A 112,124-nucleotide genomic window follows, 5' to 3' on the forward strand; every position below is an offset into this window, starting at 1 on the left:
AAGACAAAGTTGCTTTCTTCCTGGAATGGAAAAAGGAACGGAAGCACTTGCTTCCTGCCCCGTAAGACATGTAGATTCACCGATCATTCAAATAAAAAATTTATTGTAGCATTACTACTTTAGGCCCTTCTCTAACTCTAGTTATTATGGAAGAAATTTGTACATGTTATACAGTTATTTACTTTGTAGTCTTATTTGGTTCTGCATGACAGATGATACAGTTCTGAGCTCTTAATCTGATTCAAATAGAACAAGCTGCACATTCACATATCCTTGAAACTGAACATTATCTAAACTGAAAAAAGGAATGCAATGGATTTACATTTAGTCAATTGAGTTCCAAGCTTATCAACTTCTTTTTTTAGCCATAAACCACGAAGCCTTGAAATATATCCTAGAAAAAGCTCACGGTTCATAGCATTCTTAAAGACATTAGAAGCCAGGATCTTTGTATCGTCTAATACATCGATCTCATCTAACACCTCTAAGAATTTTGTAATCGAGTAATCTCTTTCTTGCTCTCTTTTTTGCCTTTTGCTCTGTCTTTTGGCACTAACTTGTTCTTTCCTGAAACTCAGAAATTCTGACATAGTTTCTTCAATGGGTGGCACTGACTTTGCATTAGAACTTTTCTTCATTCTTCCTCTATTTGATCTAGCAGTCCCAGATCTTGAAGTAGCATGATCATCTTCCACCTCTGCACCTTTCCCTCCAAAGTCTTCCATCCTTTGATGAAATGCCCCTTTGTTACATCTTTTATCATGTACATGCTCAGTCTCCAAATCTTGCAGAGATTGTTTCTCTTGCTCTTGAGACTATAAAGACTCATCTCCAAATCTTACCTACCAGAGTCATCCATTCTTATTGGATAAATCAGTTCTTCACCATCATGAGCTCCTACATTGATTGTAGCGTCTCATGGACGCTTCTTAGTGAAATCTACAAGTGTCTTCTCCGTGCCTCCAGATCGTTTACTTCTAGCATGCTGAGGTTTATTAGAAGTGAAGCAATTCTTTGCTTCAGCAAATACAACAAATTATTGCTAACTAGAAAATGTGCATAACTTACCTTCATACAATATGTCCAATGCATCAAACAATGGGAAGCTTTTGTTTTCATACCTCCTCAACTTTGAATCCTCCTAAACAAATTATTGAGAGATCAGAAAGATTTGTTACAAAACACAAAAAAATCTGAAATGTAAGGGTTACAAATCAATCTTCTTCTATGATTTCATCCCAGATTTCAGATGTTGTGTTAATCATAGACGTTGTATGATTCCAAGAGACTCTACTACGCTTACAGATGGATTTGACTGCTTTGTAGTCCTTCTTTAATTGGGACTTTTTGTCTTGAATATAAGTTTTAGTAAAATTGGCATATGTACAAAGACTGTTGAAATCTTTCACAATTCTATTCCAACCTTCAGAATACCAGCCATTTTGACCACGAAAATGAGAAAGCATGTACTCAGTGAGTACATCAACTAGCGCTTTTTCATATTTTGAGGAGCACCTTGCTCTTTGAGACATTAGATCTGAGATAAACCATTGAACACAAATAGAATCAGGAAATAACAAGTAAGAAGGCATGTTGTTAGGTAAAAAAGAACACACAATAATGATTTCAAAGAGAATCTAAGATAAACAATATCACAATTGAAGATTTTAATTACAACAAAATATTTCAGACTTGTCCCATTTATTACATCAATGAGTAAAAATCAAGATAAACGCATGCACACACAACACAATGCTAACTAGAAATACGATATCGACTATCATTATCAATGATGCAACATCATCTCTATACCTCTCATTATCAGTAGGTAGAGCCACAAACTTGCGGGGGTGAATTAGAGTTTCCTAGCTACTTAACCACTCTTCTTCCTTAGAATCATATTATACCATTGTAAGATCTTCCTCAACTATTTTTTGAATATATCTACCAGTAGTTGAGAAGATCAAGTTTAAAATAAAGCATTGCTATTCACGAAAACAAATAAATCACATGCATTTTGACCCAAATTCCTACTACTAGATACTAGTCCATGTGCTGCTACTTGATAGTACCACACTGAAAACCGTACTAGTAGAAGCATAGCAACTAAAACTGCACAGGTGGAAATAAAATACGTGCCCTATCTATCTAATTCCTAATGTGATTAGGTGCCACCAAAGAATCATTTTAGCTCCAGCTTTATGATTCTCATCACAAGCAGCTTCGGGAGAGCAGATCAACTCTGAGCCGCCAATGATGCTTGCACTAAACAATTGGGTACGGGTGGTAAGCATCCCATCAAATCTCTATAAATTCTTGCGTGATAACATCACTGTGCTAATCACATAGCTCCTAAATTAGCGACTCTGCTAATCACATATGAAACGACACAAAGTGGATCAAGAACCACATAAATCGAGCACCAACAGGAATCTGTGTACAAAGATGGATCAAGTACCACCTACCGATGTGGTCGCCAGACTGCAAGATTGAAGCCAAGGGGATTAACCAAAAAAACCAAGTCACTAGTAGTAGATCGACGCCAGCATCTGCCAGGTCCTCCAGATCGGCAGAGAGAGGAGGAGGGGAAGGGAGAGGTTGTTGTGGGAGAGCGGGAGGGAGATGATGCTGTGGGGTAGGGGAAGGGAGAGGTTACCGTGGAAGAGGGCTCGCCACTGCCTCCGATCGATGAGGCTGGCCGCCGTTGCCGTGAAGGTTCGGTGGCCGCCAAGGGCACCGAGCACGGGACTCGGTTGAGCGAGCTCGATAGTTGTCGTGTTTTTTTTTTCAGACCTCACTCCTCAATTTTTTCCATCCGACGGGTTAGGCCGAAACTGATGGTAAAAGAAGTGTGTTGACCGGGCTTCCAAAAACCAATTTTCAGTCCAATGCAAAAAAATTTTGGGGCCTATAATTTATAGGGGTTTTGGACCAAAAACCAGGCTTCCAAACAAGGCCGTAGTAATAAGGCCCCTCTATCTGAAACTATGGTGTTTTAGTAGGTCCTAACACCTGAATTTTTTTTTCCATCCAATCTGGATTTAATGACTGAGATTAATTTTGTCTTTTGAGTTGATTTAGATATTCGGGTGTTTTTGAGGAACTTTACACCTGAATTTGTGTCCTTCACATTCAAAACAGAAGGCTGAGATCTGAAGGGTTATATAATATCACTGTTTTAGAATTTCTAATGACTATAGGCCTCAATTTACATACAGAAACACATGAACTAACACCAACTAGTAAGCGTGCACGTGAAATTCACGTGAGTATAATTTTTTTTGATAATGCTGCAATGGGTGACACACATGCCAAATAACCCAGATGTATTTCTTGATGTGCTTAAGAAATTCCCATATAACTCGAAGGATGTTGTGTTTAGACATGTTCCTGTTGTACTTCAATTAGTGTACCAATTGTAGATTAGAATTAAAATTAGATTCAAATTCAAATCAACACAAAAACCAAACAAAACCCAAGAAAGTAAACAATCCTAATAATGCATTGATTAAATTTTGAAATGTTTAAAATGAGGTGAAATTAAGACACACGAATCAAATTAATCTAATCCAATTGCATCTAGTATATTTATAAAAGTTTTAGTGGTTGATCTTGATTTGAAGAAAAGTAGCAAGGCAAATAACTAAGCATATTGCATCCTTTTTTCAAATTGAATGGAGTCTCAATTGATAAATTATGTTTTATGTATGTTTGCATGTTTAGCAAGTCGATGTCGAGCTATGTGGGTAGAACCTATATTGTTGCATTACCTCTATATTGATCTGTTGACGATCCTCATTCCTTGTAACCTAGGATGATTTCATCGATATCTAACTAAAACGGTTAATCGAAATGCTTAGCAATACTTAGGTCCGTGGTAGAAGTCGAGCGACGGTGTGACCGTTGTTCGCGAGCTTAGGGCTTACTTACTATTGTTCACAATTATAATTATGATGTCATGTTGGATAATATGTGAGAATGAGGCGAGATGTGGGTGATGCTAGTGGTACATCGGGAGAGTAACCCGGATGCCATAGACCGCTTGCATCATTTAAGCACCATCCGTCGGTGTCGTTGGCTTTAGCACTTTTCCGTGCTTACCACATACCCGAATATGGGACGGGTTAGCCAAGTACCGTAAGTCGCTACATCTATTTGACTCATGTGCCCGGGGTGTAAGCAAGGGCTTGTAGAACCTGACATATGGCTCCACCAGTGTTTTTGTTGTTGTTAAGTTTTAAATCTTCCGCTGCGTAATTTTATCTCTTTTGATGTAAATTGTTGTAAACCTGTTTTGCTTAATAACTTGTAATATAATGTTAATTATTTGCTATTTATTAAGCTGTGTTGTGATGTTGAATGTTGGAAAGATATGTGTTCTGATCTTAGACGCAAAACACGTGACATGACTACTGGGGTGATATTCTGATTAATCATTATAGTCGTGATTACACAAATGATCGACTTAATGATTAATTAGAATATTGTCCGGACGGTTCCTCACAGCATGGTATCAGAGCTTGGTTTAATGAAGTAGCCTAAACATAATTATAACGTTATTTAGTAAGTGTGTCAACTTCACTTAAGCAACCCACTAAAGTTTCTTTTGTTAATATGTATAAACTTGCTATATTATACCTCTAAGTGTAATGTGTGGTTGTTTGCTGCGTTTAAGTTGTTTATTTACCGCATTGTGTTGTTGCATTTTAATGAATCATATTGCATCGACGAAAAGGTAAGTAACACATTCTGATAGCGGTAAATATCGGGGGCTCAACTGGTGCGAGGCAGGGGCCTGGCGTGTTCCGTACGGTGATGATACGAAAAGTGAATAAGTTAGCAATAACAAATGAACACCCACCATATGATGGTAGTTATGATCATCTATTCATGTGACGATTATATGGGGTGTCCCGTAAGACGAAGGTACGTGAAATGAATACGTTGGTAACAACGGATGAAACATCGCTTGTGCAGTGAGTTGCACAAGCACTGTTCGCACAAAATTTTTTCTTTCTTGCGTGAAGGGTGATGTTTGTGATTGTGATGCTTGTTGGGGAGTGATGCTCTCGAGAAAGAAATATGTAGATAGGGATCGAGCATACTTCATTCCTGTCTTTCTTTTTATATGCATTTACATATAGTGGGTTTTAAGAAGCCTGACGACATTCATGTTGACTTATCCCTTACTTGTCATTCTAAAATTTCTTTGTCATTTTTCTTTGTTAAGATCTAACATGATTTTCTCTCCAACTACGGATCCTTCGCAAAAATATGCAGACACTTTGCATTTTCTGAAGAAATACAGACACTCCAGAAATTCTTACGGACTCTCCACACCTGACAGAATAAAAAAAATAATGCATCACTTGTGGGATCCAACTAACCCCATTTTGCTAAGCCGGAAAGTGACCGTTTGCCTTCCTTTCATCTTATCGCTTCGAATAGGATGAGGACCTACCAGAGTGCCCGTAAGGACAATCCAGAGGGGTCAAATACCCATGATGGAGAGCCACCCCCGCTATCACCTATGGTGGAGATGTTAGCCCTTCTCAAGGTCATCGCTCAGAACATGGCACATCCTGTTGGGGGTGGAGCCGACCCACATGGTGGTTTCTTTGAGTTTCTCTGCACTCAACCTCCTATTTTCACCTGCGCTAAAGATCCCCATGACACTGATGATTGGCTTCACATAATTGAGTAGAAACTTGCTCTAGTGCGGTGTGACGACCACGACAAGGTCCGATATGCCACCCATCAGCTTCAAGACGCAGCCGGGGCATGGTGGTAGAGCTACCTCCCCATGCAAGCCCCTGACCACTCTGTCACTTGGGCGGAATTCCAGTTGGCTTTTCGTGCTTCCTACATCCTTAAGGGTGTTAGGGGCATCAAGAGGTAGGAGTTTCTCAATGTAAAGCAAGGAGACAAGTCTATGATTTGGCTCAATATGCCCTAGAGTTTGTCTCCACTGACAAGCGAAATCAAGAGTACTTTATGGCCGGACTTTCCACGAAGATGCAAAAGAGACTCTTCGCACATAGCTTTGATGATTTCAGCATGATGGTGAGTAAGTCAGTTATGGTGGAATACAATATAAAGAAACATCAAGATGAGAAGAAACGTAAGAGGGAGGAACAACTTTCTAATGGAGACAATGAGCAATATGTGGGTGTGGGATAGTCACTATTGTCTCATGCAATGGTCGTAGCATCTCCACAATCTATGTGCTTGGCCCATTCTTCTCAGTCCCAAGAAGCCACCCAAAAGCAAAGAAACAACTCAAGATGTGGTAAAAGGAGACCGTGCTTTAATTGTGGCCAGTTTGGGCACTTTGCCCAAATTTGTCCCCATACAAAGCAAGATGGTGTGGCAGATACCCTAATTATGTCACCACTTAGTGAGACCCGGAAAACCCCAGCTCTGAAGCAGGGGAATATCAATATCATCACCACTGAGGATGCCCAAAAGGAGATCGGTGCGCTCTTAAGCACACTTTTTGTCAACTCCCATCCGATGATGGTGCTCTTTGATTCCGGGGCCTCTCATTCCTTTGTCAAGCGGAGTTGTGCCACAACCCATGCATTTGCCATGCAAGTCATGCCTACTCCCTATCTCATAACAATGCTTGGTGAGAAGATATTCTCAGAGGATACAGTTCAGCATGCCCGGATTCTTATCAAAGGAACCGCCTTCCAAGCTAATTTGATTGTGATTGCATCGATGGGTTTGGATGTTATCTTGGGAATGAATTAGTTGACTCAAAATGATGTAGTCATCCAATGTGCACCAATATCCATTTCTCTTACAAGTTCTTTCGGTGATTGGGTCACTCGAAGCCTTGATGAGAGTGGTCAACATCTTTATGCAATGGAGGGTGTCGTCTCTATGGATCTTGTTCAAATTTTAGTGGTGTGTGAACACCCAGATGTCTTTCCATACGAGTTACCCAAAATGCCACCCGATCAGAAAGTGGAGTTCACCATCGAGCTTTTGCCTGGAACCCCTCCAATATTCAAGCGTTCCTATCAAAAGCTGCCAAATGAGTTGGTAGAGCTGAAAAAGCAAATTCAAGAATTGCTAGCGAAGGATTTTATTCGTCTGAGCTCATCACCTTAGGGATGTCCGGCGCTCTTTGTGAAGAAGAAGGATCAGTCTTTGCAGATTTGTGTCGACTATTATCCGTTGAACATGGTCACCGTCAAGAACAAATATCCGCTTCCTCGGATTAATATTCTATTTGATCAGTTAACCGGTGCCTAGGTATTCTCCAAAATTGATTTAAGGTCGGGATATCATCAAATAAAGATTCGCCCGGAGGATATTCCGAAGACAACTTTCTCTTCTTGCTATGGACTGTATGAATTTACGGTTATGTCCTTCGGCCTGACCAATGCGCCGGCATACTTCATGTATTTGCTGAACGCAATTTTCATGGAGGAGCTTGACCGATTTTTCATGGCTTTTATCGATGACATTCTCATTTACTCCAAGACCGAAGAAGAACATGACGGTCATCTCCGTGTCGTTCTTGAGAGACTTTGGGAGCATCGCCTTTATACCAAATTCAGCAAGTGTGGCTTCTGGCTTAAGTAAGTCTCTTTCCTCAAACATGTTCTTTCTGAAGGTGATGTCGCGGTTGACCCGAGTAAGGTGCATGTTGTGCTCAATTAGGCACAACCTCAGAGTGTCACCGATATCCATTGTTTTCTAGGACTTATGGGCTATTACCGCTGGTTCATTGAGAACTTCTCCAAAATTGCCAAGCCCATGATTGAATTATTGAATAAGAATGTCAAGTTTGAATGGTCCGAGGAGTGTGAAGCAGCTTTTCAGACTCTGAAATCTCGTCTCACAACAGCGCCAGTTTTAGCACAACCAAACATTCACAAGAGCTTCGATGTGTATGGCTCCACCAGTCTTTTGTTGTTGTTAAGTTTTAAATCTTCCACTGCGTAGTTTTATCTCTTTTGATGTAAATTATTGTAAACCTATTTTTGCTTAAGAACTTGTAATATAATGTTAATTACTCGCTATTTATTAAGCTGTGTTGTGATGTTGAATGTTGGAAAGACATGTGTTCCGATCTTGGGCACAAAATACGTGCTGAGACTACTGGAGTGATATTCTGATTAATCATTATAGTCATGATTATACAAATGATCAACTTAATGATTAATTAGAATATTATCTGGACGGTTTCTCACAGACATGAGAGATCATATCACTTGTAATTAGCTAGCAATCAACCAATCAAAACTATAACCACAAGTGACATGACGTGATCAAAGACCAAATATCCAAATTTTATTAAAAACACACAACTCTAAGCCTATCTTTTAGGAAATTTGTATCCAAAAAGCTAGAAATCTACAACAATCAATTGTATGCAATAAATCAAACCACGTTGCGAGAATCTAGGATATTTAGTTCACTTCTTAACTCACAAAACCTTTGCTCGTCTAGTGACTTGGTGATGATATCGGCTAGTTATTTTTCGGTTCTCACAGGACGAATATCGATATCCCTTTTGGTTGAGTGGTCTCTCAAGAAATGATGCCAGATGTCTATATGTTTGGTTCTTGAGTGTTGCACAGGACTACTGGCTATTTTTGTGGCACTCCTATTGTCACACCAAAGTGGAACTTTGGTCATGTTATAGCCATAGTCTCTCAAGGTTTGCTTCATCTAAAGTAGTTGAGCACAACAAGCACCCGCTGCAACATACTTGGCCTCGGCGGTGGATAGGGCTACAGATTTTTTTTTCTTTGAGGACCAAGAGAGCAAGGACCTACCCAAGAATTTGCAAGTCCCTGAGGTACTCTTCCTATCCACTTTACAACTAGAATAATTGAAATCCGAGTAGCCGATAAGGTCAAAGATTGAACCTTTAGGATACCATAAGCCGAGGTAAGGGGTATGAACCAAATATCTAAGAATTCTCTTAATGATCATTAAAAGACACTCTTTTGGAGCAGCTTGAAATCTAGCACACATGCACATACTAAGCATTATATCAGATCTAGATGCACAAAGGTAAAGTAAAGATCCAATCATGGAGCGATATACCTTTTGATTCATAGCCTTGCCTTTTTCATTGAGATCGAGATGTCTATTTGCTCGCATAGGAGTCTTGATTGGCTTGGCATTCTCTATGTCAAATTTCTTGATATATCCTTGATGTACTTGGTTTGACATATGAATGTTCTTTTCTTGAGTTGTTTGATTTAAAATCCTGTGAAGAACTTCAATTCCTCCATCATTGACATCTCAAACCTCTTTGTCATAATCCTACTAAATTCTTCACAAAACGTTTTATTAGTAGAACCAAATATAATATCATTGACATAAAATTGGCAAGCAAATGAATCAGTATCAATATTGTTAGTAAAAAGAGTTGAATTGGCTTTGTCTATTTCAAAGCCCTTTTTGATGAGAAAATCCCTAAGACATTTATACCATACTTTAGGTGCTTACTTAAGCCCATAGAGCGCTTTATGGAGTTTGTATACATGGTTAGGATATTTGGGATCTCCAAATTCAGGTGGTTGCTCCACATACACCAATTCGGAGATTGACCCATTTAGAAAAACGCTCTTCACATCCATTTGGTATAGCTTGAAATCATGGTGAGTAATATAGATAAGTAATATATGTATTTACTCAAGCCTAGCTACGAGAGCATAAGTTTTACCAAAATCTAAACCTTCTATTTGTGTAAAGCCTTGAGCAACCAATTGTACCTTGTTCCTTGTCACGATCCTATTTTCACCTTGCTTGTTGCGGAAAACCCACTTGGTTCCTATATCATTTTGCTTCGATCTTTCTACTAGGGACCATACTTGATTTCTTTTGAAGTTGTTTAATTCTTCTTGTATGGCTATCACCCAATCTAAATCTTCAAGTACGTCTTGTATCTTCAAAGGTTCTAAAGAAGAAACAAAGGAATAATATTTACAAAAATTTACAATTATTGAACGAGTAGTTACCACATTTTGTATATCACCAAGAATGTTATCAACTGGGTGATCTCTTTGGATACTTTGGTGAACTCTTAAATGTGGCACTTGAGATTGAGCTTGAATGTCTCATTCTTCATCATCAAAGAAGTTATTTAAGTCATCATGAACTTGATCTTGTACATTTACATTTGTCTTCCCACTTTTCTGGCAATGTGCGGACTCTACATAGATTTGTTCGGAGTCTCCGTATAATCTTGCGGAATCTCCGTATTTTACCATAGCTGAAGGTATTTCACCATTTTCTTTAGCCTCCTTTTGATCTTGAGCTTCCTTGGACCTTACTTTACCAATGGCTAGCTTCTTGATTGCTTCATAAGGAGGTTCTTCATTCTCTACAGTATTTAGATCAACTTGCTCCACTTGAGAGCTATTAGTTTCATCAAATATCACATCACGTGTTATTTCAATACAACCGGTGGTTTTGTTGAAAACACGGTATCAATAAGCATTTAATCCATATCCAAGCAAGTAGCCTTCATCAACCTTTGGTGCAAATTTAGAATTTTTGGATTTGTTGTTTAGAATAAAGCACATACTACCAAAAACTCTAAAGTAAGATACATTTGACTTGTTACGGGTTAGATACTCATATGCGGTCCTTTTCAAGATCTCGTGGAGATATAACCGGTTGATGGTATGGCAGACGGTGTTGATAGCCTCCGCCTAAAATTTATCCGATGTCTTGTACTCATCAAGCATGGTTCTTGCCGACTTTATGAGAGTCCTATTATTCCTCTCAACAACCCCGTTTTATTGAGGGGAATAGGGTATCGATAATTTATGTTTGATTCCTTCTTCATCAAGAAACTCTTCAATTTGTGTATTCTTGAATTCACTTCCGTTTTCGCTTCTCACCCTTTTGATTTTCATATCAAATTCATTTTGTACTCTTCTCACAAATTTCTTGAATATGGCTTGTGTTTCACTCTTATCATGCAAATAGAACACCCAAGTGAAATGAGAAAAATCATCAACAATAACTATGACATACTTGTTACCACCAATACTTATGTAGGTAATTGGTCTAAATAAATTCATGTGAAGAAGTTCAATAGCCTTGTGGTTGTCATCACATTCTTGACAGGGTGAAGAGCTACAATTTGTTTTCCCGCTTGACATGCACTAAAAATTATATCTTTCTTAAAAGAAATATTTGTTAGTTCTAGGATGTGTCCCCCTTTGAAAGTTCAGATAAATTTCTCATGCTAACATGGGCTAGTCGGTGGTGCCATAGCTAACCCATGCTAGACTTAGCAATCAAACAAGTCTTAGACCTCACTTCATCCGTTGAAAAATCAACAAGATAAAGCTTGCTTTTCAAATGATCGGTGAAAACTATTGAGGTGTCTTCTCTTCTAGAGATGGTCACATCCTCATTAGTAAAAAGACAATTATAGCTCATTTGAAAAAGTTATGATACAGACAATAAATTATAGCTAAGAGATTCGACCAACAAGATATTTGAGATAGAATTATCATTTGAGATAGTAATTTTATCTAAACCAATTACCTCTCCTTTTCCATTTCCAAATACAATGTTCTCATGTGATCCTCCATTTTCTTTAAATAATGAGAACATATTTTTCTCTCCGGTCATATGATTGGTGCATCTACTATCAAGCACTCAACTTGATGTACCGGAAGAGTATGCCTATAAAACAATTATGCTTTTACTTTAGGTATCAAAAATTGTTTGGATCCTTTTACGTTAGTCACAAGAACTTTTAGCACCCACATATTCCTTGTCATAACTCGATCCTTTGTGCGAGTACCAACATATGGAGCAACCATTTTACCACGGTGGTTTCTCATAAGTACATAAGAAGCATAAAAGGTAGCTTGAGGTGCATAGCCTTGAGATTTTTTAACTTGTGTGGTGAGATCAACTTACTTACCTCCCTTGATAAACTTGAGGCACTTCTTGCTATTTATCACCACACGCTCACTTGGTGTACCCAAATACATGGCATAGCCAAGCCCTCTCTTTTGCTTGTTGTCCTTAACCTCGATGGTCTTGTATAGGGCATCCTTGGATTTGTACGTCTTCAATCACCCATATTTAACCAAGGCACTTAGTATCTCAGTTTCCTTTTGTAATGCTTGCAAGGATTGAGCATTAGTAGCACAAGCATTTATATCAATATTATAGCAACGAGAGCAACTTTGTAATGCATTAGAGAGAAATGCTGCATCATTAGAAGAAGATATGATATTCATAAGGGCATCAAATTGCACTTCAAGAGCTTTATGAGTTTCATCCGAACAATTAAGATTTTCTTAAAGTGTGGTATTGCTACACTTTAGACTAGCAATTCAGATATTGGCCAAATAAAGATCTCTGATCAATTTCTCAACTTTATCATTTTCTTTAGCAAGGAGCTTCTCAAGTTCAAGGTTTCTATCCATTTCAAGGATGAGCAAGTCATTTTGCTTCTCGAAAATCTCCTCTTGACTCTCTAATATTTCCATTAGCCTTTTCATTTCAGACATGATATTTTTTCTTAGACCTTTAAGCAAAGATTCACAACCACTGTCATTCTATCGCTATCATTATCTAGGTGCTTGAGTTGTGTTTTTACCTTGCGCCCTTTGGCATGAGACACTTAGGAGTGTCGTCGTTATCGCCCATGTGACTAAAGAATGACTTTGTCGATATAGAGGAGCGCATGATGATAGTGGCGACCTCTTTATCATTGGAGTCAGAGTCGGAGTCCCATTCCTCGCCGATGTGAGCTTGACCCGAATAGATCTTCTTGTGGGTCTTGTACTTGTCCTTCTTGTAAGACTTGTTCTTCTTTTCTTCCTTGTCTTTATTTTTCTTCTTGTTTGGATATTCGGTGATGAAGTGGTCAACTTCGCCACACTTATAGTAAGCCCTCTTGGATGATCTTCTTTTTAACTTGTCTCTCTTGTACTTGCTATAACCGTCTTTTTTCATGAATTTCATGAACTTCCTTACAAAGAAAGTAATTTCTTCATCATCGGAGCTCAATTCTTCATCTTGCTTTCTCCTGCTCGCCTTTAATGTTATTTCTTTATTCTTGAAGGTTGAACTTTGCTTCACAAGGTTATTGACTTCATTTGCTTCCTACTCCATGAGCTCAAAAGCAAGAATTCTTCCAAACACATCACTAGGTGTGAGTCTCTTGTAATCACTTCTCTCACGGATGAGTATCACCAAGGTGGGGTTCCTTGGTTCGAAGGCTCTTAGCAATCTTCTCACCACCTTATGGTCATCCAGCTCTTCACTTTCAAGCCATCTAATCTTGTTCACTAGCACCATCATACGGTCATATAATTTTGAGGGGTTTCATTGTCCTCCACCATAAATCTTTACAATTTCCCTTCACGCAACTCTATCTTTGATTATCTCATACTTGTGGTACCTTCATGAGCAACTTGGAGTGTGTCCCATATCACTTTGGCATCCTCAAGTCCGTCCATATTGTTGAACTCTTCGGGGCTTAAGGCGCCAAGCAATACACTTGCAGCTTGTGCATTACGATGAAGGTTTTGCTCTTGTTCAGAAGTAAGCTCTTTATCTTTATCCGGTAGCTCAAAACATATACACACAATCCTCCAAATACTTAGATGAAGAAAGATTAAATGTAATTTCATTTTGTACCTCCAAGCATCATAGTGCGTGCCATCAAAGTATGACGCACGCTCGGATGACACGGAGATATAAGAGTTAGATGCATTCAACTTATCATAATTGAATTCAATTGCAACTCCCTTGCCCTTGTCGTTGCTCAGTGCATCATCCTTTGGACTCTTCAGACTTTTCTCCCCGGATGTCGACATCTTCAAATTCTCTAAGCGGCGAAGTATTGTAGGAGATTAAGCTCTGATACCAATTGAAAAGGATCTGATATCGCATAGAGGAGGGTGAATAAGCAGAACCTAAAAATTTTACAAACTAAAAGCAGCGAATCAGAAAAATACAGACTCTCCGTAGATTTTTTCGAAACCTCTACAAATATACGGAGGTTCCATAGAAATCTGCGAATACTCTGGATATTTTTGGGAGAACTCAAATTGATGCCTATGTAACAACAACGTGGATCAAATCCACGAATTACCAAGCACCAGAGGAAATGTTCCAACCTATTTCTCTAAGTACCTACAGCTCAAACCTCACAAAGAGATAGATCGGGTCGAAACCCTAAAAATCAATAAGAATAAGAATATGCAACAAATTACAAGAGATTGACAAATGAGACACAAAGATTTATTCACCGAAGGTCGATCACTCCACAAAGAAGTGCATACGTCTCCGTTGAGGTGCTCACAAAGAGTCGGATTTCTTTCAACCATTTTCTCACTCAAACGATCATAAAGATCGAGCTAGGGTTGCTTACCTAAATTTGCAGGAGTGATACAAACTTTCCGGGGATCACCACAAGATTGGGAGCTCAATAGGCGACGCCTAGCCGTCTGGGTGGACAAACCACCAAGAGTAACAAACATGAAATCATTGGTTTGATGAAGAAAACTAGTGCTCAAAGGATGGATTTAAATCTCACTAGCACTTCTCCTTGCTCTCACTCAATCCTACACAAGACTTCACTTAGAATCATAAAGGGGAGTGGAGAGGGGAGCTTTGAATACTCTTGAGTTGCTCGTTTTAAGTTAGGTTAAAATAAATGAGCTAATTGCTGTTGGAGAGAGATGGTGTGGGATATAAATAATTCACACTCAAAAACTAGCTGTTACACTTTTATAAAAGTGCGAACACTCCGTAAAGGTACATACTTTCCGCATACCCTTAGTTAACCCAAACTCTGCTAAAGTGCGAACTATCCGCAAAAATATGAACACTCCAAATTTGCACATTTTGAAAAGATTAGAGCTAACCTAGATGCAAATGTTGTGTTCGATGTATCTCTCATAGATTTGTTAGATCTTTTGAGTACTTATTTCTACGCAAATAAGTAAATTTTGTATCCCTCTTAATAATACGTCATCCTAAACTCAATTTCAAAAGATAAATAAATTTAAAAATATAAGATCCATATGCCGCTTTCTCTTTTCTTTTTGGATCACCATACGTCAAATTCTTTCTTGATCAAATTACATATGTCCATACTTCATAAATATCATTAGTTCTTTAATTATTTTATTGTTATCACTAAACCAACTTAAAAGCCTAAATGCACTTTCAACAGTGGGTACTGTTTATCCGCGCAGACGCAGATGACCTTTAGGAGTGAAAATATGTTAGGGTGAAAAAAAATTAAATTTTCTCTTATTCGGAAGCAAATTCTATAAGACCCTACGCTATAAAAAACTCTCTCCCCTACGATGACCGTATCTATTTTTTTTTCTTCTTCAACCTAACTATTAAAACACAGGATAAATAATATAAATAAATTTTATAAAAATCTTTATAAATATAATCTTATAAAATTTCCTTCCCCCCTCTCCCTTACGAGTCTGAACTCTTACTCCTTGAGGCACGGCAAGCTCTAGGCGCGCCACCCGTGGTCCCTTGCTGCGCGTCGTCTTCTCCACCCTTCGCCCGCTCCTCCGAGCCCGCGGCCCGGCTCTGTTAAACCCTGGACCTCTCCTCCGCTCCCGCCTGCCGCCGAGGTCGTTCCGCGCCCTATTGCCCTTGGTGGAGGCGCACCTTACGCGGCGCGCGGGGGCGGGCAGGGCGCTGCTGCAGGTGGCGGTGCTGGTGAGCGACGGGGTGGACGACAGCGTCGCGCTCCGCCTCATCCACGCCGTCGGCCGCCGCCGCACCGCTTTCGATCTCAAGATCTGGTCCCACGGGGGCATTTGCGTTGTTAAAGCTTTGGGTAAGGCCTACCCGTCTGCAGCACCGGCCCAGCCGCTCCTCCCTCTCGTCTCCCCTCGCCGAGATGTCTCGTGGCCTCACCGGCGGCGCCTCCTCCATCCGCTGCTTGCCATCCCCGTCCTCCTCCGCCGTCGCCGTTCGACCCACCCTAGCCGCTCCCCCTTGCCCAAGCCGGCGGGTGCTCGCCTCGGCCTCTCCTCCGCCTGCCCCGGCCCCGCTGGCCATCGAAGGCCGTGGCGTCGGGCTCTCGGTGACAACGCGGCGGGGGCGGGTGCTGCCGGTGCTCAAGGGTTGCTCCCTCCGCGTCCCGCCCGGGAAGCTCTGGATGCTCCTCGGCTCCAACGGCTGCGGCAAGTCCACATTGCTCAAGGTTTCCTCCTCCGAACTAGGATACATCATTTTATCCGTACAACACTGAGAGTTTTGGTTAGAACTGAAATTCTCCAGCTGGTGCATGCAGATTGCAAGTGATATGTTTAGCAGCTTGTGAATTGTGATCAGCAGCCAATGTCCTGCTATATGAGTCTTTAATTTAAAACGACTAAATTCGTTTTTTTGCAATGTGCCAATGCGTCCGGTAGCATTTTGTTGATTTTTTTTTCAATTGGAAATGGAAAAGAAAGGACATTCTGGCTAGAATCATGGTCTAGCACCTCATCCTCTGAGTCACGAGTCATGATTTTTTGGGCAAATGTGTTACTGAACTTCATGAAATTGTTGAAGCAAGACGTCGTACCTTTGGGTGACCTGAATTCTCCTACCCAATGCGTCCGGTAGCGTTTTGTTGAGTTTTTCAATTGGAAATGGAAAAGAGGACATTTTGGCTAGAAATCATGGTCTAGCACCTCATCCTCTGAGTCACGAGTCACGGTTTTTTGTGCAAATGGGTTACTGAACTTCTGGAAAATGTTGAAGCCGTTGTACCTTTGGGTGACCTCATTCTCCTATTGGTGTTGAGAAAAGTTTTGAGGACTTGGGAATGTCAATTTGTATAATTACTTAATTAGTGGACTGATGCAACTACATATTGCTTGATAATTTTTCCGTTGCCAACAAGGATTAGAAAGTCCATTTTGAAAGCCAAGAATAAAAGTTAATAAATCCTTCTTCACAAATGTCAGGATTTTTTTTTTAATCTTCATGGTGTCAATTGGACATCACATCTGAAGAGTGGTGCATCATAACAAAGCCAGAAAAGGGCATCAATCATTGGATCAATGAACAGCAGTTAGGCACTGTCAATTTACATTTTCTTTTAGGCCAGAATATAGTATTCTTGACTTCATTCTAATAAGAAGATAATAGTTAGACATAAACAAAATAGTAGCACCGTCCACTTTTGTTATGTTACAATATCTAATGTGGAAGCCACAAACATGAATTGGTTTCCCAAGCTAGCTTTATTTGCTTGCCCTTATAAAGCTGTAAGCTATTTGCATTATGCTCTTTTTTTACTTAATAGGCTGTATAACTTCAAGAATTGGTTGATTAATTTCTTATTAGCACCAATGGATATAAATGCTAACATAATGCTTTTCCAGGTTTTAGCAGGTTTTCTTAATCCATCTGCGGGAACAGTGTATATAAATAGGCCATGCAGCTATGTCTTCCAAAATCCTGATCACCAGGTTCTAACTTCTGTTTTGCTAGATTATGTCACACGACATTTTATGTGGAATCTGAAGTAATGTCAATGCAATTACTCACATAACATCTTTTGACTTCAATTTCAATGTAGCCTGTATCACCTTATGAGTTAAACTTTGATCAGCAGTTAGTGATGTAATTTTGTATGGGACGATAATTCTTTAGTTAAAATGATATGAATTGATGCTTCTAATTATTCATATGTCTGAATATATGAACTAAATACTTCATGGACCGGACCAACTTGCCATATCGAGTACATAATGTCTTTAGTAAAATGATATGAATTGATGCTTCTAATTATTCATATGTCTGAATATATGAACTAAATACTTCATAGACCAGACCAACTTGTCATATCAAAACTTTTGCATGCATATCCTACTGGGTTACCAAAATTCACACAATATCCACTTCTATGCAGTAAGATACAACTCAGAGCTTAGTTTGCTAGCATCAGTGAGTTGTGCAACCTGATTATAATATGATGAGGTCACTGGTAATGAAGACATATTGTTTAACCATGCAATAGAAAACGGTGCCACAAGCTTCTCTTGTGTAGCTCTATGTTCCTTAATAGCCTTCTTTGTTTGGAACATTGCATGTATAAGAGTGAATTTTGAATTGACACTATAGCCTATTGGCTACTGAACATAAAACTTGTGAAGTTTCATTTCCTTAACAAACCATACATTTATGTTTATCACTCAATGGATGCACATGAATCAAATGAGTTCTAAGATGTATGAAATGTGCCCTAAAACAGTGGCTTATGGCTTTGCAGCATGTCAGCATGTGAACAATTCAATTCTTAATGTGCAAAAGCTTTTTTAGTGATGCATTTTACCTCAAATCACGTCAAGTATTTTGCTACCTGTTGAGTTTTGTCCTTTGGATGCAGGTTGTGATGCCTACAGTGGAATCTGATGTTGCATTTGGTCTTGGTAAGCTCAACCTTTCCTTAGATGAGGTCAGGTCAAGGGTATCGAAATCTTTGGATGCCGTTGGAATGTTGAGCTACTCTCAAGTAGGCAGTTGAAATCCACCTTTTGGATTATAATTTAATGTCTATACATGGTTTATAAACATCCTTCATCCAAAACAGAGGCCAATCCAAACTCTGAGTGGTGGGCAGAAACAGAGAGTTGCAATTGCCGGTGCTTTGGCTGAAGCATCTAAAGTACTACTACTGGACGAACTGACCACATTCCTAGATGAACATGACCAGGTACCAACCTTCTTCATGTTCTGGTTTTCGAAACACCAATATTCAGTAGGCATCTCATTTCCAACTTGAGTTGTAGTATGAGAACTTCTGAAAATACGCAATATATGGTCTGCTTTTATATTACTTGATATTATGATTCTGTTAATGCTATATCCTTATCTCCTGCTACTTCTTTCCCATTCATTGGTGTTTATCATCATGCCTCATGTAAGTTATGGATAACTTGCACTGTAATTATAATTTTATATGGCATGTCCTCTACCAAAAATTTTATGTTCATAAATTGTTTTGTTGTTTCTGATACGCAGTTTGAAAGCTATATGCTACTCCTATGTGATAGTTCTTCTTGATTATGATGAGCGCTCTAATCTCCATTTCCTGCTAGTGCAGATGGGCGTGTTAAAGGCGGTAAGAAACTCTGTAGCTGCTGATGGGGAGGTTGCCGCATTATGGGTGACTCATCGGCTAGAAGAACTGGAATATGCAGATGGTGCTATTTATATGGAAGATGGCAAGATAATCAGTCAAGGCAGCGTCTCTACCATATCAAGATTTATAATGAAAAAACAAGCTCGGTACTTTGGTCATTTTGAGTTATGATCCTCAAAGCTATTGGCAATTTTTTTTCTTGTGTAGATCAATGAATTGGAAAGAAGTTTATTTTCCAGCACAATTCGATAAAAACCTAAAGCATTCACCTCTTTGGCTATGGTCGACAGTAGTTTTGCTGAAACATCGATTTGAGACATTTATATGAATTTCTTTTAGACTTAGTTTAATTCCTAAATATAACATGAGCAGAAACAGATTAACTAGTATTATCTCTGTAATATATTTCAGGACGAAAGTAATAGTAAAATAGGCACACAATGAATATACCTGTCGGTAGCGTGAGATGCATAGACCTCTATGATGACAATGCAACAGACAACGATGAAGAGGATGTAGACTGTGATGATGTAGATGAAGCAAATTGCGATGATATAGAGGAAGCGGATCGTGAGCAGTTACGCTGAGCGTTTCTAAAAATCTTATTTACTTTCTTTCAGCGTAGGATCTCAAGAGCGTTGGGTTCTTAGAGACTTGCTCTTGTTCGTTGGTGCATGTTAGTGTAACATAATAGAGTAATCTACCGGTGGTGGCGCAATGCAAAAATCCTAATTTCGTATACCTTTTGTGGCGGTGGTTGGAAGATATATATAGAGAATCAATTTCATGTCACGATCGGATTCTTAACTGTTGCGTCATCCCGCAGTTACGATAAAAAAACAGTATAGTTACGACTCACAAGATAGGTCAGTTACTACAAACATATATGATTGTAACTAGGTACCTTATCTAGTCATAATTATGCACTTTTTTGTCATGTGATCGTAAATGGGTCACCTCTGCGCACACCCTCAGGTACGATCTAAAAAGTAATATAGTTGCTATTGTAACTGATATTTTTGTCATATGATCGTAACTCAACTATATGTGCTGTCGTAACTGTGATCGTAACTAGGTCACCTCTGCGTACACCTTACTTACGATCCAAAAAGCAGTATAGTTGCTATTATAAATAACTTTTTGTCATGTGATCGTTACTCAACTATTTGTGCTGTCGTAACTGACTATTTTCTTAGTCGTAACTGGATGTGTCGCAGCAGTAAACTACAATGTTTCTCGTAATTATACACTTTTTATCATGTGATGGTAACTCATCTATATATGCCGTCGTAACTGATTAGTTTCTTAGTCATAACTGGGGTGGTACGAAGGTGGCTGCAACAACTGAGGGTGGCATAATGTATTTCACTGTTGCGTCTAGACGCAGAATAGACTCGCCGTGTGTGTGTATGTGTGTGTGTGCAAATTTGCAAAAGGAGACCGTACATGCACAAGTTACTAGATTTTATTTCGACAGACCATTCATGCAGAGGTCGTGCGCTTGTGTCTTTTGTCCTGGCGAGACAAGCGCGTGTATTCTCATATATTAAGTAGGTGAAAGAGATAATTCTTTTTAAATTAGTCTACCTCTGCTTCCTATAGTGAAGTGAGGTTAAAAGATACATCTCACCTCCATTTAGTTAGGTCTTTAAAATTTATTTAGAATTATTCTTAAATATAATACGTTAGGCCCGTATATCTAATATTTCAGATCATGTTTGACTTGCTTAACTCCTTGATTGTTGAATATCTAATCGTGGTTTGCTTTCGGCTCCTCCCTAGTCCCAAGTAGAGCGTTTACTTGGCTCAGGCCTGGCCTGGGAAAAGCCTGGTTCCTTTTTGGCCAGAAATCGCTGCCCAGGCCACCCTAGTAATCAGACTGAACTTATCAGGATAGGCTGGGCTCGGGCTCGGGCTCGGGCTCGGGCTTGGGCTCGGGCCCAGCCACCCAGATACTTTTAATTTGCAATAGTCAATTGTAGGATGGCGGAACGGTAGGCCAGACAGTATGGTAAGGAGTATTGGAGAGTGGAGAAGGCTGAAACTTGATAATTTGTTTCAGAAGCTTATCATGCAGAGACGGCAGTACTCCAGTATGAACTTAACAGGAGACTGATCAATTTTATATAAAAAAAAATGGGTCATTTCATTTCTATGTATTCTGTAACTGCTTTCATGCATCATGTGCTGTTACATAGAAATAAAATGAGTTGAAAAAATGCCAAAATTGCATGAGTTGACGAGCTTGCTTTCTTGAGTTTAGAAGAACGCCTCCCGTCCTCTTTCACATGAGTCGTGCTCGTTTGATACAACAAAATTGGCTATTTCTGATCCGAGAACAAGCAAATTTACCATTCTACCCTAATGAACACGGCTAACTGTTCCCAGCGACATGGGTTGCGAACCCACGTAAACTGCCTGCAATGTGACCAACAGGTCGCCTAGAAAAAGCGTTGTGGCGTTGTCACCCCTGTTCATGTTGATCGCGTGGGAGCTCTAGAAGGAGTGAAACTCGAGGCGGCATCTATATAGTGCGTTTAGTTATCCGTATGTCTCTAACTTGACTTCGATCAGTAAACTAGGCTAAATGAATCATGTGTATATGTAACACATATTATTTGGTTACTTATATGTATATATCTTAGTTAAGTAGATATCCTTGTTTGGTTGTTTGAATGAGCATATAATTTGAAAAATCAAATATGAGGGAGTTTGTTTAGTTACCCGCATGCACAATTGGTGTGATAACCTCCTGGTTGTTACGGTGAGAATACTTTCACCACTTCTCAAATAGTAAATACAATTGCATAGCAAAATAATAATGATTACATCATGAACTAAAAATATGAATAAAGAAGCTCAACTTTCGCTCACAACACTTGCACCAGATAAGCTATGAATAAAGAAGCTCAAATTTAATTTATTTGCATCATTACGATCACAGTAAAATGACCAAAGTGGAAGGTGGTAGAAAAATCATGGAAATAGACATCATAATGAAATAATCAGGAGACATCATATTTATGATCTAAAATATTAAACCATAATTTAAGTGATTAATACATAATCAAAGAAAAAAGGATTTTTATCCATAACTTAAGATTGAGGGATTTACGAATCACCTCACAAACGATTGATAATCTAAATCTAGCAAATTATAAAGTTTCATGTCTCTCAACAAAATAAGGTGTCTAGAATCACCCACTCCATCCACTATCACCTCCCACCCTACTGTACAAAATATCACCTAATCTAGTGTCATCTTTCACATACCTGCACAAAATATCACCTAATCTAGTGTCACCTTTCACCTCCCTACACAAAATATTGTGGATCAAATAGCAAAGAGAAACTTGCTACACAAAAGATGGATCAATCACATGAAACCAACCTTACTACATGTGGTAGTGTTTGGATATGAAGGTTCTAAGACACAGCACACGGTGAGCCTCACTCATCCCCACAAATGCAATACTCTGAGCTTTGTTGTCCACCAGATGAGAGAAAGCAACAATCAAGGCTTCGTTAGTGAACCTCGGCATGAACATCACAACACCATAGAGGTCAGGATGCACCTTCTCGCTTGGTCTCACGAATGGTAGTAGCAACATTATTCACAGCATATGTCATGTTGCTCGAGATAAGGTTATCTTCTTCAGTTAGCATGGCTCTCTTCCTCTTGGTGCCTGCCTCTGACACACTAGTAGCATCATGATTCTTTGGCGTGTCCCCAAAGGTATTGGCCAGTGGAGTTTTTTCCTCATCAAACATTTAAGCCTTTATAGAGCTATCAACAAAGTCAGAAGGGAAACCCAAAGCCTCATTGGAACCCATTGCAAACTTATTCTAAACACCGGATTCTTCGGTGTATACTCAAATCCATCACCGAATCTTCCGGTGAGTTATCTTGAACCATCCGAGTCTTTGTATCTTCTCTATGTAAATTGTTCCGGTGAAGCTTTCGGTGTGCATCTCTTCATCACCAGATCATTCAGTGAGTTATCCTGAGCCAAACCGTGCCTTTGCAGCACTCGATGTGTAAAATGCTCCAATGTATTCATCCGGTATTCATTATATTTACACTGGACCATCCGGTGAGTTAAACATTCTCTTTTTTTCCTTGGAAATACTCTGGTGCAACTATCTCTGTGATCACCGGACTATCCGGTGACTTCATCCTTCTTCTTCAACAGCTGCATCCTCTCTGGTATGAATGCTCCAGTGAGATCATCCGGTGTGCACAAGCTAAATACCGTACCATCCAGTCAACTAATCATAACTCTTCAGCATTTGCAACCCTCTCTGCAAGAATTGCTCCAGTGTGTATCTTCCACTGATCACCAGACCATCCGGTGGGTTGTTCCATTTTGCCTTCTGAGCAGAAACACTCCGATGAGTACACAGGTCTTAACACCAGACTATCAGGTGACTTCTTTCTCCTCTGCTGAGAATACTCCAGTGATTATAGCCTTTAGTACTCCGGACCATCCAGTGAGAACAATCTCCTAGAACTTCTCCAATTCAATCAAACTTTGTATCCATAAGAGCTACTAACATATATTCTTGACAAATATATTAGTCTCATTGACTATGTTATCATTAATCACCAAAATCACAATCATAGACTAATTATAGGGTCATTTTCGCTACAACTAGCAAATTAGTCATATTGACTATATTGATATATTAACTATGTTGACGTTTTATGGTCCCGATACATATCTGAAAGATAGTTTAGGTCAAGCTCCATGTAGGGGAGCCCCCGGCACTTATGCTCATAGCTGGGCTTTGGCGGGTTGGTGCGACACTCGTGTAGGTAGCGGTCAAGTTCCCGCTCCGCCCCCTCGCTCTACCATTCTCGCTCCTCACGCTTCGCACAGACGTACTCGTCGCACCGCGCCACACGGTACCGCTGCTCGGCCATGCCGAACAGGCACTGCCACATGCACTACTGCTTACACACACTGTCACCTCCAGGTCGACGTCCTCTTGCTCCTTCACTGCGCTTGTGGAGAGAGCAAGGAGGAGGATGAATGCAGCGGGTGGCATGGCTCGCACGATGAGTTTCTTTTAGCCTCAACACTAAAGTACAAATTGTAATATCTAAACTCACACCAAACTTAACACACCTACCTAAAATCTATAACATATACACACATCTATTAAAGAGATTTATAAAGTCTCTAACTCTATAAGCCATGAGCACATCACGCTTCTGATCCACATGCTGTCTGAAAAAAATCCAAATATAAAAGTGAGCCCGACGAGACACGAACATCAAGACTGAGGCTGGGATAGTGAGCATCAACCGCTCCTACCAGTGGTGCTATCAGCCCGTTCTCGCTCGCACCGTGAGCTGCATGTTTGGTCGTGCGCACGTACGTACGGGGAGGAGAGATTGAGCTTGAGCGCGCTTACAAATCCCCGGGCTGGTGATTTGTGGTGATCCACCTAAAAAGAGTTTGCCCGTGCGAGCCTGTGAGCGAGCGGTGGCCGGTGAGGTAAGTGCGAGCTACGATTGCATGGGACACACGTGTCCGGCCGCCTGGTTGGTACATGTACTAGACGGCACGCACCTCTGCAGACGAGCAGAATCTGTCGTGGCATATTCAGCTAGCGTTATCTCTTGGGTTTGTCCTCTTGTGACTACGCATTATACAAGAATGGAAAAACCGAAAGTATTTACAATACGGATTAAGGAGTGAGGTTTTACACGTTCTCTCCAATGTTTCACGGCCGGGGAGCTTGGGTTCGAAAACTTGGAGGATGGGCTCTACTGAATTTTGCAAGTTGCAGCTGCAGGAGACCCCCACTGTCTGAAAGTTCCTGGCCCATCCTAGAATTCCGTCGATTGCACGCATCATTTGGTCTCCGCTTGTCGTGGTACTGACAGTCCATTCGAAAAATAAAGTGGTACTGACAGTCGCAGTGGTACTAGAGAGTATAGATCAGGACCAATGGTTTATGGCCATTTCGGAAACTTTTGGAAGTATAGATGAAAGTTAGTTTTTGGACTCAATGCCGTTCGATACTTCGATATCCGTCTCCCGGGGACTCGTCGGATAGATAAGTGTGGTAAACTCGTTGAGAATGTAACACTCGGCATGCATGTCATCGAGAATCTCGCTTGCCGCGGGCGTTGCCTCTTTTAATTGGAGATTGTAAAAAAAACAGCTTATAGATTATAATAAATTGAATTTTAAAAGTTGAATTATAGATTATAAAAACTGATGAAAGACGAATAGTTGACTTATAGCAATCTAGCTTTTACAATTTAACTATTTATTTTAACTTACAGATAATAATTACAATTTAACTATTTATTTCAACTTACATATTATAACCACGATTCAAATCCAAAACAAACGGAACCTAAGTCTAACTTCCCACTTGCAACGGCGGCGTTTGCCGTCCGACCAACGGCACACGCGGGCTCTGAGCCGTCTGGAACGCTGGATCTTCCTGTGCGCGGCGAGCGCCCTCACGTGGAGGCGCCGGTCGAGTGGCCACTAGCCACCGAGCTGTTTGTCGGAGCCGCGGTGCGAGACGCCAAAACGCCACGGCGCGGCCACGCGTGGCTGCCCCGGCCCGTGACCTCGGCCACCGAGCGCGACAAATTGGCCATCGTCCGGGACGGGCGGTTCGCTGTCTCAGGTGCCCGTGCGACGGCCCCGAAGAAACGCGCGCGGCAGGTCCGGGCGCCGCCGGCGTGAGGTCGCTATGGTGCACTCAAGGCCTGGGCTCGGACGGACGCGTGAGGAGTTCCCGGTTACGACGTACGCCCTGCGCCGTGATTTCGGGGTCTTCGCACACGGTAAAGCGAGAATGGAAAGGAAATTTTATAAGATCCGTCTCTAGAAAGATTCTTTCTTTTGTATATTAATTCTTTTTTTTCTCTCAATTACACGTATCAGCCATTGAATAAGAAAATAACGGTATAAATTAAAATCTCGTACGGATCTTTTGACGAAGTATCTTATAAAATTTCCTTCCAAAATTCAGAATATCCTATCACAGTATCATCCCAATCCCCGGTGCACAGAAGTGCTAGCAGCCGGCCGGACAATGTCCTTCGGGGATGTGAAAACAAGGTGACGACTATTTGTGCGCATCTACTCCCTCGTACCTTCTCAGAGACGAAGTCGCACAGCCTCCATCGGTTTTTTACCGGTGTTTTGAGCAGAAAACAGGACTCCTATCAATCGATCTATGCGGCAGCCAACATGGCGCAAAAGGACAGAGATCTACAATGGCACGGCAATTGATGGCGATGGCAGGGATCTCGATCGGCAACGCCCAAGCCAGGGCAGCCAACATGTTTGGTTCTTTTGCTAGCCTTGCCTTCATTTCTAGTGGAGTAGGCAAGGAAATCCTTGCTAGTTGCTAGGAAGGAAACCCTCGCTCACGTTGCCTAAAATCAATCCAACCAAATTATGTTTTCTTATCCATTAACCTTGCTAGGCTAGGCTAGCCAAGAGTAAAAAAAGGAACCAAACGGTGCTTGAACGAGATGAGTCTCAGAACATGAGCGATCTTCAACTTCAAGCTACCAGGAACTTACAGAAAGAATTACAAGCGGCAACGTTGAACTGAACCAAACTTTACTGCATTTGCCAATCAAGAGTAGAGACTTCAGCTCCTACATGTACCGTCAACACAGTTGCAGCCATGTGAACTTGTAGTGCACCGCCGAAGATACAACGGCCCTGCACAAATCCGAAATTTTCAATCATCGATCAAGCTAAGCATTAAGCAAGACAAACCAAAGGAAGAAAAGACAACTTCTCCAGATTCTCCATGCATACAAGTAGCAACCAAGTCCTGAGGGCTGAGGCCCCTACTGGCTATTGTTCTCTGCTGGTGTCCCTCCCTATCGCTTTCCAGCTCTATTTCTATGCTTCTGCTAGTTTACACACCCTGTGTGTTCATCAGTACTGAAGATGGACGTTGAATCGGTGAGGTGCAAATGTTGTGGCCTGAAAGAGGACTGCACTCGGGAATACATAGAGAACGTCAGGGGCAATTTCGGAGGGAAATGGCTCTGTGGCTTATGCTCAGAAGCCGTCGGGGATCAAATTGGTCGTGACAGGAGCAACCAGGATGGAATTGAAGAGGCTATCAAGGCTCACACGGAATTCTGCAGGATGCCGCTGTCAAGCCCAGCAGTCCGGGTGGCCGATGGCATGAAGGAGATGCTCAGGAGGAGGTCAAGGGACAAGATGAGGCCAGCAACACCATCAAAGGCGCGCCCAGTCTAGCTAGGTAACAAGCTTTCCAACCGTGGAACACAGACAATGATGCGTTTATTAGTCACCTTAAGATGCACTGATGTGCGAGTCTCTCCATCTCCTAGCTTACATTTGGATATTCCTAGGCAACATGACAAGTGTAAATACGACCAATCTTAATAACATGAGTTCTCAAGAGTCAAGATTACTGCATTTGTGCATGAATATATGCAAATGTCTTCCACAGTAGATATATGTAGCTTCTTTTTTGTTTTGTCTCTCCTTTTTTGAGAGGACAATATTACTTGTGCTGAATTTTTTTGTCTTCAAGTATTTTCTTGGTGGCTTGTTTATCCTCGATTTATTCAAATAATTTGTAGTCAAGACTCAATGCTGACTACTGGATTCTCATGGTGTAGATAGAGTGAACAGTTGTTTTACTCAATTTGAGTATAAGGTACTTTAAAATATTACTAGCAACAAATCATTTTTTACTAAAAGAAAGTCAATATGAGGAGGCATGGATAACGATGGATGCACATCTTATGGAAAAATAGTAGCACCAAATCAGATAGAGAAATGATTCAGTGAGAGCTGAAGTGTTCTGCAGATATGTAAACTTGGGACTATAAGCTGAAGTTCAAATGAATGCATATCCAGTCAGAAAGGATGAAGCACTACTCTTAAACTAATACTGCTCAAACTAACCAAAACGGACACGCGGACACACACACACACACTCAAAACTTGCCTCGAGCAAGAAGCCTACTCCTGACCGGCTTGTGCTGACATGCTTCGCTATAACTAGAATAGTCCTTCTCCTGCAACCAAAGGATATTGTTATTATGATTTGCAAGGTGAACACGAAAATAGAGAGCACACATCTGTATGGGAATAACTGTGAGAGTCGTGCATGGATATATAATTCTCTACCCATACAAGCACCAGCCTAAGTATTTTGAATATTTCAACTTGCAGGCTCAGCTTTCAATACATTACGGAGTAAGGAAGATATGAGAAATTACAGGACGGTCTGATATCCAGATTCTCATGATATCAACTAGATTGAAAAAAAAAAGGTGGAAATTAAAATAGTAATCAGCAATTCCATACAAATCATTAGAAAGGAAGATCAAACAGAATTCATTTGATAAAACCAAACAGCCTTTGGTTTGTCTGAAGAAATAAAAAAATCTATATCTTTGGCTGATAGTGTGTACTTTGCTATGAAATCAGAACCTTAAGATAGTCAGTGAACTTACTTAGATCATCTAGTGATATGCTAGAAGCACTGTCCCCAGATTTAACCAGTCGAATCTTGCCTGTACATAGAATAATTTCTCCAAAGATAAGACTTTTGCGCAATAGAGATGCATAGAAATAAAAGGTAAAAGAAAAGTATATTACCATACAAGCATAGCAAATTTGAAGAAAGCAGAACAATATAGTAATTCAGTTGGCATTTAAGGAAAACAAAATGAAATGCTTGTTACCACATAAAAAGCGGTCATTGTCGTTGAGCTACCTATGAGAACTACTTTGACATAATGTATTCGCACTATGATACATTACTAGGATTTAGGAACAGACTGAATTGTCATCAAACTTTCAGCTGAATGTTGGATCTGACATACCATCGCGTCGAACACAGATCTCTGGTATATTTCTGACTTGAGCATTGATGCTGTCATTGTAGACCCTGGTTTCAATATCACCCTCAACATAAACTGCAGCACTGATAAAGGTGAAAGAATAAATATAGCACCATCCACGGCAAAATTAGAATTTAAAGCTACATCATTGGTAAAAAAATGATCTTTTGGTTTAAACTTTAAACCACATACTTCTTCACCAGCTTCTGAACAGCATAAGCACCTAGATAGTCATTATGAACAGCTATTCGATGCCACTGAGCTGGTTTTGGCATATCCTCAGGTCCAACTACCCTCTGGTCAAACATGCCACCAGTTCCAACAGTAAAAACAGTTACTGTACGTCCATTCCTTAAAATTTTTTGCACAGGCACTTGTCCAACTTTACCGCAGATTATAGCCTAGCAAGAACAGAACAATAAGTATAAAATAGCTTCTCAAAACCAAAACAACAGGCATCATTTCATATAAATATATAGGAAATCCACTTTTTAATGTTTCAATACCCTGTGCACCCCACGGAATCCCCAGCCCTTTTGGGGATCTACACTTTGGGGTTGTAACTCTCTCTTTGAATCTGTATGATCAACGTCATAGTCCACGTCACCCTTCTCATCAAGGTCAGAAAAAGAAACCGTAGAACTCCAAGCTTGTGATTTTCTGCAGAAATCTACAAAGAGAGAAAAGGTTTAATAACTCCTCAGTATAAATGTATGTGTCGTAATATGATTGATCAGTGACCACAGCTTACATATCAGGTGTAATCTGTGAAAATTGATGAAAACAAGCATGGAAATACCTACCAATTGAATTCCTTTGCCGTTCCAAGACCCTCCTCAAGCCCTTTAGCAATCCAGTGCCGACAGGACTCATGTTGAATCTACATGAATAAAGAAAAGAAGGTGAAATGATATAACAATAATGTAATTATTGGAAATTTTCTTGTTTCTTGAAGTTGAAACAAAGAAAATAGCAAACAATTTCGTACAATAATTCACGTTAGCAGGCCCATTCTTTTAAGCATTTTATGCACTTACTGAGTTTGTACAGTAAAAAGGCAACATGAAGAAAACGGTAGGTACATCAGGTTACCAACTGATCTTCTGAATAGCGTGATTAGAATGATGAGAAATTAGTGCACAGGAGCTAAGGAAAAATACTGCAGAATAATAAAAAGCATCAGACAAACACTTCATATCTGATGAATACCTGGGCACGGACAGGGGAAGACAAAGCGATAAATGTGGACAGCGGTCTGCCTGCTTTGATAAAAACTGGGGCGAGTCATTTCTCTTCTCAAAGTGACACATATTTTCACAATAGACAGTTTTCCTTATCCAATGTGAACTAATTATTGGGAGTTATATAACTAATAATGGGGCAAAATGTTACAAGGGTTGACAATTTGAACAGAAATGATCCAGCCACAATTAATTGTTCTTAATGTAGGGCAACTTGGACATTATTTATTAGTCAACTATAGAGGTTAGACTGATTGTAAAGGTTAGACTGATTGTGAGGTGCTGTAGTAAACACAAGAAACCAATGTTGGACTGGACGGCGTAACATTTTGCAAGCTCAAACTGCTCTTTTCTGGAAAAATTATAAGCCTAACACACTACTGTCTAGAGCAATCCAGCTAAACTTAGCTACCACATAGGACAGAGGTACAAATCCCGTTTCAGTATCCCTCCACGACAAATAGAATGGGCATATCAGACTAGCATTCTCCATTTCCACTGGTTCTATCTTCCCTGAACTCGTCCGTGTCTTGTTAGTCGTTACACATGGACGCCAAGGCAATCTGGTCGTTCACAAGGACTAGCCTTAGGATGGGATCACGAATTCACGATAGTGCCCACAAGAGATAATCGCGGATGTTTATATCGCGTGGTAAGACTAAACTTTACAAGGAGAAAAAAATGCCAACGATCAAATGAAAATGGTAAATCATTGAGGCATTTGAACAAACACCTTGCATGCATGACACCCTGACCACTCAAGCAGCCACCTTACCCAACCCGCAGTCGCCTGCTGCATCGCGAGATGGTAAACACTAAACACAAAGTGCAGGCTGAGCACTCCCCATCCCGGATTGCATAAGCAAGCATCTAACACTTGCTCGACAGATACTCGCGCTCGCGACAAGTTACAGAGATGACAAAAGTTTCCAAAGGCAGGTGGGGATTTGTGGCTCAGTACCGAGATGGAGAACGTACATTTTTTTTGGATACGAAGCAGCAGAGGAGGAGGCGGTGCCGGACGAGCAGTTAGAGCGGCGGTGCCGGCGGAGGTGCCTCCTTGCGCTGATGGAGTCGCCGAAGGGAGGAAGAGGCGCTTCCCGGGAGAGAGGCCGCGGCGGAAAGAAGAGGAAGGTCCAACTGCCGACCGGCGAGATGGGCCAGTGCCTCCTGCAGCGGATCGAGTGACTGAGCACGTTGGGTTGGGCCGAGCAGCACGTGTGCTTTCAACGATCGGTTTTAAGTAGTACTCCGATGTTTTTGAGAGGAAAAAACTACTTCGTTGTTAGGGAGAAATTTTATCATGGAACGGTTGTGTAATCAATCAACCAAAATTTTATATTGGAAGTTGTAAAAAAATCCAACAAAATTTTGATAGTGTAGAGCGTGCTATCATCTACCATCTCATAGAATTTGAGCTCAAACAACAACTTGTACAGGAAGAAACAAAAAAGAGACAAATCAGTGATTCATACCGAGGTACTATTCACAGATGAAATTTCTCTTTTTTATTTCTCCCTATACAAATTTTTGTTTGAGGTCAGATTTTATGGGATGACAGATGATAACATGCTCTACATTATAATATTTTTGGTTGGTTAGTTACATAAATCCGTTACACAATAAAATTTCTCGTTCTTAGGACATGCCTTCCAACGTAAAATGTGAGCATAAGTTTTTTACAAAGCAGCATCCGATTCTGTAACCCGCATAGAAATGTGGAAATGACTAGGAGCACCTTAGTCATAACATTCACTAACCCACCATCAGTCCATCAGCCATCCCTGGTGAGTTATACCCATATACAATTATACACAGAACACCAGGAAATTTTGGAGGCATGTCTACTTAACATTAAGGTCGTCCCTTTTATCTGCGGTAACCGGCTAAACTCTATACATGTCAAATCCTTATCGTGACTCCCACGAGGTAAAATTATCCTGGAACTCACACTCCAACATGCGGTTTCAGATATTTCTTTTCTGTAAACAATGTGTTTCAGCTTATATCTTTACAACCAATGCCTTTTAAAGCAAACAAATGTAACTGAATCATCTGATGTTCTACATACATTTAGCATGAGTTCTCAAAAGAGAACTAATGATTCGGCACGTCACACCAACAAGTTGTCAGCATCCCAGCCATACAATAACAGGTAAGAGAACTGAGCAATAGTTTAGTTAGTAGAGTCTCCAATTGAAAGGCCGTTCATCTAACCTTCAACTCGGAAACTCGTAGGTCATATGAGTATCTTTTTAAAGGATTCGGTACTCCTCTCTCTTAAAACAAAATCAGAGGGATGTCTTCTTCTCATGACTGAGTTTTTTAACAAAAACAATTAAAAAGACTACCATCTTCAAGCACCATCGGTGTCCCCTGTGGATTTCTTGTACTCAGGCTTGAGCTCACGCGTTCCCTGGTTTGGTCCTCATTTGTTGTACACACAGAGATCGTTCAATATCTCCTTCAGGAATTGCTGCACAAAGTCAAGCATTCAACAACTGCATGAGCACTCAGCAAACAACAAACAAAATATATCTAGTTGAAACTTATTTATCTTCGCAGATGCATTTTCCTACTAACAATATTAAGAAAGAGCCCAGAAAATACCTCTGGCTGGTCAGTTTCTTGCGCTAGCGCCTTTAGCGCCCAATTGGGCTGCCTTTCAAAAAGCTTGAATATAATATTTTCCATTTCCATGCGATCCCTACGAGTTCTTTTGACATCGGATGGTTTGGTTGGTGTTTGCTTCTTCTCCTGACAAGCAAAAAATTGAACCAGTTACATAGTTCAAGATGAAGAGACTGACCGGTAGCAGCATAATTGAGATTGACCTAAAAGGAGAGTAAATTCAACAGTACAAACTGTTTCCCAAGCAACGAGCATATAGGTAACAAGAAAATGTTCATCTCTCTCATCAAGGACAACAGCACGATGAATAATTTCTCAGCTTTTGAAGTGAGAGAGGTATTAGACCAACCATGCCAGGCATTGGTCTCATGCTCATTCCATGGTCATTGTCGAGTACCTACAAGTGATCAACACAAGGGTAAACCACAATACTTTAGAAAATGTCATAATAAGGTAATACAACCATTGAACCACTCTACCTGCACTTGTCTAGGTTTAACCATGTATTTATGCGTTCTTTCACGGCATAACTTTCCGTAGTTCACCAAATTATCACTGTGAGGTTCCATGTCAAATTTATGCTCGACTTTTCCTTCACATGAAAGTTTCTCTGCAACAGATAGAGGTATGCTTCAGTGGTACTCAAAACTAAAAGGGTGCTATTGGAAGAACCCAAAAATCATTCAGGAACCAAAAAACACAGAGCTGCAGCAAAGTGGTAACTTTTCCATCTGGTTACAGGCAGTAAACCTGCAAGCAGCCTGTTATCAGTTATAGCCCACCTGAAGCCAGCTGGTTAATTTTTTTAAAAAAACATACTAATTAAATCAATCTGGAAACCATTGGCTCTGATAAGTTTAACTGTTTAAGTGAAACTTCACATATGACCTTACTTTTCTTATTTCTTTTAAAATAAATTTGTCAGAAGATAAGTCAGCATGCGCAGGTTATGCGAAAGTTTCTTAGCATCAGCATGAATTCCCTACCGCGAATTAAACGATCTAGGAAATATTGGTGAACAAAATAACCACCTAGCCATATTTATGTCAGACAGCTGATAATTGGGTATTGTGCAGAAAATAAATCAGAGATTTTAATGAATTTCTATCCCACAAAAACAAAGCAGAGATAAAATGTTTCGAGTATAGATCTAGCACTCTCGTAGAAATGTGCAATGCTAGACATGTGGCATACGCATGAATAGTTCGGCATACTTGGCTGTTTCCACAAGATTACTATTGCACCAAAAAGAAATCGTTGTGTCAACTAAAATGATATAGGTAGAAACAAACATTAATGGATATTTGACATGCAAGAACAAATTCAAATCATGTCTGTCAGGACGGTAAACTAGATGTCCATCATAGATAGTGAGGCGTGCATTTAAGCAGTGTAAAGCTGGCGAGCTGCGAATTTGGTTCCCACCTTGGTTAGATTCGGAGAAAACACAAGAGTAGCTTTTAGGTGTATTGCCAGTGTTAGTTTGAGCCCACTCCATTTTGAACTGTCATTCCAATAGCATCATGTAAGAACGATAGGTAACAAAAGCAAGAGATGATGAGTATGAAACAAACACAGAATGAGCAGAAATAACACTTAGGCATCAGCTCTTCAAATTAAACCTTCCAGGATTTGCAATCACTCGATGCAATTTGCAACAAGACCGATGTACTCTTGATAGCGTATGTAGACCGCAGCAATTACACAATCAACTGAAATGGGGACACTTGCTTTGCTTGAATATGACATATCTATTCAGTTTGCTGTTCCACTATACAGAGTACAGTCGATTCCTCCTCTTGTTCTAAAATATAATCCATGCTGCAGTTCAATCAGTCTCTCCCGGTCTGTTCCTACCAAATATACATAGTCCACCCGAGTACTCCAAACCAATGCTGGAATCTAGAACCAATTTTTTATACTACTCCCGTTGAAACGCTTAGTCTTATGTCACTACGTGAAAAATAGATATTGGTGATGGATCATACCTATCATAGATGATGGGTCTCATATTCATCACCTGAACGTGTCACTGATAATTAGATCCGTCACCAATTAGGTCATCGATGATAGATCATAACCTCGACCCGTCACCTTTAAGTGTCTCTCATGTGCTTTGGTGGCAGACAAAAGTGACGGGTAAACTCTTCACTCATCACTTATGTCTGTCACACATGTGCTACATGTGCTAGGGGGAATTCATAAGTGACGGGTAACCTAAGTTATATGTCACTTATATTTAACATAAGTAACAGGTAAATATGTTACCTGCCACTTATATTTATGGTGTCCTGCTGGATTGGCCTACTTCCTGGCTGCATCCTGGAGCGTAGCCAGAATTTGACAGCTTTCTTCTCCCTGCAAATAATAACAACGCATCCAAATTCATAGCGTCAAACACACTTATATAAGAACTCACTTCATCACAGAATCGCAAATGTTACAAAGTTCCAATCTATTCATTATAGAATCACAAATGTTACAAAGTTTCGATCAACTCATACTACACAAAACATCACAAACTAGGGATTCTATAGTGGAACTCGCTGTGTGGGCTGATGACTTCAAACACCATGAACTCGGCGATCCGTCGTCGAATCTCCATGATTGCACCGATGTCGAAAAAGAGTGTCAAATCTCTAGCATAATTTGACACGTAACCAATGTTATGTTACCATAAAATTAAACTAATTACTGAAATTAATTATAAATCATCTCGTATTAAACTTACATGGGAGGATTTGAGATCCTTCATACGGAGCGTAAGGAGCATGTTCCACGCAACATAAAATCCGTAGACGTTGCCCGTGGTTGTTGGTGGCACTACTGAACAGAAAAATTAGTGTTAAATCAAAAGGAAAAAATAGCAACAAAGAGCATATGCTAATCTATTAGATAGCACTTACCGCGAACCCAGACTTGTGTGCCAGTCTGTGGTCGTCTTTCTCGTTGTAGTCAGGTTGAACTCGAAGGTACTTATCAAAAACCATGCATAAAGAGAGATCGATTAGGGAGCATTTGAATGTTAGAAAAGTTAAATATGTATATTAAGCCAGGCAGAACTTATGCGTCGAGGAGTCCTTTTACAGCATTGTAATCATGCTCTCCAAGTTTGCCTTTTCGTCCTACTGGTCTTGACGAGTCGAGGTACCACACCAAATTCCACTTGAGGAAAATAACCAGTAAGATTCAATAGCCACTGGTGTTGTGGGCACCCAATAGATAGTGTATTTTAGAATGTTATTGCATTATCCTGGCCACTTGGTCCACATCGAAGTCGGGGTGAAGATGGATGACCGATATTGTAATGGTCTCAGGGTCAAGAAATATGATGGAATCCTTGTTCTTCTTTGTTTCTTTCATTAAGTGTATACAGATAAGAACACAGTTAGATTCAAGACTTAGTGATATTAATTAATGAATATTCAGTTTTAAGGGACTTACAATGTGAAGACTCATAATAACGATACGTCTAGGAACTCAAGGTTGAAGAGGTTGTATAATTCATTGAAACTCACAATGAAGTAGTCGTCATATTTACTTAAGAAGTGTCATCGTTTGTACTGTACGACTATAGATGTGGCATTGCTGTCTCTACAAGCCTGTATGTAGTAATTATGCAAGTTGATACATACTTGTCCCACCCCTTGCTAGGCCATCTACCATCATCATGAGCTTACCATATTCGAATTTCATATTGGCACTAGTCCACGCTGCTCCAATATCTGTGGCCTTCTTCACTGGTACAATGGCCTTCGACATATCCGGCACATGATTCTTAGAGCCTTTCTTCTTGATTTTCTTTTTGTTCTTCTTTGGGCTCTCTGGGTGAGACGAAATTGGATCTAGAAGCGACGCTGCCGGATGCGAAGGAGAATGTAATGAAGCCAGCTTCTCTAGAGGAAGAGAAGGCAGTGAAGCCCTAGAGCATTTGTCTGTGTTGCGAGGCTGCCGGATACGGATGTCTCATTTGTCTGTTTTTCATGTAATATGCACATTTCTCTCTAGCCCTAGAGCATTCAAGTAGACACCTAAATTATGCGACTAACTCAAACAACTATGCAATTTGTTCAAGCATGCAGCTTCAATGTGGCGGCCAATTAACCAACCACAGAAATTTCACAAGTTCCCAATAAATTTGCCCCAGGATAATCTATAACCCAAATCCGAAGCACCGAGGACCAGCGGATGGACGGGGTTGCAGGCCTTGCCTAGAGGGAAGGCTCTTCGAAGCTGAGTCGAGGGAGAGGATGACCTTGGCGACGACGGGGTTGGGGTTGGCGCCCGCAGTGTTGAAAGGAGGAGGAGGCGGCCTGCCAGGCGCGAGAGACCACGGGGGGTGTTACTTCATGAGCCACACGGAGTGTTCCGCCTTTGCCGTCTCCAGGTACTTGGCTTCCTCGCCCATCGGTCCCCTCCGCCGTGTCGTGATTCCGATCCCCAAGGCTCTTGTGGTTTCCGGGGCGGGCGGCGGCGCTAGGGCTACGGCTTAGCGAGCGATGACTGGGGCCGATCTGACGCGGCGGAGGATGGAGGTGGAAATGGAGCACACGTGCAATGGCAGGTGGCGCGAGTGCGGAATGGCTCGGAGCGCAAGTCAAACAAATGCTTCAAGTGGGCCCGGTCTGTCAGATTTAAATTTTCTGAAGAGGAACAGTACAATTCGTCAGTGGCAGCGGGCGACATGTCGGCGGAGACCGGGGAGCGGTAGACGATTGGACCTGGGTGCAGCCACGCGTGTTCAGGTTCAGTCACGTGCACGATCGATGCTACTGTGAGGTGTGAGCCTGTGTGATAGGCAAGGCGTTCGTTCTCTCGCTCGGCGTTGGTAACGGCACGACGTCTCAGTGCTTCCCAGCCATGCGGCAAGCGGCGATGCTCCACCCTCCTGGTCGTGGCGGGAGCACACGACGGCCGCCCTGCAGGTTCAGCTCCGATTTCGAGTACATGTATTCGAAAGAACAAGAATCTCCTCTTGGTTGGGATGTTTAGACGGAAAGGTTGCATTGCAATTCATGAGACTACCAGGTCGGCGGGGAGGAAAAGTAAGTATGTGTTGCTCTTCTTTTTCTACTTCTTTTTCACTTCATCTCTCTTCTTCCCTTTCTTTTAAAAAGATGAAAAAGACTTGAAGCACTCCCAAGTGCTATGCGGAGGTAAGGAGTCCCCGCCCCCACGATAGCGGAGGTAAGGAGTCCCCTGCCCGCACGATAAATCCGCCCCTGGTCCTAAGTACAGTACGAGTATTTCTCCCCTTCTACCAGCAAGGCAGCAACGGTTCCAGCTCTGTAGATCTATGGAATACGCGATCGCAGCTCCGTTCTTGTTTACTTACTGGCCGCTTGTCCGCTGTTCACATCACCCGGTGGAGTGAAGCTAACAAACCAGAGAAGGCATAGTATAATTTGGTGCTGCCGCTCATCGGGGCGGGACCCTGCGCCGTTTAAAAAGCAGGCCGCAGAGAACGCTCGCCTGGTCCGGCACCATGAAAGCGGGACAAAGGCGGTGCCGAAATGTAGCGCTCCGGAGCCCAACACCCGGGCCCTGAGGCCCGAGCGTCGCGTTCGTGGCACGATTTGTACCACGTGGAACAAGCGTGTGCGAAGAGCTGGTGCTTTTCCGCTTCGTCAGCCACGTCTCAACTCTCACCTGCCTGGGGCCTGGGGATAGATAGACTTCACCTGCACTACCGCGGTGTACCTTTGGCAGGTTCAGAGCTTCAGATTATCGGATGTGTAGTGCCGTAGTAGCACGTACATGGTTGACACCTCCGGTCTCCGGTCACGAACTCATCTACACAATGTAGCTATTTGTCAGTTTTGACTCTAGCCTGCGAATATATCTTATCTTATATACTAGAGGACTGGGAGCGCCGATCTCAACCCTCTCTGTCGCTGTAGCTACTGTATCTTACACGCGGATATGTCACTGTAATATTATTGTGTATTATTGTACTATCATAGTATAGTACTATATTAATATTGTGATACTGAATCTAATGTTCTAGATATTTAAAACATAAAAAATTATTTATTTTATTTCAAAAATAACATAATATCCCACTCATTTATTCCCTTTATAAGTAGGACTATAGAAATCCAACGTCTCCCTTCAAAAACTTCAGACGTCAGCCTAAAAAATCCTCGCAACCTTATTTTTTCAAATTAGAACTTTTATTAATCTTTATTGTTCTACATATTTCCCACGAAATAATAATTTTAAACAACAAATATGTATATTGTACTACTATTCAATTATATCTGCATTTAATTTTTTTTTCTTTGTACCTCCATTTGCACTGTAGTATGAACTGCGCAGCGAAGCGTGTCATTCTGCCTAGTAGGATTCTAATCTACATGCAAACTCGTGCACAATCATATCAACTCTGTTTCTTGCACATTATATTAGTACCCTAGTTATAAATGCATGTTGTTTTGGATAAGACACGATCTTCGATATATCTTTGGTCAATATTTTCTATTAGAATGTATTTATAAAATTCATTGAATTTGTGATATTATGAAAATATTTTTCAAGATAAATCTACATATATGATTTTAAAATTTTCAAACTAAATATTTAAAAACTATTATTGGTCAAAGTTTTAAAAGTCAAGCCTAACATTTTTTTTAAATGATATGTATTTATGACCGGACTGAGTACGTTGTACTCGAGTTAATACACATTAAAATCTTACTTGTATTCGTTGTTGCTGCAGTTGTTTCCCCTCTCCTCTTCCATCTAAGCAGCAAAAATCCAAAAGTAGACAACATATGACACCGTATTTTCCAAAATGAACAACATATAGGTGTATTTGCAAATTTAGCTTTTGTATTCGGCACTTCATTCACCGAAAACATAATTTCGGCACGCGAGGCATCGAAAAAGGGTGGGCCCGACCATTTTCGGCACCTGAGTTGCAGAAAATGACCTGTATTCGACATCTGAGGTGCCGAATACGGTGCAGTGTATTATTTAGTACCTCAAGTGTCGAATACAAGCCAGAGACCTTATCGTCGCTCCTACATGCTGTTGCTACTATCCGTGTCTTGCTCATTAGGTCATACAACAGTACTAGCCAATATTTGTTCTTGTGTCAGTAGTGATATGTAGCTGCTGTAAATTTGTTTCGACATAATTTTATTGACATTTCTTTATTATATTAATGTAAATTTGTGTTAGTCATTTTTTAGTGAATAATAGTTGTTGTGAAGCACAATTATCATATAACATGTCACAGAGGTTACATATGTTTATAAATATTACATAAGATATGAGTGTTTTTTATGGTACATGAATGGATCCTAACTATAAATAGATGATGATAACAAATGTTGGTATGTATGGTACACCTAAAGACTAATTTAATAGTGTATCTTAGGGAATGAAAATATACTATGTTATAATAGATGCTCTCTACTGAGTGTAGCAAGGATATTTGCCCTTCCTTAGAGCATCGGAGGGCCCTGCCTTAACACGACGGGCCCTCTCCCGCTTCCTTTCCCTCTCTTCTTCGCGAGCTTCAGCCACGGCGCGCTCCTTCGTTGTCTTCCTCATACGCTTCTCCTCCTGACACTTGAGTCGTAGTTCCTCTTGTTGTTATTCGTACTCTCGGTGTTCGTATGCTTCCCTTCTCCACGACATGCTCATGTTGACCCATCGCTTCTGATGCTCATTTTGCTCCATGTCCAGCCATTTCATGAAGTCATAGATAGGTGGAGGAGACTGGACAAATGAAATAAGAGGGGTGATTAGTAAGACAGTGCATGAAATTGTGTAAAAAGTGCCACATGTGTGATCTATCCCGCTATACCGATGGGTACTAATACGGTCCATATCGAGGTTTATCGTACTAGTAGTTGGCACACATGAAGAAGTGTAAATCATAAGTATAGGAGATGTCATAGGACTCGTGAAGTCTACACGGGTCACCACACAAGCACATCGGTGGTACAACCCCCTAGAGGATGAAAATCTCCCAATGTTTCTTCGGTGGGCTTGGTGAAGCTGAGGAAGACATTGCGCTTGAGAGCGCTGGGGAAGGAATGGTCTATCCATGGTTGAGGGTGGGGTTATTTATGGTGGTTGGGGGCTGGTGCATAGACTGAGTATATGGCATGGATGGGGGCTGAAGCATGGGATTCTCTTGAAAGTTGGAGAAGTTGTGACATTGATTCTTGGCATAGATTCCATGTGAAAGCTGTTGTTTGGTGTGGTTATTTCATTCTGCAAAAGTTTAGCAATGATTTATTGTTACCTCTGCATGGAAGGCTGAGTCAGGATAGAGATGTTGTTATTTAATTTATGATTAAATCTCTACCGTGTTGTCACTTTGTATCTAAAGCCTGAGCCTGTAAAGAGGTTTCGTCATTTGATGGTTAAAGCTGAGTCGTATGGTCACTTCGTCTAAAGCTTGATTCACGACAGAGGTGTTGTCATGTCATGTTTGAAGCTCTGTCGTGTCATCACTTCTTGTCTAACGGTTGAGTTAGGATAGAGGTGTTGTCATTTAATTTGTGATTAAGGCTCTGTTGTGTGGTCACTTCGTGTCTAAAGCCTAAGTCAGGACAGAGGTGTTGTCATTTAATGCTCAAAGCTTTGTCATGTGGTCATTTCGTGTCTAAAGCCTGATTCACGATAGAGGTGTTGTCATGTCAGGCTTAAATTTCTGTCGTGTGGTTACTTCGTATCTAAAGTGTAAGTCACGACAGAGGTGATATGCTGACAGGAAGGTGTTGTCATTTCATGTTAAAGCTGATTCGTTTGGTCACTTCTTGTCTAAAGCATGACTCGCGATCGATGTACTGTTTTGGCGGTAGGGTGTGGTTGCAGCAATGTGTGTTTGCAAGTGATGTTGTGAACGACTATAAAAGGCAACGCTGAACTACGTATGTTATCCCTGCCCCAAACACAAGACGAAGTAAAGAGATGGCGAGCTCTGGTATGCATACATTTGCTATACCACCGCCGTTGTGCAAGTGCAGTACTGCATGTGAAATGAAGGTATCCCACGAGCTCGGAACCTATGGGAGGAGATTCTTCTGGTGTTCAAACTTTGATCCTTTGTCCGTGTGTCATGGGGTATTTAATTTATGTCATATTTCACATGATTTGACAACTTTTGATCCGGATAGTAACTAAATCGTGCATGCAGTCGTCTATTAGGCTTTCTGACTTCATAATGTGGATCAACTTCGACATCAAAGCCGAGGACAAGGAATGGGTGAACCTGTTGAAGAAATGGGACATGGAAGACCTCGATATGAAGCGACAAGCGGAGGAGATGACGGAGAGGTTGAAGAAAATAGGCGAGGACTTTGCGAGGTGGGAGGCAGAGAAAGAAAAGTCGTCTCGTGGGAAGGGTGGTTCAACAAGTGTAGACCATTGAGTTTGTTACCATCAATGTATTTCACAAAAGGCATTCATGTTCCGTATGCTACATGTGTTGTCAGTTCTGTATGACTAGAAGCAATGTATCCCGATGTACTACCTTATCCTAATATAATATTTCATTGTACCATGTTGTCCAAAATTGAATAATTGCACCCTGTCATGTAATGTTATATTCATGTGCGAATGGTTTTGATGTGGAAAGTTGCAAGCCAATGATTTATTGCCTGACAGGACAGCACGTAGATACGTTCGAAAGCGGCTAAGTGATGATTTTCACATGTTGGAAAGAAGTATACTTGGATAGTACGTTAATATAACACACTAACCATCACATGCATTAGACATGAAGGTCACAAATAGTTCATAACATAGTACAGTAATATAATACACTAACACATACCTATCGAACTGAGCTAATGTAATGGAAAGGTACACAAAATAAATAGTCATGCAATAGTATGAACAAAATACATTACCTAAGTATACAAGTAAATGAGACTACACCTGACCCCTACCCTATCCCATACCCTGACCCCTATCCTGAACCCTGCCTCTGGCACGCTTTGGCCTGCGTGCTGATGCTTGAACGGTTGCCTCCTCCTCCTCCCGAGGATGGTCACTGTGGCAAACCTGTGTTGTAGTCTTAATACGAAAAATATCTGCATCATAGCATGCACAAACAAGTTAGTATTACCACATAATGTGTACTAACTCAGAGAATATGGAGAATACCTAGATCATCTCAAGATAATTATGGAAAGTGCCAATGCAAAATAGCGGAAGAATGTTCATTGTACTAGTCAATGTTGTCATGGTAAGATGGTTGTCATCTCCGAGGTGCTGATGAAAAGTTGTAAGGATGAGTAATAGAAAATATATCATCATCTTCAGGGTCATCAGTGTCCTCTGCAGATGGAGGCCACGGAAGGAGAGGTCGTTGTGGTATAAAATTGGCATCGTCGTCGTCGTTGTCATCTTGAGCGATCACGATACGAGCACATCCTACTTCATTTTTGGTTGTACGACATCTTGATGTGGTGCGTGAACATCCTCTTATAGTGTTCTTTGAACCTTCTTCTGTATTGCTGTTGCAACATCGAGTCATTGGTGGCATGAAATTATCATCCTCGTCGTCCTCATCATTTTCTGCTTCAATAGTAGAGGGTGCGCATGTATCCCTTAGTTTCATTAATCTTCATCGTCTTCTACGCGAACCAGACGTCATACCCCTGCCAAAGAGTATATACATCACCAAGAAGTTTGAAATTTCTTTGTTGATCAACTATGCATCTTTCGGGAATGCCTAACGCAAAAGAGGAGTGTTCGAATCAGTGAAAAAAGATAAGTAGAGTGACCAAATAGAAAATAACAAACCTGAATGCGGGATGCATACCAGTCGGGCGACATCGCTATCCTTCTTTGCCTCCTAGAGAATCCTAGCATAGAAGGATGGTAGGCTAGTTCGCACACCCTGAGGTAACTTTGACGCCGTTTGTGCAATAGGGCCCTAAGGTCATCGGTGGTTACATGTTGCAGCGGAGCGGTTAACGCAGAACAGAAGGGTCTTGCATGCAATTTGGACATGGCTTGGATTAAGTTATTCTCCTTTAAGGAATCATCCTTCCCTCCACACACAACCTGCAATGAGGCATTAATTGCTATATCAATCGTTTTTTGTGTCTATGGAAAGCTCGTACTAGAAGATACACCTATAGATTTATTGATCTTTGACTGCAATATTTTGGCTCTGTATAAAAGCACGAATCACTTATTATTTAACAAATATTAAAGTAGTATTAAATATCATAATCAATATGTAACATTGCTTAAGAAATAACTAATAAATAAAGTTATGTGTCATAATTATTTGACAAGCATTAAATAAATTAAAAATAATTACATTAACAATACAATGAATAAGACATAATAGGGATGACTACTACATTAAAGTAAATAGTGCATATGTTATGAACAAGTACAAATGCATCGAATAACTGCACTAGCTACTCAACGACAACAACGTCGCATGCAATCCCCAGGAGTATAAGCATCTGGTGGGTGCGTGGCCCTCATCCCAGCGGCCTGTGCTGGCCCCTGCCTCGTGTGCCTTGCCTGTCATCATCATCATCCTCCCATGTGGGACCCCATTGAACGTGTATCCAGACCCGCTAACCCGGCCCTGCATGTACCATGACAAAGGATCCTCATGCGTAAGTGTGGACACCCCTAGAACATGCTCTGATGGAGTCCTGTGTGCTGGAGGCTTGCCCTGCTGGTACCACTGTGAACCCCTAGGTGCATCGGGATATTGGGGGTACTGTCCGCTAAAGAGGTCGGTGAAGCTTACAGCCTACATTGCAGCAGCCCAGTTAAAATCATGTGTGCCACTCCAGTCAGGTGTCTGCTGCGTGCAGTCAATGACGTCCTCGTGATGAGTTGATGCTGCAAGCGGAGGTATCATCATCGTCTGAGGAAGCTGTGTCCACTGAGAAGCCTGTGAACCCAATGTACACTACTTAGGCTCAGGAGCCTGCGTGCACTTCTCGTCCTCAGCACCAGAACGTGACACATGATGCTCCAAAGCCGAAGGTACCTCTCATGAGTGTGCCCGAACGGGTTCGTCACGGGCACTAAACGAGCGCCTATCGTGGGAGGCACGGGATAGGTCTATGGTTGGTAGGTCATACCCCCTCTAACATGGGGCACAATAATCTAGACCACGTATAGTGGACAGGAAGTGGGACCCTCTCATCCTCATGTAGTCCTAGAGAGGGTTCCGATCCTTCCGCATCAGTAATACAGAGGTTTAACCAATAAAAATAGTTATAAGTGCCGCATCACTTACCACAATATGAAGAAGGCGGACACGATCCTCGGGGAAGGGTCTGGGGGCCGGCTCTACGAGTCTACTGAGTAAGATGGCACACGTGCGCGGATGGTACCATGAAAGATACTCACAGTACGTGACATCGTCGAATTATCCAGCAGGAGCAACGACATCCACCGTGGCTGACTCCATCCACCTCTGTATGTGCTCGGTATTCACAGATGCCCAGTCATGCATGCCTCCGTATGAGCAACCAACCAAATAATATTCAATTAATCATCAGAACGATTATTTACTTAATCACGACTATGATGATTAACCAGAATATCATCCTGATAGCCCCAATACGTGTTTTGTGCCCAAGATCGAAACACATGCCTTTCCAACATATATTATCACAACACGGCTTAAGAAAGAGCGATTAATTAAATTATATTGCAAGTTCTTAAGCATGCAATAATTTAGAATAATTTACATCAAAAGGAAGGTAGGAGGATAAAGAACATATTACCTCCTAATCAAACTAGAAAACTACGTAGCGAAAGATTAACATCTATCAACACCAAAAGCGAGGTGAAGCTATATGCCCTTAGGCTCCACCCAAAAACATGCTGCACGAGTAGTTTGCACTACTTATTCCCACGACCTACATCGGCAGGAATTAAGTAGCCAAACACGAGCTCCTCCTCACCAGCAGAACCTAAAAGAGCAACGTGAGTATAAAGGTACTCACAAGATTTAATCCATAATGAGTACATATAATGATCCGACTCTAAGGATTGTGCATTTAAGTCATTAGTAAGGAGTACGCCACAAGATTAAGTAAACTTTTATGCATAAGCAACCTTACCACCTATGTCTGAGCACCTATACTTAACTAAAAATATCTTTCTACCATGTAACCAACTACTTGCGCATAATTGTAATTAGAACTATCTCATGTGAACCAAAACCATCACCAGCCATGCCCAAGAAACCCTACCAAACACCCCCCAAATTTGGAAACTCTACGAACGATGCGGATGGATAGAAGCATACTCATGACCGAGAACGCGGTAATTCGAATTGTTTTTACACCCTGAGAGGCCATAACTTTACCCACACGAGTCGGGTCCATCCTCTTGGCCCTCGAGACAACCTTTTTCATACTCGGAATTACCCACTTGCATATGCCCCTATGGCACCGGGGTTACTGCGAGCGTGTCCCGGACACCTCTGCCTCCCCGTCACCTTGCTTCTCCTTTATTTTTCTTACGTGGCATAGGGCCGCAAGGCAAGCGTCAGCACGACGTATGATACTCAGCTCATTTGTCCATTATCTGAATATGTGGTTTGTGCGAAAAGTACTAAAGCCAATGACACCGACAGATAGTGCTTAAATGATGTAAATTATCTATGGCATCCAAGCTCATCTCCTGACTTACCCCTAGCACCACCCACATCTCATCTCATCCTCACATCTCATACCACCCACATCATTGTCATTGTATTTTGTAAACAATAAGTAAGCCCTAAGCTCGTGACCAACGGTTAAATCATTGCTCGTCTTCTACTGAGGACATAAGTATTGCTAAGCATTTGGAATAACTCATAAGTTAGACATCAACAATGTTATCAAGGCTGCAAGGATATGGATAATCAACAACTCAAGGTAGAGGGAATGCAAATCAATATAGGTTCTACACATATAAACCCGACATTGACATCGCTAACAAGAAAACATACAAAAGTGATAACTTATCAGTTTAGACTCCATCCAAATCAAACTAAATGGTGCAATATGCTAAGATGATTTCCTTACTGCTCCGGCGATTGCCTGAAACTCCTGACACAACACTCACAAAACTATAGTAGATTGGCGTCGCCTTCACTCACTTGGATCGCCGACGTAACGCTCTCTCAACGAATCAAGAATGCATTGCATAAATAATCAAACGATGGAAAAGTGTGCCTATGATGCATGCTTGAACATTGATAGTGTTGTGTTTCGAAAAATATTTGCAAAAGACTACCAAATGATTAGGGTATCAAAGTTTGAAACCTCGGATAAGACAACCTAAGTGCATATAGCATTAAGTGGTTGGCTGTTAGACCGGTGTTAAAGTGGCGGTCAAACCGCTAACGTGCAGAAGGCTTTAGCCTCTGGCGGTTAGACCAACGGCATGTCGACGGTCAGACCACCGTCTGTCTATCAGACCCACCCTAGTGATGGTCAGACCATGAGACCCTATCGGCGCCACTTTGCAAGGCTACCGACGAAGGCTTCGGTGAAACCTTCAATCACGAAAGACACCAAAATGCTCTATGAGACTAGTGGAATACTTCTAAAGTGATTTGGATAACATCCATCAAGCTAAATTCAAAATACCCTATGGATAAGCCCTAGGCTAGGGTTAAGCTTGGATCTAAATGGAATGGGGATCAATTAGAGCTCGAGAATGTCACGTCCCGAAATCCATAATTGTGTGTTTTAATCCTAAAACATGCAATTTCAGGTTCATGTTCCAGTTTGGGTCACTGGAGCACTTCACTTTGAGTCAATGAGGTGGGAGAAGGAAAAACTAAGAGAAATAAAGGAGCTGGAAGCAAGTCTGGACTTTCCTCTAGGTAAATGGGGCCCACTTGGGTGGCAAAATATCTCTCTATAAGTGGGCAACAGCTCTCTCTCCCCTCAAACCTGCCCATACGTACTCCTCACCCACTCCACCACATAAGGCTTTTTGAGGAAGCAAGTTGGAGTTGGCTGTCTCTCTCACTCTCTCTCTTAGGCTCCCTTTTTCCCCTTTTGGATCCCTACCTCTGGGAGCAAGATCAAGGTACGTATGTGGTACTCATGTGACCACCAGCTCAAGGACTACTCGTCCATCCAATTCATTTTCAGTTTCCCCGAAGGAATTCGAGTTGGTTCTGAACTTGTTTGGTGTTCTTTGGGAGAAGCAAGGAAGCAGCAGTTTTTCCTCTCTTCTCCAAGCCATTTTCCGTCGTTTCCTCCTTCAACTGGCGGTCACCAACCTCAGCAAAGGACCTTAGGTGAGTCTGCTAGGCTCCCATGGCAAGTATGCTCATTTTTGGTTGGATAGATCTTGGATCTGGAACTAGGGTTGCAAAGTTCTTAAAGTTCTACAGTCTGGGAACAAATGAGGATTTATGTGGATTTGAGTTAGGAATCATGTTGCTAGGCGGTTGAACAAAGTCTAGACCCTGTACACCCTTCTAGGCATTTTTACTTTTGATTTAGAGAGACTCCCAGGTTAGTTTAGCTCAGTTTTTCCCTTCGTAATGGCTGCTGTTCTGGAGCTGCGCGAGGCTGATTTTACTGTAGCGCCGAGTACTGTTCACCCGAGCACCCCGGGTACTGTTCACCGAGCACCCCTGATACTGTTCACCGACGACCCCCGGGTACTGTTCACCCGAGCACGGGCGCAGTCACCGCGAGCACTCCCGAGCACCCCGGGTACTGTTCACCCGACGACCCCCCGGTACTGTTCACCCGAGCACGAGCTCAGTCACCGCGAGCACTCCCGAGCACCCCCGGGTACTGTTCACCCGACGACCCCCGGGTACTGTTCCCCCGAGCACGAGCTCAGTCACCGCGAGCACTCCCGAGCACCCAGGGCACTGTTCACCCGACGACTGTTCATCCGAGCACGAGCTCAGTCACCGCGAGCACCCCCGGGTACTGTTCACCCGACGACCCCCCGGTACTGTTCACCCGAGCACCCCCTGGTACTGTTCACCCGAGCACGAGCGCGGTCACCCCGAGCACTCCCGACGACCCCCCGGGTACTATTCACCCGACGACCCCTGGTACTGTTCACCCGAGCACCCCGAGCACCCCCTGTACTGTTCACCCCGAGCACTCCCGACAACCCCCGGGTACTATTCACCCGACGACCCCTGTACTGTTCACCCCGAGCACCCCGAGCACGGTCGACCCCGAGGACCCCCGGGTACTGTTCACCCGACGACCCCCGGGTACTGTTCACCCGAGCACCCGAGCACGGTCGATCCCGAGCACCCCCGGGTACTGTTCACCCCGGGTACCCCCGTGAGTACTGTTCATCCCGGGCACCCGAGCACGGTTTATCAGGCTTTCCTGATAGCTGATAGCTTGTAAAATTCGTAGTTAATTCGTAGGAACTCCAAACTTTTTGAGACCACTTGGAAAATTCTGGTTTGGACAGTACGATCTTGGAATAATGTTGTCATGTATTGTGGAGCATATTTTTCTTACATGATCGCATTTCATACATGCTCATTACATTGCACGCGTTGCTCTCTGTAGTGAACGTCGATCCGTCGATCCCGGAGGCCGTGGGCGATCGTGAGGCGTCCCACCTTTCTGATTCAGGGCAGCAAGGCAAGCATCGTTCATATTGCACCGTGTCTACTTGAAATTTTAATATGTTATCTACGCTTATGTATACATTGCATGTGTCGGGTACTGAGTTGGGTAGAACCTATGCCGATGCATTATCCCATTTCGGTCACGTGTCATGTGTTGTTCCTAGGAGCCTAGTGGTGTCATCGAGGTCTAATTTTAGTTCGCTATGCTTAGTGGTACTTAGGCTTTCCGGTAGAAGTCGACGACGGCGTCCACCGTTGTCGCGAGCCTAGGACTTATTACTTGTTCGCACTTATGGTTGTGTTGATGATGAGTCGGTTTGGTGAGTGGTGAGTTGAGACGAGGTGTGGGCGGTGTTAGGGGTGTCATCTGCTCACGAGGAGTCCTCAGGCAGTTCGGGGAGGGAACCCGGACACCGTAGACCGCTTGCACCGGTTAAGCACCGATCATCGGTGTAGTCGGCTTTAGCACATACCTTACTCACCACATGCTGATATAATGGTAGGCGAGCCGATTACCTTCGCAGACGTGGTCATGTGGGCCTCGTCATAGACGGTGTGAGTCCGGTTTGAGTCCGGGCTTTTAGCGGTATTAGTTTGCTCGGGGAGTAGTTCTAATACCGCCGTGCCGAGCTATGGTTGATCCACATGGTTGGGCCTGGTTGGGAAAGGTTGTCACGGGTACCCCCTTGTGCGCATCTTAGCGGGTGGCACAAGCCGTATGGTCCCTGTGTCGTGTGGGTCCAGGAGTATCCCCCTGCAGGGTGTATTATCAGTTCGAACTGCCGCGCTCTCGGTTATGAGCATCGCTATCGCTTATCTCCACCGAGCGACCATATTTTGGTCGTAGAGTTTCGATGTGGGTTGTGGCATGGTTGGATTGGGGTGGTTTGGTCGGTATGTGGTTGGTGGTTTGGTGGGAATGGTTTGCTTTTATACATTTGTTGTTACATATCTGTTTTGATCAGGTGGTTGGCAGGGTTTGAGTCGGTGGTTGGTTAAGTCAGTTGCTTACACCTAGAGTCTAGGTTGCTTACCGCTTAATGAACTTAAACATGTCTTAATCCTTGCTACAGCTTTAAATGCATGATCCTTGGAGTCGAGAATATATATACTCATACTGTGTAAGACTTGCTAGTACCTTCGTACTAAGGGTGCTGCCCTTAAGTTGCTTTCAGGTTCGCAGGTCGGCGAAGATGGGGCAGTGTTCGGCTACTTTGTGCCTGCCGATCAGGGTGGCGGGCAGGAGTAGCACCTTCTACTCCGAACTCCGGCGCTTTTGGTATGGAGCCTAAGGGCATACGGCTCCATACTCTTTTGTTGTATAGGTTTTTCTTCCGCTGCGTATTAGTTGTTGTTGTTCCTATTTTGTTGTAAATTGTGGAAGCAGTTGCTTGTTTAACAATGGTAATCCAGTTTAATTATTTGCTCTCTATTAAACTGTGTTGTGATATTTGAGTTGGAAGGCATGTGTTCCGATCCTGGGCACAAAACACGTGCCGGGACTACCGGAATGGTATTCTGGTTAATCGTCGAGGTTGTGATTATGAATAATGATCCTCCTGATGATTAATTAGAATACTATTTGGACGGTTCCTCACAGAGAATAACAGGAAAATGGTAGGGGATGTCTCACCTTAGCATAGGGAAGCTTTCTAGCGGATCAGTCCGTTCCGGAGAAGCTTCGATTTGAAGATTATGCTCCGAGGTGAAGTATGGGCTTGAGGTGGATGAACGTGCATAGGAACTCCCCTGACAAAGAGGATGTAGGGGATGAGCTCGTGGAAGCCTTCGGGGAGCTCCAGGAAGTTCCCTCTGTCAATCTCCGATCATGGTGGATATTGAGGTGGTCTCTTCCTCTCCCTTGGTGTGGGTGAAGGAGTGAGTGAGAGTGAGAGTGTGAGAGAGAGTTGGCTGATTTTCTTAAGTGGAGCATCTGCTCTGTGGCGGTCAGACTGTGGAAAGCCCACGTGGCAAGCCTACGTGGCTGCCCCTAGCGGTCAAACCGCGGGGTATCCCGGTTAGACTATTTGTTAACATGGATCACCTAAGGAACTAATGTTACCTACAATAACACACTTGCTCATGCGTCCTTCCAGAGTCTCATGGGGGAGGTAGTGGCACCACCTGTCGGTACCCGAATTGCCTCTGTACACGCTCAGGAGAATATACTTTCACATTGATCTTGTACAACAAGAAGCATATGGTCATCCATAAGTCTAAGTCATACCAACAAGAGGATGTGATCGGCCCTCCAATCACAATTTCGACCACTCGTGCCATACGCCATAGGTCCCACTCCACAAGATCGGCGCTGAGGATATCTAGATCACTGATCACACAAGAGTAGCTATCATGGTCTTGTTGCTGGCTCTATCTCAACCTAGCATGAATCCACTGATATCCCATCGTAGGCTTCATATTATCTGCAATGTCATCGGAGATGGGGACTGGATAGTAGCTCTTGAGCACTCAAAGCCGACAAACCAGGAGGTACTCCCAACATTACCACGGTCTCAAAAGTAGTCTACCGTTCTATAGAATATAAGCTCAATGATGGCACACAACGGGAAGCCATGTACTCCCTTTAGGACATTATTGAACGTAGCCGTTGTATTCGTTGTCGTGATGGTGTACCTAATATGGGATATAATAATTTTAGAAGACCTATTTGCATAAGAAAGAGTAAAATATGATCATTAAAATTCTATGTGCTAACCTGGCACCGTCAGCGTTATGGATTAGGGCCTAACGCTCCGTCAGCTTCCCTGCTATCCACTGGCTAAACATAGCACGTGAACGGCTAACAATAAACATTTACGTCCGCATATGGTCCTCTTGTACCTCCTGCTATGTCTTCATCTTGCGAGTGATCTCATTTAACTCTCTCCATATCTCGTTGAACTTCGTCTATTGATTCTGAAAACACAACCCTTTGAATCTCTTTACAAGAGACTTGTTGCGGTACCTTATGTACAGGTTCGCGGTCAAGTGTCGTATGAACCATCTTCTCTCCACATCAGGCCATGCAATGAAGTTGTTTGTGCAATCATGTTACACGTCCAACGCATACAGAAGGCCCTTATTGCGGTCGGAGATGATGCAAACTCGTTCCCTATTGCCCATAACACGTGTCCTCACCAAGGTGAGAAATCACAGTCAGCTATCATTGTTCTCACTCTCAACCATTGCAAAGGCAAGATGGATAATCTAATTATTTGCATTCATCGCCATCGCTGTCATAAGGGTACCATAGTACTTGCCGCTCAGAAATATAGCATCCACTCATACAACCGGCCTGCGATATCTGAAAACTTCGATGCATTGTCCAAATGACCAGAATAACCTAATGAGGTATCGATCAGTGCTGTTGTATGTTGTATGACCCATCCTCTAACTTGATCGGCTTATCTGCCATGGCCCACTGAGTCCCTGCATTCGTCATGGCAATCTTCTACAGTAGCCTTGAAGCATAGTTGTAAGACTCTTCAAAGCTTCCAAATAACATCTTCAACACCTTCTGCTTCGCTCGTCATGCGGTGTGGTAATTGATCAGCATACCCGTCTTACTCTGCACCTCCCCCATAATCGATTTTGGTGACAAACATAAATTCGTGCCAACAAGGGTGATGAGGAGTTGGGCTATGAACCTCACATCAACGGCGTGGCTCACATTCCTAACAACTTCTTCACTGCCTATATGTGGGGTGTGTCTACCGATCATAAAATAGTTCTCGTATTTCGGTTTATGTGCTCGTACAAAGTAAGGATAATTTGGGTGCTTGATACACCTAACCTCATACTCTGTAGGGTTAGATCGGACGCAGTTGTGGTCTCTTCTTGTCATTACAGCATAATTGCTAATAAAGTGGATGACCTCCCCCTGTTACGAAACTGTTGTTCAACCTAGATGTCGCAATTCTGGTATCCCCAGTTAGAAAAGGTGTTATACTCAATGATGGCACAATACAACAGCTCAACACCACAAAAGTACTAGATCGTCGACACTGAGTCATCGTTGTCAGCAACTTTTTCATCCCCACTACCACCAGCTTCATCGTCCATGCATCCTGCATATAACTCAGAAGGTTCCACTCCAGCTCCCTCTCTATCGGAACTGCCCTCCCCGACATGCCCTCCCTCCTCTTCATGCATCACATGCTACCTTGATCATTCCACGCTACTCACTACATCATCTTGTACCAGTCGTAGCACTATATTATGTACACCCCTATTTAAAAGTTCTCCTCCAATATCTTGTGTGAGTACAAAGCCCATACGTTGTTCCTTCTCATCTTGAACAAAGTATAAACAACAACCAAACTGTTTGGAACAAGCTATGACCACATACCCTCCAGAAAAATAGTATGAGATTGTTGGTTCTGAAAAAAGACTCATAATATGTGATTTTAGATCATGTAGATTAATAGGTAGCTCAACCGGACTCTCTATATGTTAACAGTTTTGAAATGTTACGAGCCTATCGTGCAAAACTACAGGACGTTCTTCATAATAAATATAGAAAGTCATATTATATCTGCTAAACAAACTTACATGTATAAAATAACTACTTAGATGATGTACGATACATAACTAATTATTTACATGTTAGTAAATTAACTATGCTAATTAAATCATCAATATTGAATTTAAATGAAATTATTAATATTTATGATTGAATTAAAATATTTAATAAACATTATCTAAGTATTAATATACAAGTATTGTGATTAAAAATTTAATAAGTATTAATGCTTTTACCTAGAATTAACTTTTCAAAATTTCAATTTGACAATTTATTTTAATCAAATCTTTCTGTCCAACCTAAGTTTTTTTAGTCTTTTTGAATTTTTTTTCTTTTTCCTTTTCTTTTTTCCTTTTTTTCTCTCTCTTTGCTCTCATTACATCGACACTCTACTTACACCTGTGAAGAGCATACATGCACTAGACCATCGTCCTATGCCACCAATTGCACAAAGTGCCACCAGGAGGGAAGGCACCCATGGCCATGTGAGATCCAACACTATGCATCTTTGCTGTTGTTGCACACTATTTTTTACGGTCTCACTAAACCAAAGTGATTAAACTAATTAATCAAACTAATTGAATTAATCAAATTAATTGAATAAAACTAGTTAATTTGATAACTCTAATAACTCTGATTAATTTACGAAAATACTCTAATTTATATAATTAAACTAAGTAAATAATCTAATTACTCTAATTTATCAAATTAATATAATTAAAAAATATAATTAAATGGATTAAACGATCTATTTACTCTAATTACTATTATTAATCTAAGTATTAATTAAATATATAATATAAGTACTTACTGTAACTCGCGTTGTTGCTCCTTTGGTTACTCCTCTCCTGTTGTTGCTTCTCTTCTCGTACTGCTGCTCCTCCTCGCCTCGTGTTGCTTCTCCTTTCCTCACGCTATTGCTCATCTTCTCTCTTCTCGCGTTGCTGCTCTCAACTGAAGCTCGCTGTTATTATATAGTAAAACACGACAACAGGCGTGGGGACAACAACGTGTGGGCTACGCGACCGTTGACAAGACACGGACAGTAGCATCACGCGGGAGCATTAACAAGACAGTTGTCGACACAAGAACATACCTGTATTCCGCACCTCATGCCATTTTCGACAACTCATGTGTCGAATATGGTGCACAGTACCGTATTCGACATCTCAGATACCGAAAATGATGGGCTCACCTTTTTCGATGTCTCACATACCGAAATCAGATTTTCGATGAACGAAATACCAAATACAAATACTAAATTAGCAAATATGTCAATATACTATCTATTTTACTAAATATAATATCATATATTATCTATTTTTAGATTTTTATCCCATCTAAATTTGTGGCCTTGCCCACTGACGGCAGGCGGACGGCGAATCGAATCGAATCAAATCTGACCCTGCTGCTGACCCCACAAAAACGCCATTGCCGGCGCGTTGGCGGGAGGGCGTGTATAAACAGCTCTTCCCACCCGCGAAAGGCAACACCGAGATCTCTAGCGCCCTGCCCACTTCAAAGCCAAACTACTGGCCCGTCTCCGCTCACACGGCGCCATCAACAGCGAGCCGAGTTGGTGTAGTTGTGCGTAGTGTGGAGGGAAGCGAGAAGCCGGGCAAGGGAGGGGAGGAGGCGGCAGATGGCACAGCAGCAGGTAGTGATAGTGGGGGAGGAGCACTGCGACGGCGAGGACAGGGAGCTGACGGTGCGGAAGACGACGCTCTTCACCCCCGGCGACGGGCTGGAGGCGTACGACCACCGGACCGGCGCGCTCGCCTTCCGCGTCGAGACCTACGGCCGCGGCGGGGTGTGCGGGGGCGGGGCCGCGGCGGGGGATCTCGCGCTGCTGGGGGCCGAGGGGGCTCCCGTCCTCACGGTCCGCCGCCGCCGCCCCAGCCTGCACCACCGCTGGGACGGGTTCCTCGGGGACGGCGCGGCGCAGGGCCAGAAGCCGATCTTCTCCGTGCGCCGCTCCTCCATCCTCGGCAGCGGGACAGGCGCCGGAGCCGTGCTCGTCGACCTCCTCGCACCCGCCACCGCCCACGGCGAGTTTCGCGTCGACGGATCATTCCCGCGGCGCTGCTGCCGCGTGGCGGCAGGCAAGGCCGGCGTGGGCGACGGCGGCGAGGAGGAGGACGTGATGGTGGCGGAGGTGAGGAGGAAGGTGGACGAGGGCGCGCACGTGGTGATGGGGCGGGACGTGTTCGTGCTGTGGGTGCGGGCCGGGTTCGACGCCGCGTTCGCCATGGGGATCGTGCTCGTGCTCGACCGGATCACCGTCGACGAGGTTCACGGCGACCTCGGCGAGGACTCCCTCGAGGCCACCTCGCCGGTGTAAGCTCGCCGGAGCTTTTCGCTGCCGCGTTCTCGGTTTCTTGCTTCGGGTGATGCCGTGATGTATTGCAGATACTTTTGCCATGTTTCCTCGTCAAAGTTTGGATCTTCGCCTTGTGAATTGAGCTTGCAACTTTAGGCACAATGCGAAGTATATTATCCTGTCAATTTGGTGTCCCCTTTTTCTTCCATTTACCTTGGATCATCTCGAAGAAATTTGGTGATCCACCTGAATTGCCTCCATCGAAAGGTTCATTTGGAGTCAAACAGTGGAAAATTCTGTGTGTGGCGGTGAAGTGAAGCTGTCTCTTTCAAGCCGGAAAAATGGACAATCTTTTTACGTGGGTGGCCATGGATAATGGCGTCATGTCTCTTTCCCTCTTCCTATGTACTGTGCAGACAACTGACACTCCAGAAGGCTTGATTGGTACAATAGCAACATCAACACATCCCAACCAAAATGCAATCGATGCTGATCACTAACGTATCGGAGACGACGTCTAATTCCATCAGCCACACGGGTGACAGATTTGTAAATAAAAATGGTTGATGAATATGATAAACAGTCTGTCCCAGCAAACGAACTGCTCTTCAGTTACAAATAAATGGCGTCCCACATTGACACAATTCCACAATATGACTTTGACCATAAATATCTATTTGTAATATATTTGTGAACCTAATAAAGTTATAATGTAATGGAACAATCTTTGGAGCAGTTCTACTTCTACTCATGCCAATCTTATCCGCAACGTTTGTTCAACATCTAACAAAAAAAAATATTTAAGTTTTAAAACAACAGATAATAAAGGGCATGCATCTCAACTACATCTTTTAATGCCAGCATATACAAACAAGATGATTTTTGCTGGCGTGTCCAGAACTCACTGTCAAGAAAGAAAGTGAGGGAGGGGGGTTCTGTGTCTACGGGAAAAAAATCAATTTGAATTGTAAGTCTGTGTTAAGTGAGAGGTTTGTTTTTCATAATCTATGAGCCACCACCACTGTTGATCCCAAAGTAGATGGTCTTGCGACTGAATGCATTCATAGCATAGTCGACACGGATCTGACCTAGGTCTGTGTTAAAGTGAATTCCGTATCCAAATCCAATACCAAATCCTGGTTTCCCCTGCCGTAGAGCTGGATTACCTGCAGTTATGTGTTGAATAATCGTTAATGACACCAATTTTTCTGGAAGGAATAATTTGTCATAATACCATAGAAATTACCACATCTGACGCCATGAAAGCACAAGGATGTTAAAAACTACATGTTCCATGACTAGAGATGAGTATGCAGTTATCGGTCATCGATCATGTATCTTAATCGTATTTCAGTACGTGTAATGTATTATACCGCACACTGATGTCTATCATGTCAATTATCGGTTTTCTTAGTTCCATCTGTAAAATACCTCATCCAGATATATCCATAAATGCCCCTGCAAGACATCTCGTTTATATCCCATACAGCAGGGCAAAATAATCTATTTTAGCTTCTGGTAAATTACAAACTTTGCAATCCCTGACCTGAATTTACGATTAGTTTAAAAGATTAAGTAAAGCTTCCAAGCTTAAAAAACCTAAATTGCACATATCTGTGTGATTAGTAGTGGAGTTGTGGGTGGCTGCAAAAGAAGCCCCTCGTTTTGCTTAAAGATTATGCTGTTAACTTCTTGGGCAGTACTAAATGAACCTCAGTCTATTTTGAAACAAAGAGAAATTAGTACACAAGTGTATGCAGAGGAAGTGATGGCCTTACCAGGGACATGACGAGCAGATCCTAAATCACTGCCACAGTCCATGAAAATAGAACCCTCGAGATGCTTTGCCTTCACAGAAACATAAGTTTCAATACTTAGTTAAAAGTAAAAGGTCCATTTTACTACCCTAAACAATTCGCTTTGTCTGTCCACAGGTCATACAGGGCCAAACCCTCCCATCCCCTTCTATTTTTGCAGCTCACCCTTGCCTATACACTCCCTCTCCTGGTCTGATCCGAGATTTTGAGGACGCAATGGAGGATGGGTACTGGCCATCCGGAAGCTTTTGTTGTTCTTTCATGGAAGATGAAGAAAGAAAGACAAAGAGATGAGAAGAAGGGTGTACCTCTGACATGTTAGCCCTACTATGTAATAGATTTTTTTTATAAATTTTCAATTGTGGAAACCATATCCACGCCGCAAAACCATGTCCACATCAGCAAAACAGCCATGCGAAACAGGGTTGGGGGTGACGTTTCCGGTATTAAATAGTTCAGGCTAGAGAATCGAGTCAATTTTTTGTATAAGGGGTTAGACGGACAAAGTGAATTTTTTGAGGTAGTAAAATAAACTTTTTCCTAGTTAAAATACCTTGCCACTTATTCAACTAGCCAAAAGGAAGTGCTACTGCTTTCATGTGTTGCTGTCAACTGCTTCTCTCTTCATGTTTCTTTATTATTGTTCTCTTACCTTTGTTCTAAGTATTAATTTATTTTCAAATAATTATAAGCATCAAATTTAATCCATAACATAGGCTGGATCTATTTTACATACCAGAGGAATTGTATATTCACAGTTAGCAACAAGGCATAATCTCCCTGAACCAACTGCACCCTCACCATAACCTCGGACACTACCAAGTCCACCAATCGCAAATGCTTGATATGGTGCCATGTCCCCGACAATAGAACCGCCTGTCAAGCTGCGAGATAGGAAGAAATGAAGTTCTGCCAGAAAAGAGCTGTCTGGAAAATGAATAGTAGGGGCAGATATTACCTAGTAACCAAAAATGTCGGTCCCAACTTAACGCCTTTTGAAACAGAACATTTAACTCTGTTGAAGGTCAGTGACTTTGGTACAAGTGGCAATCCTTGTTCCATTTGGAAGTTAACCTACCAATAGGAATTATTGTGTAAGGTACGCATTATGGTAAAAATGACATTATAAAGTAGGCCTAAACTTACCTTTAAGAAGCTATTATCATTAACATCTGCGTAACCAGACTCTTGCTTCAAGATAATCATGTTGTCATGGAGGTTACCGCTGCATGATATGAGTATTAATCAATGATAAGCACTTTGAACTACGTTAAAGCAACCCCCTACAAAAAAATTATAATCATCACCTGCACGTCAGAGGAAAGCCATCATGGTCTCTGGCTATGGAACGGCCCTGATTATTAACAGGCCGTATATGCTGGTGCAAAAAACAACAGATGAATAGTTTGTACAAAAAGAAAATAGTGCCAACCATTGGATTTGAGTAGACACCCACCTCAAACTTCACACTGGTTCCGGAAGTCCAGTTTGATGTTGCTGGTTCATTAAGCTCCAAACCAAACAACAACCTGCTAAGATTTATCCCTCTGCTCCCTGATCGTGTGAAGTTGTCAGCCGGAAATCCATGCACAGCAATTTCTGGTGTCATTGAGTGCTGATTGCTCAAACCAGGTGCAAGCGAGAAAAAATGTCAAAAGTCAACTTCAATATTCTATTCATCCTTGTATACGCAGAACATAAGTTATTCGCAAGATCATCAACAATGGTAGGTTTCGTTGGACAGAAATAACATTTATACGGAACAGTTACATTATGCATTAGAGTAGAACTACATATGCCATTTTACCTCCTACGTTAGGTTCACCTCGTTCTAACGGTACAATTTGAACCATGGCCATATCAAGTATCACGATAGCTAAGCTTTGACAACAGAAGTAATGTGACAAAAATAAATTTTCAGCGTACAGCAGTAGCACATAAAGCTATTATTTTTGCTAATTTCCCAAATGACTTTGGCAAATACTGCCTTTTTTAGTTTAGTGCGTCCACTTTAGATTACAACAACAAAGCCTTTAGTCCCAAGAAAGTAGGGGTAGGCTAGAGATGAAAATATGAAACCCAACAAGAGCCACCCTATGATTCTATTAGATTATGTTCAATTAATTATGGCCCATGGAAACACCATAATGTTAGAAAAACAATGAAAGAAAATAAATTCAGTACTTGATATCAATAAGAGCACACAGTGCAACTTAGCAATATGAGACACTGTGACGTGCTTATGCTATTCCATTGCAGCATTTCAGCTTTTCTTTAGTAAAAAAAAAAAAAAAAAGATGACTGAGACACATTGAACACAATGCCAACCTGAATTACAAATGATTGCTGTGGCATCCACTCAGGCCTTGGGCGTCTAAAGGCAACAACAACATTGGAGTCGTTGATTCCCTTGTCTAGTATTACATCCAACTTCTCACTCCTCCCAAAGAGGCTTGGATGTTTGAGAGAGATCCTGCAAGTCAAACTCTAAAACTCACAACACAGTGGTACAAAGTTCCAACAATAATATGAAATAAGCACCAATGCACTTATACACATGAATGCGCACATCTGATCCAATGGCTGAGCAGGAATCTGCGCGTGCATGATGAACAACCACAGAAACACATGTGCAAGACTACGCAAGCACAAACTTGTTCAAAGAACCAAGGGTCCAAGGCGCACAAAGACAAGCAGAGACGTACATGAACGCAAGATATGTTTCACCGATACTTGACGGAGGTTGCCGTACCCGTATCCGATATGGCGGGATACGGCGATACGGCGCGATACAACTCGATACGTGTGTCGGGAAGTGGCGAGGAATTGTGATTTAAAAACAATTTGTTTAATTTGCGATACGTCTCTGATACCTGGCGATACTCTCCACCCAATACGTTTGAGCTCGGTCACGGCGAATCCGGCGACGGCGCTCGGTCGCAGAGGAGGAAGAAGGGCGAAGGAAGCTTAACTCCGGCGGGGGGCTTCGGTGGTGGAGAGGGGGAAGTGGGGAACTGGTGGAGGAGCACTAGACAAAACTCCTCCGAGCTTCAGGCGGCAGGGCAAGCTTGGAGGAGGTCTGGTCCAAAAGCTAGGGAAAATGGAAGAGAGGAGGAGCAGATTTATATATACTCGTCGTATTATCGTACCCGTATCCGTATCGGCGTATCGCGTATCGGTGAAACTCAGAACGCAAGTACCCAATATGCATGACCGAATTATGGAACACGCGTGAATGAAATTTACCAATGAATGCAAACAGACACGCCTACCTTCCAACGATCTGCGAGAATGCGACGCCGGAGCTCCTGAAACCACCCAGCAAACCAACACGTCAGGATTCAACGGCCACGAAAAACCACTCACGCACGCACACACGCGTTTCAGCTCCCAGACATGCAAAAGACCGAGCACCTGAGGGGCGGCAGCAGCAGCGCTTCGCACAGCATGTGGGTGAGGTCGACTTGCACATCCACCTTGGCTGCGGCATTTCCACGAGCAGGTGAGCGACGCCAGAGATTCAACAAGCACGCAACGAACGCCGACAAACAGACCGCGAGAGAGAGATAGAACAAGGACCTTTCCCAGCGTTGACGCTCTGCTGAGCTCCCATCGCTGCGGACACGGGGAGGCGCACCTCATGCGAGCTTGGGGGGCACGGCGGCGCTCGCGAGGGGGGAAGGGAGCGCAGCGCGGCTGGGGATTTTGAGCGGGAGGCGCCGAGGCGGTCGGGATGCCTTGCGTGGGGCAGGGGGAGGAGTGGGAGACCGGGAGTGGGATTGCTTCCTTCCGTTCTTGAAGTCTGGTTGCTTCCAGAGGGTTGGTAAATTTACTATGATTTATTTATGGTACATAATTTTTTTTCGAAAATTTCTACGTAGGCGGTGTGATTTCGAGATGTATGAATTCCGCTGTACAAAATCATACTTTCGGCGGTAAGATAAGTGAATTTTTTTTTGTTATTGCCTGTTCTCACCAAAAGTGGAACCACATCTAGTTGCTAAGTCTAACGTTTCTGTGGTGGATCATCGATAAATGAATTATTGTCTTAGTATGAGAGTAGTGATTTTTCCATATTTTCCACTCCTTTTTGCTTGAATGGAGTACAAGTTACTCCCACCGGTCACCAATACTCGACCTTATGGATAAGATTCAGTCAAATTTTAAAAAAATTGATTATCAATAACTTCTAAAATGATTTGTTTGGAAATATGAAAATCTTGCATGTAAATTTGTCTTCAAATATACTTTCTTAACTCATAAATTTACACAATATTATAAATATATTTTTATAAAAAGGTCAAATGTATAAATCGAAGACCATGTCATATCTAAAATGTAAAGTATTTTTGATCGAGCAAGTACTAGCTATGTATGGTTGTGCTCCTACTATTTAGCGACAATAGTTCTTTCATGCCATAAATATTATTGCATGTTATTAACATTTTTATTTATGGCGTTCACACCGATATCATTGACATGTATTGTAATGACACGTATATTAGGAGAAATTTGATGAGAAGACCGGGGAAAATAAAAATATTTTTGCATGAGTTTCCAAATGGGCGAAAAAGTGGTTTTGTCAAATCGTAGCTCGGATGCACGATCCGAGACCGCAGATGCGAAGATCTCATAAAAAAGAATCCATTTTTCTATTCAAACATCCGTTTTGGACATCTTGAGGTCCGTAGCGAGCCCAATAAATTTAGACTGTTGATTAAAAAAGAGAAAATTTGCAACCGACCGACTCAGTCGGCCGCCACGCTGTATAAAAAGGGCATCGGGCCTGAGCCGCCTAACGCCTGAGCTCAGACCACCCTAACCCTCAAACCACCGGTCGTCGTCCTGCTTCCGACCGTCATCCATGTCAATGCCGCCCTGTTGTGCTGCATCGTGCACACCGTCGCCCCTTGCCCCACCCATCGTCGAGCCACCCCAGCCAGCGCTCACTGGAGCTGGAGCTGCTGGAGCCTTTGAGTCCTCGTATTGCTGCCTCGTTGTAGAGAAGCAAGCACCGGGAGGAAGGAAGAGAAAGAAAAGAAAGGAGAAAGGAGAAAGGAGAAACGAGAAAGAAGGAAAAAGAAAAAGAAAAAGGAAGGAAGAAGGGGATTTCGTTGGATTTGTTTTAAATTCGTGGTGCACGCTACAAGTTTAACCTCTAATTAGTCCTAAAATGTTGTGGATTAATTTGGATGTAGAATTTTGCCATCGAAATTCGTAACTGGTAGATCGGTTTCACGTTATTTACACTAATTTATTCATTAAAAATTCTAGGATTAATCAACGTAGAATCACAATATGGTGCTAAAGCCGAAGTTGTAGGTCTCACCTATATCTTTTCAATGGCGCTGGTCTCGTTCAATTTCGATAAGTTGTTTGAGAGCTATCTCCAAAAATGTAATGTTGTCCAGATTCAAAAACCTGCGCAGCAGTTTGTTTTTTTAAATTCTGGGCATGATAGATGTAGAATTCGAGTCTTCTCGCAACATAAAAGTTGCAGATAATTTTCTCTAAATGTTTTAGATGTATTTATTTGTCATGTTTGCATAAGCGGTTTGAAAGTTATGTCCAAAACAGTACAGAGTATTCAATATGCCTTCATGTGTTTCGACGGTCAGACTGCGAGCGTGACGGTCAGACTGCCAATCGTATAGAGAGTTTTGGGGGTTCTGAATGATTCTCACGATAAGACCGTTCAGGGTCACGGTCGTACTACCCACGGATAGAGACCCATTTAGGTACTACGCGACCTGGAGGTCAGACTGCCAGGGAGCGGTTAGACCGCCAGGAGGGGTCTCTTCCGGCTGATGGGGATTTCAAAAAGTGTTCCCTTTGGAGTTCGATTCAAGAGCATAGTTCAAGCATCCAATGTATACTCACGTGTATATTATGGAATAGATTTTGAGTGTGATCTTGTTCTATAGGATTTGAAAGTGTTAGTGCAAGCGGTGTGAGACCGACTTCTTGTCACGGTTAAGGCAAGTGCATGACGAACTCGTGCTTTGGTAGAAATTGCCAGTTGACTATTTTTACTAATTCCTTTCAATTGTGCTTATTCAATATTCGAATTTCTCTATGATCATGTGATTCAAATTCATAATTACGTTCAAATCAAAAGGTCAAATTCTACGGATTATTCCTTTTTATATGGTTCGTATCAATTTGGTTCTTGAGTTCATATTTCTTGGATTATGCTGATTTCAATACTATCATGACTTATATGATCTTATGTTGTCCCCTATTTATGTTACCTTTCGGTGCGAGATTCAAATTTCATCATTCAAGATTCATGATTGCTCCCTTATGTTTCTAATGATTCAAGGTCTGGTTAATTCATTGCATATCAATCATGTTGGATGTTTAATTTCATATCAATCATTATCTGGTAGTTCTGGATGGGTAATCGCTTACAAATCATATTCCAGTAGTTTCAGATGTGTAAGTTCATATCAATTTCGGATGTGTAAGTTCATATCAATTATGTTTCGGTAGTTCTGGATGTGTAATTGCTTACCAATCATGTTCTGATAGTTCCGAATGTGTAATTTTATATCAATCATGTTCTGGTAGTTCCGGATGTGTAATTTCTTACTAAATCATGTTCTAGTAATTTCGGGTGTGTAATTTCTTGCTAATCATGTTTTTTGTGCTTTGGATGTGCAATTTGGTTCTTGTGTTCATATTTCTTGTGGGGAGGTGCTAGCCCTAATAGCTCGGTTTTACCGGTAAATAAAAAGGAAAAACATATCGTCAGTCTTACAAAGAAACTAAAGTCTTACTGCTAGTTTTAAAAAAAAGGAAAGACTTCAATATTTCTTGTTCTTCAATGATGTTGTTGATGCATCTGTTCTTCCGATTTTATACTATATTTACTGAGTGTTTTTATACACTTCTGTGTTTCATTTGGTTTTTAGTACTAATGATCGCGTCATGTTTGGAAGGGAAAATATCATCATGTAGTGGCAAGTGATCATCTCAAATCATACCTTAGCATCGTGTTTTGGCTAGTTGGCTAGTTAAGCAACTTGTGGCTATTTTGGTGCAATGTATCATGTCCATGAGTAGTATCGGGTACTACTTTTAGACTATTATGGTTATCTCTCGCTTATTAATATTCCGCATGTGATGTTCGTGAAGTTATTATGTGCAGGGAAATAACACTTTTAGGGAAAACTCTGTCGAAATTTTCAATAACTTTTAGACTTGTTAGGTTTATAGATGAGAGTCGGTAGCAATCCAGATTTGTTAAAATCCGGAGCGTTACACGTATAATACTTGTGTTACTGCTTTAAAAAGTGCCTCTTCAAAAGATGTCATCAGTTGCTATATTGCACATCCACTTACTATTACAACAGATCCTAAATAAAATTCATTAACATTGCTAATATGAGTTTATTGGTATGGCATAACATTATTAAAGTATAGCCATATTGTACTATAACATTATCACTACGTTTGAAATGTAAATAAATATGGAGCAACTCACCTCGTCCTACAAATGTATGTCATATTCAAAAGATAGATAAAGCTACTAACAAAAAAGTGTACACTAGCATCTATGAATTAGAGAGCTGTGGAGGAGAAACATACTAAATACATTTTAAAAAGATCATTCAGAAAAGTTTCAAATAAAAATGTATATCGAGCATCACCTTTTTCTACGAACTCATATCCTATTTTATCAACAGTTTTAGCAAAAAACAAATTAACCCACAACTAAAAAATATGGGTCATGCTATACTTCACATGCCTAAAGATGAACCAAATCTCAATCAATAAAAATAGTTCGTCCAATTTTCATGATATAGTCTATCTTCTTTCTTCTTCCTCTAAACTCAATGTACCCTACTTCATCTTCTACGTGACATAACGTGAGACTCTCCTGCTCCTCCAAATTCATAACTGTCGCCTCCACCGGATCATATCATTACCTCTCCCACCACCAACACCACCCATCGGCCATACTTCGTCTCCCTGCCCCACGTCCGTCACCACTGCAAGACCAACCTATTTTGCTGTACATCCCTCTAAAACTCAAAAAACGCACCGGTGACCTTTGGGCATCGCCTCCCCGAACCCCACCCCTAGCCCATCTGGAATCGCAGTCTAGCGCAAAATTATCCACCTGAACTCTAGGAAGCTTGCAGAAAGAAACACTAGCCGACTAGCGTTTGCATATGGAAGCTAAAAAGAGAGAAACGGCCAAGCTAGATAGCAGAGGAACCAAAAGTTTCCTGCCGAAGTTTCCTGCCCGCTGGGGCAGCCGAGCGCAACAGCGCGAGCCCGTCACCGAGCGTTCACTCTCCCCTCTTCCGACCCCGAGGGGGAAAAATCCACCTAGTCCCCCTCCCTCCCTCCTCTCGCGTTCTCTCGTCGTCACCGTCCTGCTCCCCGATTCGAGGTCTCGCGCCCTCCCCCGCCGCTCCCGCCTCGCCTCGCCGGCCGCGCCAACCCTCGAGCTCGCGTCGGGAGCGCCCAACGCACCACGGTGGCCAGTCATCCGCGGCGCCCGCTGGTGGGCGGTGCGATCGGATGAGTTGGTGGCGGCGGCGGCGGTGCTACGTGGAGAGGAGGAGGAGGAGGGGGGCCTTGTGCTGTCCCGCGGCGGCGCTGCCCCCGCCGCACCCGCGCCTCGGAGCCGGTGATGGCCCCGACCGCGGAGCCGTCTTCGCCGCCGCGGCGACCCCGTACGGGCCCGCCTCCGGGGCTGAAGAACCTCGGCAACACCTGCTACCTTAACAGCGTCCTCCAGTGCCTTGCCTCCACGCCGCCCCTCGCCACGTTCTGTCTCGCCTCTCGCCACTCCAATCTGTGTACGAAACCCTAGCTCTCGCTTTCCCCTGCTCTGCTTGTGTCCCTGCAATTCGTCAGGCGGCTGATGTTCGTGTACGTTTCTTTGCTTGTAGGCAAGAAGGTGTTCCCGAACAGGGACAAGGAGTGCGCGTTCTGCGTGCTCGAGCGGCAGATCGCGCGGCTGCTTAGGGCAGATGCAGGGGCCCTCGACTCGCCAGCGAAGATCATCCGCTGCCTGCCCCTCTTCGCCGATCACTTCCGGTGGGGCCGCCAGGAGGACGCCCACGAGTTCCTCCGCTACGTCATAGACGCCTGTCACACTGCTGGTCTCCGCATGCGCAAGCGGCTTCCTGCGGCAGATGCCAATGGAAACTGTGGTGAGGAGGAGGGCCGGGGGCAGGGACCGTGTATGGTGATGAAGGAGACGTTTGGTGGGGCGCTGCTCAGTCAGGTGAAGTGCCTTGTGTGCAAGGGAGAGTCAAACAAGACCGACGAGATCATGGACATCAGTCTTGACCTGCCCGGGAGCAGTTCTGTTGGTGATGCCCTTGCCCGCTTCTTTCAGCCGGAGATATTGGAGGGTGCAAACAAGTATAGTTGCGAAAGGTATGCTTTACTTTTCTTTTCTTTTTTCGTTTTTAGAGCTTAGAAGTGCTTGTTGGAATGAAGGATTCCCAGAGGAATACTACAGGATTTGATCTCCGATAGGATTTTTCACTCTTCACTATTTGGAATGTGAAAGCCTTTTATGAAAAATCTAGGGTTGATTATAATATTTTGGAGGAACCAAAATTATGATTTTGAATCCTGTAGGAATTTTCGTTTGCGATGCAATAATCCAGTAGTAAAAGAACATAGGATCAGTTTTCTTTTTCTTTCGATTCCACAGGAATCTAACCATTAGTTCGAACCTCTTGAAACTTTTCCTACTTGTCTATTTGTAAACTCATTTTGCACCAAGGCAAAAGAATCACAGGCTCACAGCTAGCCATGCTAAATGCTAACCTTGGGCCATTGCCTGGATGGCCAGTTCATCATTGCCTAACAAGGCAAAGTTGGTAAAAAAAACCAACCATGGATTAGGAAGAGTCTCATCAGTGCTGTGAAATGCCGCACTGCAGGCCACTGTAATTGCCTCCACTGCATGCTGATGTTAGTGCCAGCATCACGTAGTTGCTTACATCTCCTCCGATCCATGTTAGGGGTGTTTTTTGTTGTTGTCGTTGTTGTTAATCAATGAAGGAGATAGAGTGGAAGAGAAGATCGGAAGAGAAGATAAACTCTCTTTATAGTAATGAAGAGCTAAGTGTGATATAGTAGAATATGAAGCAGCTAATGTTAGCTTTAGTATTAGTTTCGAGTATAGTCATAGCTTATCTTGATATTGCCTTTTCATGATGTGATTACAATTTCCTGTCTTTGCCATTTTACTCATCCAAACATGTTTCTCCTGTATTTCCAATTCATGTGTTCCAAATAGGCTTTAATTGGTTATTTTGGTTATGGCAGATGCAAAAAGCTCACTTCAGCACGGAAGCAAATGTTTATACTCAGGGCACCTAAGGTGCTTGTCATTCAACTCAAGGTTATTGACTCTCATTCAGGCATTCCTGATGTTTTATTCTGGCCAAAAACTTGTCCTTGTTCATTTGATATGGTCAGGAGTTGTTTCTGATTATCTGTGGTTTTTTTTTTTGGAATGATGCTATTAGAGGTTTGGGGGAATAAATGGTGGAAAGATCAACAGGAATATTGAATTCAAGGAGGCTCTTGTTCTTTCTGACTTCATTTATAATAAAAACCAGGTATAACATGAAATTTTTATCTCTTCATTCTTATTTTTTTGAACTTCTCTTAGGCAGGCAAATCTCGTGAATGTAAAGCTGTCTATGAAATCAATTTATTCACTTGGTGTAGGTTGCTCATTGAGTTGTAACCACATGCTTGCTGTTCATTTGTTGGTTCTGCTACGCTGCTTTCTTGTGGTTATACTATTGCAGGTGGCATCAGTTTCTAGTTAGTTCAAGGACAATGTTTGCAAGTATGGGTTAGGTCAACTTTCTGTGAGGTTCACTGCATGAAACTTCAAAATCATGAGTGTTTAATAATGCAAGTGATTTCCAAGTAATGGATGAACTAAACAGAAATATTGAAACAAGCTAATTTATAATTAACTTTATCTAAAAATATGTGCTACCTACTTCCAAAGGTGCTGTCTGAGCTAGTGCTTAATTTGAAGAGGTCTAGTTATCCATGTTTGGATTTTTACTAGTTTGGCATGCCTTTTAGGCTCTTACATTGTTAATTTATTATGCATGCTTTATTTTATTATTTATAGGCTCTTAAAGAATTTGAGGTTCCCATGTTTGGACTTTTACTAGTGTTGGGCATGCCTCTTACATTGTTAATTTAGCATGCATGCTTGAATCAAATTGCTTTCCATAATACGTCTCAGTACTATAGCATTATAGCACGTATACCAATCTCGAGAGACGGTCATTTTTACTGAAACTTCGAATGCGCCCATACGTGCCAGCCTAACCAAAACTTACATGTCATTTAGTTTCAAGGATTTTTTTTTTTATCATGTAGGTCTCATGGTCATCATTTTCGGCATTGCATTGGTTGGGTATGCCGTTACAAGAGTATCACAAAGGTGCAACAGCAAGTGTGGACTGTGACATTCCTTTGAAGGATTTTATTCACTTGAACTCTGTCTCTGTATTTGATTGTAGCACTCAAGCTACTTTGTTTGTAGTCTGTATCAACTTTGTTAGTTTGCCCATCATATAGAGTGGCACTCCTGTTTGGAATAATAAATTTGGTCCAGCCAAGACAGGATGCCTTTCCATGTTTTCTTGATAACATTTTTTTTAGTGCATGTCTTTATACTGTCAGCAATATTCTGTATCAAGTATACTGTCAGCAATATTCTGTATCAAGTGTCCCATTGATTGATTAAAATATGTATTTTTGCATGGAGCTGCAGGATTCACAACCAGTATATAATCTTTTTGGCAGTATCGTCCACTCAGGGCTCTCCCCAGAGTCTGGTCACTACTATGCATATGTTAAGGTAATAAAGTATAGAGTCACTATTTAGATTTCTTCAATCCCATTGTTCAGGTAAACAATAACTGGGAACTTGCATTATCTGCAGGATGCTATTGGTCGGTGGTATTGTTGTAATGATTCCCATGTCTCCATATCAAGCTCTCAGGAAGTTTTGTCTGAGAAGGTCTATATCCTATTTTATATACTGAGTTTGAAAACTCAAAAGCCTAGTACAAATGGTTACTCTTCTACTGCAGTTAAATCTTTCAGCACCAATGGAAATGGCATATCAAGAACCACATCTAGTGAGACCCAGAAGGTACCTTTAGTAAAACAGAATGGTTCATGTTCGACCAAAGGTAATGCACAGCTATCCCTAACGAATGGCAAGAACACATCAGGGCCACATATCAAGCCAATTCACTTGAAGAATAGTGCAACAGAAAAGCTTAAGTCAAATGGCAACGTAAACCTCACTTCAAGAAATAATCTAGAAATTAATGAGAGTGCTACACCATCAGAATCGAACGGGTATAAGACTGGAAAATTGGCGGAACCCGGTAAAAAGATTACTAACAGCACTATTTCTTGTAAAAAGATGGATGATAATTCAGAAAGAATATCGCAGGATGCAAATGGAAATGGACATCCAATTTGTTTCCAATATCTTGTTGAGAACAGTAATGCTGAGGCCACATGTGCTCAACAATATTCTGAGCAGTCATCTAGTGCTGTTGCCTCTAAAAGTTCAGTTTTATACCAAGAAGAGTCTGCAAACTCAGTAAAGGCTGGGGTGACGTCAGCCAATAATAGTGCATGCTTGAAACGTCCACTTGAAGAAGAGAAGTTAAAAGAAATGTAAGTCCCTGGTTGATATTGTATTGCTTTTGTTGTTTGTGTTTCTTTCCATGAAATACCGATAGCCCATTCCATTCAGGGTTTTTTTTTTTGGGCGCATTTTTCAGACATTAGCAGCTTCCAAGTATGGTTTGCACATCAATAAAAAATGGTTTGTGAACTAGTAACATCTATCTTTCATTTTGATACATTGTCTTAGAAATGGATAATTGGTTAATGCTGCAAACTAAATTGCAGCGGAAGTGGAACAACACTTGTTTGAGCTTATTTTGAAAACGGGAGTGTCTACTTTACACTGTTATTGTTGCATGGGGCTTTGATGGATTAGATGCTGGGAGAAATGAATGATACTTTGCAAGTACCTCTAGGGTTCAGCAAGGCTCTTGACTCCTCAAATTCGTGTAGATCTCGTCCATCTGACCTTATTTAGTGACCCATGGATGAATAATGAATTAGTCTTAGCATATTTCCTTAGCTACTTCCACACTTGATACTTTTTTCTTCTCACTTTTAATTTATGTGCAGAACATTTTCTTTCCTTGTTTTGATGTTGATCCTTTTTTCAGCTTAATAATTTCATGATACTAATGGGGATGTTTTGTTGAACAAAAAATCCAGGCTTGCTGAGTCAGCCAATTCTGAGCTTCGGTCATCAGTTTGGGTGGATGATGTCTGTAATTTCATGCGCTTGGAAAAGAGACAGCGTATTCAAAATAAAGACATGCCTCGGGATATTGATGCAATGAGGTGATGTCTTTTGCTGTATTCAATGTCCGAAAATAGTTAGTTCTGCTTGCATGACATTTGCTGATTAATACACTTTTAGGTGTCTCATTTACGTCATTCAATGAGTCTAATATTGTATGTTTTTTCTCATGTAATGCAGAAAGCAGCTAGTAGATTCTGCAAGAATGTTTAGGTCAAAAATTCCGGAGCCACTGAGGGAACATCTCATTCAACTCCTGAAATTGTACTTTGAGGGCAAATTTTCATCGGATGCTTAGTTTTTTATGCGGTGGTTCTTCAAAAGCTAATTAATTACGGATCTAAATTTTTCTGGTTGATACAGAGATTACCTTTTTGGGATTCTATAATTGTTTCATGTGGAAACACTTGATTGCCCTGGTACCTATCTTGTTAATCTTCTTGTGCCTGTTACCATTAATGTTCTGGGTCGCTAACATTGCTCATGCCTTATAATTTAGGTGTCAATTGGATCCTGTTGGTCAACTACCAGCTCCTTGTGCGGCTTATTTTTTAGGACATTTGGATAGAGTAACTCTTTTGGGTATGATCCTGAAAAGCAACTCGCGCCTGAGATCATAATTTTGATGGTGCAGGAATTTTTTGGCATGTCAAGGAGCAGGTGAATATAAGCTTAGGGGAGGGCTGAATCGTGAGGATGGAAGTGATGCTATGTGCTTGCATTTCCGGTTGCGCTGAAGCTTGTTTCAGAATATCTGTCAACGGATTTGCGTTTGATGCTGCCTTGCTCAGGGACAACACCATGGCCATCTAGCATTTGGTTCTTGCGTTGTGTGGATAAAGAGAGGAAAGCAAATGAGTTGGAAGAAGAACAAAGGACAAGGATGGACTATGTTCCTGATTGACATAACTGAAAATTATAGGTTTTTGCTGAAAAACTATTTTTCTGAAAATCTACTTCTGAAAAAAGCTGTTAGTCTATGGTCTTAATTTTTAAGCTCTCAACACACAACTTTTCAGATTCTCAATCAGCTTATTAGTTTAAGTTCATTTTATCAGAAACTAACTTATCAGTTTTTCAAAAATTAGCATAAGTTCAACTTGTTTGGTACAATTTATGATTTCTGAGAAGCAAAAGTTGTTGATAAGCCGTGCCAAATAGGATTTACTAGTTGGCCTCGGAATCCTTGCTTGCTGTTGTCTCGCTTTCGAGTTTATATTAATATAAGAAATTGTTATAGTGTTGATGAGAATCTTGAGTGATTTCAGCTAGGGTTGTAAATAGTTATCTAATAGTTAGTTCTGAGTCACTATTTAATTTATATTTTAACTTAATTAGATGAAAATAATCTTTAGTTTGTTTTTTTAATTTTAGGTTGACCTAATAAACTAAAAAATACAAAATTTACATCTCTAATTTCAACTAAGTTGGGCTGGGTGTTCGACAGGCGTATGTCCCTCAGCCTCCCGAGGCCTAGCCCGACGGCCTAAATCAAACCTGCCGTCGCCGATGCGCAACCACGTTGAGGTAGCATTATCGGATCACACGTTAGGCGTGAGCTGTCAGGCTCGAGCTTGGACGACGCAGCGACCTGTACTCGCGACATTGCCAGAACGCGTCCCACCGAACGGCTGGTCTAGCCACCGTCGGCTCGCTTCCACGCTACCGCTGACGAAGTGCTGTGAGCTGTGCGGTGCGTTAGTCCTCACGAGCCACCACGCACGCACGCGCAGCAACGGCCGCAAGTCACCAGAAACGTGGGATTGGAAAAACCTAGTGATAGAAAAAAAATATAGAAATAGAATAGGGTGGCGGGTGAAAAATAAAGGGATAAATGCAAAAACCCCCCCAAAAGTCACTTGGATTTTGACTTTCCCCCCCAAAAGTTGTTTTGTTGCAAAAAACCCCCCAAAGGTTTGATTTTGTTGCAAAAACACCCCTAAAAATTCAAAAAAATTTAAAACAAATCACAAAAAATTCTAAAAAAAACTAGAGACAATTATAAGACCTTTTGTGAAATTTGTTTTCAAAAATAATATCCTTTGCATCATATTTCATAGAGAGTAAGTTTGAAAAAAAAGAAAAACGTGCAACTCATTTATTAATTCGAGTTAAATGCATAGTTAATTATTTACTAATCCAAAAATCATGAAACAAAATTTTTTAGTCTTCTTACATGATCCTCTATCTTGTAAAAATACATGAAATCTTGAAATAGTTATTGTAATGTGCAGGATTCAGTAGATGGGTTGCAGATAGATTAATTCATAACTAATCCATAACACCCCCAAAATTAGTGAAACCACTTTTATTAGTTTACTTAAATAATTATTTGTGTAGGAAAAATAATTATAGACATGACAAATTTAAAATAACATGAGTTAATAAATGAGCTGCATATTTTTCTTTTTTTTCCAAACTTCCTCTCCATGAAATATGATGCAAAGGATATTATTTTTGAAAACAAATTTCACAGAAGGTCTTAGAATTGTCTCTAGTTTTTTTTAGAATTTTTTTAATGATTTTTTTATTTTTTTGAATTTTTAGGGGGTTTTTTGCAACAAAGTCAAACTTTTGGGGGGCTTTTTGCAACAAAACAACTTTTGGGGGGGAAAGTCAAAATCCAAGTGACTTTTGGGGGGGTTTTTGCAGTTTTCCCAAAAATAAATGATTGAAAAACACAAGAATTTTAGAGTAAAAGTCGTTTGGGTAGGTTTGTCTCGAGCCTGCGTGAGCGAGAAAAAAATAAGTTTCGACCGGATGTTGGAAATCCCGTGTTTTCATAGAATTGGTACAATATTCTTACAAAATTCATTTGAACAAAACGGCATGAACAAGATCAATTCCAGAGGAACGAAGAATCATGTGAAAATCCTTTAATCTAAAGGAGCCCTCAAGCCATCAGGTTGCAAAGGGTGCCCTCAAGCCTCAAGGAGCCCTCAGGTTCCTTTGAACCAAACGTGCTGGGAGTATGCAAAAATGGTTTTTTTTTTGTTCCATTGGAAGAAAATGGCGAGCTAAACACCAAACTAATTATTAAAAGATAGCTCAATGGTTGACATGTCAATAATTTTATAGCAATACAGCATGTTGCATATGAGCTACAGTATCATATTCGGCATACGGTATACCGATTACGACCGGGCCTGCGGTTTTTCGGCGTACAGTATACCGAAATTCTATTTGCGGTAAATGATATGTCGAATACGAATGTTAAAATTATAAATACGATAATATGTTGTCTATTTCATCAAATACGCTCACGTGTGTTGTCTAATTTTGAATTTTTGCCATAAGTTTGATATACTAATAAGACTAGTTTTTTTAAAAAGAAAAGAGCAAATTTTACTTTGGATCATATATTAGTGTATTTGGTACACTTTGAAACACCTTTAACAATATGTATCACTTTAAATCATATATTTTAGGCTAATCTTTTAGTTTGCACCATGTCTAAGGATTAGACCTTTGACCATATTAACGTGTCGAGCAGTTTCACGCACCTTAGCTCCACGAATTCAACCGGTAAGGTGGACTATCATTTTCGGTTCAAACTTTCTTCCTCTTCCCATCTAGCCTCAATTTGTTAGAGTTATCTCTCCGTATCGAACCTTCAGAGTCCAAGTTCCACTGCTCGCAGACTTTATATCTACTTATATTTCTATCTCCTCACGCCTACCTTGTCGTCGTCTCTTCTCAAGTCACCACCTGCACCACACCACTCTGGCCATGTCTACCTCGCCATCGGCCCGATGCCTATCTCTGCAATGCTAGAGAATAAGTAATTAGATGATCAAATTACATGTAAGATGTTTGTTAACTTTTTCGATGGCCAGCAATGCCGTGAACTTGATATCATCCTCCGCGATATGGAGAAATGGCTCTAGCAACTTGAGGATAAAAGAGAAGCTGGCAACAAAGAATGCACCGAGAGAAAAGAAAGATTGGTTTAAAAATAACAATCCACCCTCTCAAATAAGTACATAGAGGTAAAGTGGATGGAACTACTTATCACATGAGTATGATCAAATGTTGATTCCTTAAATCCAATAGAAACTAAAATATTAACATCACATATATAGTTCAAAGCGAAAGTTATTATTAAAATGATTTAAAATACACTAATACATGATCTAAAGTGAAATTTAATTAAAAAAATAGATAAGATAAGATACTACCTACAGATTCCGCACGGAAAACCCCCATTTTAGTACTACCTAATGACCACTGCTAGCTACCTCTGCTCGCGTGATCGCCATCAGCCATTTCCCTGCGAGGCTACTAGCATAGCATATGCGCGCTACACACTGAAGGTCTGCAGCAGTGCAGCCCGCAAGCTACAACAACTTACGCCGGTGACCACCGCCATTTCCAACAGAATCCCACAGAAAAGACCTAAAACCCAGCGACATTCCCTCGTTTTCCCACCGGTGCACCTGCGGTAGTAGATGTGCTGCAAGCGCGGCGGAGGTGTCTCCGGCAAATCCAAATCATACGGGCTTGTACGCATATGGTTTATCTTAACCATCCATTTCTCCCATTAATATTTATCTATTTCTCAATTCTTATCACATATACTATGATTTTTTACATCTATTTCTTCCATACAAATTTTAACACAAATAAATAAACCTGAAATTTTCACTTCCGTGTCCCCCTCCTGATCCTGTCTCTAGAGATGCCAAAGTGCCCCAGCCCGGCCCGGCCCTAATCAACACCCTAAACCCAAAGTTGCTTGCCTCTCCCAACGAAAAGTAGAAAATCCGAACCCAAAAAAGGCCATCGGGCATCAACATTTTGCGCTCCGGACCTCGGTTTTTTAACTATTTCCAGATTGTACAAAGAGAGGAACAAAGAGCTAAGGCCTTCTCCAACAGAAGGGGCAATGCCTCCCATATCACTGTAGCGGTAGGATTGCCATCTATCAACTGCTATAGTGATACGATCATCTTGCTATAGTGAAATAGTCATGATATATTTGCTAATTCTCTTCTCGATCTCTATTACTATTTATAGAGTATATCTGTGGGTCTGAGGAGAGAATAAAAATAAAGGAAGGTGAAAAATAAGATAGCTACTGAAGATAAAAAAAATATAAGATGCTATAATAGTTTTAGGGATGCTATAATAGTATTATAGGAGACGAAATTTTAAAGTAACTGTTAGAGATAGCTTAAGCTTATGCCTTATAGTATATGGATTTAGTATTAAATTAGTATAGGCTTATGCCTTAGGTTAGTTGCCTATTTTATCTTTTAGATAAGAAAAATATATAGCAAGTTACTATCAATCTAAAATTCTTGATAGCCTCATTTTACCAAAGTTACTAGAGAAATCAACAACAAGATAAACTCAAACTGAACTGGTTTTGGTTTTGGTTTTTAACCTAAATGACTCCTTTCATGCTATCACTTTTACCCAAGCTAGTTTTCAAGCATTTGGTGATTACTTATGCTTATGTTTTGTGCTATAGATGAAAGTTCCTTATTGATTTTGGTAGAGTTAGGTCCTGTTTATTTTTGCTGCATATTGTCTTAATCTATATTATATGAAGAAGCTTATTCTTACCGTATTACAAATTATAGGATTTCGTATTATAGTTTGACTTATGAATTGTGATAATCAATTTTTATATTAAAGGTATTTATTTTTATTTTTACTTTTAGAACTAAAACTATAGTCAGAATAAAAAATAATCATAGCCTTTGTGCTGGAGATAGTTGGTACTGAGGCTTGGAGTTGCAACGGACAACGATTTTTTTTGGGTCAAAACTGATTGAAATTTCACATCCCATGGCAATTACAAAAATATTCAGGGACTTCTTTGCATCTTCCCACACAAAACAAGAGAGTGCGAGCCGTCCACCTCTCCCTCTCCCTCCCGCCGCTCGTCGCCTGCCCACGTCTCCCACGCCCCTCTCCCTCCTCCAGATCCGGTCTCCCCCGCGGCTCCGCCGCCGCCGATGGCCGAAGATCCCGTGGTGTCCCGCCGCTGGAGCTGCGACCCCGGCGGCGACGACCGCTGGCTCTTGGGAGCCGCTGGCAACGACCACTTCGACCGCCTCCCCGACGCGCTCCTCCTCGTCATCTTCAACCGCATCGGTGACGTCAAGGCGCTCGGCCGCTGCTCCCTCGTCTCCCGCCGCTTCCACGAGCTCATTCCCCTCGTCGACTCCGTCCTCGTCCGCGTAGACTGCGTCATCCCCGACGAGCCCCCCTCCTCCTCCTCGTCCCCGTCGGCGCCGTCCTCTCCTACGGCCTCCGTGCGCGCCCGCGGGGTCTTCTCACAGATCGCGCGCATCGTGCTCGGCGGCATCGTGAAGCCCATCCAGGCGCTCGGTCAGATCCTCTCCCCCGCCAACTCCGCCCCCGTCTCCTCGGCATCCTCCGCTTCCTCCTCCACTTCGTCGTCGCTGCCTCCTGGCGACGTGTCGCACCACTCGCCCTCGGAGGTTCTCCGCTCTTTCAAGGAGCTCCGCCACCTGCGCATCGAGCTCCCGGCGGGTGAGCTCGGCATGAACGATGGCGTGATGCTCAAGTGGAAGGCTTACTTCGGGTCCACGCTAGGCAGCTGCGTCATCCTCGGCGCGTCCTCAGCCTCTCCGTCCTCCGTTGGCTCGGATGGCGCGGGCGCTGGCACAGCTCCCGCTGTTGACAGTGGCCGTGGCGAGCCTGACGATTCAGGAAACATCCCGGAGTCATTCTACACAAACGGGGGGTTGAAGCTGCGGGTGGTGTGGACCATCAGCTCGCTGATTGCGGCAGCGGCGAGGCATTACTTGCTGCAGCCGATCATTGCCGACCACACGACGCTGGAGAGCTTGGACCTGACGGACGCGGATGGGCAAGGAGTGCTCACCATGGACAAGTGGCAACTGCAGGAGCTGCGGATGAGGCCGGTATCAGCATCTGGGGGCTCGCACCGGACGCTCATGCCAGAGCTTAGCATGCAGCTGTGGTATGCGCCATGCATTGAGCTGCCTGTGGGGTTGGTGCTGAATGGTGCGACGCTGGTGGCCATCAAGCCAAGCGAGGAGGCAACAAGGGACACAGTTGGGAATGGGGCTTCTGGGTCGGCCTGGGTTTTAGATGCCTTTGAGGAGCCATATCGGACAGCAGTGAGGATGCTCCTCAAGCGGAGGACTTACAGCCTTGAGATGAATTCATTCTAATCCATGGAAGAGATGACATTTCAGAAGCTTCAGATGTGAGAGGTAAACTTCACATCAAACTGAAATCCAATGTTATGTCTGATTTTTTGCTTGTAATCACTGTCTGTAGATCAAGTTTAAGTCTTTTTCCCTCTACTTATTGCTCAAATCTTATTCTTGTATAATTGTGACAACTACAAACAGGTCACCGCTACAAACACACATTTCTATAAACAGCATGAGTTAAAGTGCCTAGATTGGATTTATGCTTGTGTTGTATATAAGAAGCAAAGGATTGCAAATTTGCTGTTTTAGTTCTCTCAGGTGGGACTAAGTTTGGGGTGGCCAGGACGGCTGCCCCAGCCCAGCCCAAGAGAAAACAAGCCCCCCTTCAAGCATCCAATTGGAACTTCTATCAGGCACACCTCCCCTGGCCACGCACCAGCCCTTCTATGGCTGTATCAAAGCTTATTGTAAAGGCCATATGGTAAAACAAAAGCACAGAAGACCAAATGCCCTGGATTACAAAACTGAAAGACATGACTAGCTAGTCTGCACAAATCCACAATTCATTGGCTCCTTACAACACTGTTGTCATTGCTTCCTTGGTAGCTTTCCACGAGCCTGCCCATCGACCTTGCCATGTCCAGATGTTGTGACTTGTGAACACTTCTTTGTTGTGACCTTACTGCACATCTAGTCATCGACCATTATGAGCCAACATGGGTTTTGGACAATTCATCACAATTTAATTTTGTTCCATATTTAGTTAGTTTTGCATACGGATTACTACGAAATGTTCTAAATAGTTGAGTACTTGGATTTAGTCTGTTCCTGGTTCTGCCACTGTAATGACCGCTAATTATGGTATTCTGCTTTCTCACTCATTTTACCCATCCGGTACATGGCTTGACTGATATCACTATTCAGTGGTGCTCTATTCTGATTTCTCTTCCATAAGCCCTCTGAGCTTTGAAAATACACCATTTTACCTCTCACACCAACAGGATCTTAGTGAACTCTCCAATGCCGTAGCCAGTAGTCCAGTAGTGACTAATGAACAAGGCATCATCCAGTTTCTTGGAAATGTATTCTATAATTTATTTTTTTCTTGCAATATGTGTAACCATACTTTCGTCTTGAAGCAAATAGGTCTACCTAGCTAAGTTTAATTACTTTCCCAAAACCCTTGCTAGTTGCTATAGAAGCATGCAGGTGTGTTTGGATTGCTCTGATGGTCAGCCTGTCGCGCTCACTGGCCCAAAATCTGTTCCAACCTGTGGATTTCAGCTGTTTTTACACATGATGATTACTGATAAGAGCTGTATTGTGTGACCCATCAAGGATTGCCATGCCATTACTGGTTTGGAATTATTCAGTTAAGGAACAGGAAAATATCAAGGAGGCTTGAAACATGTGGAAGCCAAGTGTGCTTGTAGGGTAGACAGATGATATTGTTCAGTTATGGAAGGGATATTGTGATTCCATCTCTTGCCATTACGTGGATCTTCCATTATGGTCCCATGGGCCACATACTTTTGTTGCAAGTACTAAGTTAATTGATTAACTGCCTTCTACATATTTCCCAAGCAATATGATAAATCTTTTTCCCCATGCCTTAGTTTTTTGGCGCATGTTGCATGTCAGTCACCTAACTTCATTAGATTTGCTCTGAGGCCTTCTGTTTTGTGTCGTAGTGATGGGAAATTTTTCTGTGCAATGGAAGAGCGAGGTTAGGAAGGGCCACCTGAAAATAGGGTTCACCAGTTACTTTATGGGCCCTAGGAAACTTTTGGAGCCCCAAAAAATAGTCCCGAGTTGATCTTATAAATTTCTATGGTTAAAAAATCGTGAAGTTTACTTCAGTTAATGTTCACTACCTTGTTAACTCGCAAATATATGCATGATATAAGCCTTCATAAAAAGCAAGATTGGATGGATGTTATGTTTTCATTAAGCCCATTGGATTTGGTGTGGTCAACAATTGTTCCACCAGATGTTCCAACAACATAAGAAGTCAATATGTTTAACATGAAGTTTTTGGTGGAGGCCCTTCACCCCCCCCCCCCCCCCCCCTAATAAAGCTAGCACTTCTGGCATGTTGCTGAAATCTTCTTCTCTATTTCCAGGATGTTATTACATTCTCGTGACATGCAACACAAGTGCTATGTGCCGTAACTACTAGGGGCAAATGGAGAAATTTTCTGGCTGCCTTTTATACCCCAGTCTGCACCTGCTTCGGATATGCTCCAAGTATGTATTGAGGTATGCTTTTTTTATGTTGAGCATCTTTCAGCAAGAACATGGATGAAAATGATGAGAAGCCGTGTGTTAATCTATCAATGCTGGAGTTGAGAGGCAAAGCCATTGTTGGGGCTCTTGGTGTTCTCTCTAAGGAAGCCCTTATCTTTATCAGATCAGATGTGGTGGCATAGATATATTATTTTCTTGTATGTATCCACATCAAGCTACTAACCTTATGTTAATTTCCGCTTTGGATCGTACTGCTTGTTTGCAGAATAGCTTGCACTATGCGTCCATGGGTGGGCTCTTAGATTCGAATTAGCGAAAACTGTAAAACTTTTACTTAAAAAGGGTTTGGTAATGTTGTAGCCGTGTGCTGCGAATCTGTGTAAGCGTAAGCGCTGGAGTATATGTTATGTTTGCAATGTTGAGAATGTTGCATCAATTTTGCCCGTATGATTGTCTTTCCCTGCACCTTTTCCTTGTTGCTACGAGAATGCTTTTTTGCTGGAGAAACGTCGCCTGTTTGATAGCTGTAATGCTGCGTCTGAGAGCAAAATCCTATATACTTGGCAGTGTCCGCCGGGAGCAGATCTCCAGTTCCATACTTCCATTGGCTGATGAAATTCCTTTTTTTAACCATGAGCAGGAGCACTGCTATTTCATTTAAGAAGAAAGGAAATTGTGCCGATTACTAGTAGCTGTATTACATTGTAAACTAAGAAGACTCCTCTAATGAGATCCATGGGGAAAAAACCTACTCTATCTCCGGCTGCCCACAGGCTATCCTGCGCAGCGGAATGTCTTCCTTGATCAGAAAGAAGACCTGTAGCGGTGGCAGCGCTTTGTTTTATTGGCTGATGAAATTAGTCCATGAGTGTCAGGAGCAATCAAACTGACCGTGGCACCGTCCACAGAGTCGGCAGAGTCCCGCGCGCGCACCAGCATTCAGGAATGGAGTGCCATTGGCACCAGGGGCTCATGACTCGGGCCGGGAACGGTGACCGCTGCGCTGCGAGACTTCGGCACGCGAGCTTCGTGCTGCCAGTTTCGTCTTGCAAATCTCAGTCGACAGCCATGGCTGCTACTTCACAATCTTGGAAAATGTGGCTGCTGCTCTGAAAATCGTGGATACGGACGGGGAACAGAGTACTGCAGTGCTGTACAAAAATCTTTTTTTTTCTTAAAACATGCAGGAGAACTACGTATTATTTTACTTAGAGAAAAAAAATAGTACATTAAACCAACACAACAAAAGTAACAAAGAAAATGAACAACAACAGCAAATCAGGCTAAAACAACACAACCAAGAACAATACATGAAAATCAGCTAAAATTACATGAAGATGGACGGCTCCAGTAGCACACCAAAGGCCCCCTCAACAGCGACCGAATGAACCACCATGCTTATGTTAGGAGTTGAATTGCTAAAGGCACAATCATTACATGCTTCTATAACTCCCAAGCCACAAGAATGAATGACGAGGGAGTTAAACTCTTTTCTGAATTGCTTATCTACATGCTTGATTGCACGGCACCACCACCCTGAAAAGGTACGTCCGGCTGGGGCGCGTACAAAAATCTCATCGTCCTGACCAACAAACAGAAAGTGAAGTTGAGATCAAGTTCAGTTCAGTGGTACATGCGGATGAATCAGTGAACAACGACGCTACCTACGATGAGCTGTATCTGTGGCCGACTCACTCCGCATGCGCACGAGCACGAGGAGAGTACTTCCTCTGCCTGATGCCATGATCGACCTGTCCTACAGCTCCTGATAGGTCATCGACCGATCGAGACCCAGATGAGATAGCCAGCTCGAGATTCAAGTAGAGAAACGAGCGAGAATTGATTCAGATCGATCCATGGCAGAGATCGATTGATCTGCATCAGCAGCAGCAGCAGCAACAGGTAATGAAAGGATATGAGATGCACGTCTTTCAGAGTTGAGCATTGGAGTTTCAGAAACTCGCTAAACCTTTGCTCGTTCAAGAACTTATCCTTTTTAGCTCTCTCTCCACAGGTTGTGTCTGAGCTTGAAACTTTGTATGGTGTTTTGCCATCGCAATCCCCGCCTATGTGATTTGTTTCAGACTTTATGGTCACGATTTGGTTCGGGAAGTCGAAGTGAAATGAGATGTACGGGGGTGGTCGGTGTTTCAAACATGGTTCTAGGTTTTTTTGCAAAGGTTTAATATTGGCTATTGTAAGTGTTCTTATGCACAGATTTAATTTGAAGTGTACTTCTAATAAGTACAAAGCTTAGTCCAAATATCATGTGCGGTGGCAAGATACGTAACACGACCAAATTCCTTTCTACCCAATGCAATAAGAAGAAAATTGACTGCCTTATTGTTGTTTTCAAAAGCAGTTACTTACCTGTCGCAACACTCACCATGTCATCTAGAAATTTTATACTTTTGCTCCACAATATTCCTAATAGGTTCCCCTTGGCTCGAAAGATGAGCTCTCATCCGAACCTTCAAGTAGAGAAAATCTTGACCATTAAAGGTAGGAACCCTAGTACCATTTTTATCCATGTCAACAAGTGATCCTTATCGAGCTCTGATATCAATTGAAGAACCAAGAAAGACGACTATAGAGGATAGTGAATAGTAACCTCATCAAATTTTTTAATGGACTTTTATAATTATCACCTAACACCTCTCTTCTAATCGGTCAAAGTCACATACACACAGTGGAGATACTGACCTTAGGAACAGAATTATGAAGCTCTCAAAACAAATCCCAAACAACGGAAGAAGCGATAAAAAAAGAACCAAAAGGAACAATGAAAATAGCATGAAAACAACATAAGCGGACGATCTGGTCAAGGTCCACTCATGGTCCAAACAAGGTCTGAACAACTCACCTACGGTACGGTGGTAAGGACCGGTGGCAAGGTCCGATCAAGGTCCAGATATTAAAAATAGAGTTGAAAAAGTTGAAAAAATAACTAAGCGGAAGGTCTAGTCATGGTCTGATCAAGGACCGAAGGGCTCACCGTAAGATCTGGTGGAGACACCGTATAACTGAAACTGCAAACTGAAATTTTCCAAAACCTAACCAAATCAACTAAAAATCTCACGAAACTTTAAGTACATGTGGATATGAGTTCAGATACCCTTTTCCAACAAGAATCAACTCCAGATCTTGAGAAAGTGTGGAGCTTTTTCGAAATTGATGATTCTAAGGCAATATACTAAAAAAGTTAAACCCTTTTGTGAGCTTGTGAGAGACAGATACACTAGGTGTTATTGATATGCTTCTCATTAGTCATAGCTCATAAGAACTCAACAAGAACATCACCAAAACGAAGGGAACAAGAAAATCATGATTTCACTATAAAGAAGGCCTAACTGGGCAAACCACGCAAATTCTCCAAAACATTAACTTGTGCTAGGGGGTTTGCAACCAGATTATAACTAGATAAATATCACCATCCTTATATACAAAACTCATACAAAAACAAAATTAAAAATACAAGAAAACTTGCAAAACATGTAAGGGGGCCAATTGAGAGAGGTAGATTAGAAAATGAACCACAAGAGATTAGGGACAAGTTCTTCCATGGATTTTCAGTGGAACTAAAGTCAAAAGTAGAGGTCACCTACCTCTCTCTTTTGTTTGAAATACAAGTTTTCTCTCAAAATCCAATTGTTTTCTCTCTTTTCTCTCTTCTCTTCCTATCTTATCTCTAGGACTCACTCCAAACTGATCTCTAAGGCTCAAGAGAGCTGTAGCACTGTCCCTCTCTATTTATAGAGCACCTTGGGACATTTCCCCGAAATGCTCTCACCTCATACACTTGACTATTTACCCCCTAGCATTTTTGTCTATCTTTTCTTCTTTGATCTAACATCTCCGACGTCTTCATTACTTTGCTTCGCGTCAACGCAAAATTCACGATGATGCCACGTGCACCTCTAATCTCCATCCTTGCCGCAGTTTTGATACAGGACTACTAAATCTTCTTACATGCTTCTCAAAGCGTTACTTTTCGTCGCTTGCTTACATCCTAAGCAAATCTTCAGATGTCAACACATGTCACCTCATCCCATGATCCTGATCGCTAGCAAGTCCCTCCCACTCCTGAGCCGTCTTGTTACTTGCACTAGTATCCCACTCGCTTTGACTTGCTTAACACTCCGTCTTCATCAAACTCTATGTGCTTCTTGCTCTCTCTATGTGTACGGTGTGGATCATCTTTGACTTCCTTACATCCCAATCCTCCACCCCCAAGCCTTATGCTTAGTCCCAATTATCTCGTCGTTGACTATCAAATTGACTTCATTGACCTAAATATCAAATATCATGAGACAAAAAAAATGCATTTCCTTCTTCTCCATTAATTTCCATTACATTCACCAACTTTGGTTAGTCACAAATAATAATCATACATTGGAACAAATAGACATGATCATGTAATCCTAAAATCTCGTATTTCAACTCATACCAAATCAACTTGTCAATTACCCATCACAAATACTAAGCCATGTCACGTACCAACATGACGCCAGGAGGTGGCAGGCTGATTAGCATCTGTTCTTTGTTAGGTAGCTGGTTAATAATAAATTTGTTTTAACCTATTACAGTATATTTATCAGCTGCCATTATTTTCGGTAGAAGTGGTTTAGTATCTTCTTTGAGTTCATTGATACTGTCTGAAATCATCATGTGGAAGATGATGAGGTGGCCACCACGTGGCAAAAAATCAGGCGATATGACGTCCATATCATCAAAACCGTTTAGTAAAACCACTTTAGGGGTTAAGTGATCCGGTATTGAAACTTCAGATGAGTAAAATGAACGGTTTGAAAGTTCAGAGGTTATCCGGACCATTGATATAGTTCGGAAGAGTAAAGTGAAATTTTTCCTTTTATATATGTTGCCATTCATTTAATTGTGAATCAATCTCATGATTAAAATAAGCCATCACTATGCTTCAACAGAAAATAGGGGTTGAATCGACTAGTTGAATTTACCACAGTAGGGGTTTCCCTACTGTTTCGCCAAACAAATCGACTAGTTGAAACCTAGAAACAGATGTAGAACAACGAACGAACTTGCGAGTCCAAATTGGTAAGAGCCGTCGGTCCTCGAATGCCTGCACGTAAGAATATTTTCCATCTCGATTATTTTCTTTCAGATGGAGCCGACGCGAGGGCACCCTCATTTGCCCAAGGGGAAGACGCCGGGGCCACGGCATTGACATCCGCACAGCGCGCGCGTCGAACAGTGCGCTCGTCCGTGCGCGTCGCGGCAGCCAAGGTAGCAGTGGCCTGCTCTTGCACCACGCTCCACGCCTCCCGGACGTGCCGCTCCTCGGTGAGCGTGCTGCCGATGGCGCAGCGCAGAATGTACATGCCGCCCACCACGGCGGAGCTCATGTACGCGCGCCCCGTCGCGTTCACCGCCTCGAGGAGCCTCTCGTTGAGCTCGTTGGCCGCCGTGTCGTCGCGGCCGCGCTTCCCTAGGAGAACCGCGGGCCGCAGCCGGAAGCACACCAGCGCGAATTGCCTCGGCACGGGCACCTCGAACCGCGCGTCAGCGCGCACCATGGCCTCGAACGCGGCGGCCATGCGCACGTGGGCGCGCACGAAGCCGCGCAGGCCCTCGACGCCGTGGCACCGGAGCACGAGCCATAGCTTCAGCGCGCGGAACCGGCGGCTCAGCGCGACCTGCCAGTCCTTGTAGTCCACCACCGCGGTGCCGTGGCCGTCCCTGGACGATGGGTCCTTTAGGATCACGTCGTGGTCGGTGCCGAGCGCGGTCGTAAGCGCCGCGGGCCGCCACACCCACAGCGCACAGCAGTCCATGTTGGCGAGGAGCCACTTGTGTGGGTTAGTGCTTAACGAGTGCACGGCCTCGGCGCCAGCGATCGCGTGGCGGAACTCCGGGCACACACACGCGGCGCCGGCGTAGGCCGCGTCCACGTGCACCCACAGGTCGTGCCCCGCCACGGCAGCGCAGAGCTCGCGGAGAGGATCGATCGCCGCCGTCGGCGTGGTCCCCACCGTCGCGCACAGGAACAGCGGGACCCTGCCCGCCGCCTCGTCGGTGCGCACGGCGGCAACCAGCGCCTTGGGCGAGAGAGTGAAGCCGCTCTCCCGGGTTGTCCGTATCTCACGGTAGTTTCCCCGACGAATGCCGGCAATGTGAGCGGCTTTCTGGAAGGAGAAGTGGGTCTGGTCGGAGCAGTAGACGACGAGGTCACCTATCCGCTCCTCGCCTATCTCGGCGAGCTTCCGGTCTCTGGCTGCGACGACAGTGCAAAGCATGGCCTCGCAAGACGTCCCTAGCAGCACGCCGCCGCCGCCTCCGGAGAACAACAAGTTCTCCGGGAGGTGCAGAGCCTTGCCGAGCCAGTCCGTGACGATAACCTCGAGCTCGGTGGCCGCCGGCGAGGCGGCCCACGTGAAAGGGTTAATGTTAAGGCCCGCGGCGAGGGTTTCACCGAGGGCACCCACATTGCTGGCCGTCGCGGCGAAGTGCGCGAAGTGGCGCGGGCTCTGCCAGTGTGTGACGCCGGGAAGGATGAGGTTGCGGACGTCGCTCAGCGCCGCGGCGAGCGCATCGGGCTCCGGGCACGCCGGCGCCGTCTCGGGAAGCTGCCGAGTTAGGAAACCGGGAGAGACGGCCGGGCGCACGGAGTACTCGTCGATGCGTGCGTAGTAGTCCGCAATGAAGTCCACGACTAGGCGCCCCTGCCTGCGGAACTTGTCGGCGTCGAGCGGCGGGTGGCCGAGTGGAGGCACGGGCGGTGCCGCTGCGGCAGCCGCGTTCGCTGGGGCTGTGTCGGCGTGGTTCGAGATGGCCATCGCTGGTGAGTGGAGCCTAGTGCTGCCGTGAGCGGAGAGGAGTGGCAGGGTGGGGGGTATTTGAAGGCGCGCATGGCAGCGCAGCGGACGAGGGCTCCAGCGGAAGAGTGTCAGGCGCGCGCGCGCGCTGGCATCGGTCGTTTGGTCTGAACACGCGCCGACGCGCGGTGTGACACATGGGCCGGTAATGTAAAACCGTACGATGGAACGATGCGTGCACCACGATGGCGCGTCCAGATTCCATGGACCACCGGTCCTACTACATGGACACCAATTTCGTCATTTCCCCTGCAAAAGCATAATGATTGTGATGGGCAGCGTATGGCAGTTGTGAGAGCACGAGCTAACCAACTAGCCTTTCATTTTGTAAATATATCCATAGTGAAAAATAGCTTTTTTTAAGCGAACACGGCGATCTAGAGTTGAAGCCAAACATATATTAAAAAGAAGAGAAGAGTTAATTTAGTTTATAAAAAAAATCGGATCTAAATTTTTTAATATATGTACAGTTTTAAAGAGTAAAACCGATATAAAACACTGTAAGGACAATACGACCCTAGATCCACAGACGATGTTTATACTAAAAGACATAACTAGACAACAAAAAACACTAGCCCAACTCAACTCACGTGCTAACCAACTGGATAATTGTCACCCTCATAAACTTAGTCTGACACGCAAGTCGGTAACACGTCGCCTCGAAGGAGCCCATTTTAGACCTAATCGGTGTCGTAAAGCGCCAAAAGGAATGAAAAACTGAGTATGTAGGGGTTAACCTAAAAAAAACAGGTAGTCACCGAAGAGCACGGTGGGCATCCGACGTGACGCCTATAGGAAGGGAGCGACGATAATACTATCATCGCTCGACCAGAGATCCAGTCAGTGTTTTCACCCGGAGTGCTGCAAGGGGAGAGGGGGAGAAGTCGCCGCAATGATGCCTTAAGGAAGGAGATAACACCTTAGGATGCCAACGTCATCGGCACCGGCATGCAGTCGGGTAAGGCATACGCACGCGACTCCTCTAACCCAAAAACCGCACAAGATGACAGAAGCTAATAAGATCACGTCCGATCGGACAGACTAGCAAACCTCAAAACTGCATCAACCCAATGCCTCTCCGAGTCGAAGACCCCGTAACCCCACCAGACACCCCGCAAAGGAGGGGAGAAATCAGAAGCAACCTGGGTCAAAGGGGCGGATAGAGGGAGGGTGGAGTAGTGCAGGCGTCAGGACGTCGGCGATGTCGGCCCACACAAGCGCCTTGGCGAGCTGCGCCACCAGCGGTCACGAGCACAGGGACAGCGGACCGCAACAGCGCACCGAGTGTGTCCAGGCATAGCTCCCGACGTTTAGCACGTGCAGGAGCTTCTCCACGCTGAGTCGGCCGACGAAAGGAACACATGTTTGAGTAGCGTTAGTCGATAGCACAGGCTACTACCATATCGAGCCCACCCACTTGCCACTCTCCCTCTCAGCAACTTTCTTACACTTTCCAACGACCATGCCCATCCACACAATGGCCTCCTACCACATTGTCCCTACACCTGTCTTGTCACCACCTCTGCCTCTCGTCCTGCCATGTTTTGTTTGAGGATATGACTCTCGTTTTAGTAGTTTATTTGTAGTGGTGTGGTGTGATAGGTCATCACCTCTACCTCTCGTCCCTCCATGCCGTATCTGAGAGATACGACTCCATCTACTAAAGTTTCACAACCCGGTTTTGGTGAGTATTGTGGTTATGCATGATGGTGTATGTGCACGCTCATGTGTCATCACTGTAATAAAAAAAACATGCAGTCACTAGCTGGAGATGAATTCAACTTGCAATGTGAACTTCACGGGACATACACAGACATACACTACATGTTAACAACACGACTCAGTTTGCGGAGATGTCTATATACGTCTTAATTAGAAAGCGATGCAGTTTACCATCTTCGGTGTCCATCGAGAGCATAGAGTAGATTTGCAGTTCCACGCGTCTTTTTTTGCAAACGAAACGGATCAACATGTCACGAGCGAAGCAACTAACTAATCGCGAGAAATGGAGTGCATCGGTAACCATTTCGAAGAAATGGAGTGCCCGGCGGTGCCCTCGGCATCAGCACTCGGGAACGGAGTTACTACTCACTACTACACATGCTTCAATTCGCGACCAGCTATTACTATCGGTTCGATTATAATAGACAGCGATAAAATAGTACTATTGATTCACAACCTTCCAGCCAAATAATGATTGAGCTCACAAGGAGCGACAATAGTATTATTATCGATTTGTATTTAAAATCGATATTGATGTATCATTACCGGTTAGTAATAAAAATTATTAGTGATTAGGTAGTATCATTGTCAATTTTTATTAGTAACCGATAGTGATACTTGATATTATTTATTGCCTTTGATCTTCTCCTTTGAGGTCGAGATGAGCAGATGAGTTGATCAGTTTCTTGATCACCAGTTTTAGCTAGTATTATCACTATATGTTTTAGTCTTAAACCAACAGTGATAATAAGATTATCATTATCGGTTAATGATATAAACTAATGGTGATAAGAGGTATTGTTGCCGATTCTGCAACCGATAGATGACTATGATAATCTTGGATTATTAGTACCGGTTCAAAACTTACCACTGATGTTAGTTATGAACCAACACTGATTAGTGTTTTTATAGTAGTAAGTGCATGCACACTGGCCCGTGTCCGTCACACTGCGAGATTTATCACTGAGCTCATCCTGCCGCATGGGTAGCTTTGGCCGCTCCAGCCATCCGGTGCATGCGGCCATGTGCTTCCCATGCATCTTGTGTGCGACATGCATCGATGTCCCCCACTATCCGTGAACGAGGTCCCTCTTGGTTGGCCTCAATAACATGCCTAGTAGACAACCATTGAGTACTACCATGTGCGAGCGAGGTACTTACACGCGGCAGGGTGCGCCGCTGCTCTTGTGCTTGCCTATGCGCCATCGCCTACGGGACCGCACAGGAACTCCCTATACGCTACTCTCTCCATTTCGCAATATTTGTTCATGGCCTCGGGAGTATCTGTCTCAAATTATTTGTCCATTGCGGTAACAAGGATGCTTTATGGTCTATTTTCCTGTTATACCCTTGAGTGCATGCATGCATTTACTTCAACGCTGATGGGTTACTTGCTCTCATCCTTAAATTTATTAAGGGTAGCATGGTCATCTCACTGCATTTTTTTTACTCAATTTTAGTATTTCTTGGTTTGTACGTAATGGTAGGCGTGGACAAACATTGCGAAACGGAGGTAGTACGTCAACTGAGAAGAAGATATGAGTAGCGCGGCCCACAACTCGCACGCACTAGGCCCACGACCCACCTCTTTTCTTCTTTCTTATCTCGTTGCCGCATCCTTCATCTGCTCACACCCCGCTCTCCGCCTCCCTACTGCCTCTCCAACGCTGGTATGGCCTGCTGGCGACCACCTCCGTCGTTAGTCCTCCTCCCTTCTTCCCTGCATCGAGCTTCTTCTCTAGCATGACACCTCACCGCCTTACCCCTGCATTCGCCACCACCACCGGACCGACCTTCCTCCGTGGGCCTCCCTCTAGAGTCGAAGCTCTCCCAATCCTTAACCCAACCCTAACGGCTCACACCGGCCGTGACGCACTTGGGAGGCGAACCCATGAAGACAGAGGAGGAAGAAGAGCAGCTATCAGATAGATAGCAAGCCTGAATCTCAAAATGTGCTACCTGTAAATTATTTACGGGTGTGCTACTTATACGAATCGCCAGCCGCACCTACCAACAGGAACGGTCGGAAAAATTGACTATATGCTCCGAAGTTGATGAACCTTTGATAAAATATTTAAAGTTGTTAAATTTATGATTATATGTCCTATAAAAACTAGTTTGTAACAAAATTTTGTTTTATGTATTGTCACTAGATCCTTGTACATCAAATTACTCTTTGCCCCATTGTTGCCCAACCCGTTCGACTCTTTCCATGTGTGCAGTGACCGCCAGCCGCCATCGACTCGCACCCCTGCTCAGAACATCCGCTCGGCGAGCTGCAAGTCCAAAGGTGGACTTCTCCGAGGCGCGCGAGGGCGAGGTGCACTTCCAGGGATCCGACTCCTCCAACGTGTAGAAAGTAAGTTACTGATGAACAGTGGCAGGAACAATATTTCTTGTCTTGGTGAACAGTAATTTGCAGAGAATTGTTGTGCGCAGCAGCAAAGCACATGTGGCTATTGTTTGCATGTACTGTAGCAAAAATACTATAGTTACTATTCATGTAGTGTGGCAGAGGAAATTCACGTGCCTTGTTCATCCGTGCCACACACCTGAGGAGCCGGATCCGCTTCCCGGAGATCCCCACTCACATCCTCGAGAAGATCTGCGAGTACTTTTACTGGTCCCTGCACTACTCAAGGTTCCCTTCCTTACTTACTGCTGCTCCCCCCTTCACCACATACAGCGCATGTCCAATTACGTATTCACTTACTAGTTACTCCAGTTTGCTTCGTATTGTAGTGATAACAATTAATCAATGAACCAGCCACCCCCCAATCCCGTCAATTGTATTTATCAACCTCAGCCTCTGCCTGATCCTGGCCAACTGCTCGTTTTATGTATTTATCAATCATTCACTGTTCCAAACTGACCATTTTCTTAACAAACCTCTAATCTGCCACTATATTATTTAGTATCTATGCTATGCTATTCTGTGTTTAAGTTCTCCCCCCCTTTTTTGTTCTTAATGCATCGATTTTCTGCTTGTATGATGAGCTAGACATATGGTAGTTGTATCTCTGCAGACTATCTATCAGTGAGATGACCAGACTCTGAAATTCCTGAGACGAAGAGTTGCTGAAAGAAGTGGCATCATCTGAGTTTCAGGTGCTGGCCTGAAAAAGCTCTGAATTACCATGAGCTCGTGTTTGGTGTAGCATGTAAAACATCAATCGAACAGAAACATTCAGCACACCTTCAATGCATGTAAGATGGATACAATTTTCTGCCTTGTTATCTAGCCTGTTCTTGTTTCTTGTTATCTTGTAACCTTGCCGCGACACCTTGTCAAGGCCTCTCTGATCCAACCTTGACACGGAGGCCAGGGCCACATTTTTTGTCCGCTTTTTTTGGGAGCACCCCGAATTCGGAGCTCCTGCCAAACTGCCATGAACTGTACCAGATCTTGTTGTGTGCGTCTGAACAAATTTGAACCCGACCAGATGCTAGATATGCTGATGATCTTTGTTTGCAGTACTTGATGCCATGCGTTCTTTGGCTTTTGCGGCTTCATTTTGATTGATTGCAACTGTTCAAGGGTAAACTTGTCTATTTATAGGGTTATTTGCTTCCATTTGTAAAAAAAAAAGACTATGTAGATATATCATCAAACCATACAATCAATTTTGGACATAATCAAATGTTCATCAACTTTAAATATTCTACTATCTCCATTATGAAATATATGTCGTTTTAGAATACGTGCAGTCAAAATTTAGAAACTTTGACCACTAATATACACAAAACTATTAAGATTTGATACATGAAAATGATAGTAATGAATTTGTTATAAAAAATACTTTAACATAATCTAATTTTTATTAACTTTTACCAATAGATAGTTGTTAAAAATAATAATCAAATATATTTATTAGAGACTATATTGATGTCTTAAATAATAAGTAAAAGAAACAGAGGTAGTACACAGATTCATCAACTTCGAGACATATAGTCAAAATTTCCGGAATGGCCCGGTTGCCAAGTTCGATGGGCTGTCAACTGTAGCCCCCCATTAGACTGTAACACACGAGACCCGCATGGCCAAAAAAGATCCGGCCCGCCGGCTGCTCCACGCTGAGAAGCCGCAGCCCGCAGGCCGCCGGCGCGTCCGAGGAGCCGCCCCGCCAGCTTGCGAAAGTGGGAGCACGGAGCACCAAAATCGAATGGGAACTCCCGCCAACATGAATCCCCCTCCTCCCAAACCCGAAATCAGAAGTCCTCCGAGCCGCAAGAACTCAACGCTCGTCGTGAGATCCGGAGGGAGGTCGAGGGATCGGGATGGCGGACGTGGGGAGCCTCGAGAAGATGGGCCGGGAGCTCAAGTGCCCCATCTGGTACGCCGCCGCTGCCCTGCCCCGCCGCTTCTTGGTTTCACCTGCGCCCTCGTAGCCACTACTTGGATCTGTGAACAAAGCTATCTTGGACTCGTCTTATTTTTTGTCTGTCTCTGGTCTCTCGTGATCTTTTTATGAGTTTTTTTTTTTTTTTTTTTTGCTTATACATTCTGGTTCCCCCAGTGTGAAATGTTCCTGTGTGGGACTTTCGATTTGTTGTGTATTAGCTGAACACTTTTATGATCTTGGCAGCTTGAGCCTGCTCAGTTCGGCGGTACCCGTCACCTGTAACCACATGTTCTGCAAGTGAGCCTCGCCCCCCTGTTCCTCCCCGTTGTAATCTAGTTGCAATTTCTAGTTTATGCAATGCAATAGGTCATATTGTTCAATTTGGTTTCATGCGTCACTTACCTCACCTTTTTTTCTTTTGCAGTGGTTGCTTGATGGAGTCCATGAAATCCGCTTCCAGCTGCCCGGTGTGCAAGGTCCCGTTCCGCCGCAGAGGTTAGTCCGTTGGTGCAGTGATTGTTGCAGTGGCTAAATTACCTACGTTTTGCGTAGAAAGTCACATGCCTAAATGAACCAAAAAAAAATTCCAAATCTACACAAGAATGATTTGTTGGGATTCATCGGTGTATTTCATTTCTGATAAATTTGGAAGTATCAATTTTCGATGAAAGTGGTGTTTACTGGAAATGCATTAGGTAATGCCTTTATCTCTTGTTGGTGCAGAACCCACAGCCTATGGATTTGCTTTCTCTTGTAGAAATACGGCCAGCACCACACATGGACAATTTGGTGGCCGTTTTCAAAAGCATGAAGGCTGCAGCAGGTACTAGTATTGTGTCAACACAGGTGGCCCATGCACCCAAAGTTGCAGGTAATTAGCAACTTATCATAAATTCTTTTTTCTGTTTTGTCATTTGTGGCAAATGTGCAAGATTTATTTACGTGCTTATACTGATTGTTTACATCTCTGTCTTCTGAACCACATATGCTGAATTTATTTGAGCATACTTGCTGTTTTAGATATTTGGCTCTCTATAACAATCGAATTTCAGAGAAAATGATATTACTATTCTAGAGCTTACGGTCTTATTTTTACTTGAAGATGGATCAGAGTGTGGTAACAGTGGCAGCAAGCCTTAAAGGTTGCAGAAGAAGAAGGTAGCATCCAAGAAGGAAAAGAATACAACCAAAGAGCCAAAAAATAAGCTGAATGGTGATGTTGAAGAGGATAAAGATAAAACATTGACTTCTGACAAACCAGGAAGCCCTTCATTGTCACCTTTTTTTGGCTAAGGGAAGGAGGAGAAGAAGGTGGCACTGCTGAAACTTTAAGTGAACCGCTATCATTGGACACACCCTTGCGTCACAATGCACCTACTTTTAGTGATATCAAAGATTCTGATGATGAAATCCCTAATAATATGACTCCTAATGTAAGTTCTTCTGAGCATTTTGTGTTTTTATTTTCCTGCTTGAACTTTTGTGCTTATCATTTGGTTACATGTGTTGCAGAGAAAAGCTGAGGTTACACGAATCTTCGATAGTGAAATATTTTAATGGAGCCAAAGACCTTGCTCTCCTGAGCTGCGTTCTACTCCGTTGAAAAAGCAGGTATTTTGGTTAACTGAGGCAGATGCTCTATACTATCCAGTTCTCCTTTCCCACCCTCTTTATAATCTGACTATTTACATACATATTGCATTTTCCATGTATTTGACTCAGCTATTTTGTCGGTCCAGGGTAAGTTTAAGAATATATTAGATCAAATCACAGAGAAGGATGACGGTGAAGATATGCATCTTGGTTGTTCATTTGATAAATTAGATCATGCAAGTAATGCAGTTCAGCCTGTCAATGCTGAAGAAATTAAGCAGAAGGGAAATAAGGCAGGAGCTAAGAACAGCAAAAATTCAAAACTGCCCAATCGTGGTAAGCTATGTACAAAAGGATCTGATGCTGATCAACAAGTGACAAACGCGTTAGAATGGAAAGAGAGAGAGAAAAAACTAACCAAGTTCAGGTTGTTGCGCCGTCTCGACGCCAGCGGCGGCGAGTTATGTGGCAGTGGCGCGCGCGGAGAGGCACCGCCTGAAATGCCATTGGGGCGGAGGCGATGGGTTGGAGCTGAGGCTTCGTTGGAGGAGAGATTAGAGTTTGGAAACGGAGGAGGAGGTGAGGGCGCAGGGACGGTGGAGTCTGCAGCGGCGGCAGCATCGCTGCGGTTTGTGCCGCCTCGGTGGCCGCGGCGGGTGGTCAAGCAACTCGAAGGGTTGATCGTGCACGCTTACGGTTGGAATGGCTGCGGTGCCGGAGGGATCGTGCTCGTTGGACTAGAAATTAACGGCCCAGAGTCGTTCATGATTGAGGTCGAGAAAAAAATGATGGTAGATTAACAAAAAAGGTTTGGACCAAAGCTCAGAGTAGCTCGTATCATCTGGGTAGATGACAATTCGTGACGACCCATGTGTCACAGGAGCATTTTCATCACCGCGTGGCCAAATTTAATTGGGGTGAGAGAGGCTCGAACTCTCGACCTCAGGATAACTCAAACAAGCTATGAGACCTACGCGCTAGCCAACTGCGCCACCACCCCGTTGTGATTGGTGTGGAAATTGAAACATCATAGAGTTTGTGGATCGGCTAGACGCATTTCGGCACGAAACGACGACCGCGAAACACATGCCTCAATTGACAGGAACCATCAAACTATTGCTCCCTCCCATCATAAATTCTTATCATTTTTATTTTTCACGGTCTTCGATGAGTAACTGTAACTATTATTTTTTATTAAAATATAATCATAATATCTAATAAAATATAATATTATGAAAATATTTTTCAAGATAAATCTACACTGTGATTTTTATGTTTTCTAATTAAATATTTTGAAAGTTATTGAGAATCTAAGTTTTAAAAGTTTGAATAAATCTTGATTAAAACAATAAGTATTTATGACCAGATAGAATAGTAACTAAGCGCATAAGAGCTTGTTTGATTTAAGTCTAACATTACCATATTTAAGCTTAATTATGTTATAGATTTTTAGTAACTGTTTGGTTGACTGTTATAATTATGGTAAGCTACACTTTATTAACTCCTTAACCCGTACGTAATACATACAATTTTTTAGTTAACTTTGTAACACATGTGACTAAAAATTTGTTAGCCACATTTTTGTGACAAGCCAAACTTAACTGAGATTTGGCGTGATAAATATAGGTATAATCCAAATAGATCCTAACTTTTACCTGCTATGCTAATGTCGAACTGACAGAACACATGCTTGCATTTATCATTTTCTTTTCAAAGTAAACATTATTTTTTAGTTTAAGGTAATAAGTGATATAGGTTGTCAAATGTCGCATACATAAATGTGTGACCGGGAAAAGAAATTTCACCATCAAGGTCAAAGGGTGTCGCGACCGGGGAACGCTCGCCTCGTGACAAGTGGAGAGGACGATGACTCCACGACATTGTCATGAATGGATTGCAGAGTAGTAGATGAGAGGCTGAGTATTCAGGCATTGCACACCTAGCAGCTGGGAAGCGCCAATCTACAATCTCCTATCAACAGTTAATCGTTGGATCTTCCATCGCCGAGCATTCTCACTGTCATTGTGCCACCTCCTTCATAATAATCCACCACCACCACCAAACACATCCTTGCCCTCTTTCATCAGCCACCGTCTTAAGCAAAGCGAGCGTGTCGTTGCCATTCCCGCATGTGGCATCAACCACTGTATCCCCTTTCCGAACAATACTACTCCACACCCTAATCAAAAAAACACACACAAAATAAGATAGAGAAGCATGGAAATGGCTTCTTTTACACATCTCACTTGAGTTATGCACTGTATCTTTATGCAACGGAACTATTTACATTAGAAAATTTAAAGTTCCTTCGACAGCTAGTACAAAGGGCTAAAATTGGATTAGTTGTTAGCTTCAGAAGAATTACATGCCGTTGATTTCAGAGTTGGAAGAGAAATATACATTATACAAACTTAAGCAACAATGAGGATTAGTACCTACGCGTGGGCTACCTCGGTGGCCTTCCTTTTGCCCGTGACGAAGCCCACCACCGGCTCCTCCACCCTTGCAACGAAACCCACCTCCACTGTTACAGCGACCTTACCGGCCAACATAACCGCGAAGTGACAAACACGTTAGAATGGAAAGAGAGAGAAAAAAAACTAACTAAATTGAGGTTGATGCGCTATCTCGACGCCAGCGACAGCGAGTTGTATGGTGGTGGCGCGCGCGGAGAGGCGCTGTCTGGGATGCCATAGGGGCGGAGGATGGGTTGGAGCTGAGGTTTCGTTGGAGGAGAGAGGTTAGAGTTTGGGAGCAGAGGAGGAGGTGAGGGCGCAGGGACGGTGGAGTCTGCAGCGGCAGCGGCATTGCTGTGGTCTGTGCTGTCTCGACGAGTGGTCAAGCAAACTGGAAGGGTTGACCGTGCACGCTTGCGATTGGAATAGCTGCGGCGGTGGTGGGATCGTGCTAGTTGGACTAGAAATTAACGGCCCAGATTCGTTCATGATTGAGGCTGAGGAAAAAAATAGTAGATTAACAAAAAAAAATTTGGACCAAAGCTCAGAGTAGCTCGTATCATCTGGGAAGATGACTATTCGTGACGACCCATGTGTCACAGGAGCATTTCATCATCGTGTGGCCAAATTTAATTGGAGCGAGAGAGGCTCGAACTCACGCCCTCAGGAGAACCCGAACAAGCTATAAGACCTAAACGCTAGCCAACTGCGCCACCACCACCCCGTTGTGGTTGGTGTGGGGAAAAAAAATAAATTGTATAGAGTTTGTGGACCACATGGGACTAGACACGTTTCAGCACGAACGACCGCGAAACACATGACTCAATTCACAGAACCATGAAACTATTGCTCCTATCGTAAATACTTATCATTTTTATTTTTCATAATCTTCGATGAATAACTGTAACTATTATTTTTTATTAAAATATAGTCATAATATCTAATAAAATATAATATTATAAAAATATCTATCAGGATAAATCTACACTGTGATTTTTATGCTTTCTAATTAAATATTTTGAAAGCTATTGACGATCCACGTTTTAAAATTTTAACTAAATCTTATTAAAATAATAAGTATTTATGACTAGATAGAGTAGTAACTAAGCGCATAAGGGCATATTTGATTTAAGTCTAACCTTATCATATTTAAGTTTAATTACGTCATAGATTTTTAGTAACTTTTTGGTTGACTATTATAATTGTGGTAAGTACACTTTGTTAGCTTCCTGACTCATACATCATATATACAATTTTTAATTGATTTTTTAACACATGTGACTAAGAATTTGTTAGCCATTTTTTTTTTTGCAAATCACACTTAACTAAACTTAGACGTGATAAATATAGTTATAATCCAAACAAATACTAACTTTTACCTGCTATGCTAATGTCGAACTGACATAACACATGTTTGTATTTATCATTTTCTTTTCAAAGTAAACATGATTTTTTTTTAGTTTAAGGTAATAAGTGATATAGGATGTCAAATGTCGCATACATAAATATGTGACCGGAAAAAGAAATTTCACGATCGAGGTCAAGAGGTGTCGCGACGGGGAGCGCTCGCCTCATGACAAGAGGAGAGGACGATGACTCCACGACATTGTCATGAATGGATTGCGGAGTATTAGATGAGAGACTGAGCATTCAGGCATCGCACGCCTAGCAGCTAGGGAGCGCCAATCCACGATCTCCTATCAATCGTTAATCGTTGGCTTGACACCAGGTAGATAAGTTTTGCGGCAGTGGTTCAGCTACAGGAAGCAACTTGGACCACTAGACGCCTCTCGGCATGAATATGCATCTGACTCCTCCCCCATTGCCACCCGTGTGAATTTGTGACCAAATCCTCCCTCGGTGAAAGGATCGAATAGCCCAAGAGGGGAGGTGAATTGGGATATTAATTAAAACTTCTACCGCTTAAGCAAATAAAACTAAAAGGAAATACGACTACGGGATTTAACTAGGATAATATAACTAACTAAGCAAAAAATAACCAAGAGAGGTAATCTTAAAGAAGAACTTGCAATAGTAACAAAGCTCAAAATAAGATGCGAGAAAGTAATTAGTTGGAGAAGACAAAACTGATTTTTTTCCCGAGGTTTCGAGAAGTTGACACTTCCCTCTAGTCCTCGTTGGAGCATCCACCAAGGATGTAGCTCCCCCTTGAGTCACCAAGGCTCAAGTGCTCTCTCTTGATTACTCCTTCTCCATCTCCGGATTGGCGGGTATCAAACCAAGTACATCTTCTTTTCCCGGGGCTCCCACAATTCCTCCAAGAACTCACTGAGAAATCCTCCGATCACCAAGACCGTCTAGGTGTTGCCAACCACCAAGAGTAACAAGCCTCAAGCTTCACTTGACAAAGACCAAGCCTAGACAACAGCTAGATGCACATTTGTTACTCTTCAAGCACTCAAGGAAGTCCTTAATCCTCAACTAAGAATTTGGAATTGACACAAGTGCTCTATCTCTTGCTTCTAAATGACACACCAAGTGTATGAGCTGCTACAGGGTCGCAAGAGATAGAGAGAAGTCCAAATGAGTGGGTATTTATAGGCTAAGGATCGAAAATTAGCTGTTGCCTAACAATCCAGAACTTTTTCTTAACGCCGAAAGGTCCGGTGTGAATAACACGCTTCACAACGGAATATCCGGTGCTAATACTTCTGACAAAATAGCCGTTAACTGTTCCATTAGCCGTTAAACCTCCGGTGATGAATCTTGACTTACGGCGCATTGAAATGGGCCAGATGATAGTTTGCAACCTCTCTGTATAAATTCATCCGGTGATCATGTTTTGCTACGCCGGACTATCCGGTGTGTAGAATTAGTTCTGGACTACACAGCTTTCTATTTATCCGGTGATTTCACCTATCGAACGCCGGACTATCCGGCGTGCTCTTCAACAATTTTTCAAGTCAGAACTCTTAGGAATTTACTCCGGCGAACTCACTCTGATACAGAGGATCATCCGGTGAACTGAAATTTCGCTGATTTTATCTATTTCAAAATAATTTTGAGTTCTACCTTCGAGATTCAGAACCAATGATTTTTTGAGGTTAGCCTAGTAATGGAAAGTCACAAGTGTGCATCGACTATGTCTAGACTCTCCTAAGTCAAGCTACAACTCTTAACCCCTCTTTATAGTACGGTCAAAAGACTAAGTAGAAAAAGAACCTATACTACTCTAAGTGTCCTTCATCTCCTTGTGACACTAAGATCTAGAAGATCCTTATCCTTCAAGTTCCGGTATTTTGATCAACTTATAAGTCTTTTAACGGGCAAGGGTGTAAAGGCATCATTGACAATTAAGTTTTTCTTTATCCTGTATGCTGCTTAAAGGTTGAAATGTTAGTCACAATGATATGGTTGTCATTAATCACCGAAACTCTTACCTTTTTCTTAGGGGCCTAGATGCTACACTCGGCCACCTCCTAGCACGGACATGCAGAGAGCTCCTCCCGTACCCCCACGATGCCAGAGCTAGCCCACGGGTTCTGCCACCACCGCCTCAAAGGCCCGCCTCCCTCCCCGATTGTCGTGGACAACATATCACCAGATCCACCCCTAAACTAGATGGTCCTCCCTAGCCACGGCCACGTCGGTGCGATATGATTCGGGCGTTGCTATTCAGCCGAACACATCCACTAGAATGTAGATCTACCTGTCCACACTCACCCCTATCTACTCGAAAGGGCCTTGAGGGATAGAGTGTTGGGGGCATGGACGATCACTAGAGCGATTATAGTCTCCCCGCCGCCGCCATGATCGGCCACCATCGTGGAGCCGGCGTTCCCATCCCTATCACCCCTGCATCACCCAGCCTTCCCCTGAGCCTCGTCTTGTGTTGCCCCTGCTTGGTGCTGCTGCCTGGGCTAGAGACCTACGCTTCAAGGCCCAGCTTCCCCGCCCCCAACGCCAATTGACCATACTGGTCATCGACGTCCAAGTACATGTCTCCTCCAATATCCCAGGTAGAAGTGACCCAAGAAACCAGAGAAGCCATCGCCGAGCATTCTCACCGCCGTTGTGCCACCTCCTTCATAATAGTCCACCACCACCACCACCAAAAAGTTGTTCTGGCCTCATGTGCAACAAGGGAGGAATGTTGCCTAAGGGTGACAATGGGTGGATTTGAGTTTGCAGGAAGGGAGCGGCGAAGCACTTCACCATTCCCTTTGGTGACCCCCCCTAGCCTCCTTTGTCATTCCTTGGCAGGTGTTTCAATTGTCTCTCCACAGCGCACTGAGTGGCAAACTATCAAAATATATTTGTTGTCTTCATTGTTGGGGCTTTTGATCACTATGCTCATGGCTCTCTTCCCTGTGCTTCACCATGCTCACAGTGCAATGCTTCATCATCAAGTGCTTCTCCATCAATGTTGCCTTGCGCTTCACAGCCACCGTCTCATTAAGCTTCTTTTCCTCCCCGAAAGCAAGACATGCATATTTCTGCTTTGAACTATTCAAATGATGCCCTCTCAAGAAAGATGGTATCTCTTTCATCAAATCGATGCTTTGTGCTTCTTTCCTTTGATAGACTTAGCTCGTCAAACTCTATAGATGCAGTCGCTCATACAATTTGTGACAAACTTCATACCCCACTCAATGCGCTTATGGTGCATATATTTGCAAGCCAAGCCTTGAAGAAAGGTGTTGTCGGTCCCTCTGCACGAAATCCTTCTTAGTTGGGACTAAGTTGATTGAGTGGTCGCCGCATCCCATTGTTGATCCGGATTCGTTCATTAGTGAGGTTAAGGAAAACATGATGAGATTAACAAAAAAACCTTTGGACGCTCAGAGAGTAGCTCGTATCATCTGGGAAGATGTCTAATCGTGACGACCCATGTGTCACAGGAGCATTTCATCACCGCGTAGCCAAATATAATTGAGGTGAGAGAGGCTCGAACTCTCGAACTCAACCTCAGGATTACTCAAACAAACTATGAGACCTACGAGCTAGCCAACTGCGCCAGCACCCCGTTGTGACTGTTGTGGAAATGAAAATGTATACAATAAACGTGATAGAGTGTGGACCACGCACTTGGGCACGAAATGACGACTGCGAAACTATGAAACTAGCAGTAACTTACTTTTAGCTGCTATGCACGTCGAACTGATGGAACACATGCTTGCACTTATCGTTTTCTTTTCGAAGTAAACATTATTTTTCAGTTTAACGTGATACAGGTTGTATCACGAGTGCCGGAGTTGCGCATATTGAGACATAGTTTTTTTTTTCTAAATACACGAGAGCTACATCTTTGTATTAACGACATAAAAGTTACGAGAGGACAGCGCGAGACGCACGGCGCTGGCCACCGACCGCATCGGAGAGCTAGTATTGCATAAGAACGCCTCGTGGAGAAAGCATATTGCTCGTGAATCAAAGCAACCTAAACGCCTCGCGCCCGCCATGATCCACAGTCTAGCTTCATCGATGATTTTGCGGTGCTGCTGAACACCCACGCGTTCTGCTCCTTCCATGACTCCCACACGATGAGCACGAACAATCTGTGGGTGTCAGGGATTTCAATTTCGTTTTATAATTTCATTGGTTCACCAGGGAAAAGACCAAGATTTGTGAAATTTCATCGAAATTTGATTATTTTTCGTCCTCTGCTATGTAGGTCTCCTATATCAGTGAAAAAAAAATGCAGAATTAAATATTACCTTCCTTTCAAAATTTTCAAAATTCATGAAATTTTGACAAAATTTTAATCTCTGGTTGGCGCCCCTCCGCTTGTCCGGATCCACTTGTGCTCCCTTGAAGTGCCACCAATCTTGCATTGAAAACGATTGTAGACTGGCGCCCAGGATTTCCAAGGCAGGTTGGCGCAGGGGAATATCTCTCGCCCGGCGAAGAACTATCTTGTAGACTGGCCTCGCCGTGTACGTGCCGGAACTGGACCAACGTCAGGTGAAGGCATCCGGCCTTTCCGTTCGCAACTGGAAGATATCAATCTCGTGCCAAAGATCAATATAATCCGCGATGGCTTGTACTGTCAACGGCCCTGTGATGCCTCTAATCCACCTCTTGTCTGACAGCGCGTCCCGAACTGTTCTTGTCACAAAGTGCCGGTGACCGTGATTTGATCGATCGACCATGTAGCCACGGATCGGATCAGAAGAGCACGCGAGTGCCATCACCAACTTCAATCTGAATTGAGGCATTGGACATGGCCTGTACCAGGGGTTCAACCTTGATCTGTAAATCACCCCATCCTCCGTTCGAATGGGGATCGTATGAGGCCGTTAGAGATGAACGACGTGGATCAACTGCAACATTCGAATAGGGATCGGATGAACGACATTTGTTGTTTGCACATTTACACCAATTTGCTTGTTTGTATCAAAGATTTTTCCCGCCAGAGATAGCAGCTTGTCAAGGACATTCATAACAATAATGAAGAGCATAGGAAATATTTAATTTCCTCTGCCTGAGCAACCGAACCGAGCGCTGCATGTACTTGACATTGTCAACAGTTGACATGGCCCAGTTAATTTGCAAGATCAGAGAGCTTGCAGTTGCAGTACATATGTCTTTTCCATTTTTGTTTTGGAACAGTCATCACCTCCATTCCATGTCCAATCTCTCACATGAAACTATTTACATCATGCAAAAAAGAGAGAGAAAAAGGAAGCTGAGGTCAAAACAAGCACCATAGCTGACATGCTAAGTGCTAATCTTCAGAAGCTAGGAAGTGCAGTTTGTAGGCTAACTCCCATGGATTGCGCCAAGCCATTTCCATAGTGGCAAGGCCTCGCCATAGAGCTCAGGAACGCCCTTTCAACCTCTTCAGAGGCCTTTCTCCTAAGCAAACACATCGCGTACTCAATCACCGTAGCGTCACAGGGCAGCGTGATCCTGCCGTCTTCGCCGGCGAACCCGAACTCCTCCTGCGACATCCTCAGGAGCTCGCCGAAGACGGCAGTGCCGAGGTACGCCAGCAGGACCTCGAACCGCCTGCCGTCGGCTGAGTACACAACGCAGTGGCCCTTGCCAGCCACCGACGTCGACGTGCAGCAAGATCCTTGGGTTTCTTCCGCCGGCGTCGTCGACGGTGTGAGCCTCTTCCTCGCGAGGGCCACCATTCTTTGCCACTTCCTCGCAATCTGGACGAGTCTCTTGGCAGTGATCATGGCTGCTTCGATCTCCTCCTTTCTTGGCTGAAGTTCAACGAAGTACGTAATGTATCAGGTGGTGTTCAGCTAGGTGTAATGCTAAGCTTGCTGATGGAGGTGCTGGCGCTAAGCTGATGGATTTATAGGTCAGGATAAAGAGAAACATGCAGTTTAAGTGCAGCTATCAACACAGGCTGGCAAGAGACAAAGCCATGAGCTCAGAACATGCAGTGTTGCAAGAAAGAGCGATGTGATTTTGCCCCTTGTTGAGACAATAGTTTCAGAGTTTGAGTGCTAGGATATCACAATGTGCTGCCATACTGACATGTTTTGTAGTGGCCAATAGGCATGCCATATGACATGAGGTCCACATGTAAATTGGGTCCAATGTGTCAGGACTCGGGACCTCTGACATCTATTATTTGGGGTGATTAGTATGTCCTATTTAAACATCTGAATTGGATCCGCAGATTGAGATATGTAGTCTGACAGTTGTTCATGCCCATAGCACATTGTATCTGAACAACCAGATTAAACATGTTCAGCGGTCCAGACAATTTCTCGACAGCTTCATGTCACTTCTTCAGTTGGCGGTCCGTTGGATTACTGGCATCTCATGTGAACTCCATTTCGTTGCTTCGTCATAGATGGACCTACAAGGTTGCAACTAGGCAACTGGCTGATAATTATAGGCAAGATTAGCTGCAAGACACTTTTTTTTTTTTGGCATTCGCTGATATCATAGTTCTGCTTTAAGGCATGATCATGGCCCAGCTCTCCAGATCACTGTGTCCTGATGAGCTAAGCCCACAGTTTGGGTGCACGCTCGTACCCTTGCGGTACTCATATTATACTCATTATTGGTCTTCAATTCAAGCAACTTGCGGCATGTCTTCTGATTGAAGCATTCAATCCATGTTTCCTTGTCTGCGTTTTCTGTGGGCAGTGCCTGGTTTCAATTCTGAAACTCTGAAATAGACCCAGACTGAAGTATATCACTGGAATTCAGCGAGTACCTTGATTTATGAACTATGATGCTGAATGCGAGGCCAGCTATACTGTTTATACGTAAGCAGTATATGCACACATGATACGTCATTTAGTTCAGCGTGGAGGACCTGACCTTCTGAAACAAACAATCAAGACACATAACTCATATTGAAATGTAATCCCAATGATAGCACATAAGCACCTTTCATTTCCCCAAAATGGAGCACACAAGACTAGGAAAGACTACCGAAACGTGTGCTGCTCCAACTGATTGCAGTATCAGTCAGTGGTGTTGCACCGCAAAGTAGCATCACCAAAATAGAGTCCTCAAAGTCAAGTCATCTTGAACCTAAGTTGCCAATCTCTCACAGTCTCGACAGTGGACGCTGAACGAAAAGAAATCCCACCATGGAGGACGTTGGCTCGGCCAATATCTGATTGCACAACAGCTAGCTGAACTAGTCTGGCCCTCTCACTTCACGTTGGTCCCAATTAACATGGGGTCCTCGTGCTGACTCCCTGCTAAACCACTCAGCATGGTTGCATAGATGGTGCCCAATCCAAGCACTGAAAGTGCACTACAACTGGCTCCGGTAGACACCTAACACTTAGGCCCATCAAAATCTGATCCAAAGCATACGCACATGCCGTGCTCATGGCCTTGTCCCTTGCCAATCATCCCACTTGACTGGACTCCCTGCTCTTTCCTTCATCTATATATTCATGGTCAAGTGTCCTCCAAACACCATCACTTGCAGCATCACAAACAAAGCATTGCAAACTCAATTCAGAGCTCTCCAGCTTCCAGCCAGAGAGAAGAAAGAACTGACCATGATCAGTGCCAAGAGGATTGCTCAGCTGGCCAAGAAGTGGCAGAGGATGGTAGCACTTGGGAGGAAGAGGCTCAATTGGGGAACGGCAAAGGAAACCGATGAGTGCTGCGCCTCTGTGGCGGGCAAGGGCTACTGCGTGATGTACACTACCGACAGGAAGCGGTACGAGGTTCCACTGGCGTACCTCTGCACACCCGTCTTCGGGGAGCTCCTGCGGATGTCCCAGGAGGAATTTGGCTTCGCAAGTGATGGGCGGATCACGCTCCCTTGTGATGCTGCAACCATGGAGTACGCCATGTGCCTGCTCAGAAGAAGCATCTCTGCAGAGGTAGAGAAGGCATTCCTGAGCACCATGGCAGTGCCATGCCACTATGCAAGCTGTGTGGAACCATCTGTAGGGGTTAGTCAGCAGGTTGCTGTTTGCAGCTCCTAAATGTATGTAAAGTAGATCGGTATAGGATGTAGGAAACAGAAACTGCTCTCAGAGCCCTTTGATCCTGTGAGCAATCAAGGAAGATGGCAAAGTAGCAAGTTAGAGCCATTATCCTTGTTCTTTGTAAATATGCTTCACTGTATTGATAAATGACAGATCACATTTCAGGACTTACATTACAATGGAAAAAAGTTTCTTCTGTAATGTCTTCTGACTTGAGAACCAAATGTTTACTGCATGTGGCCCAGCGCATAAAACTGTCTTTTCCCATTCTGGCCGAACCAAACCAGTGTGCCCTCTAGGCCTTGAAACTGAATGGACAAGGCCACAAGAGAGTTAATCTTTGGAGAAAGGACAGTGCATGATGTTCAACCAAATATGAAACCGTCAGGCGCCAACTAGGGGGGCGCGGCGGACTCAACGGCGCTCGCGGGATGGCACAGGAGGAGCGCGTCGAGGTCGTAGGAGGGGTAGACGATGAACGCGTCGTCCAGGGACCACGTCCCAGCGTAGAGCGCGCCGAGGGATCCCGGCGGCGTGCTCGTCGAGGACGTGCGCCACGAGGCCCGAGGGCACGTGGAGGAGGCCGATCAGGAAGTCCACCGCGGTGAATGGAAGAATCCCAGGTCGGTCCCATACCCGAACAAAGGCTAGACCGAAGGTCCCGTCCCAATCCGGTGGGGAATAGGGAGGGGAGATCCGTAGGAGGAGGAGCAGAAGTCCATTCTCCGCGACAACGCGGCCATCGCCGTCGCCGGACGGGAAGGGGGAGGGAGCGCGCCAGCGCGGAGGATACCAGGCGCAGATGAGTGGGTTATCTGCAAATTATAATCGCGATCCATTTTAGGGGGCTTTTTGTAAAACTTGTTGGCCAGAGTCACCCGCCATGCAGGCAACCTGCTGCCGTTGGATTAAAATTGTAGAGCCCGATATGGATCAGACCGTTGCGCGTTTGATTGCCTGCGGAGAATCTATTTTTATAATTTCTAGTGATTTTTTATGTCTTAAATAAATTCTCAAAAATCAGAAAAAAAAATCACTAATATTTTTATCATGTGATGTACTAATTTATAAAAATATTTCTAACCCTAAATTATTTAGTAAAAAAATAAAATCTATTATAATACATCATATACTCATATGAACAACCAAACACAACCCCTTAACCAAACTAAACAAACAGATCTTATCTTACTCCCCAATCTATCTCTCGGGATACGAACGAGGTGAGTCATGCGAGCATCTAAATAGACCCTTAAGGAGCGGAACCAGCCGCGACCTCACCACGGCGGCCATGGAGCAACGATGCCATGGCCGAGCCCCTCCCCTCGGTGATATGATCGGTGTCTTCTAGGTTTCCACGCTGCGCACCAGATTCTCAAGGGAAGTGAGAGCGTGAGGTGTCAAGGGTAGGCAGGCGAGAGTTTTTTTATTTTCTATTAAAAATTTAAATAAATAGATTCTCCATAGGAGAATTTGCAAAACTAGACGCATGCAGCCCTCTTAGAGGGCGGTAGGCCTAACCGCCCCCTCAAAGGGCGGCAAGGGGGGCTAACCGCCCTCTGAGGGAGCGGTTAGGGCTTTTTTTCCTTAAAAAAGTAATTTTTTTTTGTGTAATTGAAGAAATAAAAAGGAAGGGGTGTAAGGAAATTAAGAATTTAAATTTGGAGTAGTTTATGTAATAGTCGAAAAATAAAAAAATCAGTAATTAGCAGTCGCAGCATTTTACGTGGGTATGGGGTGCGAACGAGGACAAATATAGTATTAAACATAGGGTGGAAACATTACAATACACTGTAACCGCAACTACATGATGAGGAAACAAAGGTGGCATGTACGGTTCGCACTAAGACCTACTTATTAGTACTTCGATCCTAATCATAACATGCCTTAGGGAGGAAAAGTATGTCGGGTTACATTAGGTACTCTCTACTGAGTGCATCTAGGATACTTTCCCTTTCGGAGGGCATCGGGACCTGCCGCCTTAGCACGGAGGGCTCTCTCCCGCTTCCTTTCCCTCTCAGCCTCCCGAGCCCGAGCCACGGTACGGTCATGCGCCGCCTTCCTCATGCGCTCTTCTTCCTCCTGCTTGAGGCAAAGTTCCTCTTGCTGTTGCTCGTACTCCCGACGTGCGTACGCTTCTCTTCTCCACCTCATGTTCATATCGACTCACTGCTTCTGTGAGTCATTTTGCTCATTGTCGAGCCACTGAATAAAATCACAGAGCGGTGGAGGGGACTAAACAAATGGAACAAGATAAGCGGTTAGTAAAAGAGGGTGCGAAATCGGAAGAGATGAGGCGGATATCTGTTACCGTACCAGTCGATAACCAGTTGTTGCATGTCGAGGCTTGTCATACTCATAGTTGGCACACATGAAGAAGCGCAGCCTATAGGTGTATGAGATGTCCTGCGACTCGCGGAGCTTACAAAGGTCACCACAGAAGCACATTGGTGGTTCGAGACCTTCAGGTATGGTAATCCCCCAATGTTTCTTTGGCGGGTTTGATGGAGCTGAGTAAGACATTGCACTTGAGAGATATGAGAAATGAGCGATGCTTCAATGTAAGTAGGTTCGGCTATTTATAGTTGGGGGAGGCAGGAGCATTGGATTCGCTCGTGAAGAAAGGAGTGAGGGCAGAGGCGTAGCTGGTGGCAGGAGCATCGGATTCCATCTTGAAGAATGGGAAAATTGTGTCATTGCTCATGATCAGAGATTCCACATTTATTGGCACCCGTATTGTCATTTATTGTTTGAAAAAAGCTGGGTAGTGTTGTTACGTCTTGTTTAAAGCCTACGCCAGGAGGCATGTGTTGTCAAGTCATAGTTAAAGTTTAGTAGTGTGGTCACTTCTTCATTAAACGTGTCTGAATACGAAATGCATTTACGACATGCTAAGTCGACCATACAAAGTAAACATGTCTGAATACATAGGAGTACATCACGAAGCGAATATGCATATGTAAGTTACATAAAATGTAAAATGCTACACCCATCGGTTGCAGCTCTAGAACATCACCAACTTCCTCCCTGGACCCTACATTAGCCGCCTCTGATTGATCTTCCACTGCCTCACTTGGTCTTGCTACTGCTTCCGTAGAGTTCACCTCATTTTGATCTTTCAGGTACGCCTCAGCTAACAAAACAAGTGGCAGGCCACATTCACAACATACATCTATATACTGCCTCCAAGTTGATATGGCTTCGATGGGAACAAGCTCACCAAAGTATACATGACTAGCACGGCTTAGGACAGCTTTCAACTTCAGCTCATGTTGCTGCAGATCCAGTTAGAAAAACCGCATGAGCTATTTGCACACACCCACAATAGTCCTCTCATTAGCTTTACTGAGCCACTTCATTACATGACGAAATCCAGACAGATCTACACCGTTAGGACCGTACTTAATTTCACCCTCACCATAATATATCTGAAAAATTAATTTATCTGCCATCCCTGGAAACACCCGCAAATATAACCCATGTTAAGACAACAAACTATATTTCTAATTATCGGATAAAATAATTTCTAAATGCTATCCTAGATTTGCAAATTATCATATACTATTACCTCCTACGTCGTCCACAGGTACAACCCCACTATAGTAAAAATAATATACTAAAAATAATATTCTACATTGCACTGCTATCGTACCATTTTCTAAATAAATTTGACAATTTTCTAAACCCTGGGTCATAAATGTCTAAAACATATGTCATATACTACTACTGCACTAATTAACAACAATAAAAAGGAAAAAAAGACTTACCTAAAATTTTTCTTCAAATCCACGGTCCAAATGCAACAGGGCTTCGCCGACCTCTCTTCCTCCCCTCTGCTCTCCTCTCTTCTCCTCTCTCTTCTCAAATTTTTCTTTTTTCGGATTTTAATGAATTTTTGACCATTTTTCGGTCTTTTTATAGGAGAGGGCGGCCGGACAGGCAGCGCGGCGCGGCGGGCGGGGAGACCCATCAGGGGGCGGTAAGGACCTCTACCCACCCCCTTAGGGGGCGGTAAGAGAGTCGGGCGGGCGGGCAGGCCGTACCCGTCCTCTGAGGGGGGCGGTTAGGCCTACCACCCTCTCAGGGGACCGTTAGGACCTCTAACCGCCAGGCACCTAGTTTTACAAATTCTCCTGCGGAAAATCTATTTATTTAAATTTTTAATAAAAATATATATAAAAAAAACTCGGCAGGCGACGAGGTTGAAGCAGCGGTTGGAGGTTGCGGCGGAGGCCATCCATTCGCCGAGCACGTGCCGCGTGCAATCCGTGCGTATGGCGCTGGGCCCCTGCCCTTCCGCTCTATCTGATTATTTCTAGCACTGGGCTTTCGCCAACTTTGCAGGCGGCCTGATGTAATCTCCTCCACACTTCCATGCTTTAAAATCTAGGGATAAATGCAAAAAAAAACCCCAAAAGTCATTTGGATTTTGACTTTCCCCACAAAGTTGTTTTGTTGAAAAAAAAAACTCCAAAGGTTTGATTTTGTTGTAAAAACACCCCCAAAGATTAAAAAAAAAATTAAAAATCATAAAAAATTAAAAAAAAACTAGAGACAATTATAAGACCTTTTGTGAATTTTTTTTTCAAAAATAATATCCTTTGCATCATATTTCATGGAGAGTAAGTTTGAAAAAAAAAAGAAAAACGTGCAACTCATTTATTAATTCGAGTTAAATGCATAGTTAATTATTTACTAATCCAAAAATCATGAAACAAAATTTTTTGAGTCTTATTACATGATCCTCTATCTTGTAAAAATACATGAAATCTTGAAATGTTTATTGTAACGTGCAGGATTGAGTAAATGTGTTGCAAATAGATTAATTCATAACTAATCCATAACACCCTAAAA

General features: G+C 43.0%; 10 protein-coding genes, 1 long non-coding RNA gene, 1 other non-coding gene and 2 pseudogenes across 21 annotated transcripts; 8 read left to right on the top strand and 6 right to left on the bottom strand.

Moving 5' to 3' along the window:
* Window positions 1-15,462: 15,462 nt before the first annotated feature.
* LOC133929193 (ABC transporter I family member 10-like) lies at window positions 15,463-19,395 on the top strand. Its single transcript, XM_062375846.1, has 5 exons — window positions 15,463-16,189; window positions 17,361-17,447; window positions 18,368-18,493; window positions 18,572-18,694; window positions 19,085-19,395. The coding sequence occupies exons 1-5, from the start codon at window positions 15,884-15,886 to the stop codon at window positions 19,292-19,294; spliced, it is 852 nt and encodes a 283-aa protein (XP_062231830.1). The 5' UTR covers window positions 15,463-15,883; the 3' UTR covers window positions 19,295-19,395.
* A 6,448-nt stretch (window positions 19,396-25,843) lies between these two features.
* On the top strand, window positions 25,844-27,381 carry LOC133928154 (uncharacterized). The gene is made up of 2 exons (XM_062374409.1): window positions 25,844-25,937; window positions 27,056-27,381. Exons 1-2 carry the CDS (start codon window positions 25,844-25,846, stop codon window positions 27,379-27,381), a joined length of 420 nt encoding a protein of 139 aa, XP_062230393.1.
* Window positions 26,541-31,427, bottom strand: LOC133929194 (single-stranded DNA-binding protein, mitochondrial-like). Of its 3 annotated transcripts, none has more exons than XM_062375849.1 (8): window positions 31,223-31,427; window positions 29,807-29,883; window positions 29,510-29,673; window positions 29,196-29,404; window positions 28,986-29,086; window positions 28,614-28,673; window positions 28,103-28,172; window positions 26,541-26,829 (listed from the first exon to the last, which is right to left on the bottom strand). In XM_062375849.1, the coding sequence occupies exons 2-7, from the start codon at window positions 29,874-29,876 to the stop codon at window positions 28,156-28,158; spliced, it is 621 nt and encodes a 206-aa protein (XP_062231833.1). In that variant the 5' UTR covers window positions 29,877-29,883; window positions 31,223-31,427; the 3' UTR covers window positions 26,541-26,829; window positions 28,103-28,155. The 3 variants fall into 3 exon arrangements, with proteins under 3 accessions (XP_062231833.1, XP_062231831.1, XP_062231832.1); XM_062375847.1 differs by lacking the exon at window positions 31,223-31,427 and adding an exon at window positions 30,213-30,693; XM_062375848.1 differs by lacking the exons at window positions 26,541-26,829; window positions 31,223-31,427 and adding an exon at window positions 30,213-30,693 and having other exon boundaries at window positions 27,873-28,172.
* Window positions 31,428-32,600: 1,173 nt separating this feature from the next.
* Window positions 32,601-37,283, bottom strand: LOC133927932 (uncharacterized; annotated as a pseudogene).
* Window positions 37,284-55,426: 18,143 nt separating this feature from the next.
* Window positions 55,427-56,469, top strand: LOC133929198 (protein LURP-one-related 5-like). Its single transcript, XM_062375856.1, has one exon. The coding sequence runs from the start codon at window positions 55,607-55,609 to the stop codon at window positions 56,303-56,305; it is 699 nt and encodes a 232-aa protein (XP_062231840.1). The 5' UTR covers window positions 55,427-55,606; the 3' UTR covers window positions 56,306-56,469.
* Window positions 56,470-56,907: 438 nt separating this feature from the next.
* Window positions 56,908-62,068, bottom strand: LOC133929197 (outer envelope protein 39, chloroplastic-like). 2 transcript variants are annotated; one of them, XM_062375854.1, is made up of 11 exons: window positions 61,681-62,068; window positions 61,516-61,582; window positions 61,374-61,409; window positions 60,430-60,574; window positions 59,558-59,716; window positions 59,409-59,479; window positions 59,248-59,326; window positions 59,060-59,175; window positions 58,838-58,985; window positions 58,063-58,132; window positions 56,908-57,450 (listed from the first exon to the last, which is right to left on the bottom strand). In XM_062375854.1, exons 1-11 carry the CDS (start codon window positions 61,712-61,714, stop codon window positions 57,290-57,292), a joined length of 1,086 nt encoding a protein of 361 aa, XP_062231838.1. In that variant the 5' UTR covers window positions 61,715-62,068; the 3' UTR covers window positions 56,908-57,289. The 2 variants fall into 2 exon arrangements, with proteins under 2 accessions (XP_062231838.1, XP_062231839.1); XM_062375855.1 differs by lacking the exons at window positions 61,374-61,409; window positions 61,516-61,582; window positions 61,681-62,068 and adding an exon at window positions 60,975-61,343.
* Window positions 62,069-66,371: 4,303 nt separating this feature from the next.
* On the top strand, window positions 66,372-72,755 carry LOC133929195 (ubiquitin carboxyl-terminal hydrolase 25-like). 4 transcript variants are annotated; one of them, XM_062375850.1, is made up of 9 exons: window positions 66,373-66,914; window positions 67,008-67,500; window positions 68,404-68,479; window positions 68,607-68,699; window positions 69,878-69,970; window positions 70,055-70,806; window positions 71,425-71,553; window positions 71,693-71,931; window positions 72,012-72,755. In XM_062375850.1, exons 1-8 carry the CDS (start codon window positions 66,746-66,748, stop codon window positions 71,808-71,810), a joined length of 1,923 nt encoding a protein of 640 aa, XP_062231834.1. In that variant the 5' UTR covers window positions 66,373-66,745; the 3' UTR covers window positions 71,811-71,931; window positions 72,012-72,755. The 4 variants fall into 4 exon arrangements, with proteins under 4 accessions (XP_062231836.1, XP_062231834.1, XP_062231835.1 ...); XM_062375851.1 differs by having other exon boundaries at window positions 72,147-72,755; XM_062375853.1 differs by having other exon boundaries at window positions 66,375-66,914; window positions 69,884-69,970.
* A 4,609-nt stretch (window positions 72,756-77,364) lies between these two features.
* On the top strand, window positions 77,365-81,665 carry LOC133929199 (F-box protein At5g46170-like). 4 transcript variants are annotated; one of them, XR_009911572.1, is made up of 3 exons: window positions 77,365-78,726; window positions 80,793-80,928; window positions 81,182-81,363. XR_009911572.1 is itself a non-coding variant. In XM_062375860.1 (2 exons), exon 1 carries the CDS (start codon window positions 77,476-77,478, stop codon window positions 78,682-78,684), a length of 1,209 nt encoding a protein of 402 aa, XP_062231844.1. In that variant the 5' UTR covers window positions 77,365-77,475; the 3' UTR covers window positions 78,685-78,726; window positions 81,557-81,665. The 4 variants fall into 4 exon arrangements, 3 of the variants coding, with proteins under 3 accessions (XP_062231844.1, XP_062231842.1, XP_062231843.1); XM_062375860.1 differs by lacking the exons at window positions 80,793-80,928; window positions 81,182-81,363 and adding an exon at window positions 81,557-81,665; XM_062375858.1 differs by having other exon boundaries at window positions 80,793-81,363.
* A 526-nt stretch (window positions 81,666-82,191) lies between these two features.
* LOC133929861 (uncharacterized) lies at window positions 82,192-82,999 on the top strand. The gene is made up of 2 exons (XR_009911664.1): window positions 82,192-82,818; window positions 82,931-82,999. It is a non-coding gene; the product is annotated as an uncharacterized LOC133929861 (long non-coding RNA).
* A 2,817-nt stretch (window positions 83,000-85,816) lies between these two features.
* Window positions 85,817-87,812, bottom strand: LOC133929862 (tyrosine decarboxylase-like). The gene has a single exon (XM_062376619.1). The coding sequence runs from the start codon at window positions 87,726-87,728 to the stop codon at window positions 86,043-86,045; it is 1,686 nt and encodes a 561-aa protein (XP_062232603.1). The 5' UTR covers window positions 87,729-87,812; the 3' UTR covers window positions 85,817-86,042.
* A 5,955-nt stretch (window positions 87,813-93,767) lies between these two features.
* On the top strand, window positions 93,768-96,225 carry LOC133928155 (protein BREAST CANCER SUSCEPTIBILITY 1 homolog; annotated as a pseudogene).
* A 113-nt stretch (window positions 96,226-96,338) lies between these two features.
* TRNAM-CAU (transfer RNA methionine (anticodon CAU)) lies at window positions 96,339-96,425 on the bottom strand. The gene is given in 2 exon segments: window positions 96,339-96,374; window positions 96,388-96,425. It is a non-coding gene; the product is annotated as a tRNA-Met (tRNA).
* An 8,150-nt stretch (window positions 96,426-104,575) lies between these two features.
* Window positions 104,576-105,271, bottom strand: LOC133929863 (auxin-responsive protein SAUR36-like). Its single transcript, XM_062376620.1, has one exon. It carries the CDS (start codon window positions 105,027-105,029, stop codon window positions 104,577-104,579), a length of 453 nt encoding a protein of 150 aa, XP_062232604.1. The 5' UTR covers window positions 105,030-105,271; the 3' UTR covers window position 104,576.
* A 1,445-nt stretch (window positions 105,272-106,716) lies between these two features.
* On the top strand, window positions 106,717-107,418 carry LOC133929865 (auxin-responsive protein SAUR36-like). Its single transcript, XM_062376621.1, has one exon. The coding sequence runs from the start codon at window positions 106,725-106,727 to the stop codon at window positions 107,265-107,267; it is 543 nt and encodes a 180-aa protein (XP_062232605.1). The 5' UTR covers window positions 106,717-106,724; the 3' UTR covers window positions 107,268-107,418.
* The last annotated feature ends 4,706 nt before the right edge of the window (window positions 107,419-112,124 follow it).

This window comes from Phragmites australis, chromosome 9 (assembly GCF_958298935.1).
Source record: "Phragmites australis chromosome 9, lpPhrAust1.1, whole genome shotgun sequence".
NCBI lineage: Eukaryota > Viridiplantae > Streptophyta > Magnoliopsida > Poales > Poaceae > Phragmites > Phragmites australis.

Bases quoted from the DNA above. Each gene is read 5' to 3' on its own strand.
- LOC133929193 (XM_062375846.1), top strand. From the start codon at position 15,884: ATGTCTCGTGGCCTCACCGGCGGCGCCTCCTCCATCCGCTGCTTGCCA. The intron at 18,494-18,571 runs GTAGGCAGTTGA...CATCCAAAACAG, and splicing joins GAATGTTGAGCTACTCTCAA to AGGCCAATCCAAACTCTGAG. The intron at 18,695-19,084 runs GTACCAACCTTC...CTGCTAGTGCAG, and splicing joins TCCTAGATGAACATGACCAG to ATGGGCGTGTTAAAGGCGGT.
- LOC133928154 (XM_062374409.1), top strand. From the start codon at position 25,844: ATGGTGCACTCAAGGCCTGGGCTCGGACGGACGCGTGAGGAGTTCCCG. The intron at 25,938-27,055 runs GTAAAGCGAGAA...TGTGTTCATCAG, and splicing joins TTTCGGGGTCTTCGCACACG to TACTGAAGATGGACGTTGAA.
- LOC133929194 (XM_062375847.1), bottom strand. From the start codon at position 30,313: ATGTGTCACTTTGAGAAGAGAAATGACTCGCCCCAGTTTTTATCAAAG. The intron at 29,405-29,509 runs GTATTGAAACAT...TGTTCTTGCTAG, and splicing joins GATTCCGTGGGGTGCACAGG to GCTATAATCTGCGGTAAAGT. The intron at 28,674-28,985 runs GTATGTCAGATC...TTCTATGTACAG, and splicing joins GATCTGTGTTCGACGCGATG to GCAAGATTCGACTGGTTAAA.
- LOC133929198 (XM_062375856.1), top strand. From the start codon at position 55,607: ATGGCACAGCAGCAGGTAGTGATAGTGGGGGAGGAGCACTGCGACGGC.
- LOC133929197 (XM_062375854.1), bottom strand. From the start codon at position 61,714: ATGGGAGCTCAGCAGAGCGTCAACGCTGGGAAAG. The intron at 61,410-61,515 runs GTGCTCGGTCTT...GGGTGGTTTCAG, and splicing joins CTGCTGCTGCCGCCCCTCAG to GAGCTCCGGCGTCGCATTCT. The intron at 60,575-61,373 runs GTAGGCGTGTCT...TTTGACTTGCAG, and splicing joins TTCTCGCAGATCGTTGGAAG to GATCTCTCTCAAACATCCAA.
- LOC133929195 (XM_062375852.1), top strand. From the start codon at position 66,746: ATGGCCCCGACCGCGGAGCCGTCTTCGCCGCCGCGGCGACCCCGTACG. The intron at 67,501-68,403 runs GTATGCTTTACT...TGGTTATGGCAG, and splicing joins AACAAGTATAGTTGCGAAAG to ATGCAAAAAGCTCACTTCAG. The intron at 71,554-71,692 runs GTGATGTCTTTT...CATGTAATGCAG, and splicing joins CGGGATATTGATGCAATGAG to AAAGCAGCTAGTAGATTCTG.
- LOC133929199 (XM_062375860.1), top strand. From the start codon at position 77,476: ATGGCCGAAGATCCCGTGGTGTCCCGCCGCTGGAGCTGCGACCCCGGC.
- LOC133929862 (XM_062376619.1), bottom strand. From the start codon at position 87,728: ATGGCCATCTCGAACCACGCCGACACAGCCCCAGCGAACGCGGCTGCC.
- LOC133929863 (XM_062376620.1), bottom strand. From the start codon at position 105,029: ATGATCACTGCCAAGAGACTCGTCCAGATTGCGAGGAAGTGGCAAAGA.
- LOC133929865 (XM_062376621.1), top strand. From the start codon at position 106,725: ATGGTCAAGTGTCCTCCAAACACCATCACTTGCAGCATCACAAACAAA.